This window comes from Podarcis erhardii (genome assembly GCF_964252035.2).
Source record: "Podarcis erhardii genome assembly, chromosome: 2".
In the NCBI taxonomy this organism is placed as follows: Eukaryota; Metazoa; Chordata; class Lepidosauria; order Squamata; family Lacertidae; genus Podarcis; species Podarcis erhardii.
In genome coordinates this window covers 4073037-4217215 of record NC_138498.1, presented here as the reverse complement: position 1 = coordinate 4217215, position 144179 = coordinate 4073037, and the positions used below count along the sequence as shown (strand labels likewise).

At 46.1% G+C, this 144179-nt stretch overlaps 3 protein-coding genes across 6 annotated transcripts in view; 1 reads left to right on the top strand and 2 right to left on the bottom strand.

The window, feature by feature from the left end:
- Nucleotides 1–45437: 45437 nt before the first annotated feature.
- NDUFA4L2 (NDUFA4 mitochondrial complex associated like 2) lies at nt 45438–79289 on the top strand. The gene is made up of 4 exons (XM_081851904.1): nt 45438–45670; nt 59986–60074; nt 78714–78774; nt 78993–79289. Exons 1-4 carry the CDS (start codon nt 45569–45571, stop codon nt 79047–79049), a joined length of 309 nt encoding a protein of 102 aa, XP_081708030.1. The 5' UTR covers nt 45438–45568; the 3' UTR covers nt 79050–79289.
- Nucleotides 79290–90010: 10721 nt separating this feature from the next.
- On the bottom strand, nt 90011–109311 carry SHMT2 (serine hydroxymethyltransferase 2). The gene is made up of 12 exons (XM_081851758.1): nt 109153–109311; nt 105920–106111; nt 103546–103625; nt 102049–102249; nt 101443–101524; nt 97119–97241; nt 96627–96766; nt 95805–95970; nt 93704–93803; nt 92020–92175; nt 91098–91205; nt 90011–90441 (listed from the first exon to the last, which is right to left on the bottom strand). The coding sequence occupies exons 1-12, from the start codon at nt 109183–109185 to the stop codon at nt 90314–90316; spliced, it is 1509 nt and encodes a 502-aa protein (XP_081707884.1). The 5' UTR covers nt 109186–109311; the 3' UTR covers nt 90011–90313.
- Nucleotides 109312–132929: 23618 nt separating this feature from the next.
- Nucleotides 132930–144179, bottom strand: part of NXPH4 (neurexophilin 4) — a 97895-nt gene continuing 86645 nt past the window's right edge. For 2 of the 4 annotated variants that reach the window (XM_081851822.1, XM_081851821.1), the window contains exon 2: nt 132930–137523. In XM_081851822.1, coding sequence (XP_081707948.1) covers nt 136768–137475 — 708 coding nt within the window. In that variant the 5' untranslated portion in view covers nt 137476–137523 and the 3' untranslated portion in view covers nt 132930–136767. Of the gene's footprint in view, nt 137524–141159; nt 141262–144179 lie in introns of those variants that run through there. The other 2 variants (XM_081851819.1, XM_081851820.1) reach the window with 2 other exon arrangements.

Here is a 144179-nt window from a genome sequence, read left to right as displayed (position 1 = left end):
ATCCGCTAGCTCTCGCCCGGCGCAATTATTTAGTATAATTCGGTCTTTAACGTCCCTCGAAGGACAGCCAAATTTAAATAACAATTTGACACACAGCTGTGAGGCATTTGCGAGCTTTTTTGCGGAGAAGGTCTTGTTGCTCCGCCATGACCTCCCTGCCAATTTGGATACAATAAAGGAACTGGAGGCCCCTCGACTGCCCTCGGGTTCAGTATTGGACCACTTTGACCGGATATCCCCAGCCGATGTGGACAGACTCCTCCGAGCTGGAAAGCCCACCACATGTCCTCTCGACCCGTGCCCGTCCTGGCTGATTAGAGCGTGTCCAGACGAGGTGCGGGCCCCCCTGGGGGATATCATCAATCTGTCCCTTGGCACCGGGACATTCCCAGGGGAACTGAAGGAGGCAGTGGTGCGCCCGCTCTTAAAGAAAACATCATTAGATCCCTTAGATCTATCCAATTACCGCCCGGTTTCGAATCTTCCATTCCTGGGTAAGGTGATTGAGAGAGCGGTTGCTGAACAGCTTGGTAGGTTTCTGGATGAAACATCGGCTCTGGATCCATTCCAGTCCGGCTTCCGCGCTGGTCATGGGACTGAAACGGCTCTGGTCGCCCTAACAGATGATCTCCGCAGGCAGCTGGATCGAGGCGGGTCGGGGCTGCTGATTCTTCTAGACCTGTCAGCAGCCTTCGACATGGTCGATCACGAACTCCTGGACCACCGCCTTGCCGACGTGGGGATCCAGGGCACAGTCCTTCAATGGCTGCGCTCGTTTCTCTCCGGTCGGGGACAGAGGGTGGCGCTTGGGGGGGAATTGTCATCCCGCCACTCCTTGGTGTGTGGTGTGCCCCAGGGTGCAATACTCTCCCCAATGCTTTTTAACATCTTTATGCGCCCCCTCGCCCAGCTTGTCCGGAGTTTTGGGCTGGGCTGCCATCAGTATGCTGATGACACCCAACTCTATCTGTTGATGGACGGCCACCCGGACTCTGCCCCAGACACACTGATCAGATGCTTGGAGGCTGTGGCTGGATGGTTACGTGGGAGCCGGCTGAAGTTAAATCCTTCGAAGACAGAGGTCCTCTGGCTGGGACGGGACGACAGGGGGCTGAGGGGGCAACTCCCATCTCTTGCGGGGGTGCAATTAGTGCCAGCACCATCCGTTAAGAGTTTGGGTGTAATCTTCGATACCTCCCTCTCCATGGAGGCGCAGATTGCAGCTATAACAAAGGCGGCATTCTTTCATCTCCGCCAAGCTAAGCAGTTGGCTCCTTACCTCTCACGCCCTGACCTAGCCACTGTGATCCACGCGACGGTCACCTCCAGACTGGATTATTGTAACTCGCTCTACGTGGGGCTGCCCTTGAGACTGACCCAGAAACTCCAGCGGGTGCAAAATGCTGCAGCGAGACTCCTTACGGGGTCTTCGCTTAGAGATCACATTCATCCGGTGCTATACCAGCTGCACTGGCTCCCGGTGGAGTACAGGATCAGGTTTAAGGTGCTGGTTTTAACCTTCAAAGCCCTATACGGCCTAGGGCCCTCGTACCTACGGGACCGCCTCTCCTGGTATGCCCCACAGAGGAACTTACGATCTTCAAATAAAAACATCTTGAAGGTCCCAAGCCGCAGAGAGGTTAGGCTGGCCTCAACTAGAGCCAGGGCTTTTTCGGCTGCGGCTCCAACCTGGTGGAACGCTCTCTCACAAGAGACAAGGGCCCTGCAGGACTTGACATCTTTCCGCAGGGCCTGCAAGACAGAGCTGTTCCACCTGGCCTTTGGTCAGGGCGCAGCCTGACTCCCTCCTCTGGCAATCTTTACAAAACTTTAGTTTATGGTTGCCATCAATTTTGATTTTAATTCATTTTAATCCATTTTTATACTGTTTTATAATGCTGTACTGTTTTAGTGTTGTTAGCCGCCCTGAGCCCGGCTTCGGCTGGGGAGGGCGGGATATAAATAAAATTTATTATTATTATTATTATTATTATTACTAAGCAGTATCCTTGGATCAAATCCCACCCCAGACCAAATACCCGCCACTCTCCCAACTCCCAACTTGATAAGATTCAAGGTTTATTCCAGATGTTTAGAACAAAGGTTCCCTTCTCCCTGCACCCACACATTGCAGCCTGTTGCCCATGAGCACCCATTGTCACCCATCAGCATCTAGGCCATAACAAAGCCATTTTGCATGGAGGGGACAGCATGGCTCATAGTGGAAGTCTGAGGAGTGGACCCCTAGTGCTGCACCTTGCTGGATAACTCTCAGCTAATAGGAAACCACGGTGCTATAAGAATCTAGTTTAATAACCTCTCAGGGATGAGAGGCAGGTGGGGGCTCCTGTCAGGGTGGGGGAAGGGTTTTGAATAAATGGATGTACGGGGATGTCAGGTGTCGGGGAAGCTGTTGAATCAGCCAGCATCTGAGCTGCCGCATCTCCCATTAATGAAGCACTTCATCACGGTGCAGAGAGAGGAGTCCCAATTCGGAATGATATATTCCCAGCGACAGTCTGGCGCCTGCACGAGCTATGATTCTCCTTCATCTTGAATAATATTTTTGGAGAGGCTGTAAAACATGCCACTTGGAAGTGGTTCCGTGGAGAGAATGCCAGCACTCCTAGACTCTGCAGCCAGCCGTGGCAGTGGGGTTAGTTGGCAAAAGGTGTCTGGGGCAAGGGAGTGGTGGGGAGAGGAGGCCAGCCCTATCATTAGGCAGAATGAGGCATGGGGTAGGCAATTCTGTCAATTTCTGATTCTCATTTTCCCAACCTTAGGTTCCGTTCTCTACATTTCAGCATCAGCTAGCTAGCTAGTTAGTTAGTTATAGAATCATAGAATTATAGAATCATAGAGTTGGAAGAGACCACAAGGGCCATCGAGTTCCTGCCAAGCAGGAAACACTAAAAGTCCACATGAAAATTCATCAGCAGTTTAGTGAAATTTTGTCCTAATACATGTTTTGCTGTGCAATTTTGCCCAGCATACACATTTTTTGAAAGCATGTCCCCTCATTTAATGAAATTTTGTTTGTTATTTCATGAACAATTCTGTTTTTGTGTGCATCACTTGGCTGCACAACTACCCTGCAAAATTCAGAGCAGTGTGGATCTTGAAGGATGGCTGCATTTCGATTCTCGTATGGTTTTGGAAAGTGTGAAGTAGGTAGATTCATATTTAAACATGAATTGAATCGAATCGAATTCTTACCCCATCCTTAATGAGGTTTTTGGTGTTAGGAGCAGGCACAGTGTGTAGCGCCCATTTTTGTTGTTTAGAAAAATAAACAAATAGAGAAACATGCAGCAATTTGTTACGGGTGTATTTTACCCGTGGGAGGGGGAGGAGAGGTGGTTGTGGAACTGTCCGCTTCAACTGTCAAAAAAAGCCTTCAGTGACCTTGGGTACAATATGTCTTGAATTGGGGGTGGGGTTCTTCTGCACCTCAGGGAACAAAATGTCTGAGCCCAGGATGAGGTCAGCCGAGCTAGGCTGAGACTCTGTAAAATGATGTTGATGATTAAATCAATTTATACCCCGCCCTTCTTCCCAAAGGAGCACAAAGGCTATGCTGGACTAGAAGGACAAATAGTCTGACCTATCAGAAGGCAGCTTCCTGTGTTCCTGTTAAGGGAGAAGCCACTGTGGGGATGTTTAATTTCCCACTTTCCCTGAGGTGCTATTAGGCGGAAGCATGTAGGCAACCCCAGGGTGCCTGTTTGTTTTCCCACACGGAGCCAAGAACAGCTTCAGAGGGAAAGAGTGAGTCCTCCTTCCCCACGAGCCTCTTCTGCAATCTTCAAAGCAGTTGCGTGGCAGTGCTAATTATTAAAGAAAAGAAAAGGGGGTGGGGAGAAACTCACAGGAAATCCTGATTCTGGATCTTATAGAATAGAATCATAGAATCATAGAATCACAGAGTTGGAAGAGACCACAAGGGCCGTCGAGTCCAACCCCCTGCCAAGCAGGAAACACCATCAGAGCACTCCTGACATATGGTTGTCAAGCCTCTGCTTAAAGACCTCCAAAGAAGGAGACTCCACCACACTCCTTGGCAGCAAATTCCACTGTCAAACAGCTCTCACTGTCAGGAAGTTCCTCCTAATGTTTAGGTGGAATCTTCTTTCTTGTAGTTTGGAACCATTGCTCCGTGTCCGCTTCTCTGGAGCAGCAGAAAACAACCTTTCTCCCTCCTCTATCGTGTCTGGTTTGGTCCTTGGGGAACTGCAGCTTTGCAGAGGACTGTTCACTGTTGGAAGAGCTGACAGAGGGCAGTTCTCTATTTGAAGAAGTCGAGTCTAAGCCCAGTTTAAAGATCCCTAATAAGGGAGTGGAGGGAACAGGGCTTTGAAGATGCTCATCAGCACTAAGAGAGCACTTGGAGAAGACACCAGGGGTGGGAGAATCAGTCAATTTAGGTTTCTCACCTTTTTCATTTTCACAGCCTTAAATTCTATTCTCCCCACTTTTTTTCCACAGAGCCCTCATGAAAATTCACCAGCATTTTAGTGTGAATTTCTAGTAAGATAGATACGCTTTAATGTAATTTTGCATAATATAATGTATTATCTGGGTAGCTATTTTCACCAATATATGCATTTTTAGGCACACTTTGCCCCAGTACATTTTTTTAATATATACCCATAACTTGACTAGAGAACTGCATTGGAAAATCCAGAGAAGTGTAAATTTCAAAGGATGGCTGCTGTTCAGTTCACACATTCTTTCCAAAAGTGAGAATTGGGTAGGTTTGACCTTAAATACGGACTGAATTAAATTTGTCCCCGAACCCTAGCAGAGAGCCACAGGTCATCCGGTACAGAGTCTTCCCCTCTGTAGCAAGAACCCTTTCTATTTAAATGGTAGAAATTGCTTCTAAGTCTGCTTGTCCCCTTCTTGGGGTGTGGGAGTGTTGCGGGACGGCCAGCACCTCCCCCTGCTGACACTCGAGAGCTGGATGCTAGAGATCAGCTCTGCCAAACTGGCCAATGGCAGGTTGGCTTGGAGGGCAGGGCACACGCTGGGGGGCGGGCCTGACAGATGGAAATGAGTACAGGCACCTTTTATCCAGACCTGTACACCTTTTCCTTGTTCTACCTTGGCAATGCAGGTTTAGAGCAGTGGGAGGGCTAGAGATCCAAAGCAGACATTGCTCATTCCTCTCCCCAGTATAGGACCATAGGAATCTGCCTTAGACTGAGTCAGACCACTTCCGGGTTGGCGCCATCGCCGAATGGCGGACTCCCTCCGAGCTCCGGAGGGAGTCTGCTCGGCAGGGGCTGGGTCCTACCGCACCGGCGATGCGGGGACCCTTAAAAACCACGGCCAGAGGAGGCCGTGGACATGGAGACTCGGCTGGCACCGTTAGCGCCCTCCCGACTCGTGAAGGAGCCTTTTTAAAGGCTCCGGATCGGGTGCCGGGGAGAAGCGTGGTGCTTGAGTTCTCTGCTATCCCTGCCGAGCGCAGCCGCATGCCATCCGGCGGAGAGCGCTGACTTCTTCTATTGAAAATTTGGATCTAAAAGAAGAACCCGTGAGTAATTGGAATATGGACTAAAAAAAGGGGACAAATTTTTAAAATTTGGAGCGAACGGGGGAGGTGGAAAAAAGGAAGTCAGCCCCCCCCTAAATTGTAGAAGAGCCAAAACAAAGGAATGGATAACTAAGATCGAGAGTAACCTTATTTCACCGAATTAGCAACTTCGCGAGGGAAATTTATAAGATTGAGCCGGAGGAGAAAAGTGGAATTTGTATTAAAAAGCAACACACACACCCCGGAATCCCTGGAGCGATTCGTGAAAATGCCTGGAGAAGAGTAACGGAGGTTTTGACAGGTTTTGACAGCCGTCAAGGAGCTGTCAAAACGGAAGAATGTAACAGAGACTTGGCTATGGACTTTGCCGGCTACATTTGATATAAGTTGAGTATAAATTGTTTCAAATTGTTCAAATAAGGATAAACAAGCTATTTGGACTGGTGGATGGGCTTTGGAAGGGAACTTTGTTATGGGAATCCATCTAGAGGAGCTGAGGGATATTGCATGTGTTTTTGACAGGAAACTTGTGCAGTTGAAATAGAACTTTTAATCTCCTGGGAAACTGCAGAAATGGAACATTATTTTGTCTACAGAGGTCTACACACTATAGGAAACAATGGAACTATCTGTTGGAAAATGAAAGGATCATGATGTAATGTTTTGTTCCTGAACAACAAGCCTCTGCAGGGATATTAGAAACTTTTGGAGAAAGAACATTTCTGTGGGAGAACAGAGAAACAAAAAGGAGGAGAATGGCCGACAAGAATAAGGAAACAACAAGAACTGGACAGAAATGGGAAAGGGGATATTTGGGATATCCAGATTTGACAAGCTTATGGAATTAAAATTGGAGTTTCTACTCCTGGATATAAAAATCTGGATAGAAGAAATGGACCCTCTTCTCGATAGACTTTTTTTAGGATTGGACATTCGTAATTAAATGATTGGACATTCGCAATTAATAAGACTGGCAAAGAATCAGAGGGATGTGGGTTTAATGTAATGTGGGAACTCCAGGAAGATATTAGAGATGGAGGGCTAGGAGGAACGTAACAGGGAAAAAGGGGAGGGAAAGTTGGAATCCAAAGGTTGTAAAATTATTATTTAATTCTATGTTGTTGTTTTTTATTTGTATTAAAGGGGGAAACTCGTGGAAGGGAATAGATCGATCTTAGGGGGATGGGAATTACGCTAAACTGGGTAATGGAGGATGATTGCAATTTGGGGATAAGAATTTGTTGAACCTAATTGTTTATTTGGAAGATTTGGAATACATGAGGGGGTGGGGAGGGGAAGTCCTAGTTATTGGAAAAAGTTTATAAATTGGAGTTAATTTGTTTTAATTTGGAAAACCTTAATAAAAATTATTAAAAAAAAATAAAAATAGACTGAGTCAGACCAATTGGTCCATCTAGTTCAGTATTGTCTACACTGACTGGCAGTGGTTCTCTGGGATTCCAGGCATGATTGTCAGTATCGTATATCCTTCCATCTCTAAGCAGAACCCACAGGGGAAAGCTGGCAACATGAATGAAGGCTGTGCAGGAGCACATCATGGTCTCTGATTACCGTATTTTTCCATCTATAAGACGGGGCCTCAAAATTTAGAAAATAGGGGGCATTGAGCTTTTGGGGAAGATTATTTGGGGGGGAATGCCAAAAATCGCTCACCCACCAGAACGCAGCACACAACCACTCACATTGCTTACAATTGCCACTTACAATCTCGGGCTTGCACTTCATTCCAACGGGTGAGCGATTTTCGGCACACACACCCCCAACAATCAAGCGGCCAATCACCGCTTACAATCTCGGGCTCACACCAAAAAACCATTTGCGCGTCCCCCCTCAGCACTACCCGTGTATAAGATGAGCCTAAATTTTGAACCTCATTTTTGGGTCAAAAAAGCTTGTCTTATACACGGAAAAATACGGTACTTATTGTCCATGCCTCATAAAACTGATAGACCACATCATTATACATGGTCTACCTAATATCCAGTCATGGGATCTGTCAACCACAACACTCCCACCTCATCAGGGTTGAGTCTCAGTTAATTGGACCCCATCCAGCCCATCACTGCTTCCATCACTGCTTCTCCTGATTCAGATGGAATGGAGAGATAGTGTGTCACTCACATCCTGAAGACACCCTCTTCCAAATCCCTGAATGACCACTCCCAGCTGGTTCATATGGATGTTAAATACCATGTGAGGTTGAATGGGCCCCTGCAGAACCACAGAGCTCAAAACTAGCTCAGTCCCCTAGTGCTACTTTCTGCTAATGACCCTGCAGGCAGAAAGAGAACTTCTGTAATACATGGCCTCCAACTCCAAATCCCTTGAATAATTCCAGAAGGACACCATGGTCAAAAGGGTCGAAAGCTGCTGAGAGATCAAAGAGAAGCAGCAGATTTGCATTTCCCCTCTCTCTTGATGATAAAGGCCATCAGTCAGGGCAACCAAGGCTGTTTCAGTGCTAAAACCAGGCCTGAGTCCAAATCTAAAATGGGTCTAGATAATCTGTTCCCTCAGGGACACCTGCAGCTGGACAGCCACCCCCCCCCCCCAGGTTGCATCTCCCAGGACTCAGAATAAACTAATCTAGATTAACCAATTGACAGAATTAATTCAAAAATCCTTGAATTGCATCTAAAAGTGGTTCCTATAACTGAACGTGAATTGAGTTCCTTTTGTGTTGGAGTTCTGGGTGAATTTTAATTGAATTCAATAATTTATATATGTAGGGGCAGTGCTCCCCCCACCCCACCCCGGGCATATGCAGTACTGGCACCTTTTCTTCCAAATATTAAAAGTGTGACACTTACTGCAACAACTTCATGGTGAGTACTGGCAACTTTTTTTAAAAAAATTATTCACTCTTAACTCTGTGTTTGACTGGCCATTGCTTGTCTGAAAAGTGATGCAGCTATTTAAGCTTATACAATCACAATTGTTCAGGGAGATGAATAAAACAACTGTTCATATTCAGTGGCGGAGCTTTGGCACTGGGGGTGGAGAGCAGGCTGGTGTGGTGCGCTGCCCGCTGGGATGTGGCTCGTGTCCTGGGGGCGTGGCGCGTCATCTGTGGGGGCGTGGCACCCAGTATGGGGGGGGGGGAGGCAAATGCAATGGTACCCCACCGGGATCGTGGTGCCGGGGGCGGTGCACTCCCCCTGCCCCCTCTTCCTCCGCCAGTGTTCACATTACACTGTATGTGTGTGTTTCAGTTTTCAAAGGCCTCTCAAGTATATTTTTTACAATAGCAGAGCAGTCTGTAAAATTCTGAAGGCTGGGGGGGGGGGTGCTGAGGAACATGTGAACGAATTGTGAATTGAATTTGAACAGAATTAGTTCATTTTTGGAGGGTGTGAACAGGAACTAATTCCTTTTTAAAATGAACTTTCCAAGCACTGGTATCTCCTATATGTTTTGGTACCACAGGGATGCAGGGCGTAAGGGTTAAAACTCCGCTATTACCACTGTTGGAAATATCTCAGGGTTTGAAATATTTATTTAGTCATCAGCCTTGCACGGCACATAAAACGTTGAGGTGAGCTCCTTTAAAATTGACACCAGTGCCAAGGAATTGCTTGTGGTTTCCCAGCCCTGACTATTATCATAAAGTGTGTGTTTCAGGATTAGATCAATATATATAGATAATCACTTTTTATAGGCAAAGTATTCCCCTCTCCACATGGACTAGAAACTAGCAAATCTGGTTGTTCTCAAGCCCAGGCTTTTATTTTAACCTGGATGGTATCCTCCTCTTGGCTTGCAAAACAGCAATGTGAAGGGAGTATACCAGGGACCAGAGACACCAGACTAGGAACACAAACTGAAAAACCTTTCTTCACAGACTGAGAGACAGAAACATCATGGAGTCAGCTCACATCGCCTCAGCCCCAACACCTCTCCATCACTTGCGTGTGTCTCTCCCTCTCCTCCCCTCCCCACTCTCTGTGTGTATGGCAGGGAGGAGGGTCCATGCGCTTGTTTCATGCCATTATTTTCTCTGTCATTTTTCTCCACCACTCCCAACTCTACCCCACCCCTCCCCCACAAAGCATTTCCCTGGGAAGGGTATATTTTACCTTGACACCTCTTTTTTATTTATTAGCCTGCGGCTGGTGGCAGTAATAACATCCCCCGGCTGTGTACAGATCAGGCATGTGGAGAAAGAGCAATGCTCTTTCCACTCACAGCCATATAATGGTATTTCGTAATGGGAGATAAGAAGTGGTGTCAGGGAGGTGGGAGGAAAGGAAAGAATGAAATGTTTTTTGAGTGGTCATGCTTCTCGTTTTGTTTTTTTAAATCCCACTTTCCCATTCCAGCGCCATTTTGGAACAGACAACAGGCTCTGGGCAAAGCACTGCAGTTACATCATTTTAGACTCTGTGGTTGGAACAGTCTTATGGGGACAGCCAGGTGAGAAGATGCATCACCTTCATGGACTTTGAAATGGGGGTAAGCCATCCCTGCTGCATTTGGGGGGGGGTCCTCTCTGCTCCTTCTAGTGAGTGTGGCCCTGGATCTGTGCCCCAAAGTGCCCCTGATGGCACCATTGGCTGGACACACCACAAAGCCTCCAACCTGGGACAACTTCCCAAGATGCACCTTGAGGTCCCGGGGGTAGTGGTCAGTGGGCTTTAGAAGACTTGGCAACTTCTCCGTCACATCGTGAATCTTTGCACCCAGAAGACAGCACTTATGGTTTGAGTACTTCCTACTCCTACCTCCCAGATTGTCCTGTCTAGGCTGCTGTTCCCTTTCTCTAATGTCATCTCCATGGAAGGTAGCAAGTACATTATCAGTATACTCATCCATGGTCTGTAGCCCTGCATCTGAAGGAGTTAGGTCAAGAATGGAAAAAGACTCCTCCAAATCTATCTCCTCCTGTCTTTTTCTCCTGGGGGGGGGGGTGTCGCAATAATCATGCTGTGCAGTGTACCTTTCACACCCACCTTTGTGTCTTCTGAGGTTGGCAACAGCTGCCCTAGCTCCTCTGGCCCAGAATCTGTCCAAAGTGAGAGTACGGAAGCAATTTTGCAACTCTAATAGCAAAGTGTGGTTTGTGACTGTCCTACTTCAGTGCATCACATCTCTCCAGGGGTTAGACTCTTGCAATGGGCAATCTTTCTCCACCCTGGAGGCATCCCATCTATCTTGGTGCTCAATCTCAGTCAGCTCAGCTCTATCAAGTAACTCTGCATGTTACTCTGCCCTGTTGCTTGAGGTGTGGTTAGGCAGGCCTCAAGTTGCTACACCTTCTCTTCCAGCAAGACAACCAGGGAGCCAGTGTGGTGTAGTGGTTAAGAGCGGTAGTCTCCTAATCTGGGGAACCGGGTTCGCGTCTCCGCTCCTCCACATGCAGCTGCTGGGTGACCTTGGGCCAGTCACACTTCTGTGAAGTCTCTCAGCCCCACTCACCTCACAGAGTGTTTGTTGTGGGGGAGGAAGGGAAAGGAGAATGTTAGCCGCTTTGAGACTCCTTAAAGGGAGTGAAAGGCGGAATATCAAATCCAAACTCTTCTTCTTCTTCTTGCACCTGCTACAGGTGTGCTGTTGCTTGCTCTCCGGCAGAATGACAAACAGGTGTTACAGGTCACTGCAGCAGCTCCCTCGCCCTCCATGTCTCTGGTCCTATGCACACCAAGAGACAGAACTCTGGACTTCCCCCTTAAACTCCCCCTTAAACTAAATGCCCCTGTTTGTGAGGTCTGGTTGCGAGCTCCCAGGATCTGCACTGAACTGAGTCCAAGAACGGATCGGTGCCCCCTTTTCCATCCAGTTAACCTACAGTTGGCTCACTGGCATTTTATCATTGTCGGGTTTTTTTTGGTCGACGAGACACTTTCACTAGAGAGGGGGAGCCTCCCTCCCAAAGCAATGAAGACTATTGATGATGAGAATAAAATCAAATGACCCTTGCCAAACGGCATACATTTGAAATCCCATTGATCAGGGGTTATTATTGAGGGGGAGTTTTGTTTTTCACCTCACTGGTTCAATATCAAAATGACACCCACCCCAGATCTATTTTCCTCCAGCTGCAACTGTGTTTGTGTTTGTGTGTGTGTGTTGCTGAGGTCAGGCACAGTAATTCTTTCATCTCTGGGGAAAAATTCTCAAGTTGTCTCTCACCTCCCCCCCCCCTCCACAACTGCTGAGCCATCACATCTCAAAGATAACTTGAAGCCAGGAAGGGAATCCATAAAAGAATAGGAAATTCAAGCAGATTCCATTTTGCCTGTTATTTATTGCATTCCATATTTAGGGAGAAGGGGGAGGGCATTTGTGTGTGTGTGTGTGTGTGTGTGTGTGTGTGTGTGTGTGTGTATTTTCTACTCAGCCGTTTCAAAGTTGAACTGTAAAAGTTGCTCTTGAAAGCATTTCCCTCCTGAGGAACCAAAACAGCGCTCGGCTCTCTGCCTGTAATTAACAAAGAGGGGGAAATGACTGGTCTAAATTAAAGCAGATCTTAATTATAATAATTAACAATGGAGGGCACAGCTGCCTGAGGTTGTGGGTTAGCGCGCAGGAAATAAAAGCTTCTGTGGGCGCAGAGGGACTTCAGAGCTGCAGAGTTAACTACTCTGGTTCCTCCTGTCCTCCTCCTCTCACTATTGCCCACCGCCAACACCAACTCTTTCCCCCTCCGCTGTCCGAGCATCTTCTGAGAGCACATTAAGCATCACAGCCAACATCTGCCGTGTGTGATCTGCTGCCTTGTTACTGGAGAGGGCCAGCCGTTTGGGCACTGGGCCACAAGACAAGAAGATCTGGGCTCGGCTCCAAGTACTGCAAACCTGTGTGTGTGTGACCTTGAGCTAGATTTCCAAGGACAGTGGAGAAGTTTTCAAAGGCACTTCTGGTTTTTGCCTGGTGTCAGCCTTTGCCTTTTCTGAACTGGCCAGCATCTGGCATCTGCTGATCTGCTTCTTCATCTCTGCAATTCCAGGTGCTCACGTGTGAAACAGGAGCAGGGAGGGCCTTGAGGCAGCCTTTTCCGGTGGATGCTCTCTTTGTGTCTGAACAGTGTCCATCTCCTCTATTCATCTCTTCTTCTCTGCCCCATCCCTGTATGAGCTTACTGTTTTAGGAGAACAAGGCCACTGCCAGGTTGGAAGGAATGTTATCCTGCTTTTCAACCCCCTCGAGGTACATTCTCCTGGGAGGTAGACATGTCTTCCAAGTCTGGTCAGTGTTGTCATCTGCTAAGCAAGGAATGCTCTTATTCATCTGCCATCCTTTCTTCCTATTATTGATTACAAGTAGGAGCTGTTAAGAAATGTTGCAGTGTGGAGTGCACCTGTTCAGGATTGTAGCCTGTCCTGGCTCCCAGTCTCAAACACAGTCCTTGGACTCTTCACTCCATGACTTCTGAAGGCTTTATTCCACAAGCCTGCGTGCTGTTTATACCTAGATCAGGTCACAGGCTACACATTTCAGAAGTTTAAAAGCAGAGCTCTAAGATACAGGGCTAGGCCCAAGTGAAGACACGTCCCTTGGGCTGCCCTTTTGAAGAACTGGAGTCATCCACATGGTTCACATCCCAGGTGTTGGGACTGGGCAAGCAAGCAGGCACTCCTGCACATGGGCTGGATCTGCTTACACCAACACATCCAACAGTGTGTCGAGGGGCATACCGAGGACTGGCTACTGCTGAGAGATCGAGCATGTCAGAACAAGTTGGCAGTAAATCACAGGTTGGAGTTAACTCTTCATTAGCAAAAACACAATCCACCCGGACTTGGCAGAATATCAGGCCTAATGAGCAGGTCTTGCCCCCCATGAAGCAGTTGCCAAGACTGAAGGTCCATGCCTCCCCACAGATGTCTATGTATCCTCCTCCCTAGGGCTTTTCCCAAGCAATCAAAGACTACACCTGCATACCTCTCTTTGCTCCTCCCGTTTCATGCCTCTCCTGGTTCTGGGAGGGCAGCTTGTCGCAGCAGGAGTGGGAAACACCTGTGACTTTTCACCAGTCAGACTCATCTCTGCCTGTAAACCTCCCTCATCCCACTCTCCTCTTTCAGCTTCTGATTCTAAGCTTCTCTCTGCCACAGACTCTCTCAGCTCACTAAGCCCTGTCACCTCTTCAGCTTCCAACACCTCCTCTTCTCCTTGTGACCACTCACAGTTGTCCCACCACCACTCCCTGGGCTCTGAGACTTCTTCCCTTGGTTGTTCCACAGCGGGTTCTTCCCACCATTCCTCTGCGTCCAACCAGTCCATGACACAGCAGTAGTGGGGTGGAGATGTCTCCCAGTGCACTATTGGGTCCTGCCCCGACATCAGACACAGTGTTGTCATCCCAGTCCTTTTCCCCCTCCAGTCAATCATGCCAGGACATCTGCATAGCCAGCCATGCTTTTTTCCAGGATACACCATTTTGTTCTGTCCTCCTGGTTTTCTGTTCCACCCCCAGTAGCCAATCAGCATTCCGTGCCCATTGAGCATGCTCAATCCTAACTGGGCTCTTTTTTTGGGGGGGGGAGGCCCACTTAACTTCCTATCTAAAGTTTTGTTGTGTTTTTCTAAAAATTTATGCCAGCCTGGGTTTCCACCCAGGTCTGTTGATACTTCCCTCTTCTGGCTGGGTGATGCCATTTTGGCCATGTAAGCATTGTCACTCACTGGGAATGGGGAATAAATTTAATTTAATTTGCACTTCAAAGTGAGTTTACCTAATTCATACTTCCTGTCAAAGCTGGCCAATGGAGTGGTGTGGGATGGGGGGATTGGGCCAGCTGTGTGGACCCAGTTTCCCCATCCCTGCTGCAATTGAAGAGGGCCCCAAGCTTTGTCACAGAGCAAAGTGACCATCATGACTAGGGAGGAAACAGGTAGGAGAAGTTACCTTGTTTCCTGCTGTCTTGGGAGACTTAAAGGTACATGAGAACAACCTTCAGTTTTGACCTGTCAACCCCAAAGTCCAACACAGCGTTAGGCTCATTGTACAGGTCTGATCGGTAGATTAGTCAACTAAAGATTTAAGGAGTGGGGATAGGCAATTTTAATTAGAAGAACTGCAAGTTAAGAGCATACCTGTTAGTTTGTTTTAAAGCTGTTTTCAATATTTTTTGCTGCTTTGTTACTGTTGTTGGGAAATATGGGAAAAAGAAGCAAATATGAAAGATGCCCTTTATTTTTAATATTGAGCAGTAGCTTTTGCTTATTAAGTTATCTCAGACTTCCCTCAGAATCTCAGAAAGGTGCTTATACTGAATACAGATGTCATGTGGAGATATTGAAGGGAATGTGAGGTAACTTAAATACACCGAGGCTGAAGTAACATGCAAGATTATTCAAACTTAACTGAATTAATGGGTCAAAAGGCAAGAGATTTGCCAACCAAAAAACCCCTGTTCAGTTGGTTCACAGCTCTAATAATAGCCCAATGCTATTTATTTTCTCATTCAGTCCTTGACATTCCTTTCTCTTTCCCAGGTTTCTGGAGTGTTGATGAGGGTAAAGCAGACACAGAGCTCATCCAGACTTCATAAGTCCATGATTTCCAAGCACGGGTCCAAGCAGTTGCTGTTGGCTTTTTTCAGTCCTGCCAGGAAAACCCACTTTCTACTCAAAATTGGAGTAAACATTGATTGGGTTTTCCACAGATGGAGACTTGCTCCAATTCATTGGTAAACAGCTGGTTTTCCCGGAGGTAGCAATTGCTTGGATCCATGCCTGGAAAGCACGGACCTGTGTCTACAAATGGAAGTCTGGATGAGCCCACAGGGTAGGTTCAACATCAGAATAAGAACTTCTGAGGGAACTGTTAGGATCACACAGCTCTACCTAGGCCCCCCCTTAAAAAAATAAATCCAGTGTTCCAATCAGTGCCACTTGGTTTGGTCTGGGAGCCAACATACTGTTGCCTCAGGGCATTGTGAGAAATAATGGCAGAGCCAAGCCATTTGGCTCTGATCAGAGCATGTATGCCATGCTTACTACCACAGCCTGACCATCCACTTTCCTCTTCCCAGTGCTATTTTTCTAGAAAAAGAGGTGCCAGAACTCACCACGAACGCCTCCCTTGTTCTCTTCCAACTGGGGAGGGGGAAAACCTGCCTCTTTCCAGGCCACATTCCTCACCATCCCTACTTTGCACCTTGTGTGAATGGTTTTGCCTGGCTGGAATGTGTCCTTGCACTCTGATGATGCCTCTTAGTTACCTGGATGGAGGAAAGAGAGATGTGTGTGAAGAACCAATGCCCTGAGTGAGAGCTTCTGCACCTTCTTGGCACATCCAAAATTGGCTGCGAGGGGCAGGGGCACCGACTTGCTCCTTTGAAGGGGCACAGCCACATGACGTCTCATGTGACGCCGGGTGGGGGCGGGATGTGCGGAGGGCAATCTTCACGCTTGCTTGTCCCAGCCCCTGCCTGGCTCCTGGGCTCCCGGGCTAGGAGCTGGGATGCATGGAGGGCACTTGGCAGCGGGGGGCACTCCCCTCAATATTGGGGGGGGTAAAGCCACCTGCCCCAAAATATGGGGGGCTAAAGCCCCTTGCGCCCCATATACCTGATGCCCCTGGCAAGGGGGTGTCAGGAGAACCCCTGAAATAGCACGTGGGCAGAAGAGGAGGGACTGTTCCATCTGGAAAGCTGCAGTGTTTGCACTGACATAGCACCATTTTGAATTCCACCCACAGTGAGAAGCCTGTTACAGTTTCTAGCCACTTGTATTGCTAGAAGGGGGAGGGGGTTATTGATCTGTTTTCTGTTCTTGTTTTTATTATGTATTTGGTGTTTTATATTGCATTTTTATGTTGTAAACTGCCCTAAAATATGCAGATGAAGGGCAGTACAGTGGTACCTCAGGTTCCATACGCTTCAGGTTACAGACTCCGCTAACCCAGAAATAGTACCTCGGGTTAAGAACTTTGCTTCAGGATGAGAACAGAAATTGTGCAGTGGCAGTGCAGTGCAGTGGGAGGCCCCATTAGCTAAAGTGGTGCTTCAGGTTAAGAACAGTTTCAGGTTAAGAACGGACCTCCGGAATGAATTAAGTATGTAACCAAAGGTACCACTGTACTGTATACAAATTTAAATAAATAATTAAATGATGGTAATAACAATAACAATAATAAGCATTATCGCCTCTGACCATGGTGACAGAGCATAGCCCCTCTGGCTAGGAGCCATGAATTTGTCTGATACTCTTTTAAAGCCATTCGTGGGACTATATGCCCTAGTTTAACTATGCGCTGGGTGGCGTAGATTTGTCACTTGCTTTCCCACGCAGGAGCTCAAGGTTGCGTATGTTTTTGTCCCCTCTCCATTTTATATTTGGAATGAGCAGCAGTTCTTGTCAATAGATTGCTGGGGAGGGAATCCATATACAGCGGCCCAGAAAATCTTGTTGACATCCCTGTCTGCACATGCAAATTCTTGTGTTGACGTGAACCTTGTGGGTTTCTGCCAGTGGTTCTCAGAATGGGAAAGCAGCCAGAGTTAAATACAGGAACCACAGTAGGTAAAGAAAATCAGGAAGGCCCCAGGACCTGATGCCTCTGGCCTCCCGACTGCAGAGGCAGTAAATCTCTGCCGCGTGGCAGTCCCTGCCAAGATAGAAAGACCCTGGGGGCACTGGATGACTAGAGATAACCCAGTGAGTTCCTGGGGAAGATTAGTGTGATGGGACGGATCCTGATTGCTGTGAAACCAGGGCAAAACTTGAGCTGGCTACTCTATATAATTGGTCCGACTGTGAGACAGAGCTGCAGCTTTATTGTTACCAGGAGATATTGATCTGACTGCACAAGCTTATGGTTAGCATTGCATTTAGTAGGGGAATGCATAGCCCTTCCAGGTGCACAAATCAAATTCAAATATTTACTCGTGCTGGAGAGCACTTAAGGCCATGACTTGCACTGCAGAATAATTACTCGTTTCTTTTAGGCTATAGCTCTGCAGGAGGGGGCAGTGGAATATGCAGAGGCTCCTTGGTTTCTATCCTATTCCCAACTAAAGCCTCCTGTCTTTTATTATCAGTATTGTGCCATCGTTTTTGTGCAAGTGTACTTTGATTGATAGTGAGCAACTGCACCACCTTCTCATCCCGCACAGCAAGTATGGTCCTCTCTATTCCTTACTGATTGCAGGCATGGCCAGACTTGGCCCTCCAGATGTTTTGGGACTACAACTCCCACCATCCCTAGCTAACAGGACCAGTGGTCAGGGATGATGGGAATTGTAGCCCAAAACATCTGGAGGGCCAAGTTTGGCCATGACTGGATTAAGGGGTTCAAGAACATAAGAAGAGCCCGATGGATCAGGCCAATGGCCCATCTACTATATCATCCTGTTCTCATAATAACCAAGCAGGATTTGAGCACAACAGCACTTTTCCCTCCTGCGACTTCCAGCAACTGGTATTCAAGAAGCATTGCTGTCTGCAACTGCGGGTTTCTAATGCAGATCCTCCAAGTGTCCCTAATTTCCAGGGACAGTCCCAGATTTATAGAAGCTTTCCTGGTTTCTGATTTGATCCTGGAATGTCCCGCTTTTCCTTAAAACATTCCTATTTTCACCAGAGAAATGTTGAAGGGTATGGAGCTATCTGACCCCTGATCCATCTGAAGGCAGCCCTGTGAAGGCAAGTTGTTTTTAATGTTTAATGTTTTATTATGCTTTTATATAGGTTGGAAGCCACCCAGTGTGGCTGGGGCAACCCAGTCAGGTGGGTGGGGCATAAATAGTAAAATTATTATTATTAATATTATTATGGAATAGGACATCCCTATTTTAATCGGAGAAATGTTGGAGGGTATGCTGATGCCTGTTACTTTGAATGTAGGAAATACAGTGTTTGGCACAAAAATAACTCTCACTGGTGCAGAGGGCTGTATCAGACTGGTCAGGCAGGGCCTGTAAGCAGCTTCTTTGGTGTTTTGAGGAGGCAGATCCTGTGTGCTGTGTGATTAGGTAGCCCCTCTTCCCTGACCTCCAGTCACTTTCTTTTAACCATCTTGCCTTGAGTGCCCACCACTTACGGACACTTTTCCACCTTGTGCCTCACTGCTCTCAGTGCAAAAGCAGAATTAAAAAGAAAAAAGAAACAGCAAAAGAAAAAGAAAATCCACTTTCTGAACATCAAATATTGAGCTCAGAATGCAGCATACAAATTGAAGGCATTTATGCAAAATAAGCAATTTTGCATATATGGTATTGATTTGAATAATTTATTCTGCACAGGCTCATCCACCATAAAGCCCCTTCCTTCCCTTGCTTGCTGTCTTCCCCTGCTCCTGTCTCCATGCCTAGGACTGGAACCGCCAGAGAGAGAGAGAGAGAGAGAGAGAGAGAGAGAGAATATCAGCTCTTTGGGAAGAAGGAGTAGCACAACCAAGGACCAGCAAGGTGGGTACCTGTTGCTGATAGTTGAGCCATGAAGCAGAGGTGAAGGGCAGCAATGTATTTCCTTCTCGCAGCAGGTGGCAGCAAATAAGTGGTGAACAGTAGAAGTGGAATGAGCAGCTTTGGACTGAGGGTGGGTACAGCTGTGGGAAGAAAAAAAAAACCAGACTAGAAGCTAAGGTAGCAATAAAACCAGCATTATGAGCCAGCATCATCACCAAAGGCCTTCAGAAACAACCATGATTTCATTGGCTGTCAAATAGCAAGGCACAAAAGAGCCAGGAGTTGAGCCCACCTTGGAAGGCACTCCATGGCACTGGTGCCACAACTAAAAAAGGCCCTGCTCCAAGTACTGCACAACAGAGCCTCAGAGGTTGATCTGAGTATTTGGGAATGTGAATATGGGAAGAGCTGGTAGCCATCGTGGTGGCTCTGCAGATATGTTGGACTCCAGTTCCCATCAGTTCCAGCCAACATGATCAGTGGTCATAGAATCATAGAATCATAGAATCATAGAGTTGGAAGAGACCACAAGGGCCACCGAGTCCAACCCCCTGCCAAGCAGGAAACACCATCAGAGCACTCCTGACATATGGTTGTCAAGCCTCTGCTTAAAGACCTCCAAAGAAGGAGACTCCACCACACTCCTTGGCAGCAAATTCCACTGTCGAACAGCTCTTACTGTCAGGAAGTTCTTCCTAATGTTTAGGTGGAATCTTCTTTCTTGTAGTTTGGAACCATTGCTCTGTGTCCGCTTCTCTGGAGCAGCAGAAAACAACCTTTCTCCCTCCTCTATGTGACATCCTTTTATATATTTGAACATGGCTATCATATCACCCCTTAACCTCCTCTTCTCCAGGCTAAACATGCCCAGCTCCCTTAGCCGTTCCTCATAAGGCATCGTTTCCAGGCCTTTGACCATTTTGGTTGCCCTCCTCTGGAAACGTTCCAGTTTGTCAGTGTCCTTCTTGAACTGTGGTGCCCAGAACTGGACACAGTACTCCAGGTGAGGTCTGACCAGAGCAGAATACAGTGGTGCTATTACTTCCCTTGATGTAGATGCTATACTCCTATTGATGCAGCCCAGAATTGCATTGGCTTTTTTAGCTGCCGCGTCACACTGTTGGCTCATGTCAAGTTTGTGGTCAACCAAGACTCCTAGATCCTTTTCACATGTACTGCTCTCAAGCCAGGTGTCACCCATTTTGTATTTGTGCCTCTCATTTTTTTTGCCCAAGTGCAATACTTTACATTTCTCCCTGTTAAAATTCATCTTGTTTGTTTTGGCCCAGTTCTCTAATCTGTCAAGGTCGTTTTGAAGTGTGATCCTGTCCTCTGGGGTGTTAGCCACCCCTCCCAGTTTGGTGTCATCTGCAAATTTGATCAGGATGCCCTTGAGTCCATCATCCAAGTCGTTGATAAAGATGTTGAATAAGACCGGGCCCAAGACAGAACCCTGTGGCACCCCACTAGTCAGTCTTCTCCAGGATGAAGAGGAACCATTGATGAGCACCCTTTGGGTTCGGTCAGTCAGCCAGTTACAAATCCACTGAGTGGTAGCATAGTCAAGTCCGCATTTTACAAGCTTCTTTACAAGAATATCATGGGGCACCTTGTCAAATGCCTTGCTGAAATCAAGGTAGGCTACATCCACTGCGTTCCCTTCATCTACCAGGCTTGTAATTCTGTCAAAAAACGAGATCAGGTTAGTCTGACATGACTTATTTTTCAGAAATCTATGCTGACTATTGGTGATCACAGCATGCCTTTCTAGGTGCTCACAGACTGTTTGCTTAATGATCTGCTCCAGAATCTTCCCTGGTATTGATGTCAGACTGACTGGGCGGTAATTATTTGGGTCCTCTCTTTTCCCCTTTTTGAAAATAGGGACAACATTTGCCCTCCTCCAGTCTGCCGGGACTTCGCCTGTTCTCCAGGAATTCTCAAAGATGACTGCCAGTGGTTCTGAGATCACATCTGCCAGTTTTTTTAAAACTCTTGGATGCAGTTCATCTGGCCCTGGAGACTTGAATACATCTAGACTAGCCAAGTATTCTTATACTATCTCCTTAGTTATTCTGGGCTGTGTTTCCTCTGCTGAATCATTTGCTCCAAATTCTTCAGGTCGGGCATTGTTTTCTTTATCGGAGAAGACTGAGGCAAAGAAGGCATTGAGGAGTTCAGCCCTTTCTGTGTCCCCTGTTTGCATTTCACCATCTTCTCCTCTGAGTGACCCCACTGTTTCTTTCTTCTTCCTTTTGCTACGAACATACCCATAAAAGCCTTTTTTGTTGCTTTTAACCTCTCTAGCAAGCCTGAGTTCATTCTGTGTGTCAGGGAACTGCCATCGGAAAGACAGGAGGTGGAGGGGCTCTCAGAAGTCAGGAGAGACTCAGCAGCGGAGGAAGGCACCAGCAGGGGGAGAATGGGAGATCAGAGAGAGAGGGAGGCGAAGGAATGGCTCAGGGAGTCTTCTAGCGATAACAGCGGAGAAGTCTCAGGACCTCCCATAGGTACACCCACTCCTCGCCGGAAACTGTCGCGCCGTGAATCCAGACGACGCGTTTCCGTCAAGGAGCTTTTATGCTGGAGTAAATTCCGTAAACGCCCACTGTCGGATTCTGCCAGCGATTGACGGAGCCATGCTTAAGGGCTCCGCTAAAGACAGAGCTTTGCTAAACTGAGCAAACTCTGAGGGACTAAGCTTTTACGCACAAGCAGCTCATCATCCCATCACACTGTGCTTTAGCTTTTCTGACTTTGTGTCTACACGTGCTGGCTATTTGTTTGAATTCCTCTTTGGTGGTTTCCCCCCTTTTCCAATTTTTCTACACATCTTTTTTAATCTTAACTCAGTTAAAAGTTCTTTAGATAGCCACCCTGGCTTCTTTAGGCACCTTCCATGCTTCCGTCTCATTGGTATTGCCTGAAGCTGTGCTTTTACTATCTCCCTCTTAACAAACTCCCAGCCATCATGAACTCCCTTTCCTTTTAGTATTACTGTCCATGGGATCTCACCCAGCACTTCCCTAAGTTTTATGAAGTCGGCTTTCTTAAAGTCAAGAAATTGAGTCCTAGTATGCTTGGCTGCTCCTTTCCGCTGTATAGTAAACTTCAGAAGAGCATGATCACTCGCGCCTAATGATCCTTCCACTTCTACCCCACTAACCAGGTCATCAACATTGGTTAGGACCAGATCTAAAATGGCTGTTCCTCTTGTTGCTTCTCCCACTTTCTGGACAACGAAGTTGTCTGCAAGGCCAGTGAGGAATCTGTTTGACCTTATGCTCTTGGCTGAGTTTGACATCCAGCAAATATCCGGGTAATTGAAGTCCCCCATTACTACTATCTCTCTTCCTTTTGCATGCTTGGCCATCTGTTCCAGGAAGGCATCATCTATGTCCTCCGTTTGGCTTGGGGATCTATAGTAAACTCCCACAATGAGGTCCCTGTTATTCTTCTCTCCCTTAATTTTGACCCAAATGCTCTCACTTTGGCTTTGAGGTTCTAAATCTTGGATCTCTTCACAGGTATACACATCCCTGACATATAACGCCATTCCTCCTCCTTTCTTGTCTGGTCTGTTTCTCTGAAATAGATTGTATCTCTCCATTATTACATTCCAATCGTGGGACTTATCCCACCAGGTTTCAGTGATGCCTATTATGTCATATTTAGTTTGCTGTACCAAGAGCTCAAGCTCATCTTGTTTATTTCCCATGCTTTGCGCATTAGTGTACAGACATTGGAGCTGTAGTCCAGCAACATCAGGAAAAACTTTCTGATGTTAAGAGCTGTGTGACAGTGTAACGGACTACCTTGGGAGGTTGTGGACTCTCCTTCCTTGAAGGTTTTTAAGCAGAGGTTGGATGGCTGTCTGTCAAGGATGTGTTAGTTGAGATTCTTGCATTGCAGAGGGTTGGTCCCTTCCAACTCTAAGATTCTATGATTCCATGAACCTCTAGAGGGCATCATGTTGGTTCCCCCTGATTTAAGTTCTCCCAGCTTCAGAAACTATGCTGCACCCCATCCTTATTCCTTTGTCAGCGTGGGGAAGATTGTGATCAGGTGCAGATTTCCTATTAGCATGCCTTCCAATAACAACGTCTAAAGTCGGGTGTCTGTAAAATATGTTTCAGCATAGCGCCCTGGCCTTCATTCAGTTAGCCAACAGGTATGCAGGTCCTTCTTCCATTAGCATTCATGCCCTTTTGAAAGCTTTGCTGGATTCCACTCAATTTCACGTGGTTCTCGTGTGTGTGTTTTCAAAAAGGATACGTTACTAGCATCAAACTCACTTTTGATTAGTTTGTTTTTTTAAATGAAATCAAAACTACTGGAGTCAATAGGTGACCTTGCATCAAATAGGAATCAAAGTCCATCACCACACACCCAGAGAAAAAGACGTTTGCATGAATGGCTCCCAGCTGCCTGGTATGTGATGGAAAGAAATACTGAGTTCATTCAAGTCAACATGGGATTTGTATTGAGCTGCAAATTAATAAATGGTCACGATGGTCCGGATTGAGATGCAGCAGCTTGGAAAATCTGTCTTCTCCTGCTGGCCCTGGGTGTACCAGAAGCTATCCCAAGTTGCTGCACCTGTGCTTCTCTGCTACCACTGTGTGGCACACCTGTTCTTCTGTGCATGCCATTTGGCAGAGGAGAGAGAGGAATTCCATATAACAACCCCTTACGCCTGGTCTAAGGGTTCTTTCTACTACAGTAGCCCCCTTGCATACGTTGAACCCCTCTTCACATGTTTCAGAGCTCCTTAGTGGCAAGTTTGTGGCTTTTGCTCCCACTTGCCTTGCTTAGAATGCTAATATGCCCTATAGCAGGGATGCGGGTGGCGCTGTGGGTAAAACCTCAGAGCCTAGGGCTTGCCGATCGCATGGTTGGCGGTTGAAATCCCCACGGCGGGGTGAGCTCCCGTCTTTCGGTCCCAGCCCCTGCCCACCTAGCAGTTCGAAAGCACGTCAAAGTGCAAGTAGATAAATAGGTACCGCTTTATAGCGGGAAGGTAAACGGCATTTCCGTGTGCTGCGCTGGTGCTGGCTCGCCAGAGCAGCTTCGTCACACTGGCCACGTGACCCGGAAGTGTCTCCGGACAGCGCTGGCCCCCGGCCTCTTGAGCGAGATGGGCGCACAACCCTAGAGTCGGACACGACTGGCCCATACGGGCAGGGGTACCTTTACCTTTACCTTTATGCCCTATAGCTATTGGCAGTCTTCTGTTTGAGGGGGTACCTGGTCCAAATCTGGTTTAAAGATAAAAGAACCCTAAGAAGGGAGAACAGGAGCCTTGAAGTTGCCTCAAATGGTTAGTTAGCACCTGGACAGCAGACTGAGCAAGCACACAGCTCACCTGATCACAGTCTTCCCCACTATGATGAGATGGCTTTCCATTCTATAGAAATTGTAGTCTTGTACGCCTCCTTCCGGCAACTCCTGCAGCCAAGCTGGTGCCAAACATATTGCCCTGCTTTCATTTGGACCACATCACCGAAGTGACCTCTCTGAAACACAAGCCTGAGCAGAATGTTTGGAGGTCCTGGGCTGCCTAAAATGATCAAAGCACAACATAGCAAAAAGACTGCAGGTTTATGAATACTAGGGTTTACCTCTGAGTAAACATGAAATGGAATGTGCTATTAAAGTTTGCTTGGATTGTGCCCCTTATGTGTTTTTCTGTCTAGGGTTCATTAAGTTTATTTTAGTGGACTATTTAGTTATATATGATTACTTACTATTTGGGCATAAGATCTGTGGATTTCATATGGATGTTCTATTTTACTTTTTATGTTTATCTTCAGTATTTTTTAAAAAACTTGGCAAATTGCTTTAGCCTGTGGCTAATGCAATAAAGTTGCACTCAATCATTCTGATAACCTCCAAACTCTTATTCACAAACACACAAATGGATATTAGAATCTCTGTTTCACCCGTGCTTTGAGAGGGAGTGTGTAGAATATACTCTTCTAACAACCCAACTCTAATTTCAACAGGGCATTTAAAGATTATAAGGGGTAGATAATCTGCACCATGTGCTCCTGTGAATGTGACCTTAAGCAAAAAAGTTTACTCAAGCAGAGCTCATGCATGTCTGGGCTAGAAAAACCAATGAACAGGGAAGAAACCATTATGTGCTTTGAAGCCCTCAAAGGAGTGGCTCTCCATCCTACAAACTGCATCCTCAAGGGATCTGGCAATCCTATGAACTGTGTGTATACACCGTATTTACTCAAATCTAATGCTCACCTTTTTTGTTGCAAAAAGTAAGGTGTGCATTAGATTCGATGGCACATTTACATTCGCCAGCAAATACCGTATTTTTCGCTCTATAAGACGCACCAGACCACAAGACGCACCTAGTTTTTGGAGGAGGAAAACAAGGAAAAAAATATTCTGAATCTCAGAAGCCAGAACAGCAAGAGGGATCGCTGCGCAGTGAAAGCCGCAATCCCTCTTGCTGTTCTGGCTTCTGGGATAGCTGTGCAGCCTGCATTTGCTCCATAACACGCATACACATTTCCCCTTACTTTTTAGGAGGGAAAAAGTGAGTCTTATAGAGCAAAAAATACGGTACTTCTTTTGGTTTCAAGGTTCTGAAAATTGAGGTGCACATTAGATTCAATGGTGCATTAGACTCAAGTAAACATGGTACTTCCAACCCTTCCCATTCAAAAAGGCGGGAAAGCTTGCACAAGTTGGACTCCCTCCTTGCCTTTATAAGATCCCTGTCTACTTCCGATACAATCCTACCCCTAGTTCAAGGAGGAAGAACCTGTAGCCCAGTGGAGGTTGCTAGGCTACAACTCCCATCACCCTTCATTGTCAGCCATCAGAGGTGGACTTTGGTACTATGAAGCCTTGAGGACAATATTTGCCCACCCCCACAAATATTTTTTATTCTCACAATAATTCCTTTTGGTACCATTGTTTTTTATGGATGCTCTCAATGGGCCTAACTCTGAGTTGGTACCCATATAAATCTAGGTTTTGCTGTTACTATTGCTGCGCCCTCTTGGCTCAGTGCCCTGCACAGGGGAACCCCTAAATCCTACACTGGCTGTGCTGGCTGGGGCTCATGGGAGCTTGTGGGGGGCCATTGGTTCTCAACCCCTGTCCTAGTTTAATGATACAGCAATTATATCCCACACAGGTACCGCTCTCCATTATAAATCACCCCTTGAAGCACCTAGATGAAAGTATGCTGATATTCAGCCACTCCTTTTATCCCTAAACTACACAGTCCTCTTTCTTCCCTTGATCCCCTCTCTGGAATAAATTGTCTGAGCTTCTCACAATTTACAGGGACAGTTTCAATATCTCCATCAATGCTACTGCCCCACACTTATCACCAGGATGAAGCCCAGCTCTAACCAAAGACTTGCCTGAATCACTGACATCACCTTTCATATCAAAGCTCACCTGGAATGGCAGGGGGAACTTATCTGATATGGTGAATGAATGCGTGGATTTTGCCAGGCCCTCATGTACAGGGATTGATTCCCAGCCAAGTAGTTTGGAAGGGTAGACAAATGGGGGGGGGTGTCTGGTACCGTATATGATTAAGGGTGTGTGGCTTGTGTCTAAGTAAAATGTTTAAGGGCAGAGATGCTTGTATAAAAAGGTTACCTCTCCCCTCCACCCCCAAGAAAATAATTCTCCTGCACAACAGCATGGGAAATTATTGCAAACTATTGTGGCGGGGAAATAGCAAACCTTATCAAAGGTTCCACTTGGAGCAAGCAGATTGTACAGTGTGCGACTGCCATTTTGGGAGGGTCCTGAGCAAAATAAACATACAGATGGCTGATAGGAGGCAGGCCGAGCACAAATGGGTCTCATAAACGAATTGATTAGATGGATGAAAATCAAAAGAAACATCTGTGCAGTACTCTTGGTTATGGTTCCCCAATAGTTTATGAATCAAGTTTGTTATTATGGAAGAGTTGTTTCCAGATCTGGGAGAACTGTTAGTGTGCCATGAAAAATGAACTCATTAAGTCGTTATAGGCTCTTGTGATCTCAGTACACTAATCTGCTTTGGATGCTGCCTGCTGTGTCTCTGTGTGATTCATTGTTCTTGTTTTGCTTGCTTCCCATCAGCCTCCACTGAAGCTGGATAATTCATTTCTTGGCTCATGCTTTGCATGTGGAAAGCCCCAGGTCTGATCTGCAGCATGTCCACACAGGGCTGAGAAAGGCTGCCGTCAGAAGCAATGGAGAGTCCTTGCCAGTTAGGACAGATAACACTAGGCTAAATGGTCCAGTGGTCCAACTCTGCATAAGGCAGTTCCCTATGTCTCTTTCTTCTTTGGCAATCAATCATAGCTGAGTAAGTTTGTCTTCCATGAACACGGTCTTAACAGTGAGTCCGTAAGTGACTGTGGAGCAAACTCTGGATCCAAACATCCTTCCACAGTGGGAACATAGGTTTCTGGGCGGGAGTTGATCACAGTGAGGGTTTGTCAAACATGCCTTCCTCCTAGCTCGTTTCTCCTCCTTGGCTGGAGCTCAGGCTTCTTAAAAGTCCATGACACCCCTGGTAATGGCTCTTCTCCAGTTGGAATGTTCGCAGACTGGTGTTCCCCAGTTATCAGTGCTTATGTTACACACACACATATATATATATTTGCCTTGAGAGACTCTTTAAACCTCTTTTGATGTTGACCAGTATTTTGCTTTCCATTCTTGAGCTGGGAATCGAGTAGTTGCTTTGGAAGACAATAATCAGGCACCCAAACTGTGGGATGTAAACACAGGAGCAGTCAATGACAACATTCCTAGAGTGTACATGTTAGAACATGGGGAGGGATGTCTGTCCAGCAAGCAGGTAAACTTCCTGGGGACGGACTTCCTCCGCATGTGACCAGAGGTGGGTGTGGCCTCACCTGTGCAGGTAATGATAAAAGCACAGGGCAGGCAGCCACTCTTGCCTCTTGCCTCTTGCCTCTTGCCTCTCTGCCATCTTCATCTTCTGAAGGAGCAACATGCCCTCTTGGCTCCCAGCCAAGAGAGGACAGTACTATCTTGCTACAAGATAGATTCTAAGTGCATGTAACCTTTTTAAGCCTGCCTACCTTCTGGGATCATATTGTGAACAGAACGTGAGTAAACTCTTTTATACTTTTATAAAGACTGTGTCGTGTCTTGTATTTTAAGAGGGAACAAAGGGGAAATTACCAGAGTAATTATTATAGAGGTTCTAGCGAACCTGTGCAAGCGTTACCGTTGCGAACTTAAAGGGGAATGTCTATAAACTCTGCTGATATTTTGGGAACTTGTTAGTACAAGTTGGATAAGGATATAATTAGTCAATATATCCTCTCCTGCACCCCAGAACATTCCCACAAAGGGTTATTGGGCCCAGTATTGCATATTTCTGCGTATTTTTGAAGGATTGCGTTGGATTGTGATTTTGAATTGAGTAGTATTTTTCTGAGTTAACTTCCTGGTAAGCACATGGTCCTTTGTTCCATTGTGCAGTGGGGATTAAGCAACCCCCCCCTTCCCTCAGAGTTCACAGTGACCCAAGGCAGTGAAGAATTGTTTTGAATTTTGAGATTTTTGAGATTTTTATTTTAAAATTTTGAGAAATTTTGAAATTTTGAAGAATTTTCAAATTTTTGGATTTTAAGATGGCTAGAGCAGCTTTTGATAGTGATGCAAAGCTAGGAATGCCTGTGCTGAATGAACACAATTTCATACACTGGAAGCAGCGCTTGATAGCATGTTTAGATTATAAGCACATTTTGGAAGCTTTAAACCCTCAACCTACGGGATCGTCTGAGGAAGCTTTAGCCAAGATAAGTGCTTGGAAACGCATGAACAGCGAAGCTAGACACATAATTTTGAGTGGACTTCGTGATGAGCAGCTATCATTAATAAGTAGTACAGATGATGCATCTCAAATCTTAAGAGATATTGAGCGCGTGTATGGAGAATCTAGCATAAACTGCTTCAGAAACCTGGTGTGTAAATTAACCAGAGTGAGGATGAATTCAAAAGAGGAATTCACAGAGCACATCAACAAGTTCACTGAGATTATTCAGAGAATTGATTTGACTCCCAAAGCTTTTGATGAAGATACAAAGATAGCATTTTTGTTGTCATCACTTGGACCACGCTTTAGCGCATTTGTAAGTTTGATGGATCATAGACAAGGTCTGACTTTTAAAGACTTGATTGGTTATTTAAAAGAAGAATGCAGAGATAGAGCTGAATCTCCAGTGAGAAATGCTAGAAGCAAGGACAGCAGTTATGCATCTAGGCAATGTACAAAGTCCAAAGAGATGCCTAAGAAAGTGATTTGTTTCAATTGTAACAAAGAAGGACACATTGCAAAGAATTGCAAGGCTCCTAAAGCCAAGAAACCCCACCCCTTTCAGCCAAAAGGAGAAAAGAAGGGGAAATGTGAATGCACATGGCTACTGCAAGAAAGGAATTTAACTGTCCAGAATCGTGAAAATAGACGTAATAAATGGATAATTGATTCAGGTGCCAGCTCACATTTTTCATATAAAAAGGACTATTTTAATGAGATAAATGATGAAGAAGGATCTGAAATTGAGATTGCAGATGGCAACATTGTTAAAGCAAAAGGTGCAGGTTCCATGAGGCTGAAATGCAATATAAATAATGAATGCATTGAGAACACAATCTCTAGAGTTTTGTATGTACCAGAGCTGAGCTGCAATTTAATCAGCGTGTCCACTTTGGACAAGAAAGGTTTCCAGATCACATTTGGAAATGGAGAATGCAAGGTGACTAGAAATGGCAAAGTGTTTGCTCAAGCAGAGCTAATCAATGGTGTATATGAGCTTGATCTTTCAGAGAATCAGTCTGCAAAAGTGGCACATTCCAGCCAGAAGGATGAAGCAGATCTGGACCTATGGCACAGAAGGCTTGGACATAGAGACACCAACGTCATTCTGGATCTACGGAAAAGAGATCTTGTAAGAGGCTTGCAGGTAAAGCAGAGCAACAAAGCTCCAGCAAAGTGCATAAGCTGTATTACTGAGAAGGCTGTAAAACCTTCATTTCCATGTTGTGCAGAACAAAGAAGCAACAAAGTGCTTGACATAGTGCACACTGACATATGTGGACCCATGAGTGTTCCCTCACTGGGAAAGAATAGATATATTTTAATATTTCTGGATGACTTTTCAAGATTTTGTGTTGTGTATTTCCTCAAAGAGAAGAGTGAGACAGTGGACAAGCTCCAGGAATACATTGCCATGGTCAAGAACAAATTCCAGAGAGCTCCAGCTGTGTTAATGAGCGACAATGGAGGTGAGTACTGCTCAAATGAAATGCAGGCTCTCCTGGCCAAGGAAGGAATTGCACACGTAACCACAATTCCTTACACACCACAGCAGAATGCCATAGCTGAGAGAAAGTTTAGGTCCATTATGGACATGACAAGGTGCATGCTAAAGGATGCATGTTTGCCACAGAAGCTGTGGGCCGAAGGAGTATACACGTCGGTGTATTTGCAGAATAGACTGCCAACTAAAGGTGCAGAGCGCACACCATTTGAACTTTGGCATGGGAAAGCTCCCAATCTGTCGCACATACGTGTGTTTGGAAGTCCGTGTTACTTCCACGTGCCCAAGGAACACAGACACAAGCTTGACTCCAGGGCAAAAGCAGGTATCCTGGTGGGATACGCCTCTGGAGGCAAAGGATATAGAATTATGGACTTACAAACTGGTAAGACAAATGCATACCATGCGGTTTATTTTGATGAATATGGAAAAGTAGACACTAAGAACACTGTTGTGGATTCTTCCGATGAGTCAGAAAGGACTCAAGAATTTGTATATTTCCCTTTTGAGACCCCACAAAGTACTAATCTACCTTCGAGTGTTACAGCGCCCCCTACAGGCGATGCACCAGAGGACCAGAACCCTGGCGGCACCAGAGACGAAGATGAGGACTCAGATGGGGACATGCCTGCGTTGGAGGAGGATGAGGAAGCTGATGCGGTCGCAGAACCAGAGGTCAGGCGCTCGTCCAGAACCAACAAAGGTGTCCCACCATTACGGTTGTCCTACTTTGCAGGGTCGGCGTTTCCACAGGAACCTTCCACTTGGGAAGAGATACAGGAGATGCCAGCTGCAGAAGCCAGTCTCTGGAGAAAGGCCGCGCAGGAGGAGATGGATGCACTGCATCAGAACAAGACCTGGACACTCACTGAGCTGCCTCCCGGTAAGAAGGCCATTGGCAGTAAATGGGTTTTCAAGGTTAAGAAGGGGTCAGAAGGAGAAGTGCAGCGCTACAAAGCTAGACTTGTAGCACAGGGATTTTCACAGCGTTTTGGTGAAGATTATGATGAAGTTTTTGCACCGTGAGGTACAGCAGCGTAAGAATGCTTCTAAGCATTGCAGCCTCCAAGAAAATGAGAGTGAAACACATAGACATTGCTACCGCTTTTCTACATGGGCAGATTTCTGAAGAAATCTATATGAAACAGCCCAAAGGTTTTGTGAAACCACATGAGGCACATTTAGTGTGCAAACTGCAGAAAGGACTTTATGGACTTAAACAGGCTGCTAGAGCCTGGAACCAGAAGTTGCATAAAATGCTGACGCAACTTGGGTACAAGCAAGGCGACGCTGACAAGTGCTTGTACAGTAAGTCAAATAATGGACAATTCTCATATATCTTAGCATTTGTTGATGACCTGATTATTGCCACAGCAAGTGAGAAAGACTATACACAGATAGTAAAACACCTTAGCAAAGAGGTGGAGGTCAAGGAGCTAGGAGATGTCCAGTACTACCTCGGGATCCAGGTGGAAAGAGAAGAGGACGGCTCATTTCTTCTCAGCCAAAGACAGAAGATCCACGAGCTGATTGAGCACATGCAGATGCAAGACGCACATCCAGTTGCTACACCGATGGCTACTGACTTCCTGAAGAATCAGCAGGATTCGAAGCAGTTGCCAGACAACAATGACTACAGGTCGGCAATTGGTAAACTTTTGTATTTAGTTACCACATGTAGACCTGACTTAGCAAATGCTGTGGGGATTCTTAGCAGAAAAGTGAATTCTCCCACTGAGCATGATTGGGCAGGTGTAAAGAGGGTGGTGCGATATTTGAAGGGTACCATGAATTGTAAATTAAGGTTACCAGCCGTCAGAGACCCTAAGTTGGTTGGGTATACTGATGCGGATTGGGCTGGGGATAATGCTGATTATAAATCAACAAGTGGTCATGTTTTCATGTTTGGTGATGGACCTGTTTCATGGGGCAGTTATAAACAGAGCTGTGTAGCATTATCTTCCACAGAATCAGAATACGTTGCAGCAACAGAAGCCTGCAGAGAGATCGCCTGGCTTGATCAACTCATAAAGGACTTTGGGTTGGTGAGAAAAGGGCCTGTCAGCTTGCTAGAGGACAATCAAAGTTGCCTGAAGCTGACGCAGAGTGAGAAGTTCCTGGCCAGAACAAAACACATTGGGGTTAAATACCACTACATACGCCAGATGATCCAGGATGGACTTGTGGAACTATCCTACTGCAGCACCCAAGAGATGACTGCTGACATCCTGACGAAACCCCTACCAAGAGAGAGTTTCCAGAATCTACGTGTCAAGCTGGGACTCTGGGTGGTTGAATAAAGTTGTTTATGTTTTGTATAATGTTGTATTGCCTGAGAAGGGGTATGTGGGATGTAAACACAGGAGCAGTCAATGACAACATTCCTAGAGTGTACATGTTAGAACATGGGGAGGGATGTCTGTCCAGCAAGCAGGTAAACTTCCTGGGGACGGACTTCCTCCGCATGTGACCAGAGGTGGGTGTGGCCTCACCTGTGCAGGTAATGATAAAAGCACAGGGCAGGCAGCCACTCTTGCCTCTTGCCTCTTGCCTCTTGCCTCTCTGCCATCTTCATCTTCTGAAGGAGCAACATGCCCTCTTGGCTCCCAGCCAAGAGAGGACAGTACTATCTTGCTACAAGATAGATTCTAAGTGCATGTAACCTTTTTAAGCCTGCCTACCTTCTGGGATCATATTGTGAACAGAACGTGAGTAAACTCTTTTATACTTTTATAAAGACTGTGTCGTGTCTTGTATTTTAAGAGGGAACAAAGGGGAAATTACCAGAGTAATTATTATAGAGGTTCTAGCGAACCTGTGCAAGCGTTACCGTTGCGAACTTAAAGGGGAATGTCTATAAACTCTGCTGATATTTTGGGAACTTGTTAGTACAAGTTGGATAAGGATATAATTAGTCAATATATCCTCTCCTGCACCCCAGAACATTCCCACACAAACCACATGACCAGTCCAACAAAGTTGATGTTGAAGAATCATTGCTTTGACACTTGTGATCTTTGCTTCTTCCAGTACACTGACATTAGTTCGCCTGTCTTCCCAAGTGATGTGTAAAATTTTTCAGAGACACCATTGATGGAATCTTTCAAGGAGTTGAAGTTGGCGTTTATTACTGTGCCCAGAATGGTGATTCTTATAGCAACTGAGAATCGTTAAAATGTTACTCATAGAGGCTGCAAAATATCCCACTCCCTACAAGGGACAAATAAAGTGCTTCTCCAGTTTTAATTTGGGGAGGGGGGTGCATACCACAGTTATCATAAATTCTGGAATCATTGTAATAAACATATACAAGTCTACTGGCTTTTGTGTATGTGTGGTGTTGTTGTTGATGATGATGATGATTTAAACAGCAGAACCATCCCTACCAAGAGGCAAGATGCAGGAATTCTGTCATATGGCAGGTTTGGTGCACCTTGGAAGAAAGGGAAGTAATGCACACTGTTATCTGGATAGTTCTTTTGCATAAGCCGTGTTGAAATGAATGGAAGCTGTACAAGAGCACAGTTGCAGCCCTGGCAGGCAGGGTGCCTCTCCGCCAAGACAGATGCATTCAGCTCAGGGATGCCCTCTGGCTTGAGAGCAGTACATGTGAAAAGGATCTAGGAGTCTTCGTTGACCACAAACTTGACATGAGCCAACAGTGTGACGCGGCAGCTAAAAAAGCCAATGCAATTCTGGGCTGCATCAATAGGAGTATAGCATCTAGATCAAGGGAAGTAATAGTGCCACTGTATTCTGCTCTGGTCAGACCTCACCTGGAGTACTGTGTCCAGTTCTGGGCACCACAGTTCAAGAAGGACACTGACAAACTGGAACGTGTCCAGAGGAGGGCAACCAAAATGGTCAAAGGCCTGGAAACGATGCCTTATGAGGAACGGCTAAGGGACCTGGGCATGTTTAGCCTGGAGAAGAGGAGGTTAAGGGGTGATATGATAGCCATGTTCAAATATATAAAAGGATGTCACATAGAGGAGGGAGAAAGGTTGTTTTCTGCTGCTCCAGAGAAGCGGACACGGAGCAATGGTTCCAAACTACAAGAAAGAAGATTCCACCTAAACATTAGGAAGAGCTTCCTGACAGTAAGAGCTGTTCGACAGTGGAATTTGCTGCCAAGGAGTGTGGTGGAGTCTCCTTCTTTGGAGGTTTTTAAGCAGAGGCTTGACAACCATATGTCAGGAATGCTCTGATGGTGTTTCCTGCTTGGCAGGGGGTTGGACTCGATGGCCCTTGTGGTCTCTTCCAACTCTATGATTCTATGATTCTATGATTCTAAAAGCCATGCAGAGTGTGCAGCCCCTTGCTGATCCTACAATGGTCCCTGGAGGGAAGTGTTGAGGAATTTTCTTAGAGATTCTTACTCCCATTCACAAGAAATAGTAGTGTTAGCCTCTGTGCAAATGTCCCCAAAGGAACAATTTGGGAGGGTCCCCCCCCCCGCCCCAAAAAACCTGATACTAATTGACCCAGAATTTAGTTGTCAGGCAACATTTTTACAGTTCTGATGCACTTCTCTGCCAAAAACACATTCTTAAAAATGCATATTCTGTTGCTCAAAAACTGCAACAGAATAAGTTTTGGGTTTTGTTATTTAAATATTTTGAGAAATGTAGAAATGTATATTTAAACACAAAATTTTAAAATCATAGATTGATTGACCGAACAGATTTATGGGTGAACTGCTATGAATGGGACACTACTGGGAAGCAGACTGGTTAACTAACCTTTACTCCTAGGAAGGAAAGCCCCTATACCATATAACCAGTGTGGCACAGTGGATGGTGCATCAGACCAGGGCCTGGGAGACCAAGATTCCAATCCCCACTCGGCCACCATGCTCACAGGGTGACCTTGAGCTGCTCTCTTTCTCTCAGCCTAACCTACCTCACAGGGTTGTTGTGAGAAGAAAATGGGAAGGGAGGGGAACAAAGCATGCCAACCTGAGCCCCTTGGATGAAAAGTTATACATGTTATAATAAATAAAACCAAATAAGCAAGAACAAGAAATCAAAACTCATTCCAGAACCGAATAAATGCACTGGGGGTGGGAGGAGCTCCACGCCCTGCTTTGCACAAGCTTTGCTTTTTACACATGCACATACACAAAACAAGGGGGATATTAATGCTCCCCCTTCCCCAGGACTCCACTCCATCCCCCAAAGGTGTATATATTTTCAGCCAATCAATTAGGAAGAGCTCCACAGCACCTGGGGAAGTTATACGAGCCCCCGCAGTTGGCAAGTACACCCGCCAGAGCAAAGATATATGCACCTCATCCCCACCCCCGATATATTGCCCATCATGTTTTTTCAAGTAAAAGGAAAGATTGCTCTGCACTCTGATGATTGCTAAAGCCCAGTCTCTGCAGCGCGGGAGCTGCGTCGGGGGAAGAAAGGATGCAATTTGTCTTTGGGAGTGGCACTTGATCAATTCTATTTCAAAACTCTAATTATATCAACAAAGGGCTCTACACGGCGCTGCTGGCTGGGATTCAAGTTTTTGTTTATTTATTTCCATGCACATCCAAGAAGTTCTCCCCTTTGTCCTTTTTAGACTTGCTGGAAGAAATGAGGTCAGGTTGGAGGCGCATCAGCATAACAGCACATGCAGGGGGAAGGCTGCGGGAAGACAGAAGGATGGGGGGCGGGTTGCTGGGGGCTATAAATACAGATGGGGGGAATGTGGGCAGAGCTGGAATAATGGTGGAAGGGGGGAGTTGCAGGCTGAGATATTCAGGGTCTGCAGGGAAGGGAAGGGAAAGGAGAGGCAGGGTCCGTAGTGAAATGACAGACCTGTTTCCCACATGCATACTGGCTGCCAGACGACAGCTGCAACATCCGGAAATTACTTGCATGTGTGAATAGCCCATCACAGATCTAACACCATAGACAGTAGGGAAGGACCATAGCTCAGTGGTGAAGCACCTGCTCTACATGCAGAAGGTCCCTGGCTCAGTCCCTTGTATCTCCAGCCAGGTAGGGTTCGAGAGCTGCTTCCCCTTAGTGTAGACAGTCCTGAGCTAAATGGACCAATGGACTGAGTAAGAGTCAACTTCCTCCCCTAATGCTTTTTTAAAAATGGAGTCAGTCCACACATTCAGCTGCACAGTGGACACTAAAGGTACAGAGAAACTGAATGGTGAAACATGCAGGTATGAACCAGTCCAGAATTCAGGAAGCAGAGGAATTGAATAACTGGGCATGGGAGACACGTGGACATGGTTCATTTTGAACCCAGGGTCATCCAGGGCTTTGCTTCAGGACCTGTTTGTACCATCATTCATCTTTGGGATATGTGATTCAACAAGGAAGAGACTGCATTTGAGCGTGTACAGAGTGCCTTTCCCATAGCAATAGATGACCAACCAGCTCTCAGGCACCCTGTCTAGAGGGTGTGACTTGCAGTGGCTCTCATTTTTAGTTAAGCAGGGACAGTGGGTTGAAATGGACACCATTCGCAAAAGTGAGCCAGCACTGGCATCAGATTTAATAAAGAGATTCGAATCACAATGGAAAGACAGATGAGGGAGTCCATGATTTAAATGGCTGGGGAGGAACCATAGTGAATCATGGGGAGAAGCATGAAAAACGGTATCGGGGGTGGACACATTCTAACCTCAACCACATTCTCTTTTCTTTCAATGATTGTGTCTGTCATTCCATGTGCACCAGAGAACTGCCATGCATAGAAAACATGATAGTGGTAGAGTGATCGGTCATCCACAATCCTGTATGTATGAACAAAGCATAATGGCTGAATTTGGTTTCTTGCGAATCTCAACTTTCATCTGGGGATGAAGCACACCAAAAAGCCTTGGCCAATAGAAAGGTTTTGTAACCTGGCGTTACAAAAAAAGCAGAACTGGTACCAGGGGAACTTCCCTCAGAAAGGATTCCAAAGCTGGAGCCACAACAGAGAAGACCCTGCCACAGAATGCCACCTGCCTCCATGGAGGGACCATGCAAAGGCTTTATGGTTATTATTCTTATCATTAGAACAGCTGTGGGGTAGAAATCCAAGGCACTGGCAGGTGACCACCAATCTTTTCCAGTTAGACTTTCAGTTTTCCCAGTTGCCTCCCCACCTCTGTCCCAGGAAACAGGCTTTTCTTCTGAGAGATGCCCTTTTCAATGTGGTCATTAGGGAGGTCACAACTGGAAAAGGCTAAAAACTTGCCTGCCTTTCTCCTGCAGTTGTCCCACCCCACATACACTCACACACCTCCCAACAAGCAGCTCAGAGATTTTTTTTTTTTAATTCTTAAATTTGTATACCACCCTTCACCACCCAAATATCTCAGGACAGTTCACAGCAGAGAAAGTAGCATACTAGCTAGAGGAAGCGTCACTGAGAGAGGGTGGGTCTTCAGTGCTACTGACTCCCCACACCATTAATTCCTCAGGAGTATCTATATGTCTGGGGGCACTATCAGACAACCTGTTTGCAGAGCATCCAACTCGATCGGTTTGCAGAACGATTGCACGCCACCAGCTATGTAATGAACATTCAGATGTTTGCAGAGAGGTTAGATGATGATGTGTCACGCGAACATTATCCTATGCCTTTCAGTGCATTTACCCATTACTTTCCTTATTGCAAGAAGCCCAGGCTTTTGGGAGAAGCAGGTTTATTGCACAAAACCTTCCAATCAATGATAAATGCACAACCTGAATTGGCCAGTATGTGTATGAATCCCACCCAAAGCACCCTGGGTTATTATGAGGTATTCAAAAAACAACCACAAAAGAAGTTCTCAAAATGCATTGCTTTCTTGCAACTTAATCTTGCATATACCTGAGAGCAGGCATTTGAACCTTGCTGTGAAACATCTCAAACATACCCAATGGTTAGCCAACATGATGCCCTACAGATGCTGTTGGGTTTGAACTCCTAGACTCCCCAGAAGGCATGGCTCATGCTCAGTGATGATGGGAGTTGGAGTCCACCAATATCTGGGAGGCCCTCATATTGGTTCCACATGCAATATACCGTATTTTTCGCCTATAGGACGCACTTTCCCCCCTCCAAAAATGAAGGGGAAATCTGTGTGCGTCCTATGGGGCGAATGCAGGCTTTTGCTGAATCTTGGAGAGCGAGAGGGGTCGGTGCGCACCGACCCGTCTCGCTCTCCAGGCTTCAGGAAGCTATCAGCAAGCCTGGGGAGCCTGCGGGAGTTCCTCTGCTCCTTGGAGGCCTGCTTCTCCAGGACCAAGCAGATAGGAGTACCTCAGGGAGATGCAGGCAAAAGTCTTCCTGCATGTAGGAGATGCTGCTGCCTTGTCCCACCTGAAGAGCACAGCGGGAGCACCTGGTGCCCCTGCCCCTCCCCTCCCTGTGAGTCCCACTGCACCACCATGAGGGGTCGGGCCTCCTCCTCCTCCCCCTGCCCCACTCCTTTTCCCCACTTGCAGAATTAGGGACTCTGCATGGCATAGTGAGAAGCCATGATGGCTTGAGGGTTTTTTTGACAGTCCTGACATTTTCAGGGCTGTTGGAGACTATGGTGATGGCAAAGCAGAGGGTGGGACTGGTATTTCACCCAGCATGACTCTTCCCTCCTCCCAGTCCTTCACCACCGGGGGAGAGAAGATAAGTAGCAGCTTTGGGAGGGCAGTTTTCATAAGGGGAAATCCTCTCCATGGCTGTTCCAATCCCATTCGCAGCCTAACACAGAAGCATCTCCATAATCTTTTTTTAAAAAAATGGGGGAGGGAGATATTACATGTAGCTGTTGTGTAAGCCTTCAATGAGATGTTAAACCTGGATCTGGGATGTACCACTTCAGGCTATAAATGGGGGCCACATGATTAAACGCTCCGCCATACAACCCTCCCTGCCCTCTCCTGGACATGCTACATTTCTATGTATATAGAATATATATCACCCTGGCAGTCTGAGGGTAGTATAGCCCGCAGAAAGGTTTACCACCCCAGCTAGACCTGAGCAAGCCCTTCCCAGCCTCAAGTAAACCAACCTCCCCCTCCCAACTCTATCATGAGAGTTACAGAGAAATCAGAGGGAGGTTTTTTGGGGAGGGGCGTTTTTGAGGGACACAAGGAGAAGCGGAAAAGAAGGGTCCAAGTCTAGGGTTTTTGACAGGGAAACAAAGTCGTCACTCAACATTTAGGCATGAGCCAAATATGACCTTGCCTGGCGCAGTGTCCTTGGCTAGCACATGTCCACTAGTGATGCGCATCTAACAGATGATCTGTGATGTGCCCCCACGATGGGAACAGGCACAGCACATGCTCCTGCTCTGTTATCTGTGCCTTCTACCTACCCCCCCCCATCTCTCTCATCTCATTCTAAATACCCATTAGGAGATATTATCCAACCGCTACACGGAATATTAAAAAAACTAATTAAAGCTCCGTTTCAAGCCAAACCAGGCCTCTGTTCCTTGCTCATATAATAGTTTAACAGCCCTCCTTTCAGGCACACATTCTGTCAATCTACAAATCTTTTGTTAAGAGTAAATGGATACAAATAGCTGTTTTCCATATGCACAGCAACATCTGTTACTGCCAGGAAAATTTGCATGGCTAAATGTAATTTGCGTATTATGTCATTTATCAAAAAAGAAGGGGATGGGGAGGGGAGAAGAAAGGAGATCAAATGCTGATGAGACAAACAGAAGGAGAAGAGGAAGTACAGTAACTTTCCTTACCTCTGCTGCCTTCTATTCATCTGGATGGATGGATGACAATAGTGACCTTGGGCCACAGATGCAAAGACCAAAAAAAGCAACAGGGGAAAGATTTGGGGTGGATTCACACATGCATATTCAGCGCAATTTGACTGTAGCAGTCATGCAGTGGCTTGCAGGTGAGAATCACTCATCCTAGATCAAGCACCCTGACAGAAGTCTCTTATCTTCCAACTAGCAACACACCACACAGCCAATACTTTTTTGGTGGAAGTTGTTCACATATTCATTTGGCTTTTATCCAGAGGATGAAAACAGATCACTGTTGTCTAAATAGTAATTCAAGATGATGTCCCTGTAACTGCTAGCGGGTGTTCACATTACCACCTTAGACCACGGTGAACTTGGGTTTTGGAGGGGGAAGTGTTTCACAGCTCCCTCCCCCCCCCCCCAGCTGTTCCCACCAGCAGGGCTGCAATTAATTTCTTTTTGTGTACACATCAGGGGGTGTTGATGGAGAAAGGATGTCTTTACCCTATGCAGAGGTGCTCATACCTTGTATAGAGAAGAATTAGAAGAATTAGGAATGGCTTAAGGACTTCAATCATTGTAAAGCTGGTTGGAGAAACAATGCAAAAACAGCAGGATCTTATTGTTATAATACATATATACATATGCATATGCATATATATACATATGCATTTTTGGAAAATGTGTTGTGAACATGGATTAAAAGCCCAGCACTGGAAACACAATAAGTGCACAGTAAACAGGATTGTGAACTCAGCCTTAGTGATGACACTAATCAAGGACCGTTTCTAGCTGACCCACAGGGGCTTAGGAACAGCTCTCTCCTGTTGTAGTCCCATACAGCTATGGTATATGTGACAATGCACAAGAATACAGGTTGGGCTCATTACATGACTCATTACCATCTGACCATCCTTTTGGAGGGGTGGCAATTGGCTGGAAAAAAGCCAGGTGATCAGCCTAGTCCAAACATACAGGGAACCAGTGGCGGAGCTTCATGCTCTGGCACAGGGGGGCGGAGAGCAGGCAGGGTGGGGCAGGCGCGCATCCTGGGGGCGTGGCTTTCCCCTCCCCCCCGCACTCCTCTTCCTCCGCCAGTGCAGGGAACTTCCTTGTGGCACAGGGAAGTAACTCTGATGCAGCTGTGGGTGCAAGAGAAGAGGATTTGGGTTGAGGAGGGAAGACTCTGTGGCCCTGTGGGTGTTGCTGGATTATGGCTCCCATCCTCCCTCCCTGACCATTGACAATTATGGCTGGGGCTAATGGGAATCCAACCACATTTCATTGGACCTCAAAAGCGGTACATGTGCATGTGTGAACCAGCCCTGAATACACAATTATATATGGCTGATATGAGAACCTGGAAATGCACATAACTGAATTTTCTCCACCTTTTTATCAGTACATTCCATTATTGACAGATATAGCCTATTTTGTTTGACACTAATCATCATCAGTAGCAGCAAAATGGCAGCATTATGGTTAGTGTGTGCAAATGCTCACAGAATGACGGCTCATATAGTACAAGAACCAGGTTTGCTGCAGTGGGGCTGGGCTACCCATTGTGTCCTTTGATTTTTGTCAACAGGGGTAAAGAGGCAACTATTCATTTATGCAGTAAGAATGCAGCAGGGTGCCTTCAGGAACACAGGGAAGTCTCAGGGCTAAACCTGCTGTCTCTGCATCCAGTATCTCAGTGTTTGGGGGAAGAAGCTGGCTTTGCCCTCTATTTAACTACACCCTCTTGGTAAGATCCCATCTACTTTGCCCTGTATAAAATTAACTGAACATTAAGCCTACTCTTCTCTGCAGAGTCCTGATCCAGTTTCCTGGTCACTTTGAAGTATAACAAACATTGGGCGAATAGGGTGGAACAGAATGTTGGTGCTGGGAAATGGCTTTTATAGATATGTCATCAAATATTAAGTACTGTGGAGTTTCTTCAAAGCACTTTCTCTTTCTCTCTCCTACCCTCCCATCCCCCTTCATGGATCACTGCCTTGCCATGGCGAAGGGGCTTGAATAACTCAGAGAAGCTATGAGGTATGCTGTGCAGGGCCACCCAAGATGGACAGGTCATAGTGGAGAGTTTTGACCAAACGTGATCCACCTGGAGCAGGAACCGGCAAGCCACTCCAGTATCCCTGCCAAGGAAACTCCATGGACAAAGACAACAGGTATATAGTGCCTGGTGTGCTCTGGTCCATGGGGTCACGAAGAGTTGGACACGACTAAATGACTAAACAACAACAACAACCCTCCCATCTCTATCTTGCCCTCACTTCTGTGTGTCCTCTGCCCTTCTCCTCAAGCCTCATTCTCTCTGCTCATTCTATAGGTTCCACTTTTCTGTCCATTGCTTGTTCCGTAGCCTTCCTTCAGCTTCCCTGACTCTAAGCTCCATGCCCCTTTATTCTGCTATATCCTAGATTTCTTTCCTGTCCTGTTATCCCTTGTGTAATTTAAAACAACAACAGCAACTCAGCCAAACTGACAGCTTTTCCTTTCCTCACAGAAGCTGAATTGCAAGCTATTCCCTGAGCATCCTGTGCCATCACACTAGCTCAGTCAATCAGTGTCAGAGGCTTCACCACCACAAGCTCAATACAATATAGAAAGATCATGGCACTTTCACTACACATTAGAAAGTGCTTCATGATTTAGCTTTCCAACACATCCACAAGCTAAATTAGGCTGAGTGGCAATGCGTTGCTCAAGGACATCTGGTGCGCTTCGTGAATGAAAAGGGGATGTGATGTGAGGCATCTTTCATGTCTAAATTGAACAGTCTGGCCACTTCACTGTCTAGCTGTGATCATTTCTGACTTTGTCCTTTGCTCCCATCCTGGAGTTCAGAGATGGCTCCCATCCTGGAGTTCAGAATCCAGGAGTTCAGAGATGGCCTGTGATATTTTGGGGGCTGCCTTATCTAAACAGAGTTCCATGTGGTCATAAAAATAAACAGAAGAACTGACAATTGGATGCCCCAAAATCTTCTTCCTGAGGTGGGTCACCTCGCTCTGCCTAAAGTCAAAGCCAGCCCCATAGGAGTTGTTGCTCACCATGTTTTCTGACAGCTTGAAGCAGAAGCCAGCAAATCATGATCCTGCCCCAAGACTAGCATCAGGCCCAGCCCTACAAGCCACCCTTTTAATTTCCCACAATGCTCCTGTCTTGGCATCACTCCGGGGCATTGTGGGAAATTTAAAGGGTGGCTAGACCCAGTTGTCTAGCACTGCTTGGGAGTAGCGCCACCACAGCCTGCTAAGTCCACCAGGGCCCACTGATACTGGGCCCCACTGACACTTTGCCCTCAAACCTAGAACTGACTCAATCTGCCCCACCCTACTCTGGCCAAAATATTTCATTACATATCCAGATCTGGGAGCAGAAAATATGGATCTCTATGTTCTAACAATCAGATTTCCACTCTGACTGAGCCAACTAGGGAGAAATTACCAGGTATCACATTGTTCATTTCTTTGCTCCCCCTAAAACCCAACATAAAACACACTACCACTCTAGCAATATGTTTTTGACTGCAATGCCCATCATCTCTGACCATTGGACTTGCTGGCTAGAGCTGATGGGTGTTGGGAGTCCAGCATCATCTGAAGGGCACCAGCTGGAAGAAGGCTGCACTAGTTTTTACAAGAGCAGGAAATAAGGCTGCGGATCCTGCTTTCCCATCTCATCTCATTACATTTTATAGCCCACATCCCATCCCTTGCCAAAGGTTGGAATGCAAACTGCCCTAGTTGCCCCCTGCCTGCTCTAACTACTGGATTCTGCAGTCTCTACTAGCAACAGCAAGCCTGCTGCTAATGAAGGAAAAGTTTTGTTTCCATTCAAGAAGCCAGGTGGAAAGTGAGGGGGAAACACTGTGTGTGTGTGTGTGTGTGTGTGTGTGTGTGTGTGTGTGTGTAAAAGCAATGCAGGTTGATGGCCCCATCAGTTATAAATGTCACCCTCGCCTGGTGTGAAGTGTAGGGACCCAGCAGCAAACATACCTGTGTTTTGTTTGTATGAAAAATAAATTGATTGCAGGCTGGCATATGGTGGAGAGACGTGCATTTTGTCGGCCTTGGCAAATATTCCCGGCTCAGCCCTGCAAGGGGTACGGAGAAGACGCAGTCACAAAAATTGTACATTTCTTGAAGGCTGTGCATAGCACAGACAAGGCAACAAGCCAAGCTACATGCAAGCTGTGTGATCAGTGTAACATGTAGCTCGGCTCTATGGTGGAGAGATGTATGTCCATCTCCCAGGAAAGTGCTTTGTCTTTCTATATCTTTTTTCCCCTTCAGGAGGGGGAAGCAAACAAGGAAATTAATTTCAAGACAATGACATTTTGAGAACCATGTAGGCAGCTTGGATAGATTTTGACAGGCTGTGGTCCCCAACACACACAGTGATAGCATCTTCCAGATGCACAGAAACAGCTCTGTGCCTCTTTAGGATCAATTCACATGTTAAGTCTTTTAGGCCCAGGATGAACCTTGTGGGTGATTCATGTGAGCTCCAAGCCTCCAGCCTCTTTCTAGGCTTGCAGCTGGAGGCATCCTTGTGCACTCGGAGAACCCAGAGCCTAGTGAGACAGAGGAAGGCCATTTTTAGTAAAAGGTGAAAGATTTATACGATCTGAGGTGAAACCAGAATATTGACAGAGGAAGGCCATTTGAGGTTCCCAAAGGTTGCTTAGCCCAGTATCTCAGGAGTACTCAGCATAGGTACATGGCAAGCTATTCTCCCCCAAAGCTCGGGCCATTTGGCAATCTTGGTGCTAACAGCCAGCAAAGTGGAACACTGGCAGGGGCCCAAAGAAGCTGGGGGCTCCCAAGTATATTGCAAAAAAGGGTGAGGGTTTTTTGTTTAACTTCTCTCACAGTGGGTCCCTACTCTGCACACACTTTCCCCAGCCTCTCCCCCCCCCCTTGCCATATAGTTGTGTCTAACATTACTTCCCCTCCCCACCCTGATTTAATGAAGGGAGGGGGAAGAAAAGAAAAGAAAAACGAGAATGAGAAAAAGGTGAATGGAAGGGGAGAAACACCACCAGCTCACACCAAGAAGCAATAACTTTTGTCTCCTCTTACTTTGCAAAAAGTCTACCCAGGTTTCACTAGTCTAAGCAAGTTTCCCTAGAAGTAGCATATAATTGGAAGGCACCGCGAGGGTAATCTAGTCCAACCCCCTGCAAGGAGGACTTTTGGGCCCACAACCCTGAGACTGAGAGTCTCCTGTTCTACCTTCTAAGCTCCCTGTTCCACGCCACGGGAGTTTCTCCTTGGGGAACTAACTGATCAGCCCAATGAATCATAGGGCTGTCTACCACTGCAATGCAGGAGTCTTTTGCCCAACAGGGGACTCGAACCCAGGACCTGATATTAAGGGTCTCGTGCAGACACTCTGGCCTCACAAGTAGACCCCCTCCTCCACCAGCTGAATAAAAGAAACTTTCCTCTCCCTCCCGCTCTTGTTTTGCCTGAGGTCCCCCAACTTCCCTCCCGTGGTCCCGGCGCCTGCCTCCCTCGCCCGCCCGCCCGCCCTCCCCGCGGGTCCCGGAGGCGGGCGCAGACGCTGCTGGGACGCGCTGGGCTGCTGTGGAGCCGCCGGAGCCGAGGAGATGGAAGGCGAGGAAGCCAGCGCAACTGCCCGGCCCGGCCCCGGAGCGAAGGGCGCCCCTCTGAGGGGCAGATTCTCCCGGCAGCTCAAGAGACATCCAGGAGTGAGTCACCTCTTTGCCGCTTGACCCCTTAGCCTAAGATTAGTGACCCCCAACCCCACTCCCCCGCCTACTTGCACAGTAGCCCCAAACCCTCAGCACCCACAACCCTAAACCTCTATCTCCTTCTCTCGCCGCCCCCGGCACAGAAAGTGCTGCTGAGCATCGCCGCCTTCCCCGCCGCTGCAGGCAGAAAGTCGCCAGGTGCAGCTTCCCCCTAATAAAGAGATCCAGCTTTCCTCTTATCACTTTGTCTCTACGGTTGGGGGAGAGAGAAGCTGCACCAGCCCGCTTGCTTGCTTGCTCCTTTGCCTTCCCCACACCCGGGAGGCACAGGAACCTGCTTTTGTTTGTTTTTAAATGGAAATGAAACGTGAGAACCAGCCCCCTCCATTTCCCCTATCCCAAGGAGCGAGGTGTTCCAGGTTTCTTTCTTCCACGCTCCCCTTCTCTGTCAGGCTCCCACTCCTACCTTCCTATGGGGAATGGCAGCAGCGCAGCAGGAGAGCAGTGACTGCGCGCAAGGTCCCAGGTTCGATCCCCAACATCTCCAGGCAGGGCAGGGAAGACGCCTTGCCCGAAACCCTGCAGAATCCCTGCTCTTCAGGGCTCTGCAACACTTGCCTTTTGCCCTGGACTTCCTAGGCAAAGATCTGCACTTTCCCACCCGTGTCGGAGTACTTTCCTTTTTCTTTTTGCCCCGCAGCTTTCCCCTGGAAAACCCGCTCTTTGCCGCTGAATCAGAGCCAAAGGCAATTCGGGTTTTCCACAATGGTAAAGAGCAGGTTTTCATGGGGAAAGCATCAGAACAAAAACCAACCAACCAACGAACCCTTGGACCTGGACCTAGAAAGCCTTGAGCTATAACTAGAAACACAAAGCAAAGGTAACTGTGGATGAGCCCTCAGTGTTAACAGTGATGTGCTGGATGGACACAAGGGTCTGACTTGGTAGATGGCAGCTTCCCGCGTCCCTCTACCCCCAGCCACGTTTGAGCCTTATCCTATAACCTCTAACCCTATAAAGACACTATAAAGACTCTAACCCTAACTCTTTGCATTCAAGAGGAGCATCTCATCCCTAGCTGCTTCCTTCTAAGCCCACTCAGGAGAAAATATACCTGCTTCCTCTGCTAGCCAGATTCCTACCAAGCCCTAGTGATGCAGTTAGGTAGTTGTAGACCATAGGTGCTGGCTCCTAGGGGCTGAAGCACTTGCAGACCCACCATGGTGGGGTTTTTTTGAGGGGGCCTTTTTTTCTTTTTTTTTCTTTTTTTTTTTTTTTTTTTTGTTCAATCATCCTCAGAAGCTGGTGCCTCTGCTATATAGTCATAGTGGGGCTGAATTCCCAACAGCCCCAGCCAGAATAGCCAGCGGTCAGGGATGATGAGAACCGTAGCCTCAAAATATCTGAAGACAAGGCTGGTGCAGGAGGACCACAAAATGGCACCCCCACTTCCCCACCTGGGAATAAGGGTTGAGTGAAGATCTGCACCAGGAACAAGGAGGAAATGAAGATCTACATCAGGATCTGCTGCCAGTGGTCTAGGAGGGAGGGTGCGGTGGGTGCAGGCTGCCTCGGGTGTCATCACTGAGGGGGGTGACAAAGTGGCAGAAATATGTGTTTTTGAATAAATAACTCCCGCACCCACCACACGCCCCTTCTTACGCTGCTGCAGGAGCCCTCTCCCCTCGAGTGATTTCCAGAAACCAGAAGCATTGCTGGCTCCAACTTTTCAGGCAGAGCACAGCCTTTATGGCTAGTAGCCTTCGACAGCCCTTGCCTCCATGAATCTGCCTAATCCAGAGGCATAGCTAGGTGAGGTGGGGGGCACTGGGGGCCACACCGTGGGGCCTGCAGCAGGCCTGAGCCACACCTCTCTCCTGAGGGGGAGGCGGCAGGTGGACTGCCTGCAAGCTCCGTGCTGCTTTTTCAAGCAGCGCAGGGCTTGCGTCTGCCCACCGCCTCAGCCGCTCTGCTATTGAGGGGGTGGCTGTGGAGAGGCTCCATGCAGCGTGCCCTGCCTTGGATCACCCCACCCTCATGGGCAGCTTGCCCCGCCACCATGGGCGACTCGCTCCGCCCCCAGCTGCAGGGCGTGCGCACCGCCCCAGGCACCCGAGTGGCTAGCTATGCCGCTGTCTGCTGCCCTGTCTGGATCACCTTGCCTCATGGGTGGGCCGGCCCCGTCAGAAGGGCCCCTAGATTCCCTATCCCTATTTTAAACTCTGGACTTTATGCCACTGCCTACCATTAGGGTTGCCATATTTCAAAAGTAAAATCCAGGACCCCCCAAAAGTTGTTGAGCTTGAAAACCTCAATTTTTTCAATTGACTTACCTAAGATCCAGAACAAATCTCGCGTGCCCCCCAGGTAAATCCAGACATATGGCAGCCCTACCCACCATATAACAATCCCCTGATTCTTTTGAGGGTGGGGGCATGACTGTTTAAAGTGACATAATTGTGCTTTGACTGTATAGGGCAGGTGGGTAGTTTCATGGGATTCAAAGGCATCTTTCTTTCTCTCTTTCTCCCAAAAATATTTATTTATTTACTTGGTAGCCCAGGCTTTTGAGCGTTTCTCTCCCTCCACCCATAGAGGCAAGCTTATGCATATTTAATTCTTGGTAGTTTGTTCCCTAACCCTAGATGTCCGTGGACGGCTGGCGCGCAATTGGCAAGAGGGGAGATTTGATGTGTTGTTATTTACCTTGTTATATCGGATGTCTCTAAGGGGTTTTTCAACACTCTAAGAATAAATCAACACACAGCAGGTTCCGATTCACCCCCCCCCCCATCAAATTCGAAAGCCAGCTTAAGGTGGTTCCCCGCCCCCATCTTTCCCCTCATATGTTGTGATCTAACTGTTCCCCCCACTTCAGAAATTTCAGTGACAGAATGGAAAACCTACAACCCACCCCAACCCACCCACCCCCTTTATCCCGCCTCCCAAAGCCATTGTCTCGCTTTCCATCAAAAATTCATGACAGGGATTTTGTTTACAAATATGAATAAACCCTGATAAATTATATATGCCCATGAGGCCTTGATATAAATACAATTTCCCCTCTCACAGGCTAAAAATGGGGGAGGGGGGAGATGGACTTGCCTGAGCTGCCTACACATACAGAGAGAGAGAGAGAGAGAGAGAGAGAGAGGGGGGAGGGGAGAATAAAGGAGCACAGCTTTTCCATTCCATACAGGGAAGGATACATAAACACTTAAATCCAGATTTTCTCTTAAAGGTTACTGGTTTTCGCTTGCTATAGATCTGCACTTGGTCTCATCCGAGGAATTTTATTCAAGCATTGGCAAATGGACAATCTAACCAACCTCCTAGAGACAATCTAACTCTCGGAACAACCCCACCCCACACCTCTAGACCACAACCACTCTCAGCAAACAGCATCCTGGAAGGTCCGTTTATCTCTCAGAATCCACCAGTTCCCACAACATAGATGTCCCAAACAGTGCTAACAGCAGGTTGCAGTTAACATCTGCTGAGAAGTGCTAAAAGAAAATAAAAGATGGGGGGAGATAGAAGAAAAAAGAAATGCTGTCACTATAACACCCACCCACCAGTATTTGGGGTACCTTCAAACTGTCACTATTTTGCAGGAGAGCTTCAGGTCCATACTGGGAAATTTAGGCTTGTGCAATTGAAGCAGATTAAGGGGCTCTTTCACCCTGGTGCAACAAATCTAATAATAATAATAATAGACTTTTTGCAGGTAGGGAAATGACAACAAAATGCATTGAAAAGTGTGAGATGAATGAATGATTAATAGGAAGATGTGTATGAACAATAGGGTTATAACTTTTTTTTACAACCTCATGTTCCTGTATCTTAGTTAGATGAATTTTTGCCTAAAAACAAAGGAATTAACTGTAATTTCCAAATCTTTTGAAAAAAGGTCACCCCAAAATCAATAAATTGATTTTTGTATACCGTATATAACAGTATAATGTATTATGTAATTATTACATAATAATGTTAATTATGTATTAAAATACAGGAAAAATAGAGCTTGCAATTTTTCTAATACTTGTACAATGTTTTGTACATTGTACATCACTTCTTATTGCTTAGAATAAGTCGAGGTTGCAGTTTGTCTCTGTTTCTGCTGCAAGCACCATAAAGTTTCCACATCACTTTGATTGTGTGTTCTGCGCACTTCTTGGTATCTGGAGTATGGATGGCTCCGGCTTCCAGTGGTTCTCCATACCCATAATGTGTTTTTTTTTGGTAAGGTTTCAATATTTTTGACAGGTTCTTGAACTCATTTTCATTGAGTAGTAACATTAGATACATGGTGATTCCACCTTTTCATTTCAGGGTGATATTTTTCACAAATGAGAAGAATTAGTCCCTTTTTTAGTGTTTTTAAGCAAAAGAACATTCCTTTATGATACAGGAATTATTATTTTTTAAGTCAAAAAGTTATAACCAGGGGCAGAGGAAGGGGGTGCAGTGGGGGCGGACCGCCCCAGGTGTCACCACTGAGGGGTGTGACAAAATGCACTCACCGCGGGGCCTGTAGCGCAGCCGAGCCAAGCATCTCTCCTAGTGACGCGGTGGCTTGAGCGCCCGCAGGCTCTGCGCTGCCCCAAATGATCTGCCTGCTGCCTACCCCTCTGCTGCTGGTTATAACCCTAATGAACACCCTGCAAGGGAATCAGGATGAATGCAGGGCAAATGCTCGTTGTCGTCAAAGCTCCCTGCAAACAAATCAGAACAAATGCTCAATACAGACTGAACATACAGTCATATCCTACTCAGAGAAGACCCACTGAAAATGAAAAAAACCACCTTAAGTTGATCTTATCTATTCATTTCAATGGTCTGCTCTGTGTGGAACATAGTCTAACCTCTGCGTATGTTTTTAAAAGCTTTGTGCCAGCAAATCAGGATGGCTGCTGAACAAACAGGTCATCCAGAGGAGCCTTTGGAAGAATTTTGCTTCTGAAATTGTCCCCTCAGTTTTTACACACACACACACACACACACACACACACACACCTGAAGTCACCATTGTTGCAACTCAGATACGGTGGTACCTTGGGTTAAGAACTTAATTTGTTCTGGAGGTCCGTTCTTAACCTGAAACTGTTCTTAACCTGAGGTACCACTTTAGCTAATGGGGCCTTGCCGCGTGATTTCTGTTCTCATCCTGAAGCAAAGTTCTTAACCCAAAGTGCTATTTCTGGGTTAGTGGAGTTTGTAACCTGAAGCGTCTGTAACCCAAGGTACCACTGTATTCACCAAGATTTCCTATTTGGGTAAGCAATTATGGGGGAGTGGGGAAGCAAACAAATTCTAGTGCACATGTGCACCCACTATCAACATTTTAAAAAGGGCATTCCCAAATTCTTCCCACAGAGGCAAAAAGAAGAGAAAAGGAGACAATGATTTACCAGAGACAGATGCTAGAAAACCGGGACTGTCCCTGGGAAATAGCAGCAGTTGGAGAGGGTGCAACGGGTTAACTGTGAGCGCTAAGCTCTGCCTGCCTCTGATAGGTTGAAAGAAGTAGGGGGATTGGTGCAGCCCTGACACACCATCCATTATCCACCATCAGCTGTTCTTTGCACCATCCATGTGGATCAGCATTTTCACCTTGCAACAGCTTCTCCTGCTGCTGTGTGGCTGCACTTCCCAGGGAGCCCAACTGCCTCAGCCTATGATTAATGCCAATTCCACATCTACCGCCAACTGAGAAGGAAGGAAGGAAGGAAGGAAGGAAGGAAGGAAGGAAGGAAGGAAGGAAGGAAGGAAAAGGCTTGCAACCCCAGAACTCTGCTGGTGGTACAGAAACAGAGCAGAAACTTGCCATTGTCACAAAGCAAGGCTGATGAGAAGCAGTAGCTGTGTTGCCTGGTGGTGATGGGATTTTGTGAAGTTCTCTCTCTCAGAGTAGCAGAGACTTGGCACTATAGTTGTCTTGCGCATGTAGAAGAAGAAAAATCTGGACCAGGAGCATGGGCATAGCCAGGATTTATGATAGGGGGCAGGCTTAATGTTAGGGGGGCTGAACCTCAGTTATTTTCATTGATTTACAGTGGTTACATACGCTTCAGGTTACAGACTCCGCTAACCCAGAAATAGTACCTCAGGTTACGAACTTTGCTTCAGGATGAGAACAGAAATCGCGTAGTGGCAGCGCGGCGGCAGCAGCAGCAGGAGGCCCTATTAGCTAAAATGGTGCTTCAGGTTAAGAACAGTTTCAGGTTAAGAATGGACCTCCGGAATGAATTAAGTACTTAACCGAGGTACCACTGTACTCGATCTGTGGGGGCAGGTGCCCCCCCCCCCGGCACGCCCAAAGCCAGGAGAAAAGTCCCACATCCAGTAATTCCTACATGGCAGCCACACTCCTGCACTCTCTTTCCACGACTGGCATCCTTTGCTCTTCTTTCACCATTTTGCCGTCCCCTACTCCTAGGGCAAGGGAAGAGAACAAGGCCAGACAATGTGGGGGCTGTTGGGAGTTGAAGTCCAGTAATAAATGGAGAGCACCACCATGTCTCTAGACTAGAGTTCTCAGCAAAATAAGAACACAGGAAGTTGCCTTATGACAAGACAAACCATAAATCCACCATGCTCAGCACTGTCTGCAATGACATACCACCCAACTTTTTCTGATTGATACCAGGGTGGAATCCACACACATATAAAAAACGCTCTGAAAATGCTTTTTAAAAAAACGTTTTGAAAAATATATTGAATTTGCCATAGCTCATTGTTGCCATCTAGTGTCATATATTGCACTTTAAAGGTAAAGGGACCCCTGACCATTAGGTCCAGTTGTGACCGACTCTGGGGTTGCGCGCTCATCTCGCTCTATAGGCCGAGGGAGCTGGCGTTTGTCCGCAGACAGCTTCCGGGTCATGTGGCCAGCATGACTAAGCTGCTTCTAGCAAACTAGAGCAGAGCACGGAAACGCCATTTACCTTCCCGCCAGAGCAGTACATATTTATCTACTTGCACTTTGATGTACTTTCGAACTGCTAGGTTGGCAGGAGATATTGCACTTTACAACACACTTAAAACGTTTTATTTGCAGCTGTATAGTCGAGTCCCAGGACACACTCCCAGATGAGTAGCGTGCGGTGTTCTTGCCCCTTCAAAGCACTTTTTGGGGGTGTAATCTCATGTGGTGCCCCAAAACACACATTTTTGACTGCTGCACAAGGTCACAGTTCTCCCCAATGCTTGGGGGGGGGGCAAGAGCGCAGCATGAGAGCAAGCAAGATTACAGCACCCAAAATGGCCACCATGACCTCATGTGTAAAAATGGGACACTTGGCAGGTATGCAATGCCTGGCTTTGGCTCTCCAGGGCTTCAGAGAAGGAGTCTTTTCCAGCCCTAACTGGAGATCCCAGGGATGGAGCCTGAGGCCTCTTGCGCGCACAGCAGATGTTCTGTCACTAAAACACAAGTCTTAGTGCCATAGTAAATTGTACTTGCTCTTCCCACCCACCTCTCTACCTTTCCTTTCCTCATTCCCTTTCATTTTCTTTTTCATAATTTGCATTAGGTAATTCCATCAAGTTGGCGGGGGGGGGGGGCACACACATCTGAACACATGCAAAAAGAGGAGTCAGGAAGAAACCTGCACAAGTACTCCAGTCACATCCTCACAAGAATGCAGGAGTCTGGGAGCAATGACGAGCCAGAGACAGGAGAGTGGGCTATGCACGGCCACAACTTTACTGATGACAGCACATCACTGGTTCAGTGCAGCATAGGGCAACGTTCTATCCATTGGGCAGCCTACCCCAGCCTGTCCACAGTAGCATTTCACTCCAGGCCACCTCCGCTGGGATGTGCCTCTCACCAGCCAGCCAGGGCCAGCGGCGCGTTCTGAGCAGGGCTCACCTGAGACAGCCATAGCATGGAAGCATGGCCATCTAGGAACCAGCTCTCTCCCTCCTTCCTGCCCCTGCGGCATTAGTGTGCAACAAGGGCCTGTCACAGAAAGCAAGATCTTCCCTAGGTATTTCCTATAGCTCCTTAAGGAGACCTATGTACCCAAGGCTGCATATTTCAAGAGGTAACATTACCGACACCCGCAAAGCTGTTGAGTTTTTGTGGGTAAAAATAAAAAGGTAAAAGACCCCTGACAGTTAAGTCCAGTTGCAGACGACTCTGGGGTTGCGGCGCTCATCTTGCTTTACAGGCCGAGGGAGCCTGTGTTTGTCCACAGACAGTTTTTCTGGCTCATGTGGCCAGCATGACTAAGCCGCTTCTGGTGAACCAGAGCAGTGCACGGAAATGCCATTTACCTTCCTGCTGGAGCGTTATATATTTATCTACTTGCACTTTGAGGTGCTTTTGAACTGCTAGGTTGGCAGGAGCAGGGACTGAGCAACGGGAGCTCACCCCGTCGCGGGGATTTGAACTGCCAACCTTCTGATCAGCAAGCCCAAGAAGCTCAGTGGTTTAGACTACAGCACCACACACGTCCCCCCAAATACAGTGGTTTTCCATCGTGCTGCCATACATCTGGGTTTTCCCTGACATTTTGCTCCTGACGCCATTTCCCCCACAATGACATTTTTTCACCCAGAAACCAGGACATGTCAGGAATTTTTGTGATGTATGGCAAACCTAGACCTCCCTCACATTGAAGTAAAGCAGCCCTGCTTATCCACGGCCTTGACATCTATCTATCTATCTATCTATCTATCTATCTATCTATCATCTATCTATCTATCTATCTATGTATCTAAGTTTATTTTAAAAATTTGACTAGTGCATCACATAATAACATTTGTAGATTGTTGCTGGATCTGGCCAGTGGCCCATCTAGCCCATCCTGTTTTCACAGTGGGCAACCAGATTCCCATGGGAAGCCTGCAAGCAGGACATGAATGCAGCAGTACTCTCCCCTCTGGGATGAAGACATATGCTGCCTCTGACTGGCTAATAGCCATGGGTAGCCTTCTCCTCCATGAGCTTGTTTAATCCTATTTTTAAGGCATCTAAGTTGGTGCCCACCACCACCTCATGTGTGAGCAAATTCACTAGTTTAGCTATGTGATTGTGGGAAGGACTTCCTCTCATTTTGCCTGCCCTGAATATCCCAACATTCCACTTCACTAGATGCCCCCCGAGTTCTGATGTCCTGAGAAAGGCAGAAAAACCTTTCCCTGTCCTCTTTCTCCGTGCCATGCATAATGTTATACAAGCCTATTCCTCACCTTTTCTCTGAACTAATATAGGGAGCAGTCTCACTGCGGCTGCTACTACCACCAGCTTCCTATCTTGTTGCATCCCTTAAAAACTAGCACCCTTTGCTAAGCCTTTAGAAAACACAGAAGAGGACAATCTGAGAGCCTTCATGGCTAAATTTAAATATTAAGCGGCCCTCATGCTTTGTTTACACAACATTTTCTGAGATACTTTTTGGAACTCACACTTCAAAAAGCTTTTGAATGGGGTGGGTTGAGGTGGAACAACTTGCATCCTCTGAAATCCTGGAGAACAGGAAAGCCGTTTGGAAAACCTATCAGTGCAACATTCTTCTATCCTCTGCATGGCTCACATGCCCACTGCCATAGTGCCACAGCAGCTTTCTTCCCAGTGGCAGCCAAATTCATACGTTTATCCCCAGTGAGTTGCCCATCCTCAGATGTTCCCCCAGAATTAATAACCCAGAAGACGCCAGCAGCAGATGGTGAAATACGTCTGTAATCCCTGACTCTCTGCAGAGGTGCCAGAAGTCCCTGGGACTGTGGCGTCATTCTTTATTATCCGGTGTGTTTCAGCTAGAAGCCACTGCCAGGTCCACCTGGCATGGGGCCGGCACACAATGTGAAAAAAGGAAAATCATTATTTCTCGACAACTCTAACCTCCTGAATCGCACCTGGCGTCTGCTGAAAGTTGGATGCGCCAAAGGGTGTGAGGTGGGGAGGGTAGCTGTGCCTCAGACTGATCATGCTGAGATGTTAAAAGAAAATGGGGAAATGAATGGGAGGCTGCCTGGTCACAAGCAAAGTTGTGGGGTTCATGGTGGCCAAATTATTCTAGATTCCAGAAGGATGCCAACAAGTCTCCCAATGGGAGATTAAGAATGGATAGGAACCCAGGAAGCTGCCCTGCCTTATACCGAGTCAGACCATCAAGCTCATGGCAGTGGCTGCTCAGGAATGCTCCTTCAGGAATGGATCTTTCCAAGTCCTACCTGGAGGTGCTGGCGATTGAACCTGGGACCTTCTACATGCAAGGCAGGTACTCTACTGCTGAGCCATGGCCCTTTCTGGACTGGAATAAAATATTCCATGATGGGAATAAAACCTATGAATCCTTATTCCCAACCCTTTCTTTCCCCTTGTGTTACATCAACCCTCAGAGAAAATTATGTGAAGTGACATTTTTTTTGGGGGGGGAATCTTAGAACAAAATATCTTTGGGATATATACCCCAACAGATAGAGCTTTCAGTACCTGGATTCCTAGCCCTGTCAAAGATCACAGCCCGTAATCAATCAGAAAACTCATATTTATGTGAATGCCTTGCCCCTCTACTTCCCAGATTCCACTCTGTGTTCTGGGGTAGGCAATGTTTTGATTTGCTTCTATGGCAATAGTTAGGATTATAAACTCCTGGCTATTTGTTTCCTAGAGGGCAGGGGGGGAGACACAGAGGTTCATTATGCTCCAAACATCTAGCTGGGCATGAGGGGCCAGTGCAATTTGGGAAAGGTCAAGCGGCTGCTGTATCTGTTTGGATTGAGGCTTTGCACCTTCAGCCTCCTGGGGATTCATATAGCAGGCTAGGAAGGAAATTACCTTGGAATTGGATACAAAAGCTGTTGGCGTTCAGGGCAGCTTCGTTAAATAGGGATGGTAGCTGGAGCCCAAGAGGCAAGCAAACGTAAACATTTTGTGTATGTGGGTGTGCACGTGTGTTGTAGGGATTTGGAGAGAAGTGTTGCTGTAGAAAACAGCCTCAGAATCAAACTATTGGCAGGCAGAGTATTCAGCACTGGACATCAGCTGGAAAGCAAGCAATAGTGCATCAGATAGTGGAAATAGGATTGTTCCCCTTGCTGTATGTTCCACAGTAGTCTCTGATCAAACCAGTTTTGCAGGCTTTTGTGACACTACCCAAATCTGCAAAACCTGTTTACCAGAGGCAAAAGTTGGGATGGGGTACACAACATGAAAAGCAACCATACTCTATCATATCACTTTCAACACTCTTAAAAGCAGCAGTCATCTGTGTCGAGCCTTATGCCCCATTCCAAACCACCAGCAGCAACCAGTAATGCCCAGCTTGACTGGTTGAGAATACTTAGCTGGGAGTATTTGGGATGGACATCTCCAGAAGGTGATGCTCCACCCTATGGACCCTCCAATGTGGGGTGTCAAAGGTCAGCCTTATACCTCATGCTGTTTAACACCTACATGAAACCACTGAGTAGGATCATCCGGGAATTTGAACGGCATTGTCATCAATATGCAGATGAAACACCTCTCTATTTATCCTTTGCATCTGCAGCTGTGGCAGTAGATGGTCTAGACTCAGTGATGGACTGGATAAATGCTGGTTAAACTGAAGCTCCATCTGGTTCTTTTGACTGTACTAGTGGGGTCAACCTGTTTTAGGTAGGGTTGCATTCCCTCTAAAGGGGCTGGTGCTCAGTTTGGGGGTTCTTCTGGATCCACTATGGTCACTCAAGGCACAAGTAGATCTGGTGTCATGAAGTGCTCTCCTTCAGCTTCAGTTGGTGGCCCAGCTGTGGCCCTGACTAGATATTGAAGGCAAGCAAAGAGAAAATATTTCTTTACAAAATACAGTGGTACCTTGGGTTACATACGCTTCAGGTTACAGACTCTGCTAACCCAGAAATATTACCTCGGGTTAAGAACTTTGCTTCAGGATGAGAACAGAAATCATGCTCTGGCGGCGCGGCAGCAGCGGGAGGCCCCATTAGCTAAAGTGGTGCTTCAGGTTAAGAACAGTTTCAGGTTAAGAACGGACCTCCGGAACAAATTAAGTACTTAATCCAAGGTACCACTGTACATGGGGGAAAGCAAGGGTGCAGCTATGCCTCCTGACCAGTAGAAAACTTTCTCTACCGCTTAAATGGAATACACAGGAGGAAACGGTGAAATCAGCTATGATTAAATGGGCACAGGATATCGGTCATGACATTATGTTTGCTGACTGGGAACAGTTGTGGACCACTGGTGTTAAGTTTACGGCATGTAATGCCTTAAAAGAAAATATAATGAAAATGATCTACAGGTGGTACATGACTCCAGTCAAGCTTGCAAAAATTTACCATTTGCCCAATAATAAATGTTGGAAATGTAATGAGAACGAAGGTACCTTTTATCACCTATGATGGACCTGCCCGAGGGTGAAAGCATTCTGGGAAATGATCTATAATGAAATTAAGAAAGTCCTTAAATGGGCATTTACCAAGAAACCAGAGGCTTTTCTCGTGGGCATGGTTGGCCAATTGGTGCCAAAGAAGGATAGGACTTTCTTTATGTATGCTACTACTGCAGCAAGAATTCTTCTGGCAAATTATTGGAAGATGCAAGAACTACCTACTCTTGAAGAATGGCAGACAAAGGTGATTGACTTCATGGGACTGGCAGAGATGACCGGCAGAATTCATGACCAGGAGAAAGAGGCAGTGGAAGAAGACTGGAAGAAATTTAAAATATATCTTAAAAACTGTTGTAAAATTGAGGAGTGTTAAGATGTCAAGGGGTAAGAAGCAGAGAACTACAGCTGTAATTAACAAATTTATGGGAATTTAATGAAGGGAACTAAATGGATAAATTGACTAAAGGGTTGCTAAAAAATTTTAAAATAAGGATGCAGCGAAAGGGAGGTAAGGGGAAGTCGATTGAAAGAAGTTACAAGAAAATAAGATTATGAATTTATTTATCTTTGATTTGTTTATGTTTGTTTGTATGTTGTGATGTGTTTGTTCTTTAATTATGTGTTTTAAAAACTGAATAAAAATTATTATAAAAAAAAGAAAACTTTCTCTACCATGTCCTCTATATCAGCATTTAAGATTTAATCATGCATTGCCCATGTACTTTCAGACTGTTGTAACCATATGGACCAGGAACTTTTTATATATTAAAAAAGTTGAAAGATGCTGAAATTTTAAATTGCATTTTAACCTGTATTTAAAATTGCCCCCCCCCCAATTATGTTTTTATTGTAATTTTACTGGTATTAGCCGCCCTGAGCCCAGCTCTGGCCGGGGAGAGCGGGGTATAAATAAATTTTATTTTATTATTATTATTATTATTATTATTATTATTATTATTATTATTACTAAATTGTTAGAATGATTATTCCTCTCCAGAAGGCCGTATCCCTATATTCTGTGTTAATTAAACCTCATTCCACAATCTGGTTCCTGTAAAGAGGAAACCAGTTGGATCTCACCAGACAGCAGGCTCCATGTCTTGGGTGCCACAGTGGGCAAGGCCCTTCACCACACTTTCACAACAGTGACACTTAAGACAGTGGGAGGATATGCTAAAGGGCTGCCCACTTCCTTGTCCTCAATGGATGGCAGGACTGTGTGGAAGGAGACATTCCTGTAGGAATGCCTGTACCAGAAATAAGCATTAATCCATTAAGCATTCCTCAATGACATTGAGGAAGGAAGGAAGGAAGGAAGGAAGGAAGGAAGGAAGGAAGGAAGGAAGATTGGATTGGGGTGTGAGGAAGAAAACTCAGTGTGAACAAAAGAGGTCAAGAATGGGTAAGTGGGTTGATAAAAATCAATCTGAGTTGGATGGAGAAGTGCAAAAGTGAAGATACTAAGTGTATCACAATAAATAATGGCTTTCATTTACCAGACAAAGGTGCTCATCTTCTCATCTCCCACAAATAGCAACCACAGCTCCATCAGTTACATCGCTGTTGACAAAACGCCCCTCATAACCATCTCCCTCAGGGCTCAGCAGGCAGAGGGAGAAAATACATGCTTCCTTCTACTGCCCCTAGAATTCCCCACTCACCCACCAATATGATCCAATATCCAGTGTTAAGAGGCCTTGCTCTCCCCCATCCCGGGAGGTATGGGGAGTGGCAGGCAATTTCTCATCCCCAGATCCAATTCCTCCCCTAGATATGTCTATTTTTCTCCCCCTCTTTTAATTCAGTCACTCAAACTGACAGCTACACTGTGTACTAGAGCTTGGCTATACGATTGCTGTGCCATATTTTCCCTGTAAATCTCCTGATGTGTCAGGGCTCCCTTTAACTCCCCAGTCCCCCTGATAAATATTCATTTTATTTACGTATTTTTCATCTCTCTCTCTCCAGCTCATCCCCCTCATTGGCTTCATTGGACTCGGACTGGGCAGCGCTGCCCTCTACCTTTTGAGGCTGGCCATCTACAGCCCGGACGTCAGGTACGTTTCTGGAGGGAGATCACTACTCAGTTGCAAAGAGAATGAGTTAGTCGCAGCATAGTCACAGGAATCATCATCAGTTTATTCGTATGCCACTTTCCTGTGCTAAACCATGCTCAGAACGACTCACATTCGCAAAGTTCACAGAATAAAATATAATAACATTTCCAGATCATTCACTGATAGTTGCAAAACATAAATAAAATACAGATAGTAATAGGCCTGATGCTATTAATAGACCTGTGTGGATTTGTAATGCTTTGTTCACTCATTTATGGTAGGGCATCCACACAATACCATCATTCAATCATAGTCTTTTTTAAAAAAAAAATAATATTTATTAACCGACCAATCAAATCAAATCAAATCACATCACATAAATTCCAAATTACAAAGCTGAATTTTAAATTTTTTGTTGGGGGTACCCATATTTCAAGTTCCGAATGGGATTCCAATCATCTTCTTACTGCTGCGTTAATATCCACAAATCTGTCCAAATAATGTTCATATTTCTATCCAGTCCTATCTTGCTGTTCCCACGTCTCATCTTATTCATATATTTTTCTTTTTTCTTTGTGATCTCTTCTGATAATCTCCTTAAGCAAGTAAACACCAGTTATAATCCTGTGTGAATTTTTCCGTTCATCCAATCACCATATCGAGATGGTTTCCATATATCATCACTTCCATAAATAAAAGCACTCTTTCCATCATTAAACTTCGCAAATCTGTCACCTTCTTTTAGTCCTCTGAGGAGGCTCGCCCGCAATATGAAAGCAGATCCATTCCTCCTCCCAGACATAAGTCTTTCGACAGAACTTTCCACAATGGCGACGCTGTTTTTTACTGCATCATCCCAAAGCTCTTATACTTTCCACGATCTCCTTAAAACATGCTTTTGGTTAGAAAATTATCTCCACACAGTCTTAAATCATCAGCTTAGATCATTTAAGCGGCATTTCTGACTTGTGGGGGGGGGATTCTTGGTTAATCACATAGAGAAAAGAAAGGAAAGTTCCCCCCCCCCCATCCAGTCCCGTTGCCGACATACCGAGCCTTGGTGTATCTTCTCATGATATATTCCTGTTTATCCAACCCGTCATCTTTCTCAGAGATCTCTTCAATTAGCAGTCTTTACTCCCCATTCTTCCTTGAAATATGTGCATTAGCTTCCTCCTAATTGTTTCTTTTGAAGTTGCTGCAGCTAGAGGCGCGAATCAGAGACAGCGTTCAGGAGAGCCGAGGTCCACACAAGGGCTTTCTGCCTAGTGCCCCCACCCCCTCGAGTTCGGGGGTGGTATAGGGCACAGCAGGCAAGGGCAGTCCCCCCCACTTGCTTGGGGGGGCCAGGAGGCTGCTTACTCCCATCACAGCCTCTTAATTACCTCGTGTGGGTCGGAGAGATGTTATTGTCGGCCATCTTCCAATGCGCCCCTAGTGGCACCCCATCATTCAATCATAGTCATCCGGAATTCTCCCTGCGCTTCTTCCCACTTTTTCCCCCCCAGACCAGGGGGACTTATTTTTCAGAAGAAATGGAAGGGTAGTGCCCTCTCTACAGGTGCAGCCAGTGGTTCCCCCCCCCCCAAGAAAAATAGGTGCTGCTACACATCCATGCCCCTCACCCCCTTCCCCTGTCACCACTTGCCTGTCCACCCACCCCCTTTCTCCCTCGCTTGTGGCTGCAGGCCTAGCCTCCCAGAGGTGCTTTGGCACCAGCCTTTAACTATCGCCAAAGCACCTCTTATGATCACCTGGAAGACTCTTTGGCGATCATGAAAGAGTGATGTCACTAGACATAGATGGAAGTGACCAAGTAATTCTAGCATAATGTTTAGCTGAGGGTATCACCATATGTTTCAATAGTTTTTAAAGAAACAGATCCATGTTCTCAAAATTATGTCAAGAAGGTCTAGCCAGTGCTTAATTTTGAAGGGAAAGGGTGCCTCTGATTAATAATAATAATAATAATAATAATAATAATAATAATAATGTATTTCTACTCCACCCATCTGGCTGGGTTTCCCCAGCCACTCTGGAAGGCTTTCAACAGAACATTAAAAACAGAATAAAACTTCAAACATTAAAAGCTTCCCTAAAGAGGGCTGCCTTCAGATGTCTTCTAAAAGTCAGGTAGTTGTTTATTTCCTTGACATCTGATGGGAGGGCGTTCCACAGGGTGGGTGCCACTACCAAGAAGGCCCTCTGCCTGGTTCCCTGTAACCTTACTTCTCGCAGTGAGGGAATGGCCAGAAGGCCCTCGGCGCTGGACGTCAGTGTTCGGGCTGAATGATGGGGGTGGAGACGCTCCTTCAGGTATACTAGATGTACTGTCTGCCTTGGGAAGGAAGCCCTGCTCAACTGCTCAGCGGTAAGTGAAAGAGGCTTTGTACATGTCCAGAGTACTTTTCTTATTTATTTATGCACATCTGCATCTTTAAGGAAACTAACTTGCCACAGATGTGTGGGATGTGAAACACAGGAGCAGTCAATTACAACATTCCTAGAGTGTACATGTTTAGACATGGGGAGGGATGTTTGTCCAGCCAGCAGGTAAACTTCCTGTTTCCCTCTGAGCTGGGACAGATTTCCTCTGCATGTGACTAGAGGTGGGTGTGGCCTCACCTGTGCAGGTAATGATAAAAGCAACGGGTAGGGGCAGCCATCTCTCTCTTACCTCTCTTGCCTCTCTTCCATCGAACAAGCAATATCTACTAAGCTAAAGATGGCCTCTTGGCTCCCAGCCAAGAGAGGAGAAAGGGACTATCTTCTTATAAGATAGAATCCAAATGTATATTACTTTATTAAGCTTTAAGTCTGCCTTCTGGGATCTGATGTGAACAGAATGTGAGTAAACTCTTTTTATACTTTTGTAAAGGACTGTGTCGTGTCTTCTATTTTAAGAGGGAATAAGGGAAAATTACCAGAATGATTATTATAGAGGCTTAAGCAAGCCTGAGCAAATGCTGCCGTTGAAAAGTTAAGATAAAGGGGAATGTTTTACTCTGCTGATATTTTGGGAACTTGTTAACACAAGTTGGATAAGGATATAATCAGTCAATATATCCTCTCCTGCATCCCTGAACATTCCCACAAGATGAAGCAGCCATCAAGTGTACAGCAAACAGGTCTATAGTAATCAAGCAACGTACATGTGTGAACTATAGAGCTACATCTCCCAACCCCATCATTCCAGCACTGCTTTCCACATTGCAGCGGAGCAGAGTCTGACACCATTGCAAGCCCTTGCGCAGTCCCAATAACTGGTTGTTCCATTCTGCTATTGGGACCCTGTAGTTCCCCAATAGCATACTGGCAAATAGCCAAGGTGGAACTAATGGATGGATTTGCAGTTTGCACCTGTGCAAAACTGCCCTGGAAAAAAATGGAGGAAGGAACAGCAAAGGGGCAAATGGCTATTCATCCCTCTCTCTCAGTTGCCTGTGCCTGCCTGCCAAACACCAGGCCGCTGCGCCTCTGGCAAGTGCACCGTGAGTCACCCTTTGAAGATGCCTAATGCTTTTATAATATCTGTTTGCTTCTGCTAAAACTATCATTGATTCAATTTGACACCATCTGCCCAGGGCACTTAGCAAAGCAATTATCAGCTCTAGAGCCCCTGTGCCTGGGATTGAGCTGTGCACACAACACTTGAACAGACGTCCGGGGATGTTCACCAGCCTCTTAACAGGCATTGGCAAAGCCAGCTCTAGATTTTTGTAGGGCCCTCCATGGGCCCTCCTAGTCCCATTGCGCCCCTAGACAAGAGAAGACCATGTCCTAGAGAATGTACAGTGTGCTTTTCCTTTCCACTGTGTAACCACAGTCAGCTTCAAAAGCCAGGAAATAGGGGGAGGGACTTCCAAGGCAAAGGCGGTTATTTCCACCACTCATGTCATCAGTTTCTATTTATTATCTGTGTAGATCTGAACCCAAATCCCCTATGCTAGGGTGGTCAGGGAATTGTAGCACCTCTCTCTCTCTCTCTCTCTCTCTCTCTCTCTCTCTCGTTCTCTTTCTCATGCCCCCTACCCTCTCTGTGTAGTGGAAACTGGGGCTAATCCCCTTAACAGTTTCTGAGTCCTCCCAGCAAAGGTCTGTCACTACTAACTGCTGGTTCTGGCCAAAGCAATGAAGGAAAAAATAAAACCCAAGGGTTGCTACCATTGAAATTAATGAACCATAAATGTCTTGGGTCTATTAATTCAAATGGATCTAATCTGAGTAGGACTAACATTGGAAACAACCCCAAGCACGGATGTGGGATGAGGTAAAAGAATCCAGATTTGGTTTCTCTGCCACTGTCAATGCAAGCGCCTTCTTTTATCATCAGTGCCTGATTCCCACATGGAAAGTTTGGTCTCCTGCTTCCTGTCTAGGGCCAAAGTGTTAAAGGAGCAGGAAGGAGTTCATGAGTGTGTGGGAAAGAGTTTCTCGTGGGAACTTTCCTGGCCTTGATCTCCAGGACTGTTTTTTGGGCTTAACCTCTCCCCGTCCCAACCCACATCATGAGCTGCTTGTTCACAAATACCTCAAAGCTAAAATGAAAAACAGCTCTGAGATACTTAATGTTTCAACAACAATCACCCTTAGGAGATGAAATGACAAAGACAGATTCGCCCCGCCCCACCAGCTTAGCTGGTGTCTCTTGAAATCTCATAGTCCTATCTCCAAGATCTGAAAGATCTCAAGCCCTGGTCCACCAATCCTTTTCTCCTTACAGTCAAACCATTGTCTGTTATCTTTTTTTTCTTTTGAACCACAGTGTTTCTTCAGCAGCTCATAGGCATGTCTAAACTACAAACTTGCATCAGTTTTACACCAGAGGGATATCTGTGTTTGTCAGTTGCAGAATCAACAAATATTGCTATGGCAGTTTGATACCTTCTTAAAGAAATGACTTCCTGCAAAGAATCCTGGGGATTGTCATTCAGGAAGATGCTAAATATTCCTCTGGCCCTAAGTCCTGGCCCTAGCCCTGGTTCTAAGCCTTGACCCTAACCCTGGCTCTAGCCCTAGCCCTGGTTCTAAGCCCTAACCTTGCCTGGGTCCTGGTCCTGGTCCTGGTCCTGGTCCTGGTCCTGGTCCTGGTCCTGGTCCTGGTCCTGGTCCTGGTCCTGGCTCTAAGCACTAGCCCTGGCCCTGGCCCTGGCCCTGGCCCTGGCCCTGGCCCTACCTCTACCTCTACCTCCAGGACTTCCATGATGATTGGAGTCTGTAGTGCAGAAATGACCAGCATGTATTCCTCTTGCTAGGAGAGTTGGGCACACTGGAGTTAGAGCCAATACCACACTTTCCCATATTAAATCCTTAAAAGTACCAGAAGAGAGCAGACTAGCTAAGGATGTTCCTCTCCCAAATCGACTGACACTTGCTCCGTATAACCTGCTGCTATGTATTTGATCGGAAGGATTCGAACTGCTGACCTTCTGATTGGCAAGCCCAAGAGGCTCAGTGCCACCCGCATCCCAAGGTAGGGACTGGTAGAGGGACACAGTGTTAAATACATCTCACCACAGACATTAGTAGGTGACCATCTTTAGCTCCTTGCCATGGAATGTTTCATATACTGCAGATCAAGCTGCATTGCTGCCAAAGGCACCAGGCCATTCTGGAGAAGGATGTTGGCTTGTTGGTTGTTTTTTTTATTTGTCTGTGGTGGTAGGCTGCTCTTATTATTGTGTATTGACAGCAGTGTTTTCTGGGACAGGGCTGAGGAAGGACACAATGGAAGAAATATGGGTGGGGAGAGATGGATTCAGGGCTCGCCCAAGACATGCTGCTGCCTGAGGCAAAAAACAATATGGTGCCCTCTGCACATTGACTGACTTGGCAGTTGACTCTTACTTCAGCACTGGCATTCTGCACCACATCTGTGATAGAGAGCCACATTAGGAGACCCAGGACAGACTAGGTGGCAACAAACGAGAATGGCTGTGAGCCTTGGGAGGAACAGCCACCTGTTGCACTTGTCCTATTCGGCCTAATGGTTGGACTAGGCCTGTTATAGATTTGAAAGAGGCAGAGGGAGACCTGAGACTAAGACCTGCATAGGTCTTGTCACTGGTACACACATAATTGAGAAAGGTTGAATATCCCTGTAAATCCATGGATATCTAGCCTCTGACCTATGGCCTTGCCCAGAAGGAAGTAATGGAATCTCACCTTTGGGGGAAAGCAGGAGGCTGCAGAGCCTGGGCGCAACCCAAGCTGCTGATGCTCTCACCACAGGGTCTGACATAGTGTCTTATTGCCAGGTCCACAGGCATGGTGGATGAACAAGCAAATGACAGGGACCATACACTTGTTCCGCAATGAGGTGTGAGGGGCAAATCATACCTGGGGCATCAGTACAGTCACCTTCAGCCTCTGTGGCAAAATAGGCACAGCAGCACATGGGGCTACTCCTCTCTACAGGTTTTCTTCTCCACTGTACCTGCTCACACATGCCCCAGCAGAACACATCTGCGGCTGGTCCTGGAGCCACGAGTATAATCCCCAGCTCTGTCATTACATTGCAAGGTTAGCCTTTGGCAAGTTGCTGTTTCTCAGCCCCAGTCTCCCTTTTGTAGGGACTAATAATGAGAACTTACAGATTCACTAAAGGTGGTAAACACTTCTGCACCTTGCAAGAGTTTTATCAGTAATCATTTTTTATATCAACACAAACAGCCACAGAGATCCCATCAGCAACTCTCCCCATTTCTGGGGATCCTTTTCCTTATGGGCACTGAGCAAGCAGAGCTGGATTAATGCAGTCCAGAGGGAATGTGTGGATAAACAAAGCAATGACCATAGGAATTAAGATATATACACAACTAATCAGAAAAACATGGCCCACTGGTGCCTGGTGCCCATTGGATCTGGTAGGGTGGAAGGTAGCGAGGTCAACAGAAGGTGGAGGCAGAACTAATGACAGAACCAATGTCCTCATCTCTGCTGAGTTCTACAAGGACAGAGACCGAGACGAGGGGAGGTTGACAGGCAGTGCCATCCCCTGGACTGGATATAAGCAAGAAGGCAGGCAAATGGGGGCAGGCTAAGGTTGGTGGTCCAGGGTCCCATTTTCCTTAATGGACCAGCCTATACTGCCAGACTGGAATGAAGGGGTGACCGAATCTGTCTATTTCAGTTTCTCTCAGTGTCTCATTTTTATTTAAAACAAAATAAAAAAATTCCTTCCAGTAGCACCTTAAAGACCAACTAAGTTAGTTCTTGGTATGAGCTTTCGTGTGCATGCACACTTCTTCAGTCTTGCCTAATATACACATTTTTGCAAACCAATTTCCCATAATATAATTCATTTTTGTATTATATTATTTATTTCACAATGTTAATATACTGCTTGATTGTAATGAAACCTCAGCACGGTTTATGAAAAGGTTTTTTGCAACCTTACATTCAGATCTCAAATTTTCCACATCAACTTTTGTTTTTTAAAAACCTCATCATGAAAATTCATCAGCATTTTAGTGTGAACGTCTCTTAAAATATTCATTTTCGTACGCAGTCTTGCCTAATATACACATTTTTGCAAACCAATTTCCCATAATATAATGCATTTTTCTATGTTATTTTCATGAATATATGCATTTTTGTGCACATTACTTGGTTGGAGAACCACACAGCAGAATATGGAACAGTGTGAATTTCAAAAGATGGCTGTGTTTTGGTCTGCATATTGTTTCAGAAAGTTCACTTTTAAATGCAAACTGAATAGAATTTCTCTCCCATCCCAATGGAATGAACAGGAAAGCTGGAGGGATGTAAATTCCGTGGTCAGGTTTAGTGAAATTTAGGGTAGTCAGATGCAAAAGAGAAGCAAGCTCCTACTTATACTTTTAATAGTTGTTTAGAAGATGGAATTTGGTATGGGTCAGCTTTTCATCTCCCAGCGCTGCACAGGTGAGCCAAGCTGGACCTGTTGAAATTTCCTTTGCTGTATATCTATTAGGAATACAAGAGAGAGCCCTGCTCTGCTTGGCATCAGGTCACTCTAGTGATGAAATTCTAATTGCCTGCCTCTTCTGAAGCACAACAGCATAACTTAATTTGAAAATACATGGATAAGACAACCAGCAATGGAAGAAATAACAAGGAGGCGGCACACATGGATCTTAGCTAGATGGACAAAGCAAACCAGAGGCAAAGAATGACCTAAGGTGGCCTGTGAACTCATACCATTAATAACCGAGGAGACTCCACAGAGGAGCTCAGAGGTGGGACAGCGGGGGGGGGGGGTATGTGGAGAAATTCATTTGATTCACATTGCAGTTTGCACCTGCCTAATTCATACTTCCAGAACCAATATGTGAACTGAAGCACAACTATACCTTGCAATTCTTCTCTGTGCTTCTACAAAATTTGCTATCTTTAATGCCAAAAAAGCATACAAATATTTGTGCATCAGGGGCAAGTGTAAAAATGCCGTAGGTAAACTATACAGCAATTATGAAGCAATGTTTAGGAAAATGTATGTATGGGGCAAAATTTCATTAAAAATGTGCATATTAGGAGAAAGTTGTACAAAAAAGCTTAATTTTTGTGGGGCTTAAAGAGAAAAAATCTGCTGTGGAAATAGGCAGACTGAATTGAAGCTTGGAAAAAATGGGAAATTGAGAGAAACCTAAATTGACAGATTCATTTATCCGCAGCTCAGAGTACAAGGTGCAACTTTAGGATGAGGTGGCTTTGTTATTTTTAAAGGCTGGGAATCCCTAGCATAAAAGGATTTGTGTTTGGGTGCACAGAATGAAAGAGAAAGACTGAGATGGGATGGCAGGATATTCGTTTGTTGTTCACTGACAGGCAGATACCTAAATATCTAAACATGTGAGACCAGCCGCATAGATTACCGAATATCCTGGAGAGAGGCACGCGTGTGCCTGTGTGGCGGAGGGCAAATGTGGCTTCTCCAGGGGACCCACGTGCTCGGTTCATTTCCTCCTTTTGGATCCACAGCTACAAGCAGCTGGAGTTCTAATATGGCTCCATGCCTGGCAGTCTCCCCAGCAGCCAGTTGTCATAGCTACAGGAGTTCACAGGAGTCTCTCAAGTTTTTTTAGTGTTAATTTTGTAGGCTTAATTCCATCTCTTCAGCTTCACACATGGAGATCTTGTCCTTGTTCTCCTTAACACCCAGTGTGAGGTAGCTGTGACTTCTTCAGAGTAAGGACTGCTGGGCGGGGGGTGGGGCGGATTTTGACTGGAAGTTAGAAGACAAGTAGTAGGATCTGAAACCAATTTGCTTGAAAATATCTCATCAGAGAATTGGTATGCAAAATAGTCACAGTATTCTGAATATTCAAATATTTACTGGACTTCCTCTGAATATTTTACATCTGCATACAACACCTGGTTGTATTTGATCTGAGTGTTTAGTACTGGACAATTTTTGAGAGCCATTGCACAATGGCATTTTATATTTGACAGTTGGCATGCAATAGCATTTTAATAGTATTTCTTTATTTGGTGCCAACATCATGTAATGGTTAGAATGTCAAATTAGAATCAGGGAGATGAGGGTTCAAAAGCCCGCTCAGCCATGATGCTCCCTGCATGGCCACGGGCCATGTATTCTCTCAGAACTACATCATAATATTATCACAAGGATGAGGCAGTGGGGAGAATAATGTACACCACCACGAGTTCTTTGGAGGAAGGTTGGGATAAAAATGTGATAAATAATATTTGACCGTATTTGATTATAGCTGACATATGGATATTTGCCTGTATTTGACAGATGTCATGTGGTAGTATTAGTGTTTGACAGTTAACAGCTTGATGAAATTTCATATTTGATACCTGCCAAAATCAAAGCAGTCAGGAAATGCCAAAGTGTCTCGTGTTCTAAAATACTGAGGTAAATTTTCACATTCGGAATTTGAATTACCCACTGAGTATGTCATGATTTGCAGTCACCTACTCCAGCTATACCCAGGCAAGTTGGGATACTCCACAATATCCCAAGATATTAGTGAGCAAGGATCTCACAACTTGCCTGCAAATCATTGCTCAGGTTGTAGCCATCACCCACCTCAATGCTGTCCCACCCATTATGTTCCTGATTGCCCCCCCCCCTAAACCTGTCTAGAACCAACAGCAGGGACTGAAATACACAGCATTTATAGCATAGCCTTGTGTCAAACAAGGCAGTACTATAGCAGCTGTAGACTGGGCTCTCCTTGTCTCTTTCTAGCCTTAGACTTTGTGGCCCTTAAGCTTAAATCCTGAGTAAAGGTAAAGGTAAAGGGACCCCTGACCATTAGGCCCAGTCGTGGCCGACTCTGGGGTTGCAGCGCTCATCTCGCTTTGTTGGCCGAGGGAGCCAGCGTACAGCTTCTGGGTCATGTGGCCAGCAGGACTAAGCCACTTCTGGTGAACCAGAGCAGCACACGGAAACGCCGTTTACCTTCCCGCCGGAGCAGTACCTATTTATCTACTTGCACTTTGACGTGTTTTCGAACTGCTAGGTTGGCAGGAGCAGGGACTGAGCAATGGGAGCTCACCCCATCGTGGGGATTCGAACCACCGACCTTCTGATTGGCAAGCCCTAGGCTCTGTGGTTTAACCGACAGCACCCTATTTCCCCTTTTAGTCCAATAATGAGTGAATCTAAGGCCAGAAGGGAAAATCAGAGGAGTACTGCCCTGTTTTACACAGACAACATGCTGAGTCCTTTGTAGCACTAGACAAGACATTCAAATTGAGTACAATGAAAGCACATGGAGGGAGTGGGGTTGTGGTAACAGCCCCCCCCCCGACCTACCGTGTTCTGTTAAATAACTGGCCATCTTACATGGAGTCTGTATGCATACAACTAAATGCATGTGGGTCAGGGAGGGGCTTACTGCTACAGTCCCAAATCCAATACCCACATGTTTTGACTATATGTAGCTCTAAATCTTCTAGCAGAAATTCTGCCTTCGGTCAGACCAAACCTGGAATAATGTGTCCATATCTAGGCGCCACAATTTAAGAAGGATATTGACAAGCTCCGGAACGTGTGCAGAGGAGAGTGACCAGGGCTGGATCTACACCGACCTTTTTAACATTATTAAAACAATACTAGCTATATTGTTCTAAAATGTCCTAGGGCATACTGTTGTTGTTTTTTAAAAAAAGTTCATTACCTTAACGTTCTTCCTCCATAACAGTTCCTCTTACTGCCTGGTTCCTGGTTGCTTTGCAATGCCCTCTGGTGTCACGTTTTAATAACACATTCTTAGCATTCTTAGCAAAACCCTTATGTTTTGAAAACCATGCCTTAACTCTTTCTTAATGTTATAAACCATGAGTGTAGATCCACCCCAGGATAATAAAGGGTCTGAAAACCAAGTCTTATGAGGAACAGTTGATGGAGTCAACTGGAAGAGAGGAGACTGAGAAGAGATATGATAGCCATCTTCAAATATATCATGGATTGTCACATGGAGGATGGGACAAGCTTGTTTTCTCCTTTTGTGGAGGGCAGGACCCGAACCAAGGGCTTCAAGTTACAAGAAAGGAAATTCTGACTAAACATTAGGAAGACCTTTCTGACAGTAAGAGCTGACTCCAGTGTGAGGTGGTGGACTATCCTTCATTGGAAGTTTTTGAGCAGAATTTGGATGGCCATCTGTCAGGAATGTTTTGGTAGATATTGCTGCATGTTCAAGGGGTTGGACTAGATGACCCTTAGACAGTGGTGGAGCAAGCCGATCGGGCGCCTGGGGCAGTGCGCATGCCCTTCGCCCAGGGGCAGGGCCAGCCCCCCGCGGGGCGGGGCCAGCTGGGGCAGGACGATCTGCGGGGCCTCTGAGGAGTCTGCCTGCCTCCTCCCACTCAGCTGCCCTACAGCTGAGGGGCAGGCAGCGGGCGGACTGTTTGGAGAGACGCATGGCTCGGGCACACTGCAGGCCCCGCAGTGAGTGCCGCCCGGCATTTTGTCACACCCCTCAGTGGTGACACCCGGGTCGGCCTGCCCCCACTGCACCCCCTTCCTCCGCTCCTGCCCTTTGGATCACTTCCAAATCTACAATTATGTGAGTCTGTGGTTCTGTGATCTGCATATGGTTCCCATCTCTTCTGTAACATTAAAAAGCCAGCTATGTTTTAAGGACAGAAAAGAGAATGACGGAGCCCTGGTTGCAGTCAACAGAGTGTAGGGGTGTACAACCCTATTCCTGCAACAGCTGATCACCTAGAGGTGACTGCTGTTACTCCCTCAAAGTAAGAAGAAATGAAAATTAATACAGGGGGCCTGTGCTGGGTATTGGGCAGAGTGCTGGACAAGCCACTATTTCTCTGTTCAGCCTCACCTCATTGGGCAGTTGCAAGGGTAATATGAGATAAAGCTTCCTTTTCTTCCTCCCTGCCCATTCCTTTTTCCTTTTGTTTTGCATATTTTGCACTGTGAGCTGCAGGCACACTTATCTTTTTGCATTTTCCTCTGACCTTCTTGGAGGAAGGGGGAGCTGATTAATCATCATCACCATCGTCATCACTATAGCAACAATAACAACAACAGCTCCATGTTCCCAGAGTCTAAATTCTGAAGCCAAGCTTATTTTCTTTAAAATGTCTTCCCATCCTATCAGGTTCCTTCCAAAGCAGGGATTACTTTGCCATCTATAGCTTCAAATGAAGTAAACCCCACCCCACAATCTTCCCTCTGCTTTAAGATTGTATTATATTTTAAATGGTGAGTTAGGCTCAGTGATGACCTGAAAAGAGTTAACGCTGCCCCATTATAAGAGGACAGGCCTGCAGCTGACAGTCAGCTTTCCATCTCCTGTCAGGCCTCAATATCACGTCAGCCGTTGTCCTGGATATTCATTTAAATGGAAAGATGCAGGTTATTTCCCCCGGGCACTTCACCACGATCTGTGGCCATTGCCTGACAGGTAAATATGCATTAAAATGCCATTCTTCAAGTCTATAACTTACCCAGCTTACAACAGCCTCTGTTACCATAATATCTAAGCACCTTAATATATTTTATTTTACTATATTTACTCTCTGGTCCCCCTGCATGAATGAGAAACCAAAATCTAGAAATGAGGCTTGCCAGTCTGCCAGCATTTTACTGGCCTGACCACAATGACCACTAGTAAAACCACATTTTGTCAGGTAACCTATCCTGGCCTCCAAAAAGCCAAGAAATCCTCATTTAGCCAAGTTGTACCCAGCTCCATCAGTTTTCTAGAATCTGTCTTAGCTCCCCATTGATGCACGGTGCCTGCCCACCTTGGTCAGCCTTGAGACCAGCCCAGGGTGCCATCTTTAACTTAAACCAAAGTTGGCACACTCCATGCTAGCACACCAGTCTAGCTTTTCAAATATAATTTCCCTCTTCACATCCTACCATTCAATTCCACTACGTCCTGCTAGCAGACTATAGCATATGAACATTCATTCAAGCAGTTGCAAGTTACTCCATGAGGTAAGGGTTTTCACACTTGGATCCAAGCATAGAGTATGGCGAGGGACCAGGATCACTCCGACTGGCCCACCTTGCCTTTCAGCCTCTTTGTATCTGCTGGCTCCACCCTTAACCGCCATAGACTGAAGGTATTCTACGGGCATGCAGACAAGTTAGATCCCTGCCACTTTATAGACCCGATGCACATGCAGCTGAATATGGATAGGCCTGAGTGCAATTAAGTCATTCTCAGAGTAAAACCACTGAAATGAATGCACACGACTAAGTCTTGTATATTTTTCTCAGAAGACACTGTTGTTGGTCAGTTCCAGGGGTGGCATACTGGAATTGGGGAATAGTTGACTTGATCTACCATGATAGTCTAGGGCTGCCTCTGCCCTCAGGTTAGGCAGATGTCTTTCAGGTATCCCAGACTACTCCCCAGCCACCCACAAAGTTCATGAAACCATTCAAAAGGTGAGTGGAAGTGTAATCTGGTGCTACCAATGGACGCAAAGTTACATCCTTGTGCACTGGGCAAAGAATAACTCAGAAATACTCAGCATCGTGTTTTTTCATTAACTTTTTCATTGTGATGGGATAAATTCGCACAACTACACTAGAAATCTTCTCCTGGGCTTCATTTAGCTCTCTCTATTTTAGTTATTGTGTGATTCTTCTCAACAGTGTATTCTCTATTGACTCATTCAGTCTAATGTTTCAAAAAACCCCACAAAATCTCCCCATCACTCCATCATATGATGCTTCGCATCCACCTATTCTGCTCCCCCCCCCCCCACTTTCTTCTTCTTTTTACTGCCTCACAATCTGCAGGATCTGTCAGTGCTGGCTCTAAATTATTCTACTTTCCGAACCATGTCAGAAAGCTCCGTGGATAAGTGCGGCACCTTAGGACCAGGGACGGTGAAATCTGTGGCCCCCCAGGGAGTATTGCACTACAGCTCCCATCACCCCTAGTCATTGGCCAGGCTGGCTGGGGCTGATGAAGGTTAGAGTCTGGCAACAACTGGAGGTTCTCCATTCCTGCCTTTCACAGAGAGTCAGCCCATGTGAACATGTTAAACTGGCTTTTACTGATTCAGACCCTTGGTCAATTTAACCCTACCCTCCAACATTTCTACAATGAAAATTGGGACATCTATTATTATTATTATTATTATTATTATTATTATTATTATTATTACATACCCCACCCATGTGACTGGGTTTCCCCAGACACTCTGGGCAGCTTCCAACACACACAGAAACATAATCAAACATTAAACATTAAAAAAACCTTCCCTATACAGGGCTGCTTTCAGATGTCTTCTAAAGGTTGTACAGTGGTACCTCGGGTTGCATACATTTCAGGTTACATACGCTTCAGGTTACAGACTCCGCTAACTCAGAAATAATACCTTGGGTTAAGAACTTTGCTTCAGGATGAGAACAGAAATCACGTGGCAGCGGTGAGGCGGCAGCAGGAGGCCCCATTAGCTAAAGTGGTGCTTCAGGTTAAGAACAGTTTTAGGTTAAGAACGGACCTCCGGAATGAATTAAGTACATAACCAGAGGTACCACTGTATAGTTCCTTATCTCCTTGGTTCTGTTGAATCTTTGTGCATTTCTTTTCAGTCTCACGGGGCGCCCCACATGCTCCTCTGCGTGTTCCACTCTGTGCAGCATTGTCAAGCCTTTTGTGGAGACAATCACTGATGCAATGAACTCACTTCACACCCACGGTTCAGGCAGTAAGGTTCATTGCCAGTTTACATCTTAATGGTTCTGTACCCTCACCCCAAAAAATAAATTAGATTTCACATTTATGCAGAATTGTGTTCTAGCTCTAGAACATATGGAGCCCACTATTGCTAAAGCACTACTTCTGCCCCAACATTTCTTTATGCATAACCTTGGTAGGCTGTTCCACTTTCAAATTACCCTTGGGCACAAATAGAAGACACCAACATGCATGAGATTTGCATGTGGTCCTTTATATGTATAGGCACAAATTTGGAAATAATAAATGTAATTTAAAGAGAAGGGAAATGCATTTATCACTGTGGTTGAGATGACACCAGGTGACTTGTGTGACTGCTCAGTCGGCTGACCAGGAGCTCCTGATTGTTGGTGGGCAACTTCAGGGCTCCTCTTTTCTCTTCTTAAAAGTTCCTTTTATTTAAACTAGGCCAGGACTGGGCAGTCCTCAAAGAGAGGACACCTTCAAAGAGCAGACCATCTTCTGATAACCCTTCAAAATAGAGGATGGTTCTCTGTAACATAGGTCACTCACATGGCTACCCTAGCATAATGACATAGCAGGAAATTGTTAATCATTGATTTGAGCCCCTATCAGGGCAAAAGAATAATAATGGCTGCGTTCTCATTTCTTGGGACCATGGAGAGGCACTTGTGGGATTTTCCTCTTTAGCTAGCTTTACGTGCTGGGGGGGGGGGGGAGGCAGCAATATGTCTTAGCCCGACCTTGCAGAAGCCGCCCCACCCCCCACCTTGTTGTTGAACTAAGATTTTCAAATGGTTTCTTGTTCACTTCTAATACTTTGATGCCTCAAAAGGCAATTCTGAACAAAAAACGAAACAAAAATCTCTCTCTCCACATTGATTATATGGTTAGTGCAGTCAACAGAAGAGGATTGTAACAAGACCTGGCAGTTTGTGGCTTACAACCATCATCTTGTTAGCACGTTGCATTACTTGCTAAGGAACCAGAGTCAGCAGCTAAATACCCAAACACCCTGAAGAGTCTGTGATTGTGGCGAGGGGGGGAGGCAGCAGGAAGATGTGTATTCAGAGGAGGGACCCTCATGTGTGTACACATTATTTATATGAGGGTACACATCTCGATAAAAGCAACCACAACCAAATCAGATGTTTGAAAACCAACCCCCAATCCAGGGAGCTAGAACCATAGCCTTGGTCTCCATCACTCAATGGAAAGAGAAAACGCTTGTCCAGATGTCAGTGTGGGCCTTGGGGGACCTGGTTTCAAACTGTATATGGGCCAAATTTTCATGAGAGATACTTGTTAGTCCTTTGCAAGAACAACAATAGACATTTTATTCTTGTTAATTTACATGACACTTTTTCTTAATGTACATGACAACATTTAAAGACAAGTCCTGAGAAGCTTACATGTAAGGCTAAATTTGAAAATCAGGACTCATGGTTAGCTCCAGAATCCAGATTTCATGTCAGGGTTCAGTTGTATGCCATAGGGTATATAGAAGCACCTCTGAACATGTACAAAGTGCCCTTCATTCACCACAGGAGAGGAGAATGAAAGTGCTTGTTTCTATTTTCAGTTAACCACAGTTTAGCATTATGTCTGAACCTTAAACTATGGCTAAACTATGGTTTATTGAAAACATAGGCTTGAAGTTGGCTTGTTTCAATTTATAAATCATTTTTTAGACTAACCACAGTTTGTTCAGGTTCAGGCACAATCCTGTGATTAGTTAAAAATTGGAGCAAACACTTCCAATTGCCTCATTGCAGCCATGCTGGAAGAGGAGCATTCACAAGCTCATTCATGGTGACTAAAAGAGACCTGTCATGCCCCAGTCCTCCAAGGATGGCAGCTGCAGATTGACCTCAGCCTCCTTGCTCACCTCGTACCGTGGTACCTCTGGTTACAAACTTAATTCGTTCCAGAAGTCTGTTCTTAACTTGAAACTGTTCTTAACCTGAGGTACCACTTTAGCTAATAGGCCTCCCGCTGCCGCCGTGCCACTAGCGCGCGATTTCTGTTCTCATCCTGAGGTAAAGTTCTTAACCCAAAGTACTACTTCCGGGTTAGTGGAGTCTGTAACCCAAAGTGTTTGTAACCTGAGGTACCACTGTATTGGGAAACAGCAGAAGCAGGATGAGGAGCAGCAAGAGCAGTGGTCAGGCATTAGCATGCTGATAAGCTTAGAATATATGAGCAGCACCAACAATGCCAGAAGCAGCAGACAAGATCAAATGCTTCTGGCCTCATGTGCTACTTCTGCCATCATCACCACATGTGAGGTGAATTCATAAGGAAGATCTTGCACTCCCAGCCACTGATCTCATCTCTTTTACACATGGGACTTGGAACCTTCCAACCAATTCACAAGTAATGTTGTTGTTGTTGTTTAGTTGTTTAGTCGTGTCCGACTCTTCATGACCCCATGGACCAGAGCACGCCAGGCACTTCTGTCTTCCACTGCCTCCCGCAGTTTGGTCAAACTCATGCTGGTAGCTTCGAGAACACTATCCAACCATCTCGTCCTCTGTCATCCCCTTCTCCTTGTGCCCTCAATCTTTCTCAACACCAGGGTCTTTTCCAGAGAGTCTTCTCTTCTCATGAGGTGGCCAAAGTATTGGAGCCTCAGCTTCACGATCTGTCCTTCCAGTGAGCACTCAGGGCTGATTTCCTTAAGAATGGAGACGTTTGATCTTCTTGCAGTCCATGGGATTCTCAAGAGTCTCCTCCAGCACCATAATTCAAAAGCATCAATTCTTCGGCGATAAGCTTTTTTTATGGTCCAGCTTTCACTTCCATACATCTCACAAGTAATACAGTAAGTCAAAAAAGAGAAGAGACTCCCTTCACAGAAAAGCACCATTGTGTAGCTTAGGTAGTTGGAGCCAGGCTGTAATGTAATTTCTGGACCAACACCAGCATGTGGCATCCTGGGGCAGCTGCTCAGCTTGTGTCCCACAGCAGGACCCATCAGTGTTTGCAGTTGCCCTGGGCCTTCTGCATCAGGCAGCCAAGTCTACTGGGCTCCATTTTAATTTTCCATGATGCCTCAGAGCAATCCTACATTGGCTACCACTGCCAAGAAACCCATCAAAGTAAGAGAGGACCCTGCCTGGTTTTCTGTCCTCTTGTGTTATTTGTAGCTTAGGAATACCAGTGCTTTGGCCAATAAGAGTTCTGAAGCCTCAGAAGAGCAGTGATCAGAGACAAAACATATTTGAAGCACAATGAACCACTGGGGAATCATCGTTTGTTAAGGGAGTTGTAGCTTAGTGATGGACAAATTATGGATCCCAGGATTCTGCAGTGGGAAGCCCTGTGCTTTAAATGATGTGAATGTGACTGGATGAATCCTTCATAATAAAATACTATGAGGAGAAAAGATGAAGAAATCAAAGCTGCCTCAGGGTGGGAGGGTTATACTCAATGGCACTATCCAGATGTGTAAAACTTATTATATGTGGCTTTCCTTTCCTTTTCCCCCTTTCAGTTGGGATAGGAAGAATAATCCAGAACCGTGGAATAAACTGAGTCCTAATGAACAGTACAAGGTATGTGGGAGGTTACATGTTTTGATCACCCCAGCTAAAAAACAAGAGAATGAAGAAAATGTCCAATTGGACCATGTCAGATGTAGGGTGGAGTGGGAAGAGTCAGAACCCTGGAAAGGCTGGGGAGTGGGCATTGAGGGATGACACATCATGCCATAGTAATTCCAACGGGGCAAAGAGAGCAAACCATCAATCATCAGCAACACCTTCTTCCATAGTTCATGGCTGTCTCCACGGACTACAAAACCCTGAAGAAAGATCGCCCAGACTTCTGAGGGTGCCACGGCCATCTTCCAGCTCCTGCCATGTCCAGGGAAGAACCACTTGCTGCTCTGCACAGCCACATCTTCCGCTCTCACATTGAGTCTTTAATCATCTTTCACTTAAATTGTGTACATGCCTTAAAACTGCACACATGCTACTGCTTCCTGCCTGCCTATGTATTGATTCGCTGGTGCCACACTACAGATGGCCAATAAAATATCTACAGCCCATTCAGCAGAAGCAAAGCAAAATATTAGCCCATTCTTTCTCTAGGAAACGCCTTGGATAACAAATAGCTCTTTTATTAAAAGAGGTGGAGGGAGAAAATGAGAAGGAATGGAGCAAAGTGTGTTCCCTTTGGGTCCTAAGAGGCTTCTTGGTTCTGTGTTTCCCAGCCCCGTCCTGTGAATGCCCCTGCTGAACCTAATTTGCTGCATTTCCTGTCTCCCACGCTCAACTGTATTATTCCCACAGAGAAAGGTCAGCACCAAATAATAGACCCCAGAGTCGATCTCGCTTACCGAGGCCTTTGGGGAGGTGCCCTCCATAAGACAGGCAACTCCTGGTTTGAAGGAACTGGCTTGGTGGGAGAAGGCTCATTAGGAATGGTGCAGTGCAAGTTGTAAATGTTATAGCATATTTTCATGGGATTCATCAGCAGTTGGTGGAGTTAGGTACTGTGGTGATCTGGACTGCTCTACCTATGTATCAAAGGATAATTATAGAGGTATTGGCGTAGCATATATGGAATATATAGAAATACTTTATTGTCACTGTACCACTTGTTTACAGTGAGATTAAATGAGCCCCCCTCCCCCCACAATCTCTCAGTCCTTGTTACACTCTGTGTACTGTTGTACGTACCAACTCCGAACGTCAGCTGCAATGTTGCTGTCTTTCATTCAGCAGCCTCACGGCCCACAGGTAGAAACTGTTCTTTAACCTGTTGGTGCAGCTTATTAGGCTTCTATATCTCCTGCCCAAGGGCAGGAGATTTAAAAGGTGCTGGCCAGGGTGTGAGTCATCCCTGAGAATGTTCCTCGCTCTTCTGAGGCAACAGTCTCCTGCGATGACATCTAGCTGACTCAGGGGATAGCCCATGATATCGTGTGCTGTCTTCACCACCCTCTGTAGGGACTTTCTGTCCATGGCTGTCACACCAGCAAACCACACCATAATACAGTATGAAAGAACACTTTCTATCGTGGACCGATAGAAGGAAATCATCAGTTGCTATCTAACATTGTTCTTTCGCAAGACCCTAAGGAAATGAAGCCTCTGTTGGGCCTTCCGGACCACCTGGGCTGTATTGACCTTCCAAGTAAGGTCTTCACTAACATATGCATGCGTGTGTTAATTTGTTCTTCTTTTTTCACACGTAGTTATTTGGGTACACAATGTTATATAAATATAAGTATACAAAGCATACTATCGTACACCTAGCATCCATGCAACTAGGCATATATGGAGACTACTTAGCGGTATATAGTATTACACGTGAATAACCAGGCTTTTATTTTATTTGCGCCAGGACCAGAAATCTGTTTTCTGTGCCAAGACATACAGCCCTGGAATATGCAAAGTAGTCACAAAGACTGTAGAGCATCTCTAGAGTGCATTTCATTTACCAAGTAACCACAACCCATTTCTACACATGTGGGTTAAGCAGAAATAAGTCCCAGTTTTTGTATTCAGCCAAATTAAGCCCCAACATTTCCTCTCTTCTCTCTCATGTTTCTCTGTGTGTATATGAACACAGTGTACACAACGCAAATACATGCTATGGGTATTAGCCAACGCAGTGCTAAATAATCTGTTATGTACACTCGTCCAATGGAACTGGGGTTTCCCCAACCCTCTGGAGCAGATTTGGGGAGGTGCAGGGCATGCACAGTGAGAGGAGAGGGCAGAATGTACAGTTGCAAAAGCATAAAGCCTTGCATTAGTGGAATGAGTGCACTGGATACTGCCCCATATGCATAAGAACAGCAGTCTTTGATTACACATACATGAATGAAGAACTACATACCTGAATGGTAAGTAGATGCCTTTGGAGGTCGCTTATGTATGCATGTGTAAGAATTAAGCATTTGAGCGATAATAATTTGTGCAATGATGGGTGAGTATTGTTTTTGGCAGATGCTGCCTCTCCAGCCAAAATCCAGAAAGCCAAAGAAAGCTTATTTATTTGTAGACCACCCTCATTCAAAGAAGCCCAGAGAGCAGCTTCAGTCTTCTACCAGCTGGGTTAGCCTGAGAGGGACTTGCCAAAGACCATCCAAGGAGCCCTTTAACTGAGCAGGAATTTGAATACGGATTTTATATGGCAAATGCAAGCAGTCTGTCACTTGTTCTGAACCACTCGTGTGAAGGAAGAAGCACAAACATCACACAAGTGCAAAATAAAGGTGATTCCAACCTCTAGAAGCAACTGAGCTTGGAGTGAAGAAATGCATTCTTAAAGAGAGTTGAAAGTGTTTTGAAAGAGGTTTGGAGTGCTTCCAGGTGAGGCCTCAATATTACCTATGTTTTATTGAGATATTGCAAATAGGTGGCAAGAACTTATTATCTGGGGGAAATTCCAGATAATCTTGATGCCAATGACATTGTGTGGATGTGGGGAAAAACCAAACCAAAACAAGCATGCATGAGCAACATTGATCATAAAACACCCATCTGGAAGCACCCTTAGGGCACTTACAGACTGTTGCTATTTTAAAATGGGATTCAGTCACATAGCAGAAAATTCAGGTTATGAAATTAAGGCTGAGTTGGAAGTCTTTGCACAACAAAGCAACTGCCCCCAAAGACTGGACTTTTTGCAACAAGCAAAGTGTCAGTAAAATGCACTGGGAGGTGTGGAATGTCACTTGGGGCAACACCATCAACAACCTCCCCACAAAGAAATTGGAATGAAGGCTCAATAAATAGCTGATGCCATCTATACTTTCCCTGCAAACAGGACAAATGATTGGTAAACAGGACATCTGAAAGCTACTTTACTTTTCTGTGGTATATGTTCACCACAAACACAGACACAGACACATCACATACACATACATATTTGCTTTGGGCCACTGACACCTCCAGTTAAACTGGGGTTCTGGATTTTTGAAACAAATATAAGAACCTGCACAACCTGCTTACCAAAGTGGAATGTGAGCATACAGACCAAAAGCAGAAATCCTCTTTTTTCAAGCAGCTGTTTAACTCTCTGCAAAAATTGCTGCCTGCCTCCCTTCTGTGTTCTTTGGTTTGGCTCCAAGAAAAAACAAACAAATAGAGACCAGATCTGAGAACAGGACGTGCTACTGTGCAGGCAGCTACTGGAAGCACTGCAGATGCTAATGGGGCTTTTTGAAGACACGTAACAGATGCCACCTGTAGCTAAGGAGCCAAAACAGACATGGCACAGGAAAGCCATGATGAGTTCTCTCACAGGTCCACACCCACCATACATTTAAAGTACTGTTATGCCACCATTAACAATCATGGCTTACCCCAAAGAATAATCAGAACTGTAGTTTTTTAAAGGTGCGGGGAATTGCATCTATGTGAGGGGTCCCCTAACAACTCTCAGCACCATTAACAAACTGTTGGTGCAGGAAAAAAATATTATATAGAAAGGAGAATTCCTGGATGCCAGAATACAGGTTTGAGACAAGTACTCTTTGGTGAGAGAACCCCAGGAGAGATTTAAGATCACAAAATATGCAGCAAAGCAAAGAATGGAAATATAGGCTGTTAGACCTTTAAAATATGTTGGTATGAGTTCCAAAACTTCCCTCTTACCCAAGCATTCTTGTTTGGTATGTTAAAAATGGTTCACTTACAAACTCTACAAAGATCAAATCCATGCACAGGCAGTAAAACTTGGCTTAGTTATACAGTGGAGATAGTTCCTAAATTATTGATATAGGAACCGAATAGTGGCTTGTTAGGGCCATGTGGGCTGAGCTTGGAGCAAGCAGCTCAGACCTCATACACTGAGCTCCTCAGGTAGACTGGGAGAGATCAAACGCTTGATTACCTAATCCCTCCCAAGGTGAGCTAAGCCTGGCAGGACAGCTTACTCAATGGTCTTAACCCTTTTGTGCATTAATTAGACTTAAGCATATTGGTTATATGAGGCTGATTATCCCACAAACTATACTTTCCAGGATTTGGGGGGGGGGGGACAATGAATGTTAAAGTGGGATTAAAATGCTTCAGATGTGACCACAGTTGGCTCTTCCTTTAAAGCAGTTGGGGGAAATGGGGCTCTGCTTTTAGTCAGAGCAGGAGCTTAAGGGAGCCTAAAACATTTTGGGAAAGGGTAATTTTTACCAGGAAAACATTGCAGAGAGGAAAGGGCTCCACCACCACTCCAGCTGTTTTAAAGTGGGGGCAGGGAGTGAGAATGTCAGGCGATGCAACCACAGATCTTCTGCATCATTTCTGTTTTGGTCCTCAGCAGAACTGATAAGCATTACCAGGTTCTTTTTATTAAAAAACACACCAGTTGCTTTCATCCATGCTCCACATTGTGAAAGCTCTAAAAAGGATGCTCGGGAAGAGAGTAGGAAACACCACTGTCTGATGCCTCTGCAGTCACCTGTGGTTTCCTCCTGCTCCCCAAATCTATTGTTTCATCCAGCCCTCTAGGAGCAGATTACTGTTCTGCTTGAACTGTGGAGACAAATGCAACAGTCACTATTATTAGTGGCTGCCGCCGCCCTCCACCCTCCTCTCCTCTCCTCCCCACTCTCCACCACTCCCCGCACCCAAACAAAGCCACATAGGCCTGAGGCAAAATCCAATCGCATTGAACAAATCCAATTTGCAGTAGCAGCTAATAGAGTTTGTTGCTGGTTTAAGCGATGGCAGCGTCAGAAACGCTCTGAAAAGCATCCAGGCTTCAGGCCAAGCAGAGAAAGAAGGGAGCGAGAGGGAAACTTAACCATCCCCACACACTGGCCTGGCCAAGCCTAGCTTTGTCTCTCCCCTTCCCCACCCCGCCAAAGGGGCACAATTTTTTCCTAGAGAATTGTTTGATTGTACCTCCCTAACAGTTCCAGGTATGGCTGAGGCAACCATAGCGATGGAGGGCTGGGTGATGGAAAACAAGGGTGTCACATAGTCTGCACTTCAGGTTTCCATTTCAGATCTGCCACTCAGGAGACAGGACCATGATGCTGAGCAGATTATGCTGGCTCAATGTAGCCCAGAAGTGGGCTTCTTCTTCTTTCTTTTCCGGTGTAGGTTTATCTCCCATGAATATGGCCTTAACAGTGTGACTGACCGTAGGTGACCATGGAGGCCAATTCTGGATCCACACATCCTTCCACCGTGGGGACACGGGTTTCCGGGCAGGAGTTGTTCACTGGAAGGGTTTGCCAAATGTGTCTTTCTCTTAGCTCATTTCTCCCTTTTGTCATGAGTCTGTGCTTCCTCAAAGTCCATGACACCTTTGGTAGAGGATATTCTCTAATTGGAGCGTTCGCAGGCCAGTGTTTCCCAGATGCCGGTGTTTATAATGCATTTGCCTTGAGAGCATTTTTAAACCTCTTTTGTTGTCCACCAGCATTATGCTATCCATTTTTAAATTTGGAATAGAGTAGTTGCTTTGGAATAAGATAATCAGGTACTGTATCTGAACAACATGACCAGTCCAATTAAGCTGATGTTGAAGAATCATTACTTCAACATTGGTGTTCTTTGCTTCTTCCAGTACATTGACATTAGTTTGCCTGTCTTTCCAAGTGATAATGTAATTTTTTTTTTTTTTTTTAAGAAACAGTTGATGGAATCTTTCAAGGAGTTGGAGATGGCATTTATTAAGTGGTCCATGTTTCACAAGCATACAGTAAGCTTGGTAGTACAATAGCTTTGTAAACAAGCATTTTGGTTTCCCTGCAAATGTCCCAGTCCACAATCACTCTGCTCTTCATGCAGGAGAAAGCTGCACTCGCAGAGCTCAGGCAATGCTGGATTTTGGCATCAGTGCTGGTCCTTGTGGAAAGGTAACTGCCTAGGTAGGAAAAATCAACATTTTCCAACATTACACCACTAATTTGGATTTGTGGTGTACTTGCATCTCAAGAACCCCCTTGGCCTAATTTCATGCAAGTGTGGAGAGCCCTAAGGACAGTGAGGATCCTAGACATTTTGCTGCCTGAGACCAAAGACAGGATGGAACCCCTTCGCACTTCACATACAGAGGTCAAATGGACAGACCACCTTTAACAGGGAAAGGGCCACAGCTCAGGGGCAGAGCATCTGCTTTGCATCCAGAATGTCTCAGGTTCAATCCCTGGCATCCCCAGGTAGGACTGAGAGAGGCTCCTGACTGAAATCCTGGGGTGCTGCTGCCAGTCAGTGCAGACAGTACTGAGCTTGATGAACTTATGGCTTATATTTGTATAAGGCAGCTGTTACTATTAGGACTCGGTCATTCTGCTGTGCTTTCACATCTGGAGTGAGCTAATTGCACTAAATGAAGAGGCAGCAAAAGTATCTGCCCTCAGAGGAAACTGCACATTTAAGGCACATGCCTTCCCCCAAATAATCGTAAGAACTACAGTTTGTTAAGGGTGCTGAGAATTATAGCCAGTGAAGGGTGAAGACGCAGTGAAAGTAGCTCCATCCACACACATAAGAGGAAGGTATTTGTAAGCTTGCAGAAGTACAAAAACTCTCAAGTTAATGCCTAAAGGTGGGGACCCGAAAAACCGTCCAATGAGGACTGAGCATATTAGTGGTCGTGGAACTGGTGTTTGAGGAAGGGAAATGGAATGGAGTATCCTGAAAGATGGTGTGCCTGGCTGGCAACCTAAACAGAAGCACTTCACGCTGCAATAGTTTGCTGTCAGCCCCACCAGTTCTGGTGTAAGTACACCTTCTGTTTTAATTCCAAGAGAACAGTGTGCCTCAGCATGCCTCTTAGAAGTCTGAGGAAGGATGCTTTAACAGCAGCAAAATGGGGCTCAGTCTCAAGATTCTCTAGTCCTGACTGATTTAAGAAGACTGTTCCCCGAAGCACATGGGTGAGAAAGGAAGGCAAAGAGGTCAGTTAGCGAAGCAAGAAGCTGCAGCTGAATCCTCTTTCTCCAAGACCATTAAAAAAAGAAGTCTGTTCTCCAGGTTGCAACCTAGCAACCTTACAAGCCACAATTCTACATTATTGCTGTAGATGTCCATGCTGTTCTACCTCTTCATTTGAATCTGAAATCTTGCCTCCCTGTTCATTTTTCATGCAGTCGATTTCACTCAAGGGGCAGAATATGTACATTTGTTTGCTGGGGTCTGCCTCCTAAACAATGTTATATTGCCAATTAAGATAAACATCATTAAAGGCTACATTTCCTGGATCAATACTGCAAAAACTTTACCATCTCTGCAACCTGATTTAAGAACAAGCTTTTTGAAGCCATGAGGTATTATGTCAGAGCAGAGCCCCTTGTAATATTTTGGCATCTCCCTAATAACCTCAGCTCCTTGCAGTGCTTGAGCATCAGGTGTGCATTTGACAAGCCTCTGCAACAGGTTACATGAAAAATCAATGTTTGAGCTCAAGATTAACAGTGCCAGCAGCATAAATATACCACCTCAAGACATAAAATGTGGCAGCGTTAAGCACCTTCATGCAATTGCCCTTTATCTCTTCATTGCAGAAGCCACCAACCTTTTTGGACCAAGAGGCATATTTTGAGAGCAGTGCTAGATTAAACCCTGTGGAGGTCCCTAGTCAGTCGAAATTGCATGGGGGGGGGGGGAGAAGCTCTTGCAAATTCTCTCCTAATACTCATTAATATTCTACTAGGATCTGGAGTCAGTGGAACTCATGACACACTAACTCACAGAAAGCTTTGTACCTGGAGGTTTCTCATGCTCTCGCTCTAGTGGGATGACACAGAACAAAGAAGGCTTGACTTGATCCGTTATCATGGAGCCCCTAAAAGGCATGGGGCCCATAGGCTGGTGCCTAATCTGCCTTTTTGGTAATCTGGCACTGTTTGAGAGTGTTGTGGGGGCAGCAGTCACAAAATGGCTCTCATGGGTGTGTGGCAAAATGCCAAATTAGAAAAAGCACAATCACAGTGAACATTTCCCCATAATAATATTTCAATGTAAGTAAAGGCTTAAACTGTTGAATTTCTGCCCAGGAAACTCTACATCTGGAAAATGTGCCAGGGAACCTGAGTTGATGAGGGCTCTGAATCCTATGCCCATCTGGGAACTGTAGCACCGTGAGTCTAGGAATAGCCAGGGGTGGCGGAGGCCCTGAAACTGGCCCCTTTCGCAGTCCTGGGGCCCTCACGGGAATGGGAACATTAGGAAATTCTGTAGGTAGAATGAATTTGGCAGTGTAATGGGTGCATGTTGCTCTTTTGCATAAGATACACACATTTGTCGGATGTTGGATTTCAAACACACACACACACACACACACACACACACACCCCTCTAGACCTGATTCTTGAGGGCCTCTTATCTTAGGGAAATTTTGCATGTCTGCTTAATTTTGCTGGTACAGTGTGCTCCTCCCCACGTGAAAGACAGTGAATGTGTTTATCTACAGTAACATGCTTCCACCTACCAGGAATGTCACTACAGCTAACCATAGTACACCCACTTTCCTCCTGTGTTTACATGTGTGCAGCATTGCATGTTGGGAAGCACCACACAAAAATAAGCTTAAAACCAAACTATGTGATCAAAAGCAAGCAGTGGCAGAGGGAAACTGAACAAGAACAAATGGAAGTTAAAGCAGGATCCATTCAAATGAGAAATAAGGCACCAATTGTCACCAGTGAGAGCAATTAATCATCAGGACAAGCTGCCATTGGCTGGAGGAAGCGAAGAGAGAACAGTTCCCCATAACTTGAAGCCTTCTGGTGAATTATAGACTCCCTCCATAAAACTAGAAACAAATGTAGTAGGTTGATTTAGTAATAAGCAGAAGGAATTCCCAAGCATGTAGGAAAAAGAAAGGGAGACAAGACTGTATCAGGGGGATTATTTGCCGCTTTGACCATTAATCTAAAAGATGAGGAGAAAATTGGGGGAGTGGGGTTGGGCAGGAAACGAGAACAATGCTGCCGAGAGATGCTCCCAGTCATGCGATTTGTGTTGTGTTCCAAATTTTATATGCAGATTCCTCCTTTCCCCCCCCCCCCAGGGCAAACGTGTCTCTCTCTCTCACACACACAGTGAGCAAGACGCAGATGCTGGAAGCTGTGGCTTGAGATTAATTCTTTTGAAAACTGTGTACTTTGGGGTAGCAAAACACACACACATACATACTCATGGTCCCTACTGGTGACCTTATGCCACCAAAGATCCCAGTGCGCAGGACCAGGAAAGAGTCAAGTTGAGGAATGCAGCAAGCCTCGGCCCAGAAACATGCTTTTCTAGAACACAATAGAAAAGAATCTCTCCCTCTCACCACATGTCATTACTACTGCATTTGTGGACATGCATGCGCACACAAACTGTGCCCCAAGGACAAATAATAGATGGCCAGAGATTGCTACTTCCCCAGGGAGGCAAGCAGCAGCAACTGCCCTTCCATCTAGCACAGGCCCTCCAGATGTTGTTGGACTGCAATTCCCATCAGCCCAAGCTGGCGAGGGATGTTGGGAGCTGCAGTTCAATAACACCTGAAGGGCTGCTGCAAGCTTCCCCATTCATCTTCTGGGTTGTTCACAGAGACACCTCTGCCAGACTTAGAGAAGCTTGTGTTCACCATCCTTCATCCAAATAAAATCTAGTTTAGTAGATTCATGTAGAGTGCTCTCCACAAGAAACATCCCTCTACAGAAGGCAGAGTCAGCATGCAGAAGTAAGCAACGAGCCTAATTCTGAGAAACAGAAAATATGCAGGAGTTGGGAGTTATGTTTGCAGCTTTAAAAAGGTTGCATGCGTTGGCATGTGAGAATATTCTGCACTTCTCCTCTACGAGTGTGCTCTCAATTCCTTTCCTGTCTGTAGTGGAAGAGTGGGGTCCATTGACCATGTAGAATCCTGTCGTTAAGCCACTTGGTCAGAACAAATACCTAAACCACACTTCTTCACCCAACCAGAAATGAAGGAAAGCAGACAGTGATTTAGGAGAAGACCAGCTTACCAAGTAGTAAAGTTACCTACATTCACATTGAGGGGGGGAGGGGCTGGATGTGCTTCTCCTGTTTAATAAAACAGGGCCAATCCATGAATCCATTTTTCACACAATAAACCTACAGCAAGTAGATATTTTGTGCAATATTGACACTGCGAAAGCAGCCTTACATATGCCCTAACAAGGAGACAACATACTGGAAAACTTGCAAGAACCACTTGGATGCAGGGGCTGCATCTCTGGCTCCTGTAGGGAGCATTGACAGAACCACTTCCCCACAGCAGAATTTCAGGGAACAAGCAAGTCATGTTGCCTTCACCATGTCAAAGGAAATGACTCCTCTCTGTGCTCTCATTGGACAAGCTAATGTTAAAGCTCTGTAATTAACAGGAAAGGTGCTCTCTTTACATAGTCAGGCACACAGACTCTGAATCGGGAGGTAGCATGCAGCCATCATGACCAGAAGCCACCAAGAGCCTTGTCCTCCATGAACTTGTCGAATCTCCTTTTAAAGTCATCTGAGCCGACCCCCAGGATGGAAGGCACAGGCCTCTGAGCAGCAGGAGAGAGTGACTGGTCTCAGGTCCTGCTCTGGGCCTCCCAGAGGCACTTGGTTGGCCACTGGGAGCAAAGGATGCTTTGGCCTAATCCAGCAAGGTTCTTCTTACAATCTCACAAAGCATAATTCTGTCTGCATGGTACTTAGAAGCCCACAAGTGTGCATGTTAATATTGCTGGCCGTGTGCTTCTGGCCAGAGAAGGTACTGTGAGCATGTACACATGTATACATAAACACTCTCAAACATGGGTGGCAAAGGGCACGACATTAGAAGGTAGTTTCAAAAATGCTCTGTTTTGGTTTAGCCAAGGGAGAGAGATGAAGCTGTTTAATTCTTACAACCCATCTTGCATAGTGGGCAGGCGAAAATATTACACAGGTACCATGGATCAGAGACTAGTCCTGCTATAAAACGGAAAGGAGGTCAGTTGTTTTTGAGTCACTATAAAATGGGCATTGGGAGAAGGAGAAAAGGTGGCCAAGGCAATCTCCCTTCCAGAAAAGGGCACCTGCTGGCTGGCTCTCAGAGGTAGGACTACAGGGACCCCAAGCACCTGGCCTCTGGCAAGCCCCGCCCAGCTGGGGGTAGTCAGACAGTCTCTGGTTGGGCATGACATCAACGTTCATCAAAGCCAGGCATGGGGAAGGCACGGGCAAAGGTCTCAACTCGCTGCCTAAGGTCAGACAGGCGCTGCTTCGTCTCTGGGTCAGCCAGCAAGAAGGTTTTGAAGTCCTGGAGCTTGGCTGTGGGAAAAGGAGGAGAGCAGGAATATAAGTAAACCAGGAGTTGCAAAAACACAGGGAGACTGAGGCACAGAGGGAGGAGTTTCAATTATCTAAGAATGTACTCTTTACTCCTAAATCTGGGGCCAAGCCTGAGAAATCAGGAACCCCCATTTTGCCACTTTAACCAACTTTTGGTTACATAGAGACACATGGTGAAAAAATCTTGACTTGCTCAACTTCTCTGCGTTAAAAGGCACAGAGCAGGGCCAATAAAGCAGTTCGGGGAGGGGGGACAGGACCTGACATTCAGAGGATGTTCTGTGACCTCTTGGGTCTCAGCTGAATCAAGGAAATCCATCATTCAGAAACAGCAAATGTAATTAGTGCTGTTTTTCTAGAAAAAGAGGTGTGGGTGCTCACCGTAAACTTCTCCCTTGTCCTCTTAGAATGACAATGGCATCCACTGAGAGGTGCCAGAGCTGAGCTCCTGTGAGCTCCAGCTGGAAAAAAGAGCCCTGAATATAATGAGTCTATCAAACAGATCACCCGGATGTCCCACTAAAGAAGTCAAAGTCTCAAGTTAGTGATAGTCAACATGGACTAGTAACTGCAACATGCAAACAACCCATCCCAATTCAACCTGCTAGCCTTTCCATAACACACCAACAACTTACAGGTTTTCTTTTTGACATCCAGCCCAATCTGGATTCCTTCATCCATGAACTCCACCACCTTCTGGAAATCGCCTTCTCGGAATTGCCGGGAGGTAAGTGCAGGTGCCCCTGTGAGGGATTGGAAGAGAACAGCTCTTCTCTTTGAAAGAATAAACACCCTGGACGGTGCGAAAGCTCATAAGCAGGAGGAGGACACACACATAGACCTGACAAGGAGTTCAAAGACCTCCATTCTCCTTACTCTCTTTCTTAATCATATTGACACATTGCCTACAAAAACACTACCAATATCGTTTTCTGCAATTGGTATTCCAGGTGTGTGTTGGGGAAGGGGGTGAGAAGAGAAGAGTCATCATGGATTGTAGTGTCCTATCCCAGTTCAGCCTGCCTTCCCCATTAGTATAAATAATCTGCACTAAAAGTGAAGGAATGAAGGAAGGAATTTGGGCCAAGAAAACAAGAACCTGGAAATGAGGTGATTTGCTTACTCTGCTTAATTTATTATACTAATTAGGGGCAAAAATTTACACAAGATACTGGAACTTTCTTTCCTCACTCTAATTTCTGGGATACTTTCAAGCCTATTTTTGCAGCCTTAAGGGCTAGAAAGTTGTTGTTTTATTACATGAGTAAGATTCTGAGCTTGCTGAACTCTGGGCCCAGTACTGATTTCAGCGCTCACAAGATGCATCCATGGAAAGTGAATAGTGCACCTATTCCCAGATTTCCATACCCTTCCCACTGTTTTTCTCCCTAGCAGTCCTGAGCAAAAATAATTGACATTATTTAAAAAGAAGGCGTCTCAAAGCAGAGTTTAGCTTTTCTTGTGGCAGAATCTGATTATTTCAGTGTAATTATACGCAGCTCTGAACATCAGAAACAGCCATGCACCTGACTTTCTTATTCAAGCCATTGTTCTTACCAAGCCGCAAGCCACCAGGTGTCAATGCACTCTTGTCCCCAGGACAGGTGTTTTTGTTAGCTGTTATGGACACCAGCTCTAGCACCCGCTCAGCCCGGGCTCCGTCAATGCCTTTTGGTCTCAGGTCCACAAGTACCAGGTGGTTATCAGTGCCACCTAACCAGAGAGATAGAGACAGAGAGAGTATAACCTTCCTAACTCACATCCATTCTCAACACTCAAATAATAGGTCCATCTCATAACAATTATGATGATCATTAGAATTACTCTGCTGGGTTAAAGACCTTCATAGTTGCTTGCCAACACAGCCTCTTCATTATGGCGGACATGTTGATGGAGCCATCCACCATGAATTTATCTAATCATCCTAGTGACCACCTTTTCCCACCCACCCACTCCCCCCAGAAAAACTGACACTGAATTCATAGACTATCCTATGTATTTTTATTTATTTATTTCATAAAATTTATATACTGCTTGGTTGTAGAAGAAGCAGTACTGTGTTTAGAGCAGGGTTGCTTAACCTGTGGCCCCTCCAGATGTTGTGAGATGCCATTGGCCATGCTGGCTGGGGCTGATGGGAGAGGGAGTCCAGCAACATCTGGAGGGCTAGAGGTAAGGCACCCCTGCTTTAGAGGTCGATTCATGAACACCAGCAGTTTCAAAAAAGTGTCCTATATGAGCACCTTTTTCACATCTCCAAGGTGAAGATATCCTCTTGATTGAGACTACTATATGGTGCTTGGCAGAGGAGGGATTTGAACCAGCACTCCGGTCACTGATCAAAATGCATTTAAAACTTTCCCACAGCTGTTCTTATTCCACCCATTCCAAATAGCATGCTTCTGCAAACAGCTACAGGTTTTCACATCTCTATATGTGCTAAAAGGTAAAGGTAAAGGTACCCCTGCCCGTACGGGCCAGTCGTGACCGACTCTGAGGTTGTGCGCCCATCTCGCTTAAGAGGCCGGGGGCCAGTGCTGTCCGGAGACACTTCCGGGTCACGTGGCCAGCATGATGAAGCTGCTCTGGCGATCCTGCACCAGCGCAGCACACGGAAACGCCATTTACCTTCCTGCTATAAAGCGGTACCTATTTATCTACTTGCACTTAAGGGTGCTTTCGAACTGCTAGGTGGGCAGGAGCTGGGACAAAACGACGGGAGCTCACCCCGCCGCGGGGATTCAAACTGCCGACCATATGATCGGCAAGTCCTAGGCGCTGAGGTTTTACCCACAGCGCCATCCGCGTCCCACAGCGCCACCCGTGTCCATATGTGCTACTCACTGGCTAACCTACCCCAACACTTCCCTTCCCACTGCACCAAAATAAAGTCAAGACCCAGAGCTAAAGCACACAAGCAGAAGAGTCAGATGGCATGGCGTTGGCTGGGACGTGCCATTTCAGACTGCAGGTGGGGAAGCACATGTTTGAATCCCATCCCATATTAAAAATTCCCTGTGCCTACCATTAAACTAGAATATCAGAGATATAACTAAGCCTAGAATTCTTCTCCCCTGTATACCAATTTCTGTATATGCTGGGAGCTTTTAATATAGGAGAATGCCAAAAATGTGCCATCTACCTGCAATCTGAAATGGTACAGCCCAGTAAAAGCTACTGCCATGTGACTCCCCTGGTTGTGTGCTTCTGCTGAGAAGCAAACGGAGGGTGCTCACTATACCTGAAACCAGAGTGTATCCTCGCTGCAGCAATGCTTCTGCCATGGCCTTGGCGTTCTTCAGTACCTGCTGGCAATACTCCCGGAACATAGGTGAGCTGGCCTACAATGGAAAAAGTGGGCCAGAATCAGCACTTCTCCTTTAAGCAGCACAGCTTGCAGCATTTTGTCACTCCACAGGGGCAACACTCTCTCAGTTTCTTCCCAGCCCAGAACTCCAGGGCTGAGAGAGCGAACTTTTTTCAGTACAAGGGCCAAACGGACAAACTTCCTTGGGCCACGAGCCAAAATTGAATGCCGGAACCAGAAGTAAAAGTGGGCAGAGCCATGCACATTACTTTGGCCTTTATACAGCCATGCAAAAAAGCCACATGTTTCTACACATCTTCCTCCATCCACACAAGCAAGAGGCATTATCACATTTCAAGGGCATCATCACCATTTATTTCTTGTACCCCACCCATCTGACTGGGTTGCTCCAGCAACTCTGAGCAGCTTCCCAAAAAATATAAAAGAACACACAATATATCAGACATTAAAAGCTTCCCAGTACAGTGCTGCCTTCAAATTTCTGCGGAAGGTTGTTTAATTGTTTAGCACTTTGATATCTAACAGGAGGGCGTTCCACAGGGCAGGTGCCACTATCAAGAAGACCCTCTGCCTGGTTCCCTGTAACTTCACTTCTCACAGGGAGGGAACCAACAGAAGGCCCTTGGAGCTGGACCTCAGTGCCCGGGCTGATCGATGAGAGCAGAGATGCTCCTTCGGGTATACAAACATATTCCAGACAGGCAAAACTGAACAAGGAGGGTGCAGCTCAGGGCTGTGGAATGGGGAGAGGGGTGTTTGGACTGGGGGTGTGGGCATGGCCTGAGTGTCCCAAAGGTCAGGTAGAAGGGTTTAGACACCCACATTTGGTTCCTGAGCCTGATATTCCCTCGTCCTGCTCTAGGGAACACTCTCCAACACTGGCACTTAACTGGTCAAAAGGAGGGCAGTCAATTAGCTGGCACAATATTGGCAAACTAATACTAGTTAGTTTACCAATACTAGTTATTAGAACTGTAAGAGAGATAGCCATGCTCTTGGAAACAAGAGAGGGGGCTTTTTCATCAGTGGCAACCCAGCTGTGGAATCCCCTCTGCAAAGAAGTTCATCTGGTGCCTACATTGTTGTCATTTAGGCACTAGGCTATGGCATTTTTTTATTCTCTCAAGCACTTTAAATGAAACCAAGAAGAAAGAAAATGATGTTTTAAACAATGAGTTGCCCATTCCGCTTTCCAAATTGGTTCTGAAGTTGTGGTGAATTTGTAAAGTACATCTCTTTCAACTGCTTTCTTGGGGTAGCATTTTATTTATGTCATTGTCTGGCATTGTAAATGCTTAGAGGGAACTACCCTCGGATAGGAAGGGCAGTATACCAAAACATGAAATAAAAAGAAATCAAAGCTAATCTTCTAAAAGATGCAGGAATCTAGCCTCTCCTAGCAGAATTAAGAGAGCCAACGTACCGGACCATATAGAGGACAGAAGCTTCCTAGGAGAGTAGAAGGCAGGGGGCGCCTACGCCTAAATGGGGAGTTTGTGCCCCAACTCCAGCAGGACAGGGGAGCAAAGGGCCCTTACTGCTCCTGTGATGCAACATTTTTGATTAAAAGGTAGCTCCTCTCAGACATAAGAGAACTTAATGGAACAGCATATATATATCAGGCTCACTGGTTCATGAGCTGAATTTTCAGAATCAGGACCATGGAAAGAAGGATTGAGGTCCAGGGCAGGATAAACACAGGGCTTGGTCCAGACCACCAAGGCAAACAGGCAGGACAGGAGAGACAAGAACTGAGCACACAACAAATGCCAAAGCGTGAAGGCAAGGCGCGTTTCAAAAGGAGACAGAAGCGCTTACTATGGGGTACAGATCATTTGCACTGAGCAATGCACTTGATTAGCCAATCAACAGTTTTCTTTTGCAGGGGCTGCTGGGAAACCAAGAGTGAATGTTGCTCATTTCAGGGCACCGAGGGAGTCGGAAGTGGTGATACAAGTTAACATCGAAAATCCTGTCCAAAAGGGTATGCAGGGCTCTTATTCCCCTTTCCCACCTGTTTCAGTGCCACAGCGACAGCTGCAATGGCATGGTTATGGGGCCCTCCCTGCAAAGAAGGGAAGACAGCAAAGTTGATCTTCTCTTCCAGATTGTAGGGAATCTCCTTGCCAGTCTTCTTGTCTATGGAACGGGCACCTTTGCGGTAGAAGATCAATCCAGACCTGCATGTGACAACAAGAGTGTGGAAGTGTGAACATGAAAGTACATCTATCACTAGGACTCCTCAGATATAGGTCCCAAGCGTACAAGGCTTTTTGGTTACGGTTAGGGCAATGCTCACTGAAGCTTCAGAAACCAGAGGGGAAGCTGAATAGGGTTTCCAATAGCTGGAGACAGTCCTTGCCTTTCCCATAACCAGCAAAACTAAAAATTATGCAAGGAATTCTATTTATATTCCCCAACACCTTTTGCCAAAAGTCCTAAGTCCAGTATTTTTGACCTCTAGCTGAGAGAGAGCTTTGCCCTCGAATTACCCTTAGGAACAAGATTGCAGGTGAAGTGAGATATTAAGGCATCACAGAGGGTCTTCACAACCCCCAAAGAGATGAAAAATGAGTGGGAACCTCTGGCCCTCTCCTCCTGTGGTGGGGAACACTTTGTGGGCAAAGCCCACACTCTTCCACTGAGTTCACAAAGAGCAGGGGTAGGGGAACCTGATGCCCTCTGGATGTTGTTGAGCTGGAACTCCCAACATCCCTGCTCATTGGCTGTGCTGGCTGGAGCTGATGGGAGCCCACCTGGAGGGCATCAGGTTCCCACCCCCAAATGATGAGGACTGATGCTTCCCAACCCCACACTCCATCCTTGTCATGCTCACCTCGCTCCACGCAGTGTCTTGTGAGTCGTGCTAGTGACCAGGTCGGCATAATCAAAGGGAGAAGGGATGACTTTGGCTGCCACCAGACCACTGATATGGGCCATGTCAGCCAGCATGTAGGCCTTCACCTCTTCACACACCTGACGGAGAAGAACAGGTCAGTCTCCTGCTCCCACGCTCCTTGCCACATGCCTCACACGCAAAAGGAACAAGCACCCTTGCACTCCAGCCCAAAGCCAGCTGAAGGTCCAGCTACTTGCAGATCCAAAACTATTAGAAGCAAACAGGTTCCAGTTGAGCCCTAACACTCACGTTTCCACTGAATTTTACTGTGGGGTAGGGATAATACACATTATTCATTCAGTCATTTTATTTGTACGATGCTTTTGCACACAACCCCCCAAAAAACATGCTCCAAGCGGCTTACAACAAAGCAGGAATGCATTTCAAAGCCCTACAACTGCCTGCCCTCCCACTGCACCCAGGGGCTACCTTCTTGATGCGGGCGTAGTCAATAAGGCGGGCGTAGGCACTGGTCCCAGCAATGACGAGACGCGGGCGGAAGAGTCGGGCTGTTACTTCTAGCTGATCATAATCAATCAATCCTGTTGTTGGCTGCAGGGAGGGAAGTGATGGGTTAACGCCTGGGGATTAAGCCAATATTTCTCCCTTCACCCATAAATGCACACACAGGAGAGAAAGGTTCCATAGAGCAGGGTTTGGCAATGGGCTGCCTTCACACCACATATGAAGACGAGTTATCTTACGTCTCAACTGCCCCCTTGCCTAATGTCTTGTTAAGATGCTTGTAGCTGGCTGAAGCTGTCTGATGTCCTGCCTTTCTAAGACAGAGATGGCTGCAGGAACACCCAGGCTATGAAACCCCAGAAAGGACTGCAGTTGGGATACTTTTAGCTAAAAGACTAGGATGCCTAGCAGGCTGCCTTCTCTGGTTCAGACCAGCTGATATTTGAGATCTTTTGAGGAGTCCAGGACCAGCAGATTGTCATTTGGTGGCAACATGGATGAAAGCCCTTCTCCACCAGAGGGCTCACCCTCTGGAATAACCTCCCTCGGGTCTCTTGTGAGGTGGAGACCAGAATACATATGAAATTTCTAAAAGATCTTTCTACTGTAATGTGAAATCACTTTCAGATGCTTCATGGGAAGAGACTCATAAATGAAATAAAATAAATAATAGCAACCGCCTTTAAATGCCTGTTTAAATTTATTAGGAAACAAAACACCAAGGTGGTTATCCCCAATAGAAGCTGAAGCAAATAAAAAATTAATATGAGTGATAACTGGGTACCTATAATGAATTCTTAGACTTTTCAGAAGGAGAGCCAAAAATGAGAAAAATAGAAGAGATTAAAGAATTTGTATCAGTTAAATTATCATCAAATCAATTCAAAATTTTAGATAAGAAATTGGGATTTGCATAAAAACCATCACAATTTTAAAAATGCTACGATCCAGAGCTAAAATATTTAAGTTATTTTTATTCTTATTACCTTGTGCTTGACTGTAACACAGTATGCATTGATGATATGATTAAACAGAAAAGCTTTTCTTTTTTTTTAAGGCTCTTTAAGCCTTACGTTTACCCAAGTTTACCCTGGACTGCTGTTACATTTTATTTGTGATAATTTTCAAAATAAATAAATCACAACAGAGATCTTTTCTTTCTTTTTTTGCCACCAGGTAGCCTCTCCACAATCAGTTTTATTGGCTGCCAATACTGACTGAGAATGCAGAACTATAAAGAGGCTGCCGCTGCCGCTGCCTCCTCTCCTTCCCAGAACAAGGCAGCATTGTTGCGAGAATGTTTTCTCAACTTCAGGCATCTTTGTGTAGCTGGCAGAGGCAAGCCAAGTGGTCAAGCACACAGAGAACTGACCCTTCTTGGGGAGTAGAAAAGAGGAGAGGATTCTTCACATTGCCTTGGGAAAAAACAGCAACTGCACTTCAGAGCCACTCAGGAAAAGTGGATGTGAGTGAACTGTGAAATTATCTCCTTCACCCGTAATCTTGTGCAAGGGATAATCAGTGGGCAAAGTGCACTCAAGAAGTGAGAGGTTAAAGATAAAAGAGGCTGAAGGAATAGCACAGAGCCATCTTGCCAGTATTAAAACAACAGGTGCCCAAGAAATCCAAATCCATACATGCTTCGCAAACTGAGCACATCTGCCAAATTTCAACTCTTTTCTTTACATGATTTAATCTGCATTCTTTAGCACTGCGCATAATGTATTTTAATTTGGATAGTTATGAAGAGGAACAAGAAGCTACACAGGTTATGGAAGACCTCTTCTAAGATTCCTGAAAGGATTACTTCCAAGCAGTATCTATATGTGGTTAAAAAAGCTTGACCCTTGTTTGCAAAAAAACTAGCTAGGGGAGAAGACTATAAGGGCACCTAGATCGTCATCATCACCATCCACCCTTCACCCGAAGGTCCCAGGACAGGTTACAGCAACAGAAAATGCATCATTAAAACAGGCTCAACAGGCCTCCCTTTGACTGCCAGGCCATTTCAGCCAAGTCATGCCCACCTGCCCCATACCTGACATCATAAACACCATCAGATGTGGAGCAGGTAAGGACATGGCTGAGCAGAAAGAGATTTTGCAGGAACAGTCAATCAGCTGGACTGCAAAGCCCTGTGTACCATCATAAATGCCCAACGATCAGCTGAGCCATGGTGTACTGATATATCACCCGGGACTGGATCGCAGTGGCTGCTTCACCTGGCAGTATATTGCGGGTGAAACTGCCACTGCTGAGTCCCTCTGCCACCAGCGCTCAGCATGCAAGGGAGAAAGAAGCTGCTGCCGGCCGCTGGCAGCAGAGGGACTCAGGAGCAGCAGCGGTTTCAGGTGCAATATACTGCTGGGTGAAGCAGCCATTGCACTCTGGCCCTCATACGGTTGAGGGGCCAATGTAGCTTGTTCCTCCCTTGGCTGCCCGCTTGGGCAGGTGGCTCCTTTAAACTTCTCCATTCTGGGGTTGCCTGGCTGCCCTTCCCCAAGCAGGGAAGTGTAACAGTGCCCTCAACCCGCCTCTGGCTTGCGCAAGCTGGAGGTGGGGTGGGGGACTCCGTTACACTTGAGGGAGCCTTGAGAATGGAGCCCATCAGGCTCCCTCCGTTGCAGGCTGCTTCCTTCTCCTAGGAGAAAGAGGTAGCTCACCTGCCCCTCACCCCCACATCGGCAGGGCTCTCTCCATCTTCAAGCAAGTGGGGAGTGAGCGGGCTGCCTCTTTCTGCTAAGAGAAAGAGGCAGCTCGCTCGCCCCCCACAAACCCGAAGGCGGAGGGAGCCCTGAGGAGCAAGCCAGAGGCGGGTTGCTGGCTCCTTTAAACTTCTCTGTTCAGGGGCGCACAGCTGTCTGCCCCTCAATGGAGAGACTGGGCTTGCTCAGCTGGGGGCAGGAGCCTTCCCGCCCCCCCACCTGAGCAGTGCAAACAAGCTGCATCGTCCTGGCCCACAAAGCCCTTGGGTGAAAGTGCCTCAGTTCCAGCACTGAGCGCTGCAGCAGTTTCACCCCATGCCTTGTGGGTTGGGGCCAATGCAGCTGGTTTCAACTTCAAGGTGTATCACCAGATCGTGATACATCGCAGTGTTGAAAACCTAACATTGCCCAGCCCTACACTGGGCTTTAGAAGGCCCAGCAATCACCTGATAGTCAGGCTTGTTGATTGCTACCCAAGGGTGTTGCAAAATGCTCCGTTCAGGCTGTGCCTTTGCCTGCATTGTTTGATTTCAAACCATGTGGGCAAAAATGGGTCACCTGACATCTTTATGAAGTAAAGTGATTGGCAGGTGGGTGGCTCCACACACCTGTCAACCGTGCTCCATGGAGGGTGGGAGAGACAACAATCTGGGCCACTGGACAGATCCTGTTCTCATCTGCCGATACAGGGGGGTGGGGGTGGGGAGGGGAGAAGAGACACACCACACAGCAGTGTCTCCCTCTCCAGGCAAGGTAGCTGACAACAGGGTAGAGGCAGCTGATGGTATGTAGAAGGGCTGTAGAACTGCAGGCAGGATCCTACACAGACTCTCAGCACAGAGGAAATGGGTGGGGTGGTGGGGAGGGGGAAAGGTGCCAAACCCCTACCTACCAACATGATGCTGACACAAACCCCGCACACTAACACTAGTCAACAGAACAAAAGTACAATGCCCCCCCATCTCCCTTGCCCCCTTTCTTCCCCCAGCAGCAAGATGTCTATGACAAAAGTGACTCTCACTAAATGTAAATGAACTGTGAAAAGGACTATGAATTGAAAGTGGAGGTGATTCCCTGTTTATCTGTTTTGCAACACAGAAAAATCTTAATAAAAACTATTTTTTAAGAAAACCACAGCTAACACTTCACACACAACGGCGTACATTTTGTATACATGAAGGCAAATAAATAATAATAATAATAATAATAATAATAATAATAAGCCTCCCCACACTGAAATCAATTAGATTGGCAAGTACTACAAGCAAGGTCTACTTGGTGGTGGCCCTATATTTGTGTAAATCCCTCCCGCAGCTACTTTTCAGTTGGAAGGTTAAGCTAAATTTTGATTACTTAACCACTCATACCATGACTGGTTGTAAAACTGTTTCTTCTAAAATGCTTTAAAATGTTTTTTATGAGCACCATGATTGTCTGTGAAATCCTGCTAAACTGCTGTTTTAATGATTGGATTGAATTTTATTGGAACAAGAAGTTTCAGTTTTATGTTTCATTTATGAATATAACCTGCTTTGGGGGTATTTTGGAATAAGGAAGGATGGGACACATTTCTGTTCACTCACATTCAGTTTGTAGGGCATGGATTCGAAGAAGATGGACGTGGCCGAGATACGTTTGATGTCAGACATATAACCATGCGTTAGGCTGCAAGAATAGGGAAGACATATTGTCAGGAGATAATCTAAGCCCCAGTCATAGCAGAACTCTGACCATGGCACCAAGTAATAACCTTCCCACCCAAATGGACCCACAGATTAACTAGTTATCCGTCCTCAATTAGGACAGTCACTTCCAAGCGGGATTTTCTATGAGCCAGAGTGGATCTAGTAACTACACGAGGCAAAGTATGTCCCCAAAAAATACAAGTTCAAAATCTCCACAAACCAGAGGGAGAAAGGAACCAGAAGCTTCTACAGACACAAAGCTGAAAAACCAATTGCTATATTAAACTGACTAAGGGCCAGCAAATGTCGCTTTGTCAGGGGACCATTATCCTGTGGAGGATCTTATCACCACAATGCCCTGAACCCCACACAAAGACCCACTGTGTCAGCATTGCAGTCCTGCTCCTTCTACCTCCCCATCCCAGTTCCATCAGTTACACCTTCCTCGCTTGCGCCTTTATTAGCCATGCCAGTTCCCAGTTCCACACCCCACTTCAAACGTACTGGCCTCCATCAGGCAAGTCCAGGCCCATAAGCCGCTCGTGGGGCTGCAGCAAAGCTGTGTAGGCAGCAAAGTTGGCAGGAGATCCAGAGTATGGTTGGACATTCACTCCCCAGCACTCGGGGTCCAGGTCAAAAGCCTCCAGGGCCCGGCGTTCACACAGCAGCTCAATGCGGTCCACCACCTCAGCGCCACCATAATACCTGTGTCAGGAGGCAAAGGGGAAAGCAGAATTAAAACATCAACAGCCCACACATCCGTTGCCCTGGTGCCGCCATTATCTCTGAACCAGAGAAGAAGACACTGAAAAACAAAGAGAGACCCCACTCGCTCCTCTCCATGCCACAATGTATAAAGGAAGTTGCCAAGACCACCATCCCCTAGCAAAGCCTACTGCTGCCACCCCAGTGCTCCGCAGCTGACTATTCATGCACCCGCCTCTTCATTACCATATTCTTTTCCCAGATGACAAAATGCCCCTCCCCCGCCTCTTGTCACTCCTAATATTTCATCCTAACATGCTTCTGTGGGTGATAACCAATCAAAGAGGCAACAGCCCAGGCCCAAGATGGGCCCTGCCCAAGGCTCTTTCACTCAGGCCTCTTCCAAGGGAGGACCATTCCATGCATCAGGCAAACACCAGGCGCACCGGGACAATTCAGTGGCGGTTGCATTCTGTCTCTTCACTGTAAGAAACAGGCCCCAAGCTATCCATGGCAGTCTCAGGAAGAAGAGAAAAGAGGACTTTTCTTCATACGCAGTTTGTACACCTTCTCCCCTGCCCAGCCATAGCTTCTTCCCACTAATGCTAAGTCTTCCTTTGGCTTATTCCCTCTTTCACCCCCTTCCATCCCTCTTCCTTGGTGCCCTTAGACATTACAGTGTGAGCTGCTCTTCCCTAGGTTCATCCTGTGACACGACTTTGACATTTAAAGGCCCACAGCGATGCTGGTTGGGGCTGTGAATCCCAACAAGATCTAGAGGGCCACCACTCCCCCATCGAATGGGAACCACTATTTTGCCCCTTGCTGTTCTTCCGGAATGGCACTTCTTTTCTGTGATGTTTGTGGTTCTCCCCCACTCTCCACTGCTATCCTCACAAGAGCCTGGTGAGACTATGACTGGCTCAAGGTCATTCAGTGAGCTTCATGACTGAGTGCTGATTTGAACCCTGGTCTCTCAGGTCTTAGCCCAGCACTAACCACGATGCCACCCTGACTCTCAGGGTGCTTTTCCTGCATTCTTGCCCTCATGTTTTATCCGCAGCCCAAAAAAAACTGACGGCACCAGGCCTAACATCTCCACAACTCGAGCCCCAGTGATATTTACTTGGTAAGTTTTTAACATCTTTGCCTCATTTTTATCCACTGCAAGAGTCTGCAGGCCAGCAGGCCATCAAACCTGGTCAATCTCTGCTCACCCACTTTCAGGACCCTCCATCCCAACCCATTACTGATTTATTTTACCCAGACTGTCTCACTACTAAACAATGGCATTACCTCTTGCCAGGGTAGCCCTCTGAATACTTGTTGTTGAGGCAGGATCCAAGAGCCTCGAGTGCAGCTCGGCTGCAGAAATTCTGGAATGTGGGAGAAAGAGTTTCAAAAGTTAAAAGCTTCCCATACTCCTTGATATATGGAATGTGTTAAAGTTGTATGATTTTTGTAGAGTTGTATTGATATTTTTTCACCCCCTTTTTTCTTTCTTTTTAGCTCATTTCCTATGTCTGTATTCCTACTGTGAAGTATAAGATAGTCATCAATATTACTTATATCTGTTTATCAAAATGTGATTTGCCATTTCTCTTCTACTGTATTTTATTGTTTTCTAAAATTTGTGCAAAATTAATAAACAGTATTTTGAAAAGAAAAAAGAGATGGAGGGGTAAAGAGAAAAAAGAGAGAGAAGGGAATCACACACAAGCAATAGATAGAGAGCTAGAAACATTCCATCCCTCTTATGCCATGTTCCTCAGGCTGTATGCTTCTCTTTCCAGGTGAATAAAAATGGAGTAACCTTTTCACCTTGCAATAAGATATAACTAAGACCCAGACAAGGTAATGAGTCTTGCTCTGCAGTAGTCTATCCAGGCTTGTCATTTTGAAAAGAGAAATAGGAATTGCATCCGAAGGGGAAGGCCAAATAGATGAGAGAGACTGATCCAGGCTGGGACCACAGTGAGGTGCAACTTTGGGGCCAAGTAGCGGCTGGGGGTGTGATGATCAGAACAGTGGGTAGGAAGACATGCAGAGAAATGTCAGACATCTCCTCCTGCCCATACACCAGGATCTGGATTCAAAAATGAAAAACTCAGACTAGTTCTATGTCAGATTAGAATCCCTCTTCCTTTCATTAGCTTACGCTATTTTATTACTCCAGTCATTTCTAAAGCTAGTAGGGCCGGCCCTAGCATTAGCCAGAGTGAGGCGCTGGGCAGGGGAAAGCAACAGCCTCTCTGGCCATTCCTTCTGATCCCTCCTGGTACTCCGCTGTGTTTGAGGACAGAGCTGTGTGTGCACTACACTGCCAGCCCTGTGCTCCTGGAATTAGCCTGACGCCTAAAGTTGTGGGGGAGAAGGCTGTCCCATTGCCAGCACTGAAGTAAGATTGAGCTGTCAGTCAATCAGCTTTTGTATGTAGAATAGGGGTGGGAAGCCTCTTGCCCTTTGCTTCTGACAGCAAAATGCCTTGGGCAGCTATGCATGTCATATATACAAGACCATAACTGTGAGTTGGATCCAGATTTAGTCATGCTTAGAGCAGAACCAATGAAACGAATGGGAGTCAAGCTCCATTGATGTCAGTGGGTCTAGCTTTAAGCATGACCTAATCTGGATCCAACCCCTTTGCATTCTGCATTCATGAACCCAGATTAACTGCCTTTCCTTTGTATTCATAATAACCCATACATCCAGGTAAAGATTATAAAAGCAGAGGGGGTGGGGCGGGGGGTAGAAAATCCCAAAGCGTTTTTTCTTTTCCTTTGGACACTTAGGTTGAAAGCTTCTCCAGCCCTGTTAAAAAGACCTCATTCTTGAAACCTAAGAATCTGAAATATTTTTTACAGTCCTGACTTTAAACATTTTGCATTTAAACTGTGCATTACAAATGTTTTATTATTTATTTCTCAAATTATTATGGCACTTTAAAACTAATGAGCTCAAAAGCAGCCAACACCAAAACTTAATCAAACATCATTCATTAAATAGCAACTAAATTATAAGGGAAGAATTAAAACCAAAACGCAGTTTAAAAACACAGCAGCTAGTCCTCATGAACTATTTATTTCTCAAACTGCATACTTCAAATGAGGTTAAAGAAAGCCTCTCCTCCTGTAATTTACTAAGAAAGAACGCTCAATCGCATCCCTTGGAAAAGGCCATAGTTGTAGTCAAGCATTCAGCCTGAAGGCACAAGGGCCAAAAGTGGCTTAGGCAGCTGGGGCTGAATACACTCTTAAGGCACTCTCAAGTGTGTAAGAGAGCTGCTGGATCAGACCCAAGGCCTGTATGACCAAGAGAGGTCCCTTAACAGAAGAAGAAGAAGAGTTTGAATTTGATATCCCGCCTTTCACTCCCCTTCAGGAGTCTCAAAGCGGCTAACATTCTCCTTTCCCTTCCTCCCCCACAACAAACACTCTGTGGGGTGAGTGGGGCTGAGAGACTTCAAAGAAGTGTGACTGGCCCAAGGTCACCCAGCAGCTGCAGGTGGAGGAGCGGAGAGGCGAACCCGGTTCCCCAGATTACGAGACTACCCCTCTTAACCACTACACCACACTGGCTCTCCACTACACCAGGAAGGAGACAGCACTCGCCAGCCAAAGGATAAGACCCTTTTGTGCTGCACTCCGGGGCTAAGGAAGGAGACACCCACCTCTGAGGCAATGAGCTCCAGACCCCGGCACTGGCGATCCTTCTCTTGCTGCACCAGCGCCCACATTTCAGGGTCACTCTCGGCCAAGCTCTCCTGCCCGGTCCAGCCTGGCGTCTCCTTGGCCGATGCAGCAGCTGCTTTGCTGTGTTGGGCCCGCAAACTCCCCGCAGCCTGGCAGCATCTCCGCAAGGGCTGGCAAAAGGGAAGGAAGGAAGGAAGGAAGGGAGGGAGGGAGGGAGGGAGGGAGAGAGAGAGAGAGAGAGAGAGAGAGAGAGTGTTATATTAGTATTTTGAGGACTCAAGCAGGGGGTCCAAATGGTGATCTTTCCACACATTAGAATGAGCAAAGGGCACAATCCATCTTGGAAGTTCGGCTGCGCATGTTGCAATCCAGGCACTGCTCTACCAGAGCAAAGAATACATCAAACCTGTTGGATTTCTAGGAGACCCTGACTGCATATCCCATGAGACCTGCTTGACACCAGTAGTAGGAGCCTTTTTCTTATGAAAAGTTGCAATTAAATCAGGTCTATAGCAAATAGGTGACATGTTGCAAAATTGTGTAGATTTCTCTCCCCACCTGCCATCGTGTGTGTGTGTGTGTGTGTGTGTGTGTGTGTGTGTTCCACCCAACCTCTCTTTCTCTCGCTGTGTATCATCCCACATGCGGAAAGTACGCCTGTGCAATATAAGCCTCCTCATTCCAGAGGCAGACAGCCATCTTGGATTTGGGATTAAGTCCCACCATAAGCAGTACACAGAGAGTTTACTGGCATTCACCAGCTTCCCTACCATTCAAAAAAACAAACCAATAGACGTTCACAAAAAGAACCATGAGTCTTGGAGCATCTGATGGTCTCTTGACTGCAAAAAGCTCACTGCAACAATATTCCATATCCAGCCAGTATCCTCCATGTTAGCCTTCCTGAACCTGTGGCCCTCCAGGTGTTGCTAGGACTCCAACTCCCATCAGTTCCAGCCAGTATGGGCAGTTTTCAGGAATGATGGGGCTTGTAGTCCAACCCTATCTGGAGAGCTACACATTCCCTCTGCCCCTGCTACGTCCCTTCCACACTGGCTCTGGTTAATGGGAACTGTAGTTCCAAAACATCTGGAGGGCACCAGGTTCAGGAAGGCTGACACAGAGAATAATGCCTGAATACGGCTATGGATACCCAGCCGAAAATCACCAAGCAAGCTTTGTGACGGAGCAGGGATTTCACATCCCAGCCCAGCTGCAAGACTCCATCCACTATGCCATGCTAGATCTTGGAGCTGCCAACTGGGGCTTTCTCACTGCCCCCCTTCCCTAGCAGTTATGTCCATTTCAGAACTAGGTTATTATCATGCAAACCAGATGGGTGCTGAGGAATTTATATTACAGCCTTCTGTAATCTAAGGCAGCTGTTGAGCCCAGTGGGAGATTATGAAGTTTGGGGGCTGGCAGGCAGATAAATCATCCAACCAACTAACATATATAAAAAAGAAGTCTAGAAAGCAGCAAATATTTGAAGTTTATCAGCCTCTTTGCTCATTGCCCCAGTGGACCTACAGAATAGCATTTGCTTGCATTAACATGGAGAGTTTGGGGAAAGGAGTAATTTCTTGCCACTTCCGTCACTGAAAAAGCAACACAGTGAGAATTCTTGAAAGAAAAAGCTGGAGTGGTGAGGTGGCAGGAGGAGCCGCTTCAAGGGCTGCTGAAACAGAGCGGGCTTTGTTATGGTGTTACGTTGCAGATGGTCAAGTGAGCTTCATTTGTGCAGAACAGCAGACACAACAACTCCTGCTGCTGCTGAATGCTGAGTTGGCAAGTCCAGCTTGGGGGGGGGGGGTTGCATGTGCACACGCAGAGTTTGCTTTTTTTTTCTACTTCTTTCCCACATGTTTCAAAGAAGGGCAACACAAATGCCAGCCAACAGCATTTAAAAGGAGGCAGTTTTTCTTTTTAATAAAAAAAAGGCTGTACTTTGAAAAAACATCTAAAACTCATAATCACCTCTGCAGATGATGTAACCAGCTCATCTCGGTTGCATCAGCAAGGAGGGAAAACTCAATAATGCATCTTGGCCTATGAATGAAACACTCCCTGCATCATTTTAAAACCATCATCGTTTTCTAAGCAAAAAGTGATTCTACAAATTGCAGAGGTTGTTTGTTTTTTCTTGTAAAGCGCAGGCACAAACTTGTTTCTGACTGCGGGATGGAAGGGTTACAAAATATTTACAGTTCACTGGCTGTAGAAACTCTTTCCTTTTAATTTCGAGTTGTAATCATGTTACCCAATGCAGATATCTTTAGCCTGCGAATCAGGAAGCCGTTTTCAGGGGGTATGTCATTTTATTGACTGGGTTCAAGAGATCAAATAGCAACTGGTGCCAGAGAGAGAAGCCTCTGCCAAAGAGACTTTGGTAAGGTGATAAAGCAGCTGCCCAAGTTGCATTTGTACCCGCTCCTCCCGCCCCACCTTCCCCCACTCCGAACCTGGGCCTCTTTCTGCCAATTTCCCTTTCTTTCCCTCGAAGCTGCAATGTCAGATAGGACAGTGAGAAAGGGAAAGAGATGCTACAAAAATTAGCCTATAAAAGTCAGCAAAGCGTGACTGAGACTCTATTATCAGCTGAAACCTCTCCCAGCAGTCTTGGGAACGTCAAGATAACTCTTTACCTCGCTCGGTGCCGCATCCAAGAGCCATTAAGCCAGAATTAAATAATAATTGAGCTGCAGAATGGCGCACAGATCGGTGCTGCTATCAGATCCCTGGCTTTGAACCCTCAGGCGGGTATATAAACTCCTTACCCAAGAAGCTTGCCTCTCCAAACTTGCACGACTTAACAGTCCCATTTGGGTAGGGGGGGGGGGAGAATGCCATCAGTGAGGACAGATCTTCACTCACTCGAGGAGCAAAAAAACTACTTCCCCAGACACTCCAGAACTGAACTGTCTAGGGAAAGGCCTCCTGGCGCCCCGCATATGGGGAGGGAGGAGAGAGGGGGCAGGATGGAGCTGTCGCTCAGGTCAGTTCCACTTTACAAGTCAAGCCACGCGCACTCGCCCAGGTGCTCCAAACATCCACAGCCACTGACCTGCAGAGCACTTCGGTGAAGTTGCGCGTGGGACTAAGGAACCCCCTCCCCCCCCTCCTTTTGCATCTCTTCCCTACACTCAACTTAGGAGATCCCAGCAGATCCAACCTCCTCCCCGCCTCCTGCCATTCGCACCCCACGCCTTACCTTAGCAAAGTGTCTAAAGGGAAAAGGCAGCATAGCAGCCTAAGGTGCAGAAAGTGCAAAACCCCCAAACTGTTTTGCCAGTTGTCGCTCACGCAAAGTGAGTCTCCAAGATCTGAAAGGAGGACGGTGGGCTGGAGAAAGGGAAACACGTGGTTCTCCCTCCGCCACTGCCAGTTACTACCGGGTTCAAAAGGCATCATGGGAAATGTAGTTCTCCCTTTCCCTCTCTCGCTTTTGTTGGAAGTCAGCCGAGCGGATCGCCCTGCAGGCTGCGCGTAGCAGCTCGTACTTGTCTTGCATTTGAACCCGCGGAACGGACAGAAGCTCCCGCTCTCCTCTCGCAAAAAAGGGAAAGTATATGCATCAGTAACGTGTCAGGGAAATTTGCAATTCTGTAAACAAGGGGGGTTGCTGCTGGGCTCAGTTTCAGAACTGTATATTGCCTGTTATTACAGCAACTGAATTTAATACGTACACAGTCTGCCTTGCCACATGTAGGATTATACAGCTGCTCGTGCACAGATATATTGCCCCTGTCCAAGCTTCCATCGCTTTAAGAGTTAGAAATTCAATCGATACAGGTTCTGCCATGGCTGCATCGGCATGCAGGGGAAGGCTGCACCTGTTCAATTTCTGTCTGTCACGTGACTGTTATAGGCACAGTCTTTGCCGGATAAAAAGATGTACAACCCTACTGTTTCTGCATATTATAGGGGGCTTACTTTTCATGCTCCCCTGGAAGGGTTCCTGTTATTTGGCCAAATTCAAAAGATGCACCCGAGCAAGCACACATAGGTCACCTGGTCAAAGCTTTCTCCATTATGGATAGATATATTGCATTTCTATATGCCAGTTTTGTGGAAAAACTCTGCCCTCTTTCCTTTTGGCACTGTTTAAGTGGCCACAGTATTTATTACGCCCATAATACAGGGCAGCGAGTAGCTTATGATGAGAACAAGCGCCTTGCCAAAGGATAATCAGTGAGTTCATGGCAGAGTTGCCTTTCACAGCACCTGCTCTTAACCACGATGCTCTATCAGCTTTCTTGAATCAGCCCATCTGAGCCCCAACAAAACCAGGCGTTCCCTGAATTTCAGCTACTCTGTGGTTGTCTCCTGTCAGTGTAAGAAGATTCCCAACAAACAGACCACATTAAAGCATCTCACTCCACACCCAAAACAATGGAGTTGCAAGCATTCAGGTGTTACTTCTTTGTGTTTTAAGATCTTTATATCTTGAGCCATTGTACTGCACTACAGATGCATCCTGGCACAAGGGCAAAGTATTTTTACATAACACTCCAATCTCTGAATGGTGCAGGATTCCAGCAGTCTTGGTGCTCATCCAGGGTTTGTGTTTCCTTTGGAAATGAGGCACAGCAAAGACTGTGGTGTCTTCATGATGTATGGTTTAGTTACACATATGTACAACCTACGTCTACAGTGGAGGGATTTCCAGCAATCGCATCTCAAGATGATTCTTTGCTCCTCTCTCGGGAGCAGCGGGCTCAGGTCTGCAAACAGAGGATGCAGCCATGCAGCCTATCCCTTTGTTACAGCCTGTTGCAGGCAGCCCACCAAGGGTTCTACTGGTCCCCCTTCTTCCCCACTTTTCAAACCTCTTGCAAAGTGCCACTAAATAGATAGATAATTTATTACAGTTGGAGACCAGCTTATAAAACACACTTGGGGGTACAATCCCAGAAGGAAAACAAACATTTAAAACAATGTACAACAGTAAATTAAAAATTTATAAATGCGCATAGACACTTAAAAGCTTTAAGATAAGCTACCACAGAGAAATGACCCACAATCACCCATGGACAAAGTGCCACTGCTTTCCTTCAGCCTCCACCATCTAGCACTGCAATCTTAAACCTTTTCTTTCCCAATTTAAGGCAGTGCAAGCAGTTCTCCTGCAGAGGGTACTGAGCCAAGGGGTGCAAAACAACCACAACCACAACAACCTGTTTTTATACAGGTACCTACTGAGAAGATCCATAAAAAAGCAAATGTACCAAAAGGAATTATTGTGAAAATAAGAATTGGGGGCAGGGGGAGAGTGCCACTTTGGCCTTGCTAAGGGCACCATATTGCCAAAGTCCGCCCCTGGCTGGAGGAGGAGCCCCTCCCCTCCTTGTATGGCCCTCTGGTGGTTTCCTTGGTGGTCAGGGGCCTGGCCAGATGAGGAGGAGTGATGGAGACCACCTCCCTATCCTGACCCTCTCAGGGAGGAGGAAGAGGAAGACCGTATAGATTTACAACAGTGGTTTGCGGGAGGTCACAGCTCAGAGATGAGGGGGAAAGTTGGGAAATAATGGGAGAAAGGAGGGGAAGGCAGAGCCGGAGCAGCAGCCGGATGACACAGTGTCACCAGAAAGCATTCCAGACCCTCCATCTCCCAGAACCCAGTGAGCCATAAAAGTAGGAGAGCAAAGAGCTCAAAGACAGAGGGCACCTAGCAGCACTCGTAGGGGAGATGATAGTGATGATGAATGTGGAAGTGGGAGAGATGAGAGGGTGGAGATTCACTCTGGACTACACCATTATCCAAGAGGCTGGGTTCTATAGCCTTTCTCTGTAAAGTTTGAAATAAAAAAGGGCTGTAAGAAACTTTTCCTTGTCTTTATACTTTCCTGGGCAACCAGCTGGGAGCCCCTGACAGCACCCTTACGTTGATGGGTCATCACCTGTCTGCTGCCAATGGTCCACCTTAGCAGCTTTGCCAAGTTGGCCTGGTTGTTAGCATAAACTAAACTGGGGGGTTTCAGCATTTGGCACTGTTTTATCAAACCTTGATTAATTCTAACGTTTACCTAATCCAAGAATTCTGGGGAGTCTGCCCCCCCCCCATGAACTCATAACAGTATTTACCCCACCCCCAAATTTATGGGAGAAAAGTCACCAGCTTTAGCTACTGGCTATATTCTAGCTTTCTTGGCCATTAAATACAGTAAAACCAGCAGCCCAATCCCATGAGAGTTGTTTACTCAGAAGGAAATCCCACAGTAAGTGGGCATCAGAGTACATTCCAGTGAGCAAACCACTGATATTTTAAGCTTCTTAAGTTCAAGGGCCACAGCTCCCTTTGCGACAACCTTCTAGGGGCCAAATTCCATGGATGGGTGGGGCTAGAGGCAAAGGTGGGCAGAGCAACTAATATGAATTCTACCTAGTTTCTTCACGCTCACACACCCCTTTCTATTCTCCGTCCAGGAAAAGCAAGAAACTTCATCAGAGTTGATGGACACATTCCAGACATGTATTGTTTGCCTCATGGAGGGTGTAAAGCAGAGCTGGAGATGCGTGTGGCCTTGGGAAAGGTCTGGAGGGCCACATGTGACCCCTAGGTTTGAGGGTCCCTAGCCCTGCTTTAAGTTAACTGGTAGGTCCCACCCCCGTGGTGGACAAGTTCATTCTCCAAAGCTCTTCCCTTGATACTAGCTATTTCAAACACCATCCAGATGTCACTTCCCTGTGTACACCACATTATCTCTTTTGTGCATAAACAACAATGCATACAGGCATGCACATTCACATACTTCTGGGCAATGAGAAAAGCAGATTTTTGCTCGGTTTCCCCCAGCCTCTGACTCAAAGAACCAAATGCTCCACCATAGAAAAGATAAGGTATGATGCAGCTGTACTTGTATAGAAAGCCCCACCCCACCCCCCAAAAATAAATCCATTTTAACTTTTGTATGTAGTGAAGGTACTTTAACACTCTGATCATTTTTGGTCACCCCTTTCTCTTCCTCTGAAATGGCATTCTTGAGATGGAGCAGCTAGAACTGTAAGTAGTATTCCAACATTGCGGCAGCATAGATTTGTGCAAAAGGTACAACGAAACTGACAGTTTTATTTTCAAACCCTAATAATAACTTCAAGCCTTAGTAACCCCTAGCATGAAATTTGCCTTCCTTCCTTCCTTTCTTTCTTTCTTTCTTTCTTTCTTTCTTTCTTTCTTTCTTCTAAGTTTTAACTGGGTTACTCCCACAACCCTATGATCATTTCCTTTGTTAGTTGCTGCTAGGTCAGGTCCCATCCCTGTGTATACATACATAGCTAGAATTGTGTCTCATTTCAACATGCAATGCTTTCAGACACAGGAGCTCATTTACCATTTTGTTGTCCCTTCTCCAGCCGCAAAAGCTGCTTTGGGGGCACTTCACAATCTGCGTTGGCTTTCACCATCCTTCATAACTGAATAACCTCTGGCAAACTCAGCCATCCTGCCGCTCACTTCAGATCATTTATGAACATGTGAAATGGCACCACCAGTCCCAATATGAACCTTTATGGTGAATCTCTTCCCCAACCCCAAAACATGAACTGGTCCCCTGACTGCTTCTTGTATTTTATACTTTCCTACTGATACCTACAATTTTAGGTCACTGGCTCAGCAATAGGTTAGACACTGATATAAATTTGGCAAAATTCACTTTTGCCACAGCAGCCTACCAGTGCAATATTTCTGTAACATTCTAGGCTTCTCACTTCAAATCTTCTCTCCCCCCACCAGCCTCCTCAGTGAAGTGTGCATGCTAGTTGCTGATCTAGCAGTTTGCACATCTTTCATTTTTAATTTTTTGCTCTGCTGATCCAAGCCTTCTTCAGCCCCAGCAGCAATGCTGGAAAGAAGTCAGTGGTGCCATCTCCCCCCCCCCCCTTTACAGGTTTTCTTTCTTTCTTATCTTGCAGTGATTTGTGATAGATGGAGCCAGTGCTGCTGCTGCTGCTCGTGATCCTGTGAGCCATTGTGAATGGCTCCTTCCCCTATAAGGGGTGGACATGTTCAGCCAATAATAAAAAGTTTTCTTGCATTGCTTGGAGGTTTTTCATACTGCAAGAAGGAGCAGGGCTCAATGCAAACTGTTCTGGTAGCTTGTTCCCTGCAAGTCTTTTGCTGTCAGGAGTACACGATTGATGTATTGTTTGCCTGATTGACTCAATGCTCTTGGTGGTGCCATCCGGGCAGGACTTTGGGCCAGAAGTCTAGGGCCCCCACTCAGCTCACCACATTTACAAGTAAGGGAAGTACAGCATGCAGTACTACCATCATCAATTAAGCCCAGAGGCTAAAATTACCTAACCACACAAATTGTGTTCTGGGTCACCCTGGAGTGTTTGTGTTCAAATTTATTACCCTGTCCACCTGACTGGCTTCCCCCAGCCACTCTGGGCAGCTTCCAACAAAAACACAGGAAAGGTTATTGGGATTACTCAGTGAGAAAACCAGTAAAAGGCATACACAGTTCCTTGAAATGAGAGATTTCCCCTACAAAACATTGGAATGTTGGAAGTCTTCTGAAGTGTGCTTCTCACTTAACACAGCAAAGAGAGAGATTTGATTAACTGGGCCAGTTTCTCCCACAATCAGATGGTCTTTCTAGTGAATGACCTGTTTCCAGGATCCTCAGCAGCCTGTAGGACTGGAGATCTGTGATAGACAGGCAGGGTTCTTCAGTCGGTGACAGCACAGTGTGGAAGGGGTTCTAGAGGTACTGGAAAAGTATGGAAACCCGTCAATCTGGGATGGGGAGCCTCTGTGGCCCTCCTGAGACCCTCCTGAGACCCTTTCAATTTGGGGGGGGATGCATTTCCAGTAAAAAGGGTAAGGGGGCATTCCTCTGTCATGGACTGGATGAATCAGGATGATGAGGACCCAAGAGAGGTCTCTTGTCACCCCGGCTCAGCCAGTCCTTGACCTTGGGGAGTCATTGCAACTCAGAGTAGACAGTACAGGGCTAGAAGAACAATTATCGGAGTATAAGGCCATTGGCTTGCAAAGAAACCTATTTGACTAGTTCAACAAAATCCTCTTGTCAGATTCTAATCTCCATGGGATATAGTACCCCAAGAATTGAAAGTGACTCCAGGCATCATCCAGATGGAATCCCCCCCCCAAAAAAACCCCTACAACAAAATGACTGCCAGGCAGTCTTGAGCTTCCCACTTTTATTTTATTTTTAGAAAATTCTTGGGGTGGAGAAGTGGGAAGCTGTCCCATTTTAAGTTCCTGTCCCCGCATTTGCTGCTGCATCTCAGTACAGAAGTGCCATTAAAATGATGGATAGTGTAGACTTATCATTAGGCCTGCAAACATTCATTGAGCAAAGCACTGCTTGCAGATTAAAACTGACTGAATAGAGGAAATCTACCTGTCTGAAATGAAAATTATGAAAATTGTGTCATGTTGCGTTGAGGTTTTGCTGAGTTTTAGTACTTAATTGATTAATTGGTGGGCATGTTAAAGTCAGATGACTTTAATCTCTGACTTAGACTCAGTTAATACATTTATTTCTCCCCCTCTCATGACATGACCAAGTCATTATTCATGTGTGTGTTTCTGCAGGGCGAGGGCCAATAGATGAGCAGTGTACAGGAGCATGAGATTTCATGCTGTCTTGTAATAGGGCTGCATTATCTATTAATTATTGTTATTAGGCAATTACTGTGTGCTCAGGCCTGGTGCGGTAACACAACAGCCTCAACAGAGAGGCAATTAATGTCACATATGGCATTGCTTGCTATCAGTGATGCCCTATAGTGGCTTACTTACAAATCAGGCATTAAAAATGGGAACACACTGAAGTCCGAAGGGTTGCCAAATTTGCAAGCTGTCACTGTAGCTGTGCTTTTAAGAGCAACTCAGTGTTCGAGCATCATTTATTAGTGGATTCAAATGGTGTTACATATGTATCTGAGGTAATAAATAAATGAGATAATTTGATAAATGACAATGGCGACGGATCGTGTTTTATCTCCATGCTGTGAAAAGTTTCACCTGATGATATTTGGCGGGGGGGGGGGGGCAGATCAAACTGCACAGCAGCAGACTAGAATATTGTTTGGTGAGGGTTGTGCTGGGCAGTTAGCAACCCTAGAAATATTTTACATCACTGAGGACATGCTCTTTGCCCTTAGATTTGCAAACAAACAAAAACTAACCAAGCATAAAATCCCTCAAACATTGGAGTGAACTTGCACTCCATTCTCCCATTTTATTTATCTATTTGCTTACTGCAAGTTGATTTTTAAAAAATCAATGTGATTTATAACAATTACAATACAATTAAAAATTGCACAAAAATCAAAGCAGATCACCAGCTGCCTATTTCAGGAAAAGATTCCTGTCCCCCTTGACTATGACAGCAAAGCACACCCATCCTTCCACATGTTTACTCTGAGTAGCAGCAGCCCATATTAGTTCACTTTCTAGTAGGCATGCTTAGTATTACAGCCTTAGGGTCTTTCCATATTACAGTGGTAGCTCGGGTTGCAGATGCTTCACTTTACAGACTCCGCTAACCCAGAAATAGTGCCTTGGGTTAAGAACTTTGCTTCAGGATGAGAACAGAAATCACATGGCAGTGGCGCAGCAGCAGCGGGAGGCCCCATTAGCTAAAGTGGTGCTTCAGGTTAAGAACACTTTCAGGTTAAGAACGAACCTCCAGAACAAATTAAGTACTTAACCCAAGGTACCACTGTATTAAACCCACATTCCTCCTCCACCATCATTATAACACTGCATTATTATGAAAACAGGTCTGTTACAAGTCTATTTAACAATGGACAATGAACTGGCAGGTAAAAGAATGATAAAATGGAGCTCTAAAGAAATTGCAAAAGAAAGGGGGAAATGGCTATCATAAAAAATGCAAAAGTCTTGCTGTGACTTGAAAATGTGAAGGCAGTGCCTTGTGCACCTCTGCTGCAACAGCTGGTCATGCTCACACTTCGTTGGACTGGTCATGTGCGGATGCCTGATGATCGTCTTCCAAATCAACTCCTCTATTCCGAACTTGAAAATGGAAAGCGTAATGCTGGTGGTCAACAAAAGAGGTTTAAAGACTGTCTTGAGGCAAATCTTAAAAAATGTAGTATAAACACTGACAACTGGGAAACACTGGCCTGTGTGTGCTCTAGTTGGAGAACAGTCTTTACCAAAGGTGTCATGGGCTTTGAAGACACTCGAACTCAGAATGCAAGGGAGAAATGTGCTAAGAGGAAGGCACGCTTGGCAAATCCACACCGTGATCAACTCCCATCTGGGCAGTGGCGTAGCGTGGGTTGTCAGCACCCGGGGCAAGGCAAGTAATTTGCGCCCCCTAACCCGTGGATTTGCGCCCCCTAACCCGTGGATTTGCCCTAACCCCAGATGTTGCGCCCGGTGCGGCCGGCCCCCCCTGCACCCCCCACGCTACGCCACTGCATCTGGGAACTAATGTCCCCACTGTGGAAGGACGTGTGGGCCCAGAATTGGCCTCCACAATCACTTATGGACTCATTGTTAAAACCGTGTTTATGGAAGACCATCTTACTCGGCTATGAGTGATCGCCAAAGAAGAAGAAGGAAGAAGCAGGTAAGGACCCTGAAATAGGGAGTCAATGAGCAGTCACAAGTGCTGAATCAGAGAACTGTAGAGCTGGAAGGAGGGGATCACGAGGGTCATCTAGTCCAACACCCTGCAATGCAGGCATCTTTGCAGCTTCCAAAGGAGTCTTAGGTCACATCCACACCACATATTTAAAACACTCTTATACTTTAACAGTAATAGCTTAACCCAAAGAATCCTGGGAACTGGAGTTTGTTAAGAATGCTGGGAATTGTAGCTCTGCAAGGGGTAAGCTACAGTTCCAGAATTCTTTGGGAGAAGTGGCATAATTGTGCATTAAACGTATGATGTAGATTCTGCCATACTCTCACAGCAGGTGGCTATAGTGGCATTTAGCATGCTAGTTTCCCCAATCCATAGATCAGGGTGGTGCCCTCTAGATGTTCCTGGACTCCAACTCTCATCAGCTTCAGTCAATACAGCCAGTGGTCAAGGAGGAGGTTCCCAATCCCTGCCATAGAAACTTGTGGGATGCAGTTTTGCTTGCAAGCAATCTCCCCACACTCCCTTATCAAAGAGGCAGCTATGGTAGGTTTTGTGTGTATGTGTTTCTAGGTGTATGCAGGGGCGAGAGACTTGGAAAGAAGTTTGGAGAAGGAGAAATTCAAGAAGTTTCTACCAGGTGCTATGATCTGCTTTCCCCCGGAACTGCTCAATGTGGGACAAAAAGTTGAAGTTTACAATGTAACTTCCAATGTGAAATGTGACAACGGGGGGTGTAATTCAGGATTCCATCTTGCGTTGTTCATTTTTCATGAATTTCTGAGCCTATCCTGCTTTGCCGTTCTTTCTCATTTGTAATTGTGACGTTATTTCATCCCTGCGTGCTTCCACCTGTGTAAGATTTTATGGTTGTTTTTGAAAAATATCTGATAGGTGTTTCAAAACATGAATCCTAGCCATGTAACCATTACCTCTGAGAAGTCCATCAGGAAAGCATGGTGGAGGCAACAAACCTTCCACATTGCTTGTCTCTATGGTCTGGGTTTCAAATGTCAACAGGAGGAGGAGGAATCTCATAGCAACTATCCACTGATGGTCTCTTCATGAATTGGCCTAATCCATTTTGAAGGCCACCTTGCTGGAGCTGCCTCCCCCACCTCACCCCTGGTCCATTCGTAAGGAAGGTGAATCTGGTGGTGATGAGTTTTGTATTTGAGTAAAAAGCTCTCTCACTTTCCCATCAGAATTTTGAAAGAACCCTTTGTTTGACTGAGCTCTTTTGGCAGCTGCTAAAAGGTGGTCTTTATTTAACGTGAAGGAATAACATTAAGGTTTAAACAACAACAACAACAAGCAGCTGATGATGCACTTTCCAAATATTAATCAAATGCCATTAGGTAAATGGTCAGACAAAACATCCATTGAGTCCCTGGCACAGATGGGACACATCCTGGTCTGGGTCAATCTGTTGCAAATGAAACTCCTGGTGCACAGCACTGCTCTAGCTTTCAGGAAGTCCCCCACACTGGAGAGCATTTGAATAGTGAAGATCTTCCCATGCACTTTTGTTACATTTTCAAGTTCATCTGGATACCAGGTATAAACCACAGTGGACAGACCACCTGTTGCATCTCAGACCTTTCCTCTCCAGCCTCCATTACCATTGGAGAAGCTGAATGCCAGGCTAGATGGATCATTGCCCTTATGCTGTCTGGCAGCTCTTATGTTCTTGCACTGCTTGATTCACACTAAGGTGCCCCAGGGGTCTCTTGTTCAGGATGAAAGGTGCTTTATGGTGTAGTTACTGCACAAACATATCCCAGCTACTAAAGATCATTCCTTGCAAGAGTTGTGGCTTTAATTCCAACACCCCCCTGGCTCCATCCCAACTTGGGTTATTGCTTTCTCCCTCCATAAGTACCCTTTCTGCTTCCCATAGAGACACCCACACAAAGTGGATGTTGCTGAATCATTGGTTGTACTGACCTTATCCAGAACTGGCTGCATTTCAAGTGAGTGCCAACCGTGAGTCCACCCCAGCAGCAATTCAGGATGTTGAAATTAGGGAGGTGATCAGTAAGGTCTTCAGTTTTATCTCCTATAACCACTGGAGGCACATCTGCAGACTTCTCTGTGGGAGGAGGAGGAGGCTACAACTATAGGGATCAATACTGATACAGTGGTACCTCGGATACAAACGCTTTAGGTTACAAACTCTGCAAACCCGGAAGTAGTACCTTGGGTTGAGAACTTTGCCCCAGGATGGGAACGGAAATCACGCGCCAGCAGCGCGGCATCTGCGGGAGGCCCCATTAGCAAAAGTGTGCCTCAGGTTAAGAATGGTTTCGGGTTAAGAACGGACCTCCGGAACGAATTAAGTTCATAACCTGAGGTACCACTGTATACCTCTTTGACTTATGCTGTGGTTTTGTTTGTTACACAAACGAGAAAGAAGCTGGGGGGGGGGAACCATCTCCAACACATATTTGTTTATGCGAGACTGTAAGATGTAAGAATGATTAATAGTACAATCCTAAACATTGCTACTCAGAAGTCCTATTGCATTCAGCGAGGCTTAATCCAAGTAAATGGGGTTAGGATTGCAGCCTGAAATATTAGTCTATGGTGAACAACCTTTCATTATTGAAAAAGAAATAGAATATATCACTGCGTACGATTGTAAAGTAAGATGTACCATGCTGATGACATCTGCAAAATAAAAAATAAAAAAATGGAATTACCTGTAGGAAAATTGCAAATATTGTTGTTTTCATTGCTCTTTATTGATTTTATTAAGTGAAATATTGTTTTAGTATGCTTTAAGTATATTTAATTTGCATTAAAACATAATGATAATTAATAATGAACTATAGGAATCCATGCCAGTTTGGGGGCTTATGCTTTGCATTTTCATTTGAACAGTGTGATCTAGCACTACAAGTCTTCATTTCTTCTTTGACGTTTTCTAAACCAGGATATGACTGGCAGTTTGCAAGCACAGCTCATACCCTTTGAAGGCTTTATTATATATTCCTGTTTCTAGGTGTGAGTGATCCGGGTTCTCCTCTGCATCACTTATGTCCCTGGTTCTGTATATTAAGCGATGCATGTATGCTCCAGTGGGCGCTCCACTAGTACACATGCAGACCCAACATTGTTTTAGGAGCATTTAGGCTTTGCTGTTGCTGTTATTTAAAAATACATCTGAAGTTTTGCCTCTGAACTACTAATTCAAGGAGAGCAAAATGAAACCAGAGAGGCAGGCAGAAGTGCAGAGATGAAGCTGCCTTAGGGCTCATCCACACATTGCTTGTCCCATGCCTAGAAAGTATGAGTCCAAGGCATTTTTCCTTTGCCCTGTCGCTTTGCCTGGGAAAACCTGCTCTTTACTGGTGAATCAGAGAAAATGCCAATCCATGGAAAGCCCCGTTGACATTTGCTCTGATTCAGCAGTAAAGAGCAGGATTTCCTGGGAGAAAGTGGCAGGGCAAATGGAAGTGTAGACTAGATAGATAGATAAGATAAAACTTTATTCGCATTAGCCAATGGCCATAGCAACAGTAAAACATTACAGTATACGCAGAAAAGGAAATTTGATATAAGAGCACAATTTAAAGTCCTGAATCAGCTGTCAGTTAGTGGCCCTTATTCTGATTGCCCCTGCTATGAACCTAGCAACCTTTCCTGTTATCTGCTCATTTTGATCTGATAGAAGGCCATTGTGGCAGTGGTTGAGCACCCTGGGATGGTTAGTACAAGTGAGGTGATGATCTCGTTCCTCAGGTCTTTGTAGAGAGTACAAGACAGGAGGACATGTGCCGCTGTTTCGGTGCTACCATCTCCACAGGGGCAAAGATGTTTCTCAGGCGGGATCTTTTGGAATCAACCCTCAAGTACTGCAGATGGCAAAACATCCAGTCTTGCAAGTGTAAAAGCACGTCTGTATTTTGGGATAATAAGTTTGTGCAGATATAGGGCCAGAGATTCAAAATGGAGAGGTACATACCAAGGGCAGAATTTCCTTATAGTGGCCAGTTTGTTCTGATGCTCGATATCTTTTAGACGTTGCCCAATTAGACTCTTTGCTTTAGTGGGGCCCATAGTGAGTAGGTGTTGTGGGGAGAGGCCACAAGAGGGAAGTTTTTAAGTGTGGACTAGCCCTTAGGCAGAAACAGACATCAGGACCATTCTGCTCAGTGTTGTCTACAATGACAGGCAGTGACAGGGGTCTCTCCCAGCCTTACCTGAAGATGCCAGGATTAAATCTGGGTCCTTCCGCATGCAAAAAGCAGAAGCTCTGCTACTGAGCTATGGCCTTAAGATCCACAGGCTCCCCTGCGCCTCCTCAAAGGTGCCACAACCCCTTTGCCATTGCTCATGCCACTGGCTGCACCTCTTCTGCAGATGGGTCACCTATGGCCCTCCTGATGTTCCTGGAGAGCAACTCCCATCATCCATGCTGCCTGGGGCTGATGGGAGTTGGAGTCTGCCTACATCTGGGGGGCACTGATGTGGTGCATATGCAGTTAACAGCACTACTGTATTAGAAGGCTACTGAGGGCTACTTCTGCTGCCAGCAAAAGGTCCTGGATGTGCGATCCATAACTCCTTCACCACCTTGAATGCTCTCTGCACTGAGACTGCTGTTTCCTCCCCCTTTCTAGCCTTTCCTCCTCCTTTCACTACAACCCTCTTCCTTCCCTTCCTCTAATCCCCCCACCTCTTCTTTTTTTACTTGCTTGAGGCAATACTACTACTAACTGAACAGAATCTAATTAAAACAACAACAAAACCAAACATCTGGGCTCAGGAAATAAAGCTTTCGCGGTGGGAAGCAAGAAGATAAATTTCACGTGATGCGTCAGCTAGCAAGAAGCACTGCGCAAGAGCTGATGATGAGAAGAGAGAGCAAGAGAGAGAGGCCATTTGGGGGAAGATCATCTCTATCTGTCACTGCTAGTGCGGCTTTGAACAGAGATACATTGTCCCAGTCTGATGGACATTCCAGGGGGAGATTCATAGTGACGCCCCTCAGTACCTTCCACATGTAGTTAATTTGTTGCAGAGTTATGTTTCTCATCATTAATGGGTCTGGGAAACTAAGGTTTTGATTAATGCTGGCACATTGATTTGAAGGAAAAAGCAGGAGGAATAGGGGTGGTTTGGGGAAAGAAGAAAAAAGAGGAGGTTGCCACCACCGCAACTCTGGAAAAGTGACCAAGGGAATCTAGAAAAGACAGAAGGGACTTGGCCACGGCGTGTCCTACAGTGGAGATCTGAGAAGGAACTTGAACACACTTTCACACAGCAATCGACAAACTCCCACCAAGTAAATTTGCAACTGGCTGAGGAATGACTCCACATACTCAGTAAGAGTTCTGAGAGTTCTCTCCCCCGGCTCAAGATGTTGTGGTGTGCTTGCAGGTCCAGGCGTTGTGCTCCTCAGTCCCCAACCCATATGAAGAAGATTGGTTTGGATCGAAACAGGCCACAACTTTATTGAATACAGATGAAAGAGGTTTGGCTGGGGCATGGGACAATCAAAATACTTCAAGCTCGCACACCGGAAGTGATGTGTAGGTCACTCCAAGTGGGGGTTCCTAAGACTTACATAAAATAGGATGACCCCCTCAGGGACTGCCGTCTGTGGGAGTTCCTTCAGCCCTGGACATGACCACTCCCCCTGGATCCCTTTAAAGAGATACCCCAGCATTTGGAGGGGCAGGCGCAGACTACAACTTCCCCTCCATCCAAGACAACAGATTGACCCGATGCCCAACCCAGTTCTGACGATTGCTATGAGGTAGGCAAAACCACCAGGTTGGAGCCAATCTGCCCAGTGGACAAATTCCTACTTGGCCCCCAAAAACGGTGACCACTGTAACCACAGCAAAGTCCTTGACTATCAGCTTAAACCGAGGGTGGGCAGGTGAGGAGCCCGATGAAGGAAAGGCAGGTAGGGCCCCAGGCGAGGCCTGCTTAAATGGCCAGGAAGCGGACCCAAAGGAAGCTTTCCCGCTCCGCCCCCTGGCACTGATAGGAAAGGGCACCGAGGCCATGCCTCCCTTGTAGGGGCCCCAGTGGAGCCTCTGCCATCCTGCAACAACACTGCACCAAAAGGCCTTGTGTGCTGCAGACCATATTATGCCTTAAGGATTGTCATTCCCAGCACCAGCTGTGGCTTAGAGCCACTTGGAAACACAACTCACCCCTTCCCAAATTACAAACACCCCTAGGAACAAGGGAGGGTTTTGGGTGTTGGAGCCAAATAAAGAAAATGCTAACCGAAAATGCTAACTGAAATGATGCTTTGTTGGACAAGGGGTTTGGTGGCATAGTTCACAGCAATCAATGAAAACTTCAGTTAGAATTAAAAGGGATTGACATAAAGTAGCTTTTGCACACGGAAAGCAACAGGCTTTTGGTATATCTGCTGAATTATAACAATGTGCAAAAAAAATCCAGTTTACATTCCAATTTGGAGAATAATTTTTTGGGACGGAAATGCCACTCATTTCATAATAGAGATGAGCATTATGAGTGGGACCAATGTTATGTTCTGATGTTTGGTGGTGTCACTAGTTTTTGTGCATCCCACATTAACACTCATTCCACATTAACGCTCACCCTTCCTTTCTGCAAAGCTCTGGATAGATCAGTTGTGTGCTGTCTGCAGGTACAGCCTGCAGACTGAATATTGATTGGCATGTGTTACTTCTAAAATTGATGGTGTCTTGGTTAAAGGCTTGAACACGAGGTAGCAGAGGAGAACCAGGAGTTGTCCTAGGGAGTCAGAGTTGAAAAAGCAAGTCAGGGGTCTGAGCAGAGCCAGATGTCCATTATTGCACAGGCGGACTTTCCCCCCTGCTGCACCTGCCCTAGAAGATGAATGGAGGAGGAAGTGCTGACTGAGTCTTGGCGTATGCCTACCCACAGTGTTATTGGACAGACACTGATATACCCGACATCAATGGGACTCAACATTTGTTTTCATCTGTTTTCAAATGGGCACATTGCAGGGCAATGCAGAATCAACCTGCAACAAGCTTTTCTTTCCAGAATGAAACCACTTTCAGGGCAAAAAATATGCAACAGATCTTGATTGCGTGTGGAGTACATGGAAACAAGCAAGTACACAGTCTCCATTGTTTATAGAATAAAGTGTGGTGAGTACACAGCCAAAGATTAGCATGCGAAGAGGCACCTCCTTACCTAGCCATGGACTCAAGTCCCACAAATTACTGCACCCCCCCCCCTCATCTCCTGGGTTGGTCTAGCCCAGCTAGGGACACATCAGTGACACAGAGCCAGAGGTTACACAAACTCTTTTCTGGTGATGGTTCCACTTGGTTTCATGGTGAAAAGAATCCACTAGAGCATAGAGAAAAGGAATCGGTAACAACAACAGCCAGCTCCTTTTGATGAAATGCTGGAAGAGAGAAAAGAAGACTGGACCAGCAAGAATCTGTTTGGCGACAGAGAAGCTCATATGTACCACAGAGGATCTTGGAATTGACACAAGCATTATATTTAATATTTGACAACATCTTGCAAGCACAAAAGAATTGCACCACACTAAAATATGTCAGAGCAGCAATTGGGAAGCTTGCTTGTTGGCTTCTATATTCTCCCCTGAAGTTTATGCTGTGTTTTTACTTTAAAACAAGATGCAGATTTTTATGGCACAGCTGCGCTACAAAACTTAAAACTGTCTTTGCAGTCATTCCTGCTCCACAGGGAACCCCAGGAACTGTAGTTCTGTGAGATGGGCAAGGGATCTCTGAGACAGAATTCTCAGCTCCCCTCTTCTAATACCAAACCACATTTCCCACAAGTCTTTGGGGGAAACTGTGGCAGTTAAACTACTATAGAATAGAGCCAACATATCTGAAGGGTAGCTATAGTGACCACCTTCTTGTGCACAGGGCTTCCATTTCACAGATGATGGCGTCTTCCATCTGATTTGCTCTTGTCCCACCTCTGGTGCTTTCTGCTGAATGCTGACTGATCTGTCATCATAACAATAAAGATTGACTACTATGGCTCGCTTAATAGTGCAATTAACACACAACTTGAGTATAGAACAGGGGTCAGCAAACTTTTTCAGCAGGGGGCTGGTCCACTGTCCCTCAGACCTTGTGGGGGGCCGGACTATATTTTTTTAGGGGGGCGGAATGAACGAATTCCTATGCCCCACAAATAACCCAGAGATGCATTCTAAATAAAAGCACACATTCTACTCATGTAAAAACATGCTGATTCCCGGACCATCCGTGGGCTGGATTTAGAAGGCGATTGGGCTGGATCTGGCCCCCGGGCCTTAGTTTGCCTATCCATGCTCTAGAATCCATCTCAACGTATTTAGTTAGAACTAAGACCCACTGATATAAGTGAAATATATTTCCAGCTAAATGGGTTTAGGGTTTCAACCAATATAACCAACTCTGAAAGGGCGTATGCCAATTACTTTGTAGCCAGACAAATCTGGGCCAGATTTAGAAGGCAACTGGCCTGGATCCGGCCCTCGGGCCTTAGTTTGCCTACCCACAGTATAGAAGCTTGTGCTTTGAGAGCTCTGGAAACAAAATGGCCTAGCAGCAGGACCAAAGGGGCAGGGGTATCGGAGGAGTTTCTGCAAATACTTCTATTGCCATTCCCATTTTGTATCTGCTGCGAGGCTCCCCCCACCCCCAGAACTCTCAAAGCACTAGCTCTTGTAGTGAACCAGTGCAATGTGATTGTTGTGTGGAATAGGCAGCGCACTGGTTGGCTAGTTCCTGTGTTGCAACAAGTGACAAGCACAGACTACCCCAAATCCTTATCCACAATGCCTGCACAATGTAACACACACCTTTTTGCAGAGCCTTTGTGCTTCTCTGTGAACAAAGCTCCAGCATAATGTAGATCTAATGGCAGAGGCCTGTAAAAACACACACAACCACCCTCCTTACCTGTTCATGGATTTGGGAGCCATTTGCTTGTGTCTTGAAATGAGCGCCAGAGAGCTCTTTGCCCATGCCTTGAAGTTGAGTGGCTGAATAAGACAGACCATCCCCCAAAAAGACAACCCTTGAGACCAAGTTGCTGCCGGTCCAATTAGATCCAGTTTTTGGAGAGATGGACAAATAGCTTGAGCTGATGATGTAACATAGCTCATTATGTTCCTAACACCACATCTAGATACGTTAACATTTAAAAAAATAAAAAGTATATTTGTATTGTGTGTTTTATGGATGCTTGTTTGTATGTTTTGTAATTGGTTTTATACTTGTGAACCGCTGAGTAGCCACCTTGGCAATTAAGCAATATATAGGCTAAATAATAATAATGATGGTGATGATAATGATAATCATTTTTCTTTTATTTCACCCAATTTATACGCCACTTGTTTGTAATAAAACTTCAAAGTGATGCCACATTCAACACTCATAAGTCACCCCTTTCCAAAAAACGAATTCTCTCCAGTTTTTCATTTATTCATTTATTTAATTTAAATATATAAAAATATGAAGAAGTCTTCACCCTGGCCAAGGGTGCAGCCAAAGGTGGGCAGGGGGTGGGTTTATGCAAAGGGAGCAACCCTGCCGTGGCGAAGTAGACTTCGCTGCTGCCCCCTTCTCAACCCGTCGTCCAGTGGCCTGTTGCTTCTTCACAGAATACAGACATTCTATAGATAATGACAACAATGAATGGCTGATAGTCCAGAGGGTGGAAGGGCAGGGGGGTGATTCCCCAGGAGGAGTGACAGTTCCTTCTCGCTTCCTGTAATCTGACCTCATCTGCAGGCACAGCTCTCTAGTCCCTGGGCAGAAGAAGTTGTTGTCGCAATTCCCGTCTCTGATTTCCCAGACTGCACTCACAGGCAAGGCCTCCTACCAGCTCATCGGCCTCTGCCAACTCCTGCAACCTCTGCCGTGTAGGTAAAGGTAAAGGACCCCTGAACAGTTCATCCAGTCAAGGGCGACTAAGGGGTGTGGCACACATCTCCACTTTCTGGCCGAGGAAGCCAGCGTTTGTCCACAGACAGCTTTCCAGGTCATGTAGCCAGCATGACTAAAATGCTCCTGGCGCAATGGAACGCCGTGACCGAAGCCAGAGCGCACGAAAATGCCATTTACCTTCCCACTGCAGCGGTACTTATTTATCTACTCACGCTGATATGCTTTTGAACTGCTAGGTTGGCAGGAGCTGGGACAGAGCAACGGGAGTTCACCACCACTGTCACACAGATTTGAACGGCTGACCTTCCGATCAGCAAACTCAAGAGGCTTGGAAGTTTAGACCACAGCGCCACCCGCGTCCCCTCTGCCATGTACTGTCTGAATTACACATACACACTGCACACACCCTTGCCACACCTAGCAACTCACACATACAAATAGATGTGCATGCACACCCTTGACATCTGCACATACACACACACACACACACACACACACACACACACACACACCCCTTTGTGTTTCTCACAACAATAGATGCAGAAACAAGTAGCGTTCCAGCAACCGGTCAGGAATTGCCACTGACGTGGGGACTTATGCCATTCGATGCTATGTATGATCTGATGCCTGAAATGAATGGAGGCAGTGAAACAGGATCTTGACAGCAAAGAGTCACATAATGATGCTTCTCATGCCATCAGCTGCAATAGGGGGCTGAGTTCATGGAGAAAATCTGTTGATAATGGATTGTACAAACTTTGGCTCCATGTTTGGAAAGAGGCATAGTTATGCATACCAATACACGACACGAGTACACGGCAGTACAAACTCCAAATGACACAACCACCTGTGGACTCCATGCCTCTCGCCTTCCACCTCCTGCCTCCCCCTCCCTGCCTGCCTCCTCCCTAAAGGCTGGATTAAAAAGTAATGAGGTATTTACAAACATATTTGGTTCCTTCACAGTTCAGAGATGTAAGAGTATATTAAGAGCTGCTGGCGTGTTTTCAAGCTTCACTACTTCACTGGCTAAAAACTGCCTGGCCTTTCCAAATGAAAACAGTTGTGATTCACGTTATTTCCTCATTAGGAGCCCCTACTAGTGTCACAGCTCAGCAGGAGAGCACACGCTTTGCTGGGCAGAGTACATGGCACTGGGCTTGGTAACGTAACTATCTGACTCCTTGTAAGGTGTTCTTTGCATCCTAATTTAAACAGAGCAACCATCTGAACTTGTATGGACAGAGAAAGGACACACAAAACAAGACTGAGACGCAATGACCAAGAATCGCTTCCCAGGTTTTCCTTCGAATGTACAGATTGCATGCACCACCATGTATACATTATGATGTGTGAAGATTGTTCATGAATCTATTTGGCCATGTGCAATTGGGAAGCTGCAATTGGCAGTGGGTTCCAAACATGTATACATGCAGGAAGCTGGACTTGTGTGTGCAGTACGTCCACATGGAAGTGACTGGAGATTTCTTTCTGCACTAGCATGAGACTGGAATGATGCTTACGGAAATGCACATAAAAACACAAAACAGGTATGACTGAAGATAACAATACACACATACACACTGGGGAGGATACACCACTGAATGCCAACTGTGTGCTAGGGCAAATCAGCCTGCCACAAGAGGAGCTGAACCAGGCCTTAAAGAATGAAGAAAGCATGTTGGATGCATCCAATATTCCAGGAATACCTAGCATGGTACCCTCCAGATGTTGATGGACTCCAACTCCCATCAGCCCCCAGCCAAGCTAGCCAAAGTGAAGGATGATGAGACTTTGGTCAAGCAACATCTGGAGGGCAGCACGTTGGAGACCCCTGCCATACTCTTTATAGGGGGTGAGCAACCAGTTGTGTTATGAAGGTGAGCTGGCACTCAGCACTGTGTGGTTCATTTAGCTTAGCTCAACAGGAGATTGTGCTGTGAGTGTGGATTCGTATCAAGCACAGAGGAAGTGACCACATAAGATGCAAGAACTCTAGATGTATGCTAATGCCTCATTTTGAGGCTAAGCTATCAGCCAACTGCCAACACAAGGCAGCACAAGCCACTACTTGGTCTCCCTTTGCCCTAGTGAGACCAGAAGTTCCTTCTGGCTGGCACTGCTCTGCCAGTAGCCTAATCACTAACCATTTGCTTCTCCAAAGATTAAGACCCCTACATCTGCTTCCATGTAGGACACCTCTGACCCCCACCCAAGTCCAAGCATGGTATAGGTTTGGAACATCTTGTCCCAATTGACTTCACCTTTGCCCGCTGGGACAGTTCAGTCAGTCTGTGGCTGCAGGAACCTTGCAGTGATTTAGCACATTCCCTGTTGACTTTGGAATATTCCTTCGCAGCCTCAGTCTAATAATTCTTGGATTCAGGTTATCATGTTCCCTCAGGAAGTCAACATCTCTCCCCAAGAAACCACATTGTTCGTCTTTGGTGAGCCCCCTCCTCAAACACGTTGCTTTAAGCTTTGATTGAAGTATGCTTGACCTCATGGAATAGATCACCACACCATGCTTGAGCTAGCTCCATTCCTTTGCCTCCTCTGTCCTGCTGCCCTGTTTTTATTTTCCTTGGGTTACTCAGGAACTGCAAACGAACATAACTTCCACATGTTCCATCTTGTAGAAATGGCTGTTTTTGAAATTACATAGAGAGAATTTTAAGGAACTGACCTGTGGTTCCCTTATCCTTACCAGGGTCCTGAATGATCCATAGAAGTGGTTTTCAACCTTTTGGAGTCCCGGCTCCCTTGACCAACTACATTCTTTCTGCAGATCCCCTGTGGAAGCCGCTGACACTGGGCTTCCGTCACAGGACGTGTGTAAGTGTTCTGCCCCTGCCCCATTCCACCCCACCTCTTGTCAGCGCCATTTTGGGAGCGCTTGTGTCGACAGGACCCCAACCAATGCCACTGCTCTGCAGGGCCGAGCTGACTCACTCCACATGGCAGCCCCAGCCTGCCTTTCCAAAAATTAGTGTGCACATGGTGGAAGTGAGGGTGGAGAGGGCAAAACAAGATTAAGACCAGAAGCAGAAATATGTTGTTATTGCAGGGAAGGCAAGTGAGAAACACACAGCACAGGACACACATGCATACATGGCCCTTTCCTGCAACATTCCCTCCATGCCCATAAAGCTGGGTGACTGTTAAGGAGGAGGGTGGTTGCCTGGAGGAAGAAGCAAAGAAGAAGCGGGGAGAGGGCTGTCGGGGGCAGGGGATAGAAGGAGAAACACAGAAGACACTCCTCACTTTCAGAGTTATTTTTAAATACCTCCTTATAGAGCCAGCGGAGTAGCTGTCTGCTCAGGTTCCCGGTGCGGTGCACGTGTCCTGCAGCCAGGGGTGAAGCGAGCTGCCCATGGGGAAGGGGTGAGCCAAGGCAGGGCGCGCTGCATGGAGCCTCTCCGCAACCGCCCCCTCAGATGTAGGGGGGCTGAAGCGGTGGGCAGACGCAAGCCCTGCGCTGCTCGAAAAAGCAGTGTGGAGCTTGCAGGCAGTCCACCCAGCGCCACCCCCTCAGGAGAGACAAGTGGCTCAGGCACGCTGCAGGCCCCGCGGTGTGGCACCCAGTGCCCCCCACCTCACCTAGCTACCAGTGGCGTAGGAAGGGGGATGCAGTAGTTATTTTTTTCAAAAAAGTGTCGTGAGCCCAATTTTTTAAAATTTATTTTAAAACACATATTTTTTTGCCATTTTGTCACTCTCCTCAGTGATGACACCCGGGGTGGCCCCCACCCACTGCACCCCCCTTCCTACGCCACTGTATAGAGCGCACACACATCCGGGCACACACACTATCAAGCTACTTTGTTAATTTCTTGCATTTCTCAAGCCCTCTGTGTAAAACTAGGAACTGTTCGTTACTGAAGCTGGGAAGGATTTTTGTTGGTGTGGGGGAAAGATTTTAAGAAGATAAACAGTCTTACAGAAGAGTTTCCCCACTTTTTTTTGCTGCTGTTTTATTTCAGGAAGATAATGGGCTGTAAGTTAAAGCTTCTGGCTCCCCTGAATGTTCCTCAGAGAGAAAGATAATGCAGAAAGATATGGGCTGCAATTTAATGAAAGGATGCGCCCCCCCCCCCGAGCTCCCCGGAATGTTCCTCGAGTCACCCCAGGGTGCCACAGCACACCGGTTGAAAACCAATGATAGAGATCACCCCACCGCGCAGTATCTGCAGACTGCAGCATAAAAATCCACAAAACCTGCACCTAGCTGTCCCAAGTGTCCCACTACATAGCTGTGACGATCCCAAAGTCTTGGGTCATGGCAAAACCTGTTCCTTCCCCCTCTTCAGAACATTATTAACATATTCCTTTCTCTCTTATCTCAACATCCTTCTGTCCTTGCATGGTCCAAACCCATGCCATTTGTGTTCAGGCATCCTTCTGGGCACTTTAAGGCCTCCGGTTCAGTAGGCCAGATCCCTAGCACCATTCTCCACTCCTTGCCCAGTAGCCATTAGATTCTGAAGCTCCATCAGCTACTCTCTCTATCAGAGAAATAAGCTTAGTACAACCTGCTGATCCAGGCAATGTGGCTTTGTTGTTTGCCAATGTCCGCCCTAGCAATCAGACAGAGCACAACAAGCTCTGGATTAAATATTCCAGATAACATGCCTCCTTGGCAACATGTATAAACTTGCAAGTTCACAAAACACGTAAACAGGGGCATGTGCAGACAGTGGTAAGAGTGGCTTTCTCCAGAGGTTGCTGAACTCCTATTGCCATCAGCCAGAGCCAGCACAGCCAATGGTAGGGATGATGGGAGTTGTAGTTCATCAACATCTGGAGGGCCACAGATTGCCCGCCTGTGCTCTCTACCTTTCACGCAGGAAAGCTCTGTGCAACATGGATCCTTTCTGTGAAGTAACATCTTCCTGAGGGAGGGAGTCAGGGAGGATTCAGACTCACTAATGCAGCCTGCACTAGAGTAGACAAATGTGGGGAATCCCAAAAGCATGTCATAGTCCCAACCCTGAGTGTGAGTGTGCAAAGGGAAGGATGCTGGGAAAGAATACTGACTAGGATAACCTGTCATTCCAAGGAAAATGCTTCCCCAATGTTCTGGAAATATTTATCTCATTTTGAGAATACAGGTGAAGTATGCCTTCAATTTTAAGTGGCAGCAGTGGGAGGGGGGGACAGAATTTGAGAAGTTTAGGAAACGCTGATGTGATTGTGTAGACTAAGCATATCTACACTTAGTTCTAACACAATAGGAAGTACACTGATACAGCCACAGAGACATCAGACATTGTTGAAAGCACTCACAAAATCACTTACATACACCGACAGCTGCATGAGATTCATGCCTATCACATGAGCTGATGCGCATGAGCATCCCTGTTCATGGTTGTGTACACCCACAAAACACAACAGCAGAGACACTAGCCTGCACACACTTTCAGCTGGGCTGCTGTACTTCTCTAGCTTTGCTGCAACAAGTAAGGTAAAGATAAAGGACCCCTAGACAGTATAGGGTGTGGCGCTCATCACGCTTTTCAGGCCAAGGGAGCCGGCATTTGTCCAAAGACAGCTTTCTGGGTCATGTGGCCAGCATGACTAAACCTCTTCTGGCACAATGGAACACCATGATGGAAGCCAGAGCGCATGGAAATGCCATTTACTTTCCTGCCACAGTGGAACCTATTTATCTACTTGCACTGGTGCACTTTCAAAATGCTAGGTTGGCAGGAGCTGGGACACAGCAATGGGAGCTCATCCCATCGTGCTGATTTGAACTGCCTATCTTTCGATCAGCAAGCCCAAGAGGCTCAGTGGGTCAGACCACAGTGCCACCCGTGTCCTGCAACAAGTAGGAGAGTAGTGAAGGTACAGCCTCTACCTCTAGAACTGGCAAAACTGGATGATTCACCATTTGGCCATGCAAATTCCAGGTGGGATCCCTTAACAGCTGGGATGAGCCTTTAGATTCATGATCTACAACTCATGGATTCCAACATGAATCTTTTATTTCATTTGTAAACATCATCCACAGAGGTCCCCAAGACATCAGTCACTTGGTTATATGTGAATTGGCTGTGTTTCTGAATTCATCACCCGCTGTTAGTGTGAGTTCATAATTCACCATTTGTGTGAATGCAGCACGATGCAGCTTGCCTAACATATTCCACAACTGGCTGGATGTGTGTCACATGTCCTTCACCCTTGGAAGCAAAGTTGTTTTTAGGTGAAGGCAGAGTGACTTATTCTCAGTCAAAGCTACCTTCACATAAAAAGGTGCAAGTTAAAATTCAGGCCACTCTCCAATGAGTCACATTTTGTCATCCGATTTGATTTGCAATTTTGAAAAGCAATCTAAAGTTTCATCTCTGGTGTTTAAGCTCTTGCAGCTGAACTGCACATCAGGTGATACTGCCTTCCCAGAACTGTACTACTTCAGAATGTAGGGGGAGGAATGAATGTCTGGATGCCCTTGTTAAAACCAAGCCAAACCATAACCCCAAACCAACATGTAGAAAGCTAGCCTGACAGAGAGATAGTTAGGCTCCTTCCTCACATGCAAGCTGAATGTTTGTTTGCAGGAGGGAGCACTCAAACATTTTAACAAATGTCATAGTCCAGAAATGACTGAACCATATGGTATTGCCATACTTCTTTTACTAGTACTTGACTCACGTTGTTTTCAAAAATGAATAAATGACTGTCTTAATGACAATAAATGTTTTTGAAGTTGTACATCAGAAAATATTCCAACTGTCTGATTTTGTAATGGCAGCACACAATTAAATTGTTCCTTATTTTGCAGTTGCTTTTTACTGTATGCATTCAAACCTGAAGAGCCACACGTATATTACTGTTTTGCTGTTAACTAACCAACAAACTAACCAACCAACAAACAATACTGATTGTCAAAAAAAGAAGCATATCATTTCCCCTCTTCATTTCTATACCTGGCATGTGGCAATCACTAAAAACCAACTTGAAACCCTTTGTAATTCTTGCAAGGGCCATGGGTGGAAGGGAGAGGCCGAGGAAGAGGAAGGAATCAAGGGAATTCAAAGCATCACTGAGCCAGAATGTTAGAAGTAGTTGCAATGTTACTAGAGTCTACCCACCCCTCTGAAGCCAGGACAGACTATAGACTAGCCTCTCATGGAACACCCAAAGTCCTCTAGACACACCATGTGCAAGAGGGAGCAGGGGAGCGCAGGAGCATTGCAGAAATCGCTTTCAAAGTAACTCTTCTAGAAGACTCATGTAAGCAAGCCCAGCCATACATTCTTCCAAAAAATGAATCTGTTCATCTCCCTCCCATACAGTTTAGTAAGCCAACTTCTCTCTCACACCCCACCAGCACATGCAATCACATGCAGACTCCCATTAACACCATCTCACCTACGCTGCCACTGATTTATACGGACACTCCTTACGCAAGCATTCAGATTCCTGATAGCACACACTCATACTTACACATGCAAACTCAAATGTCTCTTCATACCCTTTAACGAAATCTTTACACTGAAATATATGAATATATTGAAAGTAGGGTTGTCAATTGTCTTTAAATAAATCTGCACCTTACCTAAACCACAAAAATGCAGGTGCCTTTTTATGATACAGCAGGATAGGCATGGCCTCCTATAAAATGTGAGATAGCTTAAAATTTAATCAACAAAAGCTACCGCTCACCACTATTAAGAAGGATTGATCATCCTTTACATTTTTCTTTCTTGTGCAGAGCATTCCCTGTTACAGTAAAGTCATCAGAACCAAAATGTCTTCAAAAAGGAACAACTTCAAAATCCTGTAAGTGCTGCGGAAGATCCAGAGTTAAAAGAGAAACTGATGTGATTTTCAAATGAGCACTGTCAGCCCTAGTTGCTTTGTGCTTCATATAGCTGGCAGGAAAACCCCAGTGGGTTTTCACCCTGAAATGAAAAAAGATCTGGAAACTCTGGGTGTCAGCTGGAAAGAGGAAACTGCTACACCTGCAAGGACTGCACAACAGTGTGCCGCTCAGTCTTAGCCCCACCACTCAATCAAAGGGGACAAATGTTAATCTGAGATTAAAGCTCTAGTTGATCAATCTGCAGAATAAATCAATGAATGCTTACAGCCCTAATTAAAACACACACACTTCATTACTGTCATGGTGGCATATATGCATTCCTAGTTATACAGACTTAAATAAATGTACTTGCAAATACATATGCCATTAAGGCCAAAAGAGCACACCTAATATAGCACACATCCTTACTCGCTGTCATGCCGTGTATACACACACACACACACACACACACACACTCACACACACTTTCCTAAGTTGTGCACACATATGTGTTTCGGTTGAATCTCACAGTCATTCATTTGAATTTCTACTAACACTCAACTCAGGCTTCTGCTATGAACATAAAGTTCCACTTACACACACACACAGACGTGCCCGTGCGCACACTGAAATGTTACAGTCCCGGTTGCATCAATGTGTTCTTATGCACCTCCCAATCTTTCAGTTTCTCATGCAAACCCCGTGTTCTGACATGATCTCACCCACCGAACCCCAATCTCCCTGTTTACATTCAGCTTAACTCCAGCTGACACACATTCTCACTCTCCCTCCCAATTTAACATGATTGATCCATTGCACATTACATTCCTGTATTATATGAACAGAGAAGCTCCCGAGTTTGGCAATTTCTGCCCTCTGTTGGTCCTTTCCATTGTAGAGCATCTGGCAAGAGGTGAGTTGGCACGGTGGGTTAATATGCTTTTCCACAATCCCAGGCAGGTCAATGAATAGCTTCAGTAGCAACTCAGCTGACAATTTGTGGCTCAGTCCAAGGAGAAGAGAAACAGAGAGATGCACAGAGGGACCTTTGGCTGCTACCAGAACCTTATATTCCAGATGGGAGGCATGATCCTGAAAGACATTCTCATATAAGTCAGTGTTACAGACCCACAGAAGCAGCAGGGTCCATTTATGCACAAAAGAGATGAAAGCCACAGCAAGCCATTTCTTCATATTGCTGGGAATTCCCTTGAGATGACCTAAACAGCATCGGAAAGGGGGTACAGTGGGGAGCAAAAGCAACAGTGTCCTTTTGGCCAGTTTCTATTTTCCTAAAGTCCTGGGAAGTTCAGTGGCCACTGGGAAGGGAATGCCTTATGAGATGGAGCAGAATCCAGTTCCTGTTCAGAACCGGCCATCCTTCTCTCACTAAGCATCGGGGGGGGGGGCTCTCCTGTTTCTTTCACTGCCAGCCAAAGTTCTTCCAATTCCTGTCCTGATAAAAAGAGTGCAACTTACTTAACACCCCTCTGCACCGTCCCCCCTCCCAAAGTCTTCCCCCCTCATCAGCCAAAGTAGGGGTTCTCGTTCTGGAAGTTGTAATCTGGACAGACCTTCTGGACCAGCTTGTAGTCGATGCTGAAGAAGGAGATGAAGATGCAGATGACCTTGAAGGGCTTGGCACACAGCCAAGCGGCGTGGCTCTGCGTGTGCTCGGTGAAGCAGATCTTAGAAGGGTCATAGAGGCAAGGCTTGTTCTTGCGTGCCCGGTTGGTCTTCTCATATTCCACGTGACAGTTGAAGGTCTTGGGTTCCTTGGGCTCAGCTAAAGTGGACTGCTGAGGGTGAAGGTGCTGGGCTTGGATAGGGGGAACCAGTACATCAAACTCAACTACCTTGGTGGGTGGCACAATGCTCACGGAGACATTGCCCAGGCTGGAGGAGTTGTGACGAAAGTAGACGCTGAAGGTGCCATTTATATGATCCACGATCTTGCCTGTCACCAGCAGGCTGAACTTCAGGGTCTTGATGTTGAAATAGAAGTCACCCCAGCCAAAGATCTTCTTGGTTCGGCCCGCCTTCATGGAGGGCTTCCTCTTAGCTCGCTGGTTGAAGTGCTCCATGGCCGTCTGGTTCTTGGTCCAGTCCCAGGGACTCAGGGCACCACTGTATGGGTCCAGCTTGGCTTTGGATGGCTCACTGGAAAATATTCGAGCAGGGTTGAGCGGGTGAGGTTTCAAAGCAGTGCCCTTCAAGACACTTGAGGGACTCATCTCCAGGTAGTTCAGGGTCTTGGTCACATGGCCTTTCACACACGCAACCTATCAAAGAGGTAGATAAAATAGGGAATTTGGGTTAAAACAGGTGTGCTCTGAGATCCTTCATGTACTCATGGTGCATCTGCACCCTGCCCTGTGCACAGAGAAAGCATCTAGGTATCTTCAGGACACAAATAGGTTTAAAAAAGGGCTTGTAAGAGTGCTTCATCTCTCTGTAATGTGTACACTGGACCACAGTGGGAAATTGTGGTGCCCTGCTTCATTCTAGTCTTACCCTTAAAATACAACAGCTCTGCACCCGAAATTCTACAACACAGAAAAATCCAGTTCCACGAACCATGCAACCCAGACAACAGGTGAGCACATTTGTTCATATCACACACTTCATTTGGCAGATGTGAAGTTCTGCCTTTATTACAAGTAACAATAGCTGTGACATGTGAGCTCCATAATATGCCAACACTGTCTGGCCTGAAAACATTTTCTGCTGTTGCCCCTGCCTAGTGGAAGGCCCTTTCCTTGAGCTTACATGAAGTGGCAACGATCCCTTGCTTCAGACTTCTTGTGAGGACTTACCTTTTTGCCCGTGCTTCCCTTGAACCACAAGAGTGGGCCTTGTTCCATGTGTTTGAATCCTCTGAATTTCTCTCTTATTTGCTTTGAGATATATCTCTTATGTGTTCTATACTGCTACTTTATTGGTTTTAAGCTGTGTTTTTGTTTTAATGTTTTACTGATAAAATATTTGTCTTTTAGACCTCTGCTTAGAGGTTTCTGATATATTTAGCAGTTTATAAATGCTTTTAAATAAAGCAAATGAACAAATAGCTTGAACCTAAACCTGCCATGTGGGGGTGATTGGTAGGGTTCTGATTTTGACCAGAGCAGCAGAACTGGGGGAGTGTTTAATCCTTTCCCACTATGGTTTGGAAATAAACATGGCACTGGGCACACATGCAGGGAACAAGGACCACTTTCACAACGGAACTCCCCCTCTCCACTGCGCCCCCAAATAAACCTAATCTGGGTCCGTCCCCCCAACCATCCAGAGCAAGTTTAGTGGGTATAGGGGGGAGTGCACACAAGAGTAGGGGGGAGAGAAGTTTTGCTGCAAAAGCAGACCTCGTTCCATTCAAACAATTTAGCTAAATCCCACCCATGCTGTTTTCCCCACTTCAAGCTGCTGTTTCTCTACTTATTCATTTCTGATTTTTTTTCCCTGGTGGTGTTTGTGTGTAAGCAATACAGAGCAAGAAAATGGCATAGGGGAAAATATCCCCTCCAGGAGTGCCACTGCTCTATTCAAAACTGAAGCACATTTAAAATAAAAACATTAGAAGTGCATTAATCTATATTTTTATTTTACAGCTAGGGGATCCACGTGTGAATCTGTTCTGTGAACCACCTTGAGACCTACGGGTATAGGGCGGAATATAAAATAAATAAATAAATGGAGTTATCCAACCTCTGAGCCATTTGAAGGCAATCCTGTATAGGGATTAAGTTTTTCTTAATGTTTAATGTTTTATTATTATTTTTATATGTTGGAAGCTGCCCATAGTGGCTGGGGCAACTTAGTAAGATTTTCATTATGGAATGGGATGTCCCAATTTCCATCGGAGAAATGTTAGACGGTATGGAGTAGTTAGGAAAAGGTCCATTCCAATGTCGGTAGCAGAGACTGAAGAAAGGAGGGGTTGGACTATCCATGCAGTCCTAAGATACAGTACAATGATCATAATCCAAGACTGAGCTACAGCATGTGCCCTCATAGCCTCCTGATTTCAGTGGACTTAGGCAGACCCATCTCTGCACTGAACTGTGGCGAACAGACATGGAGAGGAATCAGAGGGAAAAGCTCTGAGGGAAGTGGAAAAAATGAGTTTTTTGGAAGTATACTTGTACTTGCTTATTTGTGCTGAAGGGGTGAAAATACAAGCAAAGCTGCAAGGTTTAGTATGCAGCCAAACAGCTTGGCAAGGGCACAAAGTGACCGCAGGGTTGGGCGGAAGGGCCAGAATTCATGGGTTTCTGTTTCCAGTGCCAGAGACTAGAGTGGGCAGGTGCTACGGCCTTGATTTTGCATGGTGCTGTCAGTGCGGCCTCCTCTTTGCCTCTCCCTCTTCTGGGAGGCCAGGCAAGCACCTCCACAACACAACACTCTGCTGCTGAAAGCCACTGGCTAAGGTGGTCACTGAATGCTAGTACCAGATATTAGGAACAAATAATAAGGTGTGGGTCCCTTCTGTTTCTCAGCAACATTTGGTGCAGTTGAAAGCAAGGAGTCTGGGCTAAATGAACCACTAGACTGGCCCAACCTGGCAGCTTTGATAGGAACAATCAGTCCCTCTAACCAAGTTTAAACCTTCTGTGCTTCCCTGATCTTCTCTATTCTTCTTCTAAACCTTTCCACTTTATTGGAACCTTTCCTCTCATATTCCAGTTTAGCTTTATTCACAAATTCTCGTCATCTGCTCTCCCCCACTCAAGCCCAGGAAAGTTTTTGTGCCAACGCAGCAGCTGGATGACAGGTCGTGATGGATTGCTGGTGTTCTTTTGCCATCACTAGAGCTGCTTGTATCACAGGCATATGGGCTACTTGTCAACAACGGTGGGAACCCAAGGAGGATGAATCCTTCCAAAGGGGAGACGATTGGGAGCCCAGTTTAAGCCCCCCATTATTCCATGGCTTTCTGTTCCTCACCTGATGTCATATATGATGTCAGGTGTGGGGCAGGTGGGTGTGGCTTCCAAACAGCCTTGAGGGCCAAATTAGGACTTCAGATGGGTCAAATATGGCCCATGGGCCAAAGATTCCCCACCCCTGAACTAGTCCACACAGAAATTTAATGTGGATTTGAAGCTGCTTGTGTCTCCATTCTTTTTGGTGCTGTTCACATTACGTCCTCTTCATCCAACTAGCAGTCCACACTTTCCCCCATTACATTTGGATTTTCCCAATCCAGGGATAATCCAATAAAGGAAATAAATTCAGTATAAATGTGTGTGCTACTCAACTGTGAATGCAATGAAGTACATTGTGTGGGTTTTGCTTTGGGTTTTTGTGTGTGGGTTTTTTACAAGTGGGGTGATATTCTTTGGGTGCTGTCAATCTCCATAGCTGTCTCTCTCTCAGCACACTATCCCAATGGCTAACTATTTGTGGGTTGGCCCCGGGGCACCAAAAGCTGCCTTGATTAAGATTTGTCTTTGCCTTCCTACCGCTCATCCCAGCACTGGTCCCTTCTCCGGGATTAAACAGCCCATTAGCCCTTCATCCCAGGGAAGGGACTTGTGTGCTGTCATCAGACTTTACTCAGAGAAAGTTGATGACAGCAGCAACAAGCCGCACACGAGTGAGTGACAGGCCCCTGGCAGAGCTCTGTGAAGCCTTGATGATGCCACATGAATGGCCCTTCCCATCTCCCTCACCCACTTTGCCTTGATCGACCAGAAATACTCCACTTCTGCAGCTATTTGCCCGAGGACATGGAGCGGCCCTTGGGGACTGAATCCTATGGCTCACAGATCTCAGACCCACTTCGCCTAGCAGCACAGAGAGCCATATGCAGCCATCCCAAATAAAAGGAAAAATGTGGAGAGTGAGAAAGAAAAGAGAGGAAATAAAAGCCCCCGCAGCTGCATGCACCTTGAATGTAAGCCACCACCAACTCTTACCACCAATGCTTCTTGACTGATTGGTTCCAGCCCAAATCCCCCAAGGCAGCAAGGCATAAGCGCAGCAGGTGGAGAGGAGCTACAGACACAGAGCTGTTCACAGGTACAGGGAGCACGCAGGGATGCTCATTAAAAGGGAGACAGGAGCTGCAAAAGGTGATGACTGAAACCGCTGGGAGATTTGGCAGCTTAAGATCCAGGGAGGCTGGAGAAGCAAGGGCCAAGGCCAGCCCTGGTGTAAACCTGGTCAAGTCAGCCTATTAGCAAATCCCGGTTCCTCCCCTCCTTAATGACAATTCTGTTCTCTTCTGAGCTGGTAGATACTAAAAGAGAGGTCATCTAGTTCTCTCCTCCACCCTTCTCTTTGCTACAGAGAGGTTGGCTTATTAAAATGGCCACAGCACAGGGCAGGGAAAGATCAGAGGGCCAAAGGGCAGGGCCATATATGTGCCCACACAGACCCACACCTCTAGATCAACCCATGTTGGTCACAAACTCCAGAGCAGATGCACAATGAAAAAGCCACTGAAGAGCAAACTCCTCTGCCACTTTGGGTAGGTGGGCATCCAAATTACTTTGATTGACTTGCTACTTCTGGAAGCTGGTGAAGTTTCACACAGGCCGCTTTGTTAAGGCTCTTAACTTTTGCCTCTTCCATTTCCCTTCTCCTGCTCTTTAACACGCTACACATATTTGAATTTTTCTCCTTCCACTAAATCTATTCCAGAACTGAAATCTCTTTGGAATGATTCCAATCCATGCATTTGCTAGTTATGACCTATGGTGAAGCAACAAATTACTTTGATGAATGTATGCACTTGCGTTGCAACCTCTCTTAAAATTTGTTGCTGATGCACTGTCTAACAAGGAAGACACATAATATGAGGCTGCTTTGTAATTTCTTTAAAAGCCTTCCATTCCATCCATGTTCTTAAGCCCTACTACCTTATTCCGTTTTGAGGAACCACCAGACTGCAGTTGCTCAGTAGGCATCGTGGCACCACATCCATGAATTCAAAGTCCTTCTAACACATCTGCAATGGCTCCTAGAATCAATGGTTTGCTATCAAGCCCAGCCACAACTTGTGGGTCCCCATGTTTTTCTCACCTCTCCTGCTTCAGCTTCTATCACCTCAATACCTCACAGAAACCTTATACAGAGTCAGACCTATTCATCTATCTAGCTCAGTTTTGTCTACACCAACTCGGCAGGCAGCTCCCCAGTTCCAGACTAGGGGAAATCCCAGCCCTACCTGGAGATGCCAGGGCATGAATCTAGGATCTTCTGCATGCAAAGCAGGTGCTCTTCCTCTTCCCACTCTCCCCCATTGACCACCACCCTCTCACAGCTGCAGCTCTGCCACCTTGCCAAGTGTAGTGGAAGGCAGTGATGGCAGATAGTAGCAGATGACAGGGTAGAAAAGTGTCTGATGCTCCTTTGAGCTCCTCACTCTCTCATATGCCAATGAGACTATTGCTACTGGTGGAATATAGAGAGTGTCCAGGCCTCTTTCTTCATATTCAGACATGCCCCTCAGACTTGCTGAAAAGATACAGGTAGATACATGCTCCTCGAATCAAGGAGTGGGGTTCAGCTGGCGTAAAAGCCCGGCCTTTGGTTGGGCTCCAATCCTGGAACTCACATGGGACCTGGCTTCCCCAGATGGGTCATCATGCTATGAAAAGAGCCATCCTTGCTATTCTGTTGGGAGCCGCCCAGAGTGATTGGGGAAACCCAGCCAGATGGACGGGGTATAAATAATAAATTATTATTATTAAGACCTCCAGGCACTGGTGTGTGTGAGAATGATGCCTGCATCATGCTGGAGCCCAGCTACCCAGTGATCTAAGTTAGCTTTCTAGACACCTAAGGGACATCTAGTAAATGCATCTGCTTACTCTGGATTATTACTGGAGCTGATTTGGCAGGGCAGTTCTGCTTTCAGGTGGACCCCACCCCCTTTTCAATGTCTGCGAAGATCTCTGCACATCCTCAGCAGATTGTACTGCCTGCTCCAGACACGTGGACTGCGCCTGTAAGCTTTAAGAGATCCAGGTCAGGGTGCCAGCCTGTAGATATGGGGGCTCTTACCCACTCCTCAAGCAGCCTGTTCACCACCACCTTCTCCTGCCTGCTGTAAGATGAATATTGCTGCACCAGGCAGGAGAGATGGATAGGCGAATTAACCACCCACCCACCCACCAGGAAGGCAAACACAACTATTCCATAAAGACTTGCTGCCCTGGAGCTCTTCAAATTAGGCAGTCTCCTGGACTGAAGATGACAACTCTGAGGGCTTGTCCACACTTTCTCTTGTCCTGAAACCACTCTTCAGCACTCAATCAGAGTAAAAGCCAATTCTGATCTTCTCCAGATTAACATTTGCTCTGAGCACTAAGGAGCTCAGAGTTCCCTGGGAAAGGAGAAAACTGCTCAGACTCATACAAAAGTGGAGGAGGCCCAAGTGAGGGAGAAGGGCAGGCACTGGAGGGGGATGCAGCTGCTACTCCAAAGCAATACTATGTGCACATCAGAGACATGATGTTTCCCCTGCTGTGTTTCAAGTCACATTCTTATGCTGCTGTTCAGTCCAGAGATGATGCCCATTGCCTGTTTCCCTGTGCTGAACTCCAATTCAACTCCAATTCACTGAAGTTGCCGTCTGCGCATATGCAGGCATCTGTGGATGAGCAATGGCTTCCTGAACTCTATGCACCGCAGCTTAACTGTAGCTTCTGGTTTGCAATCAGATGGAGGCTGGTATAAGGGAAAGCAAATTGAGCAGTATTTCTCAAGAAGCTGTAGGATACTTATGGATTGTGGCTAGTGTCATGTGTACTCAGCTTCAAACACCAGCAGTGGAGCCATAGCAAGAGGTAATGGGTACACTGCCCTACTTGAGGTTCTGGAGCTCTTAAAAAAACAACAACAAGGAACACATCCTCCGAATCTAAGGGCAGCAACTGGGGCATGATACCTATCCCCAGTGGCGTAGCGTGGGGGTGCAGGGGGGGCCGGC

What these genes read in the sequence shown, in the direction of transcription:
- NDUFA4L2 (XM_081851904.1), top strand. Translation starts at nt 45,569, where the DNA reads ATGGAAGGCGAGGAAGCCAGCGCAACTGCCCGGCCCGGCCCCGGAGCG. An exon ending in AGCTCAAGAGACATCCAGGA is followed by an intron (nt 45,671 to 59,985) that starts GTGAGTCACCTC and finishes CTCTCTCTCCAG; the next exon opens with CTCATCCCCCTCATTGGCTT. An exon ending in GTCCTAATGAACAGTACAAG is followed by an intron (nt 78,775 to 78,992) that starts GTATGTGGGAGG and finishes CTTCTTCCATAG; the next exon opens with TTCATGGCTGTCTCCACGGA.
- SHMT2 (XM_081851758.1), bottom strand. Translation starts at nt 109,185, where the DNA reads ATGCTGCCTTTTCCCTTTAGACACTTTGCTAAG. An exon ending in TGGAGCTCATTGCCTCAGAG is followed by an intron (nt 103,626 to 105,919) that starts GTGGGTGTCTCC and finishes CCCACATTCCAG; the next exon opens with AATTTCTGCAGCCGAGCTGC. An exon ending in ACCTGGTGGCTTGCGGCTTG is followed by an intron (nt 91,206 to 92,019) that starts GTAAGAACAATG and finishes AATCCCTCACAG; the next exon opens with GGGCACCTGCACTTACCTCC.